At 48.4% G+C, this 143,413-nt stretch overlaps 3 protein-coding genes and 1 long non-coding RNA gene across 6 annotated transcripts; 2 read left to right on the top strand and 2 right to left on the bottom strand.

Annotated features, from left to right (window-relative positions):
• Positions 1-78,733: 78,733 nt before the first annotated feature.
• LOC143806068 (uncharacterized) lies at positions 78,734-87,578 on the bottom strand. The gene is made up of 2 exons (XR_013221378.1): positions 87,482-87,578; positions 78,734-79,942 (listed from the first exon to the last, which is right to left on the bottom strand). It is a non-coding gene; the product is annotated as an uncharacterized LOC143806068 (long non-coding RNA).
• Positions 87,579-87,706: 128 nt separating this feature from the next.
• LOC143806054 (pre-mRNA-splicing factor ATP-dependent RNA helicase DHX16-like) lies at positions 87,707-100,330 on the top strand. 2 transcript variants are annotated; one of them, XM_077285984.1, is made up of 20 exons: positions 87,707-87,913; positions 88,980-89,188; positions 89,369-89,531; positions 89,967-90,023; positions 90,952-91,206; positions 91,491-91,709; positions 91,889-92,083; positions 92,163-92,273; positions 93,712-93,827; positions 94,595-94,805; positions 94,898-94,996; positions 95,606-95,758; positions 95,868-96,008; positions 96,883-97,045; positions 97,332-97,450; positions 97,538-97,605; positions 97,715-97,877; positions 98,588-98,749; positions 99,091-99,264; positions 99,980-100,330. In XM_077285984.1, the coding sequence occupies exons 1-20, from the start codon at positions 87,716-87,718 to the stop codon at positions 100,106-100,108; spliced, it is 3,105 nt and encodes a 1,034-aa protein (XP_077142099.1). In that variant the 5' UTR covers positions 87,707-87,715; the 3' UTR covers positions 100,109-100,330. The 2 variants fall into 2 exon arrangements, with proteins under 2 accessions (XP_077142099.1, XP_077142100.1); XM_077285985.1 differs by lacking the exons at positions 87,707-87,913; positions 88,980-89,188; positions 89,369-89,531; positions 89,967-90,023; positions 90,952-91,206 and adding an exon at positions 91,297-91,391.
• An 8,881-nt stretch (positions 100,331-109,211) lies between these two features.
• Positions 109,212-126,445, bottom strand: MRPS18B (mitochondrial ribosomal protein S18B). The gene is made up of 7 exons (XM_077286006.1): positions 126,349-126,445; positions 126,165-126,267; positions 110,089-110,186; positions 109,885-109,953; positions 109,742-109,808; positions 109,611-109,670; positions 109,212-109,466 (listed from the first exon to the last, which is right to left on the bottom strand). Exons 1-7 carry the CDS (start codon positions 126,406-126,408, stop codon positions 109,264-109,266), a joined length of 660 nt encoding a protein of 219 aa, XP_077142121.1. The 5' UTR covers positions 126,409-126,445; the 3' UTR covers positions 109,212-109,263.
• Positions 126,446-126,777: 332 nt separating this feature from the next.
• PPP1R10 (protein phosphatase 1 regulatory subunit 10) lies at positions 126,778-142,290 on the top strand. 2 transcript variants are annotated; one of them, XM_077285990.1, is made up of 20 exons: positions 126,778-127,163; positions 127,322-127,477; positions 134,920-135,037; positions 135,128-135,214; positions 135,522-135,657; positions 136,096-136,147; positions 136,270-136,347; positions 136,477-136,647; positions 136,736-136,841; positions 137,093-137,202; positions 137,390-137,490; positions 137,574-137,721; positions 137,805-137,960; positions 138,477-138,723; positions 138,843-138,918; positions 139,037-139,225; positions 139,332-139,458; positions 139,577-139,702; positions 140,259-140,660; positions 141,058-142,290. In XM_077285990.1, exons 3-20 carry the CDS (start codon positions 134,931-134,933, stop codon positions 141,162-141,164), a joined length of 2,526 nt encoding a protein of 841 aa, XP_077142105.1. In that variant the 5' UTR covers positions 126,778-127,163; positions 127,322-127,477; positions 134,920-134,930; the 3' UTR covers positions 141,165-142,290. The 2 variants fall into 2 exon arrangements, with proteins under 2 accessions (XP_077142105.1, XP_077142104.1); XM_077285989.1 differs by having other exon boundaries at positions 127,322-127,886.
• The last annotated feature ends 1,123 nt before the right edge of the window (positions 142,291-143,413 follow it).

Genomic DNA, 143,413 nt, shown 5'->3' with positions numbered 1-143,413 from the left:
GCAGTACACAGCGCAGAGCCGTGCAGTACACAGCGCAGAGCCGCGCAGTACACAGCGCAGAGCCGCGCAGTATAAAGCGCAGAGCCGTGCAGTACACAGCGCAGAGCCGCGCAGTATACCGCGCAGAGCCGCGCAGTACACAGCGCAGAGCTGGGCAGTACACAGCGCAGAGCCGCGCAGTACAGAGCGCAGAGCCGCACAGTATAAAGAGCAGAGCCGCGCAGTATACCGCACAGAGCCGCGCAGTACACAGTGCAGAGCCCCGCAGTATACAGCGCAGAGCCGTGCAGTACACAGTGCAGAGCCATGCAGTACACAGCACAGAGCCGCGCAGTATACAGCGCAGACACGGGCAGTACACAGCACGGACACGCGCAGTACACAGCGCAGAGCTGCGCAGTACACAGCGCAGAGCCGCGTAGTATACAGCGAAGAGCCACGCAGTATATAGCGCAGAGCCGCACAGTACAAAGCGCAGAGCCGCGCAGTATACAGTGCAGAGCCGCGCAGTATACAGCGCAGAACCCGCAGTACACAGCGCAGAGCCGCGCAGTACACAGCGCAGAGCCGTGCAGTACACAGCGCAGAGCCGCGCAGTACACAGCGCAGAGCCGCGCAGTACACAGCGCAGAGCCGCGCAGTATACAGCGCAGAGCCGCGTAGTACACAGCGCAGAGCCGCGCAGTATACAGCGCAGAGCCGCGTAGTATACAGCGCAGAGCCGCGTAGTATACAGCGCAGAGCCACGCAGTATACAGCGCAGAGCCACGCAGTATACAGCGCAGAGCCACGTAGTTATACTGCCCAGTCACGTAGTATATTGTCCAGTCACATAGTATACTGCATATCCCTGTTAAAAAAAAAAAAAAAGAATTAAAATAAAAAAGTTACATACTCACCTCCTGGAGCGGCCGGTATCTGATGGTTGTTGCACCTCCTAGAGCGGCCGGTACACGATGCTTGTTGCACCTGGAGTGGCCGCTACCCGATGCTTGTTGCGCGCTCCGGTCCCAAGAGTGCATTGCGGTCTCACGAGATGATGACGTAGCGGTGTTGTGAGACAGAAAGACGGAAGTGCCCTTAGACAATTATATAGTAGATTACCCCGCTCACCAATTCGGAACCCGAGGGGCCCGGCCCACCAAATCGGACCCCGAGGGGCCCGGCCCACCAAATCGGACCCAGAGTGACCCCGCCCACCAAATCGGACCCAGAGTGACCCCGCCCAACAAATCGGACCCAGAGTGGCTCCGCCCACCAAATCGGACCCAGAGTGACCCCTTCCACCAAATCAGACCCAGAGTGACCCCTTCCACCAAATCAGACCCAGAGTGACCCCTTCCACCAAATCGGACCCAGAGTGACCCCGCCCACCAAATCGGACCCAGAGTGACCCCACCCACCAAATCGGACCCTGAGGTGCCCAGCCCACCAAATCAGACCCTGAGGTGCCCAGCCCACCAAATCGGACCGAGTGACCCCACCCACCAAATTGGTCCCTAAGGTGCCCCGCCCACCAAATCGGACCCAGAGTGGCTCCGCCCACCGAATCGGACCCAGAGTGGCCGCGCCCACAGAATCGGACCAAAAGTGACCCCGCCCACCGAATCGGACCTAGATTTACCCCGCCCACAAAATCAGACCCAGATTGACCCAACCCACCAAATCGGACCGCCTGAGGGGCACCCAAGTGTGAAAGTCTTGCAGGGGCAGCCCGGGCACCATTCCAAAGCACTATCTGTAGTTCCTTCAGGAAATACCCATCTAGTTATTATAGTGCTTTGGAACAAAGCACTATACTGTTATTCCACCGTGGTAAACTTCTTCTTATTCTTATTATTCAGTCCGCACGTAATGCGGCCCGAACCGCTAAACTCACAGACTCCAGTGAGGTGTCATTTCGAAGCCAGCGTTCCTGAGAGGTGTGCTAAGTATTTTTCGTGTCGATCGGATTTGTAGTTTTTGCGCAATTTGTGTTTGAAAAAAGTCTTTCAATGCGTTTCAATGGAGAAATTTTCCTATACGTTTATAATGGGCTGGTTTCTGAGGCAATTTCTAAAAATAACTGCCACCTGGCTGATTAGCTCATTGATATGCGCAGTCAGACACAGTTACTATGCCAACGCCTATGAACTCTACATCAGCTCACAAGTTTTGTCAGATAATATCAGCTCTTAAAGTGACAGTACAGCACAATTCCAAACCACTATCTGTAGTCTTATGATTATTAGATGGAGGCCCGATTCTAACTCATCGGGTATTCTAGAATATGCATGTCCACGTAGTATATTGCACAGCCACGCAGTATACAGTGCAGAGCCGCGCAGTACACAGCGCAGAGCCGCGCACTACACAGCGCAGAGCCGCGCAGTATAAAGCGCAGAGCCGCGCAGTACACAGCGCAGAGCCGCGCAGTACACAGCGCAGAGCCGTGCAGTACACAGCGCAGAGCCGCGCAGTATAAAGCGCAGAGCCGTGCAGTACACAGCGCAGAGCCGCGCAGTACACAGCGCAGAGCCGTGCAGTACACAGCGCAGAGCCGCGCAGTATAAAGCGCAGAGCCGTGCAGTTCACAGCGCAGAGCCGCGCAGTACACAGCGCAGAGCCCCGCAGCATACAGCGCAGAGCCCCGCAGTATACAGCGCAGAGCCCCGCAGTATACAGCGCAGAGCCCCGCAGTATACAGCGCAGAGCCCCGCAGTATACAGCGCAGAGCCCCGCAGTATACAGCGCCCACCAAATCGGCCCCTGAGGGGCCCCACCCACCAAATCGGACCCAGAGTGGCTACAACTACCAAACCAGCGCCTGAGGGGCACCCAAGTGTGAAAGTCTTGCTGGGGCAACCCGGGCACCATTCCAAAGCACTATCTGTAGTTCCTTCAGGAAATACCCATCTATTTCTCTCTGTTATCAGCCATTCCCCGTACTGCTGTCAGTCTATTTCTCTCTGTTATCAGCCATTCCCTTGTCCTGCTGTCAGTCTATTCTCTCTGTTATCAGTCATTCCCCGTCCTGCTGTCAGTCTATTCTCTCTGTTATCAGCCATTCCCCTGTCCTGCTGTCAGTCTATTCTCTCTGTTATCAGCCATTCCCCTGTCCTGCTGTCAGTCTATTCTCTCTGTTATCAGCCATTCCCCGTCCTGCTGTCAGTCTATTTCTCTCTGTTATCAGCAATTCCCCTGTCCTGCTGTCAGTCTATTCTCTCTGTTATCAGCCATTCCCTTGTCCTGCTGTCAGTCTATTCTCTGTTATCAGCCATTCCCTTATCCTGCTGTCAGTCAGAGTGACCCGGCCCACCAAATCGGACCCAGAGTGACCCGGCCCACCAAATCGGACCCAGAGTGACCCGGCCCACCAAATCGGACCCAGAGTGACCCGGCCCACCAAATCGGACCCAGAGTGACCCGGCCCACCAAATCGGACCCAGAGTGACCCGGCCCACCAAATCGGACCCAGAGTGACCCGGCCCACCAAATCGGACCCAGAGTGACCCGGGCCACCAAATCGGACCCAGAGTGACCCGGGCCACCAAATCGGACCCAGAGTGACCCGGCCCACCAAATCGGACCCAGAGTGACCCGGGCCACCAAATCGGACCCAGAGTGACCCGGCCCACCAAATCGCACCCAGAGTGACCCGAGCCACCAAATCAAACCCAGAGTGACCCGGGCCACCAAATCGGACCCAGAGTGACCCGGGCCACCAAATCGGACCCAGAGTGACCCGGGCCACCAAATCGGACCCAGAGTGACCCGGGCCACCAAATCGGACCCAGAGTGACCCGGGCCACCAAATCGGACCCAGAGTGACCCGGGCCACCAAATCGGACCCAGAGTGACCCGGGCCACCAAATCGGACCCAGAGTGACCCGGGCCACCAAATCGGACCCAGAGTGACCCGGGCCACCAAATCGGACCCAGAGTGACCCGGGCCACCAAATCGGACCCAGAGTGACCCGGGCCACCAAATCGGACCCAGAGTGACCCGGGCCACCAAATCGGACCCAGAGTGACCCGGGCCACCAAATCGGACCCAGAGTGACCCGGGCCACCAAATCGGACCCAGAGTGACCCGGGCCACCAAATCGGACCCAGAGTGACCCGGGCCACCAAATCGGACCCAGAGTGACCCGGGCCACCAAATCGGACCCAGAGTGACCCGGGCCACCAAATCGGACCCAGAGTGACCCGGGCCACCAAATCGGACCCAGAGTGACCCGGGCCACCAAATCGGACCCAGAGTGACCCGGGCCACCAAATCGGGCCCAGAGTGACCCGGGCCACCAAATCGGACCCAGAGTGACCCGGGCCACCAAATCAAACCCAGAGTGACCCGGGCCACCAAATCGGACCCAGAGTGACCCGGGCCACCAAATCGGACCCAGAGTGACCCGGGCCACCAAATCGGACCCAGAGTGACCCGGGCCACCAAATCTGACCCAGAGTGACCCGGGCCACCAAATCGGACCCAGAGTGACCCGGGCCACCAAATCGGACCCAGAGTGACCCGGGCCACCAAATCGGACCCAGAGTGACCCGGCCCACCAAATCGGACCCAGAGTGACCCGGCCCACCAAATCGGACCCAGAGTGACCCGGCCCACCAAATCGGACCCAGAGTGACCCGGCCCACCAAATCGGACCCAGAGTGACCCGGCCCACCAAATCGGACCCAGAGTGACCCGGCCCACCAAATCGGACCCAGAGTGACCCGGCCCACCAAATCGGACCCAGAGTGACCCGGCCCACCAAATCGGACCCAGAGTGACCCGGGCCGCCAAATCGGACCCAGAGTGACCCGGGCCGCCAAATCGGACCCAGAGTGACCCGGCCCGCCAAATCGGACCCAGAGTGACCCGGCCCGCCAAATCGGACCCAGAGTGACCCGGCCCGCCAAATCGGACCCAGAGTGGCGCCGCCCGCCAAATCGGACCCAGAGTGGCGCCGCCCACCAAATCGGACCCAGAGTGACCCCTTCCACCAAATCAGACCCAGAGTGACCCCTTCCACCAAATCGGACCCAGAGTGACCCCTTCCACCAAATCGGGCCCAGAGTGACCCCGCCCACCAAATCGGACCCAGAGTGACCCCACCCACCAAATCGGACCCTGAGGTGCCCAGCCCACCAAATCAGACCCTGAGGTGCCCAGCCCACCAAATCGGACCGAGTGACCCCACCCACCAAATTGGTCCCTAAGGTGCCCCGCCCACTAAATCGGACCCAGAGTGGCTCCGCCCACCGAATCGGACCCAGAGTGGCCGCGCCCACAGAATCGGACCAAAAGTGACCCCGCCCACCGAATCGGACCTAGATTTACCCCGCCCACAAAATCAGACCCAGATTGACCCAACCCACCAAATCGGACCGCCTGAGGGGCACCCAAGTGTGAAAGTCTTGCAGGGGCAGCCCGGGCACCATTCCAAAGCACTATCTGTAGTTCCTTCAGGAAATACCCATCTAGTTATTATTATTATTCAGTCCGCACGTAATGCGGCCCGAACCGCTAAACTCACAGACTCCAGTGAGGTGTCATTTCGAAGCCAGCGTCCCCAAGAGGTGTGCTAAGTATTTTTCGTGCCGATCGGATTTGTAGTTTTGGCGCAATTTGTGTTTGAAAAAAGTCTTTCAATGCGTTTCAATAGGGAAATTGTCCCATACGTTTATAATGGGCTGGTTTCTGAGGCAATTTCTAAAAATAACTGCCACCTGGCTGATTAGCTCATTGATATGCGCAGTCAGACACAGTTACTATGCCAACGCCTACCAGGCCACAGTTTTGTCAGATAATATCAGCTCTTAAAGTGACAGCACAGCACAATTTCAAAGCACTATCTGTAGTCTTATTATTATTACAGTATACAGCGCAGAGCCCTGCAGCATACAGCGCAGAGCCGCGCATTATACGGCGCGGAGCCCCGCAGCATACAGCGCAGAGCCGCGCATTATACAGCGCGGAGCCGCGCAGCATACAGCGCGGAGACGCGCAGCATACAGCGCGGAGACGCGCAGCATACAGCGCGGAGACGCGCAGCATACAGCGCGGAGCCCCGCAGCATACAGCGCGGAGCCGCGCAGCATACAGCGCGGAGCCCCGCAGCATACAGCGCAGAGCCGCGCAGCATACAGCGCAGAGCCCCGCAGCATACAGCGCAGAGCCCCGCAGCATACAGCGCAGAGCCGCGCAGCATACAGCGCAGAGCCGCGCAGTATACAGCGCAGAGCCCCGCAGTATACAGCGCAGAGACGCGCAGTATACAACGCAGAGCCGCGCAGTATACAGCGCCCACGAAATCGGCCCCTGAGGGGCCCCACCCACCAAATCGGACCCAGAGTGGCTACAACTACCAAACCAGCGCCTGAGGGGCACCCAAGTGTGAAAGTCTTGCTGGGGCAGCCCGGGCACCATTCCAAAGCACTATCTGTAGTTCCTTCAGGAAATACCCATCTATTTCTCTCTGTTATCAGCCATTCCCCGTACTGCTGTCAGTCTATTTCTCTCTGTTATCAGCCATTCCCCGTACTGCTGTCAGTCTATTTCTCTCTGTTATCAGCCATTCCCCTGTCCTGCTGTCAGTCTATTCTCTCTGTTATCAGCCATTCCCTGTCCTGCTGTCAGTCTATTCTCTCTGTTATCAGCCATTCCCCGTCCTGCTGTCAGTCTATTTCTCTCTGTTATCAGCCATTCCCCGTACTGCAGTCAGTCTATTTTTCTCTGTTATCAGCCATTCCCCGTCCTGATGTCAGTCTATTTCTCTCTATCAGCAATTCCCCTGTCCTGCTGTCAGTCTATTCTCTCTGTTATCAGCCATTCCCTTGTCCTGCTGTCAGTCTATTCTCTGTTATCAGCCATTCCCTTATCCTGCTGTCAGTCAGAGTGACCCAGCCCACCAAATCGGACCCAGAGTGACCCGGCCCACCAAATCGGACCCAGAGTGACCCGGCCCACCAAATCGGACCCAGAGTGACCCGGCCCACCAAACCGGACCCAGAGTGACCCGGCCCACCAAACCGGACCCAGAGTGACCCGGCCCACCAAACCGGACCCAGAGTGACCCGGCCCACCAAACCGGACCCAGAGTGACCCGGCCCACCAAATCGGACCCAGAGTGACCCGGCCCACCAAATCGGACCCAGAGTGACCCGGCCCACCAAATCGGACCAAGAGTGACCCGGCCCACCAAATCGGACCCAGAGTGACCCGGCCCACCAAATCGGACCCAGAGTGACCCGGCCCACCAAATCGGACCCAGAGTGACCCGGGCCACCAAATCGGACCCAGAGTGACCCGGGCCACCAAATCGGGCCCAGAATGACCCGGCCCACCAAATCGGACCCAGATTGACCCGGGCCACCAAATCGGACCCAGAGTGACCCGGGCCACCAAATCGGACCCAGAGTGACCCGGGCCACCAAATCGGACCCAGAGTGACCCGGCCCACCAAATCGGACCCAGAGTGGCGCCGCCCGCCAAATCGGACCCAGAGTGGCGCCGCCCGCCAAATCGGACCCAGAGTGGCGCCGCCCGCCAAATCGGACCCGGAGCGGCGCCGCCCGCCAAATCGGACCCGGAGCGGCGCCGCCCGCCAAATCGGACCCAGAGCGGCGCCGCCCGCCAAATCGGACCCAGAGCAGCGCCGCCCGCCAAATCGGACCCAGAGCGGCGCCGGCCGCCAAATCGGACCCAGAGCGGCGCCGGCCGCCAAATCGGACCCAGAGCGGCGCCGGCCGCCAAATCGGACCCAGAGTGGCGCCGGCCGCCAAATCGGACCCAGAGTGGCGCCGGCCGCCAAATCGGACCCAGAGTGGCGCCGGCCGCCAAATCGGACCCAGAGTGGCGCCGCCCGCCAAATCGGACCCAGAGTGGCGCCGCCCGCCATATCGGACCCAGAGTGGCGTCGCCCACCAAATCGGACCCAGTGTGGCGCCGCCCGCCAAATCGGACCCAGAGTGGCGCCGCCCGCCAAATCGGACCCAGAATGTCGCCGCCCGCCAAATCGGACCCAGAGTGGCGCCGCCCGCCAAATCGGACCCAGAGTGACCCCGCCCGCCAAATCGGACCCAGAGTGACCCCGCCCGCCAAATCGGACCCAGAGTGACCCCGCCCGCCAAATCGGACCCAGAGTGACCCCGCCCACCAAATCGGACCCAGAGTGACCCCGCCCACCAAATCGGACCCAGAGTGGCCTCAACCCTGAGGGGCTACAACTACCAAACCAGCGCCTGAGGGGCACCCAAGTGTGAAAGTCTTGCAGGGGCAGCCCGGGCACCATTCCAAAGCACTATCTGTAGTTCCTTCAGGAAATACCCATCTAGTTATTATTATTATTCAGTCCGCACGTAATGCGGCCCGAACCGCTTCACTCACAGACTCCAGTGAGGTGTTATTTCGAAGCCAGCGTCCCCAAGAGGTGTGCTAAGTATTTTTCGTGTCGATCGGATTTGTAGTTTTGGCGCAATTTGCTTTTGAAAATTTTTTGTCCCCTCGTAATGCATTTCAATAGGGAAACTTTCCCATAGGTTATAATGGCCGGGTTTCTGAGGCAATTTGAAATGTACCTGCCACCTGGCTGATTAGCTCATTGATATGCGCAGTCAGGCCCAGTTACTATGCCAACGCCTGCGAACTGTACATGACCACACCAGCAGTTTTGCCAGATAATATCAGCTCTTAAAGTGATAGCACAGCACAATTCCAAAGCACTAGGCCGCCCGCCAAATCGGACCCAGAGTGGGGCCGCCCGCCAAATCGGACCCATGGTGGCGCCGCCCACCAAATCGGACCCAGAGTGGCGCCGCCCGCCAAATCGGACCCAGAGTGGCGACGCCCGCCAAATCGGACCCAGGGTGGCGCCGCCCGCCAAATCGGACCCATGGTGGCGCCGCCCGCCAAATCGGACCCAGAGTGGCGCCGCCCGCCAAATCAGACCCAGGGTGGCGCCGCCCGCCAAATCGGACCCATGGTGGCGCCGCCCGCCAAATCGGACCCAGAGTGGCGCCGCCCGCCAAATCGGACCCAGAGTGGCGACGCCCGCCAAATCGGACCCACAGTGGCACCGCCCGCCAAATCGGACCCGGAGTGGCGCCGCCCGCCAAATCGGACCCGGAGTGGCGCCACCCGCCAAATCGGACCCGGAGTGGCGCCGCCCGCCAAATCGGACCCGGAGTGGCGCCGCCCGCCAAATCGGACCCAGAGTGGCGCCGCCCGCCAAATCGGACCCGGAGTGGCGCCGCCCGCCAAATCGGACCCGGAGTGGCGCCGCCCGCCAAAACGGACCCGGGGTGGCGCCGCCCGCCAAATCGGACCCGGGGTGGCGCCGCCCGCCAAATCGGACCCAGGGTGGCATCGCCCGCCAAATCGGACCCAGAGTGGCGCCGCCCGCCAAATCGGACCCAGAGTGGCGCCGCCCCCCAAATCGGACCCGGAGTGGCGCCGCCCGCCAAATCGGACCCGGAGTGGCACCGCCCGCCAAATCGGACCCGGAGTGGCGCCGCCCGCCAAATCGGACCCGGAGTGGCGCCGCCCGCCAAATCGGACCCGGAGTGGCACCGCCCGCCAAATCGGACCCGGAGTGGTGCCGCCCGCCAAATCGGTCCCGGAGTGGCGCCGCCCGCCAAATCGGACCCGGAGTGGCCCCGCTCGCCAAATCGGACCCAGAGTGGCTACAACTACCAAACCAGCGCCTGAGGGGCACCCAAGTGTGAAAGTCTTGCTGGGGCAACCCGGGCACCATTCCAAAGCACTATCTGTAGTTCCTTCAGGAAATACCCATCTAGTTATTATGGTGCTTGAACCTCCTAGGCCCCGTGTGCAAAAGTATTCTTCTCCGCGTTTTCCGCAATTAATGCGGCCCGAACCGCTCGGCGCAGAGACCCCGTTCAGGCGGCGTTTCGAAGCCCTCGGTGGGGACAGGTGTGCTATGACTTTTATAGTCGATCCAATATGTAGGTTTTTTTTAAATCGCATTTAAAAAAAAAAAATTCCCATAGGAAATAATGGCGAACTTTCCATTACCCCCAACTTGACCTTCCAAAGATGGCAGCTATGCAAATGTACGGTGTCCATTTTAGGACATGATCATTTATCAAAGTCAAACATCAGAATAAAGTGACTATGACACCCTCTCGTCCCGTGTGTGAAAAGTAAGTGCCCCCCGGCCCCGTGTGTGAAAAGTAAGTGCCCCCCGGCCCCGTGTGTGAAAAGTAAGTGCCCCCCGGCCACGTGTGTGAAAAGTAAGTGCCCCCCGACCCCGTGTGTGAAAAGTAAGTGCCCCCCCGGCCCCGTGTGTGAAAAGTAAGTGCCCCCCTGGCCCCGTGTGTGAAAAGTAAGTGCCCCCCCAGCCCCGTGTGTGAAAAGTAAGTGCCCCCGGTCCCGTGTGTGAAAAGTAAGTGCCCCCGGCCCCGTGTGTGAAAAGTAAGTGCCCCCCGGCCCCGTGTGTGAAAAGTAAGTGCCCCCCGGCCCCGTGTGTGAAAAGTAAGTGCCCCCCCGGCCCCGTGTGTGAAAAGTAAGTGCCCCCCGGCCCCGTGTGTGAAAAGTAAGTGCCCCCCCGGCCCCGTGTGTGAAAAGTAAGTGCCCCCCGGCCCCGTGTGTGAAAAGTAAGTGCCCCCCGGCCCCGTGTGTGAAAAGTAAGTGCCCCCCGGCCCCGTGTGTGAAAAGTAAGTGCCCCCCGACCCCGTGTGTGAAAAGTAAGTGCCCCCCGGCCCCGTGTGTGAAAAGTAAGTGCCCCTCTGGCCCCGTGTGTGAAAAGTAAGTGCCCCCCGGCCCCGTCTGTGAAAAGTAAGTGCCCCCCGGCCCGGTGTGTGAAAAATAAGTGCCCCCCCGGCCCCGTGTGTGAAAAATAAGTGCCCCCTCGGCCCCGTGTGTGAAAAGTAAGTGCTCCCCGGCCCCGTGTGTGAAAAGTAAGTACCCCCCGGCCCCGTGTGTGAAAATTGCCCCCCGGCCCCGTGTGTGAAAAGTAAGTGCCCCCCGGCCCCGTGTGTGAAAAGAAAGTGCCCCCCCGGCCCCGTGTGTGAAAAATAAGTGCCCCCCGGCCCCGTGTGTGAAAAGTAAGTGCCCCCTGGCCCCGTGTGTGAAAAGTAAGTGACCCACAACTCTGACCTGTATATAGGAGTCTGTATATAGGGGGGATGTCTTATATAGGAGTGGTGTCTGTATTTAGAGGGATGTCTGAATATAGGAGTGGTGTCTGTATATAGGGGGATGTCTGTATATAGGAGTGGTGTCTGTATATAGAGGGATGTCTGTATATAGGAGTGGTGTCTGTATATAGGAGTGGTGTCTGTATATAGGGGGATGTCTGTATATAGGAGTGGTGTCTCTATATAGGGGGATGTCTGAATATAGGAGAGATGTCTGTATATAGGGGGATGTCTGAATATAGGAGAGATGTCTGTATATAGAGGGATGTCTGTATATAGGAGTGGTGTCTCTATATATAGAGGGATGTCTGTAAATAGGAGTGATGTCTGTGTATAGGGGGATTTCTGTATATAGGAGTGGTGTCTGTATAAAGGGGGATGTCTGTATATAGGAGTGGTGTCTCTATATAGGGGGATGTCTGAATATAGGAGAGATGTCTGTATATAGAGGGATGTCTGTATATAGGAGTGGTGTCTGTATATAGGGGGATGTCTGTATATAGGAGTGGTGTCTGTATATAGGAGGGATGTCTGTATATAGGAGTGGTGTCTGTATATAGAGGGATGTCTGTATATAGGAGTGGTGTCTGTATACAGAGGGATGTCTGTATATAGGAGTGGTGTCTGTATATAGAGGAATGTCCGTATATAGGAGAGATGTCTGTATATAGGGGGATGTCTGTATATAGGAGAGATGTCTGTATATAGGGGGATGTTTGTATGTAGGAGAGATGTCTGTATATAGGAGTGTTGTCTGTATATAGAGGGATGTCTGTTTATAGGAGTGGTGTCTGTATATAGGGGGGATGTCTTTATATAGGAGTGGTGTCTGTATTTAGAGGGATGTCTGTATATAGGAGTGGTGTCTGTATATAGAGGGATGTCTGTATATAGGAGTGGTATTTGTATATAGAGGGATGTCTGTATATAGGGGGATGTCTGCATATAGGAGTGGTGTCCGTATATAGGGGGATGTCTGTATATAGAAGTGGTGTCTCTATATAGGGGGATGTCTGTATAAAGGAGTGGTGTCTGTATATAGAGGGATGTCTGTATATAGGAGTGGTGTCTCTATATAAGGGGATGTCTGTATATAGTAGAGATGTCTGTATATAGGGGGACGTCTGTATATAGGAGTGGTGTCTCTATATAGGGGGATGTCTGAATATAGGAGTGGTGTCTGTATATAGGGGGATGTCTGTATATAGGAGTGGTGTCTGTATATAGAGGGATGTCTGTATATAGGAGAGGTGCCTGCATATAGGAGTGGTGTCTGTATATAGGAGTGGTATCTGTATATAGAGGGATGTCTGTATAAAGGAGTGGTGTCTGTATATAGGGGGATGTCTGTATATAGGAGTGGAGTCTGTATATAGGGGGATGTCTGTATATAGGAGAGATGTCTGTATATAGGAGTGGTGTCTGTATATAGGGGGATGTCTGTATATAGTGGGATGTCTGTATATAGGAGTGGTGTCTGTATATAGAAGGATGTCTGTATATTGTAGTGGTGTCTGTATATAGAGGGATGTCTGAATGTAGGAGTTGTGTCTGTATATAGGAGTGGTGTCTGTGTATACGAGTAATGTCTGTATATAAGAGGATTTGGCGAAAGTGGCTACCGAGAGGCTGTGTGCTCCAAAGTGGCTACCAAGGATTCCTGCATGCCAAAATGGCTACCAAGGGGCCAAAGTTGCTAACAAGGGGCCCCGCACATCAAAGTGGCTACCAAGGGGCCAAATTGGATACCCAGGGGCAGGGCCCTGCATGCCAGACTTGCTCCTGAGGTTCATTGGCAGCTGGCAGCGCTGTTCAAGCATCATGTATTTCCTTCAGGAAATGCCCATCTAGTTCTTCTTCTTCTCCGCGTTTTCCGCAATTAATGCGTCCCGAACCGCTCGGCGCAGAGACCCCGTTCAGGCGGCGTTTCGAAGGCCTCGGTGGGGACAGGTGTGCTATGACTTTTATAGTCGATCCGATATGTAGTTTTTATTTAAATCGCATTTAAAAAAAAAAATTCCCATAGGAAATAATGGCGAACTTTCCATTACCCCCAACTTGACCTTCCAAAGATGGCAGCTATGCAAATGTACGGTGTCCATTTTAGGACATGATCATTTATCAAAGTCAAACATCAGAATAAAGTGACTATGACACCTTCTCGTCCCGTGTGTGAAAAGCAAGTGCCCCCCCCCCGGCCCCGTGTGTGAAAAGTAAGTGCCCCCCCGGCCCCGTGTGTGAAAAGTAAGTGCCCCCCCGGCCCCGTGTGTGAAAAGTAAGTGCCCCCCAGCCCCGTGTGTGAAAAGTAAGTGCCCCCCCGGCCCCGTGTGTGAAAAATAAGTGCCCCCCGGCCCTGTGTGTGAAAAGTAAGTGCCCCCCGGCCCCGTCTGTGAAAAGTAAGTGCCCCCCGGCCCCGTCTGTGAAAAGTAAGTGCCCCCCTGGCCCCGTCTGTGAAAAGTAAGTGAGCCCCCGGCGCCGTGTGCAAAAGTAAGTGCGCCCCCGGCCCCGTGTGCAAAAGTAAGTGTGCGCCCCGGCCCCGTGTGCAAAAGTAAGTGCGCCCCCGACCCCGTGTGCAAAAGTAAGTGCGCCCCCGGCCCCATGTGCAAAAGTAAGTGCGCCCCCGGCCCCGTGTGCAAAAGTAAGTGCGCCCCGGCCCCGTGTGCAAAAGTAAGTGTGCCCCCGGCCCCGTGTGCAAAAGTAAGTGCGCCCCCGGCCCCGTGTGCAAAAGTAAGTGCGCCTCCGGCCCCGAGTGCAAAAGTAAGTGCGCCCCCGGCCCCGTGTGCAAAAGTAAGTGCGCCCCCGGCCCCGTGTGCAAAAGTAAGTGCGCCCCCGGCCCCGTGTGCAAAAGTAAGTGCGCCCCCGGCCCCGTGTGCAAAAGTAAGTGCGCCCCCGGCCCCGTGTGCAAAAGTAAGAGCGCCCCCGGCCCCGTGTGCAAAAGTAAGTGCGCCCCCGGCCCCGTGTGCAAAAGTAAGTGCGCCCCCGGTCCCGTGTGCAAAAGTAAGTGCGCCCCCGGCCCCGTGTGCAAAAGTAAGTGCGCCCCCGGCCCCGTGTGCAAAAGTAAGTGCGCCCCCGGCCCCGTGTGCAAAAGTAAGTGCTCCCCCGGCCCCGTGTGCAAAAGTAAGTGCGCCCCCGGTCCCGTTTGCAAAAGTAAGTGCGCCACCGGCCCCGTGTGCAAAAGTAAGTGCGCCCCCGGCCCCGTGTGCAAAAGTAAGTGCGCCCCCGGCCCCGTGTGCAAAAGTAAGTGCGCCCCCGGCCCCTTGTGCAAAAGTAAGTGCGCCCCCGGCCCCGTGTGCAAAAGTAAGTGCCCCCCGGCCCCGTCTGTGAAAAGTAAGTGCCCCCCGGCCCCGTCTGTGAAAAGTAAGTGCCCCCCCGGCCCCGTCTGTGAAAAGTAAGTGAGCCCCCGGCGCCGTGTGCAAAAGTAAGTGCGCCCCCGGCCCCGTGTGCAAAAGTAAGTGTGCGCCCCGGCCCCGTGTGCAAAAGTAAGTGCGCCCCCGACCCCGTGTGCAAAAGTAAGTGCGCCCCCGGCCCCGTGTGCAAAAGTAAGTGTGCCCCCGGCCCCGTGTGCAAAAGTAAGTGCGCCCCCGGCCCCGTGTGCAAAAGTAAGTGCGCCTCCGGCCCCGAGTGCAAAAGTAAGTGCGCCCCCGGCCCCGTGTGCAAAAGTAAGTGCGCCCCCGGCCCCGTGTGCAAAAGTAAGTGCGCCCCCGGCCCCGTGTGCAAAAGTAAGTGCGCCCCCGGCCCCGTGTGCAAAAGTAAGTGCGCCCCCGGCCCCGTGTGCAAAAGTAAGTGCGCCCCCGGCCCCGTGTGCAAAAGTAAGTGCGCCCCCGGCCCCGTGTGCAAAAGTAAGTGCGCCCCCGGCCCCGTGTGCAAAAGTAAGTGCGCCCCCGGCCCCGTGTGCAAAAGTAAGTGCGCCCCCGGTCCCGTGTGCAAAAGTAAGTGCGCCCCCGGCCCCGTGTGCAAAAGTAAGTGCTCCCCCGGCCCCGTGTGCAAAAGTAAGTGCGCCCCCGGCCCCGTGTGCAAAAGAAAGTGCGCCCCCGGCCCCGTGTGCAAAAGTAAGTGCGCCCCCGGCCCCGTGTGCAAAAGTAAGTGCGCCCCCGGCCCTGTTTGCAAAAGTAAGTGCGCCCCCGGCCCCGTGTGCAAAAGTAAGTGCGCCCCCGGCCCCGTGTGCAAAAGTAAGTGCGCCCCCAGCCCCGTGTGCAAAAGTAAGTGCGCCCCCGGCCCCGTGTGCAAAAGTAAGTGCGCCCCCGGCCCCGTGTGCAAAAGTAAGTGCGCCCCCGGCCCCGTGTGCAAAAGTAAGTGCGCCCCCGGCCCCGTGTGCAAAAGTAAGTGCGCCCCCGGCCTCGTGTGCAAAAGTAAGTGCGCCCCCGGCCCCGTTTGCAAAAGTAAGTGCGCCACCGGCCCCGTGTGCAAAAGTAAGTGCGCCCCCGGCCCCGTGTGCAAAATTAAGTGCGCCCCCGGCCCCGTGTGCAAAAGTAAGTGCGCCCCCGGCCCCTTGTGCAAAAGAAAGTGCGCCCCCGGCCCCGTGTGCAAAAGTAAGTGCGCCCCCGGCCCCGTGTGCAAAAGTAAGTGCGCCCCCGGCCCCGTTTGCAAAAGTAAGTGCGCCCCCGGCCCCGTGTGCAAAAGTAAGTGCGCCCCCGGCCCCGTGTGCAAAAGTAAGTGCGCCCCCGGCCCCGTGTGCAAAAGTAAGTGCGCCCCCGGCCCCGTGTGCAAAAGTAAGTGCGCCCCCGGCCCCGTGTGCAAAAGTAAGTGCGCCCCCGGCCCCGTGTGCAAAAGTAAGTGCGCCCCCGGCCCCGTGTGCAAAAGTAAGTGCGCCCCCGGCCCCGTTTGCAAAAGTAAGTGCGCCCCCGGCCCCGTGTGCAAATGTAAGTGCGCCCCCGGCCCCGTGTGCAAAAGTAAGTGCGCCCCCGGCCCTGTGCAAAAGTAAGTGCGCCCTGGCCCCGTGTGCAAAAGTAAGTGCGCCCCCGGCCCCGTTTGCAAAAGTAAGTGCGCCCCCGTGTGCAAAAGTAAGTGCGCCCCCGTCCCCGTGTGCAAAAGTAAGTGCGCCCCCGGCCCCGTGTGCAAAAGTAAGTGCGCCCTCGGCCCCGTGTGCAAAAGTAAGTGCGCCCCCGGCCCCATGTGCAAAAGTAAGTGCGCCCATGGCCCCGTGTGCAAAAGTAAGTGCGCCCCCGGCCCCGTGTGCAAAAGTAAGTGCGCCCCCGGCCCCGTGTGCAAAAGTAAGTGCGCCCCCGGCCCCGTGTGCAAAAGTAAGTGCGCCCCCGGCCCCGTGTGCAAAAGTAAGTGCGCCCCCGGCCCCGTGTGCAAAAGTAAGTGCGCCCCCGGCCTCGTGTGCAAAAGTAAGTGCGCCCCCGGCCCCGTTTGCAAAAGTAAGTGCGCCACCAGCCCCGTGTGCAAAAGTAAGTGCGCCACCGGCCCCGTGTGCAAAAGTAAGTGTGCGCCCCGGCCCCGTGTGCAAAAGTAAGTGCGCCCCCGACCCCGTGTGCAAAAGTAAGTGCGCCCCCGGCCCCATGTGCAAAAGTAAGTGCGCCCCCGGCCCCGTGTGCAAAAGTAAGTGCGCCCCCGGCCCCGTGTGCAAAAGTAAGTGTGCCCCCGGCCCCGTGTGCAAAAGTAAGTGCGCCCCCGGCCCCGTGTGCAAAAGTAAGTGCGCCTCCGGCCCCGAGTGCAAAAGTAAGTGCGCCCCCGGCCCCGTGTGCAAATGTAAGTGCGCCCCCGGCCCCGTGTGCAAAAGTAAGTGCGCCCCCGGCCCCGTGTGCAAAAGTAAGTGCGCCCCCGGCCCCGTGTGCAAAAGTAAGTGCGCCCCCGGCCCCGTGTGCAAAAGTAAGTGCGCCCCCGGCCCCGTGTGCAAAAGTAAGTGCGCCCCCGGCCCCGTGTGCAAAAGTAAGTGCGCCCCCGGTCCCGTGTGCAAAAGTAAGTGCGCCCCCGGCCCCGTGTGCAAAAGTAAGTGCTCCCCCGGCCCCGTGTGCAAAAGTAAGTGCGCCCCCGGCCCCGTGTGCAAAAGAAAGTGCGCCCCCGGCCCCGTGTGCAAAAGTAAGTGCGCCCCCGGCCCCGTGTGCAAAAGTAAGTGCGCCCCCGGCCCTGTTTGCAAAAGTAAGTGCGCCCCCGGCCCCGTGTGCAAAAGTAAGTGCGCCCCCGGCCCCGTGTGCAAAAGTAAGTGCGCCCCCGGCCCCGTGTGCAAAAGTAAGTGCGCCCCCGGCCCCGTGTGCAAAAGTAAGTGCGCCCCCGGCCCCGTGTGCAAAAGTAAGTGCGCCCCCGGCCTCGTGTGCAAAAGTAAGTGCGCCCCCGGCCCCGTTTGCAAAAGTAAGTGCGCCACCGGCCCCGTGTGCAAAAGTAAGTGCGCCCCCGGCCCCGTGTGCAAAAGTAAGTGCGCCCCCGTGTGCAAAAGTAAGTGCGCCCCCGTCCCCGTGTGCAAAAGTAAGTGCGCCCCCGGCCCCGTGTGCAAAAGTAAGTGCGCCCTCGGCCCCGTGTGCAAAAGTAAGTGCGCCCCCGGCCCCATGTGCAAAAGTAAGTGCGCCCATGGCCCCGTGTGCAAAAGTAAGTGCGCCCCCGGCCCCGTGTGCAAAAGTAAGTGCGCCCCCGGCCCCGTGTGCAAAAGTAAGTGCGCCCCCGGCCCCGTGTGCAAAAGTAAGTGCGCCCCCGGCCCCGTGTGCAAAAGTAAGTGCGCCCCCGGCCCCGTGTGCAAAAGTAAGTGCGCCCCCGGCCTCGTGTGCAAAAGTAAGTGCGCCCCCGGCCCCGTTTGCAAAAGTAAGTGCGCCACCAGCCCCGTGTGCAAAAGTAAGTGCGCCACCGGCCCCGTGTGCAAAAGTAAGTGCGCCCCCGGCCCCGTGTGCAAAAGTAAGTGCGCCCCCGGCCCCGTGTGCAAAAGTAAGTGCGCCCCCGGCCCCTTGTGCAAAAGAAAGTGCGCCCCCGGCCCCGTGTGCAAAAGTAAGTGCGCCCCCGGCCCCGTGTGCAAAAGTAAGTGCGCCCCCGGCCCCGTTTGCAAAAGTAAGTGCGCCCCCGGCCCCGTGTGCAAAAGTAAGTGCGCCCCCGGCCCCGTTTGGAAAAGTAAGTGCGCCCCCGGCCCCGTGTGCAAATGTAAGTGCGCCCCCGGCCCCGTGTGCAAAAGTAAGTGCGCCCCCGGCCCCGTGTGCAAAAGTAAGTGCGCCCTGGCCCCGTGTGCAAAAGTAAGTGCGCCCCCGGCCCCGTTTGCAAAAGTAAGTGCGCCCCCGTGTGCAAAAGTAAGTGCGCCCCCGTCCCCGTGTGCAAAAGTAAGTGCGCCCCCGGCCCCGTGTGCAAAAGTAAGTGCGCCCCCGGCCCCGTGTGCAAAAGTAAGTGCGCCCCCGGCCCCATGTGCAAAAGTAAGTGCGCCCATGGCCCCGTGTGCAAAAGTAAGTGCGCCCCCGGCCCCGTGTGCAAAAGTAAGTGCGCCCCCGGCCCCGTGTGCAAAAGTAAGTGCGCCCCGACCCCGTGTGCAAAAGCAAGTGCCCCCCCGGCCCCATGTGCAAAAGTAAGTGCGTCCCCGGCCCCGTGTGCAAAAGTAAGTGCGCCCCCGGCCCCGTGTGCAAAAGTAAGTGCGCCCTCGACCCCGTGTGCAAAAGTAAGTGCGCCCACGGCCCCGTGTGCAAAAGTAAGTGCGCCCACGGCACCGTGTGCAAAAGTAAGTGCGCCCACGGCCCCGTGTGCAAAAGTAAGTGCGCCCCCGGCCCCGTGTGCAAAAGTAAGTGCGCCCCCGGCCCCGTGTGCAAAAGTAAGTGCGCCCCCGGCCCCGTGTGCAAAAATAAGTGCGCCCCCCGGCCTCGTGTGCAAAAGTAAGTGCGCCCCCCGGCCCCGTGTGCAAAAGTAAATGCGCCCCCCGGCCCCGTGTGCAAAAGTAAATGCGCTTCCGGCCCCGTGTTCAAAAGTAAGTGCGCCGCCGGCCCCGTATTCAAAAGTAAGTGCGCCCCCGGCCCCCTGTGCAAAAGTAAGTGCGCCCCCGGCCCCGTGTGCAAAAGTAAGTGCGCCCCCGGCCCCGTGTGCAAAAGTAAGTGCGCCCCCGGCCCCGTGTGCAAAAGTAAGTGCGCCCCCGGCCCCGTGTGCAAATGTAAGTGCGCCCCCGGCCCCGTGTGCAAAAGTAAGTGCGCCCCCGGCCCTGTGCAAAAGTAAGTGCGCCCTGGACCCGTGTGCAAAAGTAAGTGCGCCCCCGGCCCCGTTTGCAAAAGTAAGTGCGCCCCCGTGTGCAAAAGTAAGTGCGCCCCCGTCCCCGTGTGCAAAAGTAAGTGCGCCCCCGGCCCCGTGTGCAAAAGTAAGTGCGCCCCCGGCCCCGTGTGCAAAAGTAAGTGCGCCCCCGGCCCCATGTGCAAAAGTAAGTGCGCCCATGGCCCCGTGTGCAAAAGTAAGTGCGCCCCCGGCCCCGTGTGCAAAAGTAAGTGCGCCCCCGGCCCCGTGTGCAAAAGTAAGTGCGCCCCCGGCCCCGTGTGCAAAAGTAAGTGCGCCCCCGACTCCGTGTGCAAAAGTAAGTGCGCCCATGGCCCCGTGTGCAAAAGTAAGTGCGCCCCCGGCCCCGTGTGCAAAAGTAAGTGCGCCCACGGCCCCGTGTGCAAAAGTAAGTGCGCCTCCGGCCCCGTGTGCAAAAGCAAGTGCCCCCCCGGCCCCATGTGCAAAAGTAAGTGCGTCCCCGGCCCCGTGTGCAAAAGTAAGTGCGCCCCCGGCCCCGTGTGCAAAAGCAAGTGCGCCCCCGGCCCCGTGTGCAAAAGTAAGTGCGCCCCCGGCCCCGTGTGCAAAAGTAAGTGCCCCCCCGGCCCCGTGTGCAAAAGTAAGTGCGCCCCCGGCCCCGTGTCCAAAAGTAAGTGCGCCCCGGCCCCGTGTGCAAAAGTAAGTGCGCCCCCGGCCCCGTGTGCAAAAGTAAGTGCGCCCCCGACCCCGTGTGCAAAAGTAAGTGCGCCCCCGGCCCCGTGTGCAAAAATAAGTGCGCCCCCCGGCCTCGTGTGCAAAAGTAAGTGCGCCCCCCGGCCCCGTGTGCAAAAGTAAATGCGCCTCCGGCCCCATGTTCAAAAGTAAGTGCGCCCCCGGCCCCGTGTGCAAAAGTAAGTGCGCCCCCGGCCCCGTGTGCAAAAGTAAGTGCGCCCCCGGCCCCGTGTGCAAAAGTAAGTGCGCCCCCGGCCCCGTGTGCAAAAGTAAGTGCGCCCCCGGCCCCGTGTGCAAAAGTAAGTGCGCCCCGTGTGCAAAAGTAAGTGCACCCCCGGCCCCGTGTGCAAAAGTAAGTGCGCCCCCGGCCCCGTGTGCAAAAGTAAGTGCGCCCCGTGTGCAAAAGTAAGTGCGCCCCCGGCCCCGTGTGCAAAAGTAAGTGCACCCCCGGCCCCGAGTGCAAAAGTAAGTGCGCCCCCGGCCCCGTGTGCAAAAGTAAGTGCGCCCCCGGCCCCGTGTGCAAAAGTAAGTGCGCCCCCGGCCCCGTGTGCAAAAGTAAGTGCGCCCCCGGCCCCGTGTGCAAAAGTAAGTGCGCCCCCGGCCCCGTGTGCAAAAGTAAGTGCGCCCCCGGCCCCGTGTGCAAAAGTAAGTGCGCCCCCGGCCCCGTGTGCAAAAGTAAGTGCGCCCCCGGCCCCGTGTGCAAAAGTAAGTGCGCCCCCGGCCCCGTGTGCAAAAGTAAGTGCGCCCCCGGCCCCGTGTGCAAAAGTAAGTGCGCCCCCGGCCTCGTGTGCAAAAGTAAGTGCGCCCCCGGCCCCGTTTGCAAAAGTAAGTGCGCCACCAGCCCCGTGTGCAAAAGTAAGTGCGCCCCCGGCCCCGTGTGCAAAAGTAAGTGCGCCCCCGGCCCCGTTTGCAAAAGTAAGTGCGCCCCCGGCCCCGTGTGCAAAAGTAAGTGCGCCCCCGGCCCCGTTTGGAAAAGTAAGTGCGCCCCCGGCCCCGTGTGCAAATGTAAGTGCGCCCCCGGCCCTGTGCAAAAGTAAGTGCGCCCTGGCCCCGTGTGCAAAAGTAAGTGCGCCCCCGGCCCCGTTTGCAAAAGTAAGTGCGCCCCCGTGTGCAAAAGTAAGTGCGCCCCCGTCCCCGTGTGCAAAAGTAAGTGCGCCCCCGGCCCCGTGTGCAAAAGTAAGTGCGCCCCCGGCCCCGTGTGCAAAAGTAAGTGCGCCCCCGGCCCCATGTGCAAAAGTAAGTGCGCCCATGGCCCCGTGTGCAAAAGTAAGTGCGCCCCCGGCCCCGTGTGCAAAAGTAAGTGCGCCCCCGGCCCCGTGTGCAAAAGTAAGTGCGCCCCGACCCCGTGTGCAAAAGCAAGTGCCCCCCCGGCCCCATGTGCAAAAGTAAGTGCGTCCCCGTCCCCGTGTGCAAAAGTAAGTGCGCCCCCGGCCCCGTGTGCAAAAGTAAGTGCGCCCTCGACCCCGTGTGCAAAAGTAAGTGCGCCCACGGCCCCGTGTGCAAAAGTAAGTGCGCCCACGGCACCGTGTGCAAAAGTAAGTGCGCCCACGGCCCCGTGTGCAAAAGTAAGTGCGCCCCCGGCCCCGTGTGCAAAAGTAAGTGCGCCCCCGGCCCCGTGTGCAAAAGTAAGTGCGCCCCCGGCCCCGTGTGCAAAAATAAGTGCGCCCCCCGGCCTCGTGTGCAAAAGTAAGTGCGCCCCCCGGCCCCATGTGCAAAAGTAAATGCGCCCCCCGGCCCCGTGTGCAAAAGTAAATGCGCTTCCGGCCCCGTGTTCAAAAGTAAGTGCGCCGCCGGCCCCGTGTTCAAAAGTAAGTGCGCCCCCGGCCCCCTGTGCAAAAGTAAGTGCGCCCCCGGCCCCGTGTGCAAAAGTAAGTGCGCCCCCGGCCCCGTGTGCAAAAGTAAGTGCGCCCCCGGCCCCGTGTGCAAAAGTAAGTGCGCCCCCGACCCCGTGTGCAAATGTAAGTGCGCCCCCGGCCCCGTGTGCAAAAGTAAGTGCGCCCCCGGCCCCGTGTGCAAAAGTAAGTGCGCCCTGGACCCGTGTGCAAAAGTAAGTGCGCCCCCGGCCCCGTTTGCAAAAGTAAGTGCGCCCCCGTGTGCAAAAGTAAGTGCGCCCCTGTCCCCGTGTGCAAAAGTAAGTGCGCCCCCGGCCCCGTGTGCAAAAGTAAGTGCGCCCCCGGCCCCGTGTGCAAAAGTAAGTGCGCCCCCGGCCCCATGTGCAAAAGTAAGTGCGCCCATGGCCCCGTGTGCAAAAGTAAGTGCGCCCCCGGCCCCGTGTGCAAAAGTAAGTGCGCCCCCGGCCCCGTGTGCAAAAGTAAGTGCGCCCCCGACTCCGTGTGCAAAAGTAAGTGCGCCCCCGACTCCGTGTGCAAAAGTAAGTGCGCCCCCGGCCCCGTGTGCAAAAGTAAGTGCGCCCCCGGCCCCGTGTGCAAAAGTAAGTGCGCCCCCGGCCCCGTGTGCAAAAGTAAGTGCGCCCCCGGCCCCATGTTCAAAAGTAAGTGCGCCCCCGGCCCCGTGTGCAAAAGTAAGTGCGCCCCCGGCCCCGTGTGCAAAAGTAAGTGCGCCCCCGGCCCAGTGTGCAAAAGTAAGTGCTCCCCCGGCCCCGTGTGCAAAAGTAAGTGCGCCCCCGGCCCCGTGTGCAAAAGTAAATGCGCCCCGTGTGCAAAAGTAAGTGCACCCCCGGCCCCGTGTGCAAAAGTAAGTGCGCCCCCGGCCCCGTGTGCAAAAGTAAGTGCGCCCCCGTGTGCAAAAGTAAGTGCGCCCCCGGCCCCGTGTACAAAAGTAAGTGCGCCCCGGCCCCGTGTGCAAAAGTAAGTGCGCCCCCGGCCCCGTGTGCAAAAGTAAGTGCGCCCCCGGCCCCGTGTGCAAAAGTAAGTGCGCCCCCGGCCCCGTGTGCAAAAGTAAGTGCGCCCCCGGCCCCGTGTGCAAAAGTAAGTGCGCCCCCGGCCCCGTGTGCAAAAGTAAGTGCGCCCCCGGCCCCGTGTGCAAAAGTAAGTGCGCCCCCGGCCCCGTGTGCAAAAGTAAGTGCGCCCCCGGCCCCGTGTGCAAAAGTAAGTGCGCCCCCGGCCCCGTGTGCAAAAGTAAGTGCGCCCCCGGCCACGTGTGCAAAAGTAAGTGCGCCCCGGTCCCGGGTGTGCATAAGTAAGTGCGCCCCGGTCCCGGGTGTGGAAAAGTAAGTGCGTCCCGGTCCCGGGTGTGGAAAAGTAAGTGCGCCCCGGTCCCGGGTGTGGAAAAGTAAGTGCCCCCCTGGTCCCGGGTGTGGAAAAGTAAGTGGCCCCCCTGGTCCCGTGTGTGAAAAGTGCTGCTGTAAAGCTGGCAGCGCTGTTCAAGCACCATGTATTTCCTTCAGGAAATGCCCATCTAGTTATTATTCTTCTCCGCGTTTTCCGCAATTAATGCGGCCCGAACCGCTCGGCGCAGAGACCCCGTTCAGGCGGCGTTTCGAAGGCCTCGGTGGGGACAGGTGTGCTATGACTTTTATAGTCGATCCGATATGTAGTTTTTTTTTAAATCGCATTTAAAAAAAAAAATTCCCATAGGAAATAATGGCGAACTTTCCATTACCCCCAACTTGACCTTCCAAAGATGGCAGCTATGCAAATGTACGGTGTCCATTTTAGGACATGATCATTTATCAAAGTCAAACATCAGAATAAAGTGATTATGACACCTTCTCGTCCCGTGTGTGAAAAGTAAGTGCCCCCCCGGCCCCGTGTGTGAAAAGTAAGTGCCCCCCCGGCCCCGTGTGTGAAAAGTAAGTGCCCCCCGGCCCCGTGTGTGAAAAGTAAGTGCCCCCCCGGCCCCGTGTGTGAAAAGTAAGTGCCCCCCCGGCCCCGTGTGTGAAAATTAAGTGCCCCCCGGCCCCGTGTGTGAAAAGTAAGTGCCCCCGGCCCCGTGTGTGAAAAGTAAGTGCCCCCCCGGCCCCGTGTGTGAAAAGTAAGTGCCCCCTGTCCCCGTGTGTGAAAAGTAAGTGCCCCCCCGGCCCCGTGTGTGAAAAGTAAGTGCCCCCCCGGCCCCGTGTGTGAAAAGTAAGTGCCCCCCCGGCCCCGTGTGTGAAAAGTAAGTGCCCCCCGGCCCCGTGTGTGAAAAGTAAGTGCCCCCCCCCCCGGCCCCGAGTGTGAAAAGTAAGTGCCCCCCGACCCTGTGTGTGAAAAGTAAGTGCCCCCCGGCCCCGTGTGTGAAAAGTAAGTGCCCCCCCCGGCCCCGTGTGTGAAAAGTAAGTGACCCACAACTCTGACCTGTATATAGGAGTCTGTATATAGGGGGGATGTCTGTATATAGGAGTGGTGTCTGTATTTAGAGGGATGTCTGTATATAGGAGTGGTGTCTGTATATAGGGGGATGTCTGTATATAGGAGTGATGTCTGTATATAGGGGGATTTCTGTATATAGGAGTGGTGTCTCTATATAGGGGGATGTCTGAATATAGGAGATATGTCTGTATATAGAGGGATGTCTGTATATAGGAGTGGTGTCTGTATATAGAGGGATGCCTGTATATAGGAGTGGTGTCTGTATACAGAGGGATGTCTGTATATAGGAGTGGTGTCTGTATACAGAGGGATGTCTGTATATAGGAGTAATGTCTGTATATAGAGGGATGTCTGTATATAGGAGTGGTGTCTGTATATAGGGGGATGTCTGTATATAGGAGTGGTGTCTGTATATAGAGGGATGTCTGTATATAGGAGAGATGTCTGTATATAGAGGGATGTCTGTATATAGGAGTGGTGTCTGTATATAGAGGGATGTCTGTATATAGGAGTGGTGTATGTATATAGAGGGATGTCTGTATATAGGAGTGGTGTCTGTATACAGAGGGATGTCTGTATATAGGAGTGGTGTCTGTATATAGAGGGATGTCTGTATATAGAAGTGGTGTCTGTATATAGGGGGATGTCTGTATATAGGAGTGGTGTCTGTATATAGAGGGATGTCTGTATATAGGTGAGATGTCTGTATATAGAGGGATGTCTGTATATAGGAGTGGTGTCTGTATATAGAGGGATGTCTGTATATAGGAGAGATGTCTGTAGAGGGATGACTGTATATAGGAGTGGTGTCTGTATATAGAGGGATGTCTGTATATAGGAGTGGTGTCTGTATATAGAGGGATGTCTGTATATAGGAGTGGTGTCTGTATACAGTGGGATATCTGTATATACGAGTGGTGTCTGTATACAGAGGGATGTCTGTATATAGGAGTGGTGTCTGTATATAGGGGGATGTCTGTATATAGGAGTGGTGTCTGTATATAGAGGGATGTCTGTATATAGGAGTGGTGTCTGTATATAGAGGGATGTCTGTATATAGGAGTGGTGTCTGTATATAGAGGGTTGTCTGTATATAGGAGTGGTGTCTGTATATAGAGGGATGTCTGTATATAGGAGTGGTGTCCATATAGGGGGATGTTTGAATATAGGAGATATGTCTATATATAGAGGGATGTCTGTATACAGGAGTGGTGTCTGTATATATAGGGATGTCTGTATATAAGAGTGGTGTCTGTATATAGAGTGATGTCTGTATATAGGAGTGGTGTCTGTATACAGAGGGATGTCTGTATATAGGAGTGGTGTCTGTATATAGGGGGATGTCTGTATATAGGAGTGGTGTCTGTATATAGGGGGATGTCTGCATATAGGAGTGGTGTATGTATATAGATGGATGTCTCTATATAGGAGTGGTGTCTGTATATAGAGGGATGTCTGTATATAAGAGTGGTGTCTGTATATAGAGGGATGTCTGTATATAGGAGTGGTGCCTGTATATAGAGGGATGTCTGTATATAGGAGTGGTGTCTGTATATAGAGGGATGTCTGTATATAGGAGTGGTGTCTGTATATAGGGGGATGTCTGTATATAGGAGTGGTGTCTGTATATAGAGGGATGTCTGTATATAGGAGTGGTGTCTCTATATAGGGGGATATCTGAATATAGGAGATATGTCTGTATATAGAGGGATGTCTGTATATAGGATTGGTGTCTGTATATAGAGGGATGTCTGTATATAGGAGTGGTGTCTGTATATAGAGGGATGTCTGTATATAGGAGTGGTGTCTGTATACAGAGGGATGTCTGTATAAAGGAGTGGTGTCTGTATATAGGGGGATGTCTGTATATAGGAGTGGTGTCTGTATATAGGGGGATGTCTGTATATAGGAATGGTGTCTGTATATAGAGGGATGTCTGTGTATAGGAGTGGTGTCTGTATATAGAGGGATGTCTGTATATAAGAGTGGTGTCTGTATATAGAGGGATGTCTGTATATAGGACTGGTGTCTGTATATAGAGGGATGTCTGTATATAGGAGTGGTGTCTGTATATAGAGGGATGTCTGTATATAGGAGTGGTGTCTGTATATAGGGGGATGTCTGTATATAGGAGTGGTGTCTGTATATAGAGGGATGTCTGTATATAGGAGAGATGTCTGTATATAGAGGGATGTCTGTATATAGGAGTGGTGTCTGTATATAGAGGGATGTCTGTATATAGGAGTGATGTCTGTATATAGAGGGATGTCTGTATATAGGAGTGGTGTCTGTATATAGAGGGATGTCTGTATATAGGAGAGATGTCTGTATATAGAGGGATGTCTGTATATAGGAGTGTTGTCTGTATACAGAGGGATGTCTGTATATAGGAGAGATGTCTGTATATAGAGGGATGTCTGTATTTAGGAGTGGTGTCTGTATATAGAGGGATGTCTGTATATAGGAGTGGTGTCTGTATACAGAGGGATGTCTATATAGGAGTGGTGTCTGTATATAGGGGGATGTCCGTATATAGCTGTGGTGTCTGTATATAGGGGGATGTCTGTATATAGGAGTGGTGTCTGTATATAGAGGGATGTCTGTATATAGGAGAGATGTCTGTATATAGAGGGATGTCTGTATACAGGAGTGGTGTCTGTATATAGAGGGATGTCTGTATATAGAAGTGGTGTCTGTATAAAGGGGGATGTCTGAATATAGGAGAGATGTCTGTATATAGAGGGATGTCTGTATATAGGAGTGGTGTCTGTATATAGGGGGATGTCTGTATATAGGAGTGGTGTCTGTATATAGGGGGATGTCTGTATATAGGAGAGATGTCTGTATATAGTGGGATGTTTGTATATAGGAGAGATGTCTGTATATAGGATTGGTGTCTGTATATAGAGGGATGTCTGTATATCGGAGTGGTGTCTGTATATCAAGGGATGTCTGTATATAGGAGTGGTGTCTGTATATAGAGGGATGTCTGTATATAGGAGTGGTGTCTGTATATAGGGGGATGTCTGTATATAGGAGTGGTGTCTGTATATAGAGGGATGTCTGTATATAGGAGTGGTGTCTCTATATAGAGGGATGTCTGAATATAGGAGATATGTCTGTATATAGAGGGATGTCAGTATATAGGACTGGTGTCTGTATATAGAGGGATGTCTGTATATAGGAGTGGTGTCTGTATATAGAGGGATGTCTGTATATAGGAGTGGTGTCTGTATACAGAGGGATGTCTATATAGGAGTGGTGTCTGTATATAGGGGGATGTCTGTATATAGGAGTGGTGTCTGTATATAGGGGGATGTCTGTATATAGGAGTGGTGTCTGTATATAGAGGGATGTCTGTATATAGGAGTGGTGTCTGTATATAGAGGGATGTCTGTATATAAGAGTGGTGTCTGTATATAGAGGGATGTCTGTATATAGGAGTGGTGTCTGTATATAGAGGGATGTCTGTATATAGGAGTGGTGTCTGTATATAGAGGGATGTCTGTATAAAGGAGTGGTGTCTGTATATAGGGGGATGTCTGTATATAGGAGTGGTGTCTGTATATACAGGGATGTCTGTATATAGGAGAGATGTCTGTATATAGAGGGATGTCTGTATATAGGAGTGGTGTCTGTATATAGAGGGATGTCTGTATATAGGAGAGATGTCTGTATATAGAGGGATGTCTGTATATAGGAGTGGTGTCTGTATATAGAGGGATGTCTGTATATAGGAGAGATGTCTGTATATAGAGGGATGTCTGTATATAGGAGTGGTGTTTGTATATAGAGGGATGTCTGTATATAGGAGTGGTGTCTGTATACAGAGGGATGTCTGTATATAGGAGTGGTGTCTGTATATAGGGGGATGTTCGTATATAGCTGTGGTGTCTGTATATAGGGGGATGTCTGTATTTAGGAGTGGTGTCTGTATATAGAGGGATGTCTGTATATAGGAGAGATGTCTGTATATAGAGGGATGTCTGTATACAGGAGTGGTGTCTGTATATAGAGGGATGTCTGTATATAGGAGTGGTGTCTGTATAAAGGGGGATCTCTGAATATAGGAGAGATGTCTGTATATAGAGGGATGTCTGTATATAGGAGTGGTGTCTGTATATAGGGGGATGTCTGTATATTGGAGTGGTGTCTGTATATAGGGGGATGTCTGTATATAGGAGAGATGTCTGTATATAGGGGGATGTTTGTATATAGGAGAGATGTCTGTATATCGGATTGGTGTCTGTATATAGAGGGATGTCTGTATATCGGAGTGGTGTCTGTATATCAAGGGATGTCTGTATATAGGAGTGGTGTCTGTATATAGAGGGATGTCTGTATATAGGAGTGTTGTCTGTATATAAGGGGGATGTCTGTATATAGGAGTGGTGTCTGTATATAGAGGGATGTCTGTACATAGGAGTGGTGTCTCTATATAGGGGGATGTCTGAATATAGGAGATATGTCTGTATATAGAGGGATGTCTGTATATAGGAGTGGTGTCTGTATATAGAGGGATGTCTGTATATAGGAGTGGTGTCTGTATACAGAGGGATGTCTATATAGGAGTGGTGTCTGTATATAGGGGGAAGTCTGTATATAGGAGTGGTGTGTGTATATAGGGGGATGTCTGTATATAGGAGTGGTGTCTGTATATAGAGGGATGCCTGTATATAGGAGTAATGTCTGTATATAGAGGGATGTCTGTATATAAGTGTGGTGTCTGTATATAGAGGGATGTCTGTATATAGGAGTGGTGTCTGTATATAGAGGGATGTCTGTATATAGGAGAGATGTCTGTATATAGAGGGATGTCTGTTTATAGGAGTGGTGTCTGTGTATAGAGGGATGTCTGTATATAGGAGAGATGTCTGTATATAGAGGGATGTCTGTATATAGGAGTGGTGTCTGTATATAGAGGGATGTCTGTATATAGGAGTGGTGTCTGTATACAGAGGGATGTCTGTATATAGGAGTGGTGTCTGTATATAGGGGGATGTCCGTATATAGCTGTGGTGTCTGTATATAGGGGGATGTCTGTATATAGGAGTGGTGTCTGTATATAGAGGGATGTCTGTATATAGGAGAGATGTCTGTATATAGAGGGATGTCTGTATACAGGAGTGGTGTCTCTATATAGAGGGATGTCTGTATATAGGAGTGGTGTCTGTATAAAGGGGGATGTCTGAATATAGGAGAGATGTCTGTATATAGAGGGATGTCTGTATATAGGAGTGGTGTCTGTATATAGGGGGATGTCTGTATATAGGAGTGGTGTCTGTATATAGGGGGATGTCTGTATATAGGAGAGATGTCTGTATATAGGGGGATGTTTGTATATAGGAGAGATGTCTGTATATAGGATTGGTGTCTGTATATAGAGGGATGTCTGTATATCGAAGTGGTGTCTGTATATCAAGGGATGTCTGTATATAGGATTGGTGTCTGTATATAGAGGGATGTCTGTATATAGGAGTGGTGTCTGTATATAGGGGGATGTCTGTATATAGGAGTGGTGTCTGTATATAGAGGGATGTCTGTATATAGGAGTGGTGTCTCTATATAGGGGATGTCTGAATATAGGAGATATGTCTGTATATAGAGGGATGTCTGTATATAGGAGTGGTGTCTGTATACAGAGGAATGTCTGTATATAGGAGTGGTGTCTGTATATAAAGGGATGTCTGTATATAGGAGTGGTGTCTGTATACAGAGGGATGTCTATATAGGAGTGGTGTCTGTATATAGGGGGATGTCTGTATATAGGAGTGGTGTCTGTATATAGGGGGATGTCTGTATATAGGAGTGGTGTCTGTATATAGAGGGATGTCTGTATATAGGAGTGGTGTCTGTATATAGAGGGATGTCTGTATATAAGTGTGGTGTCTGTATATAGAGGGATGTCTGTATATAGGAGTGGTGTCTGTATATAGAGGGATGTCTGTATATAGGAGAGATGTCTGTATATAGAGGGATGTCTGTATATAGGAGTGGTGTCTGTATATAGAGGGATGTCTGTATATAGGAGTGGTGTCTGTATATAGAGGGATGTCTGTATATAGGAGAGATGTCTGTATATAGAGGGATGTCTGTATATAAGAGTGGATGTCTGTATATAGGACTGGTGTCTGTATATAGAGGGATGTCTGTATATAGGAGTGGTGTCTGTATATAGAGGGATGTCTGTATATAGGAGTGGTGTCTGTATATAGGGGGATGTCTGTATATAGGAGTGGTGTCTGTATATAGAGGGATGTCTGTATATAGGAGAGATGTCTTTATATAGAGGGATGTCTGTATATAGGAGTGGTGTCTGTATATAGAGGGATGTCTGTATATAGGAGTGATGTCTGTATATAGAGGGATGTCTGTATATAGGTGTGGTGTCTGTATATAGAGGGATGTCTGTATATAGGAGAGATGTCTGTATATAGAGGGATGTCTGTATATAGGAGTGGTGTCTTTATACAGAGGGATGTCTGTATATAGGAGAGATGTCTGTATATAGAGGGATGTCTGTATTTAGGAGTGGTGTCTGTTGTGAATTCTGTTTGTGGGCTCCCCCGGTGGTGTTTTATGGTATTGCCACTTATTTGCCTTCTTCTATCCTTGATCACCTGTTGACACCCATTAGGGGAGTTTCCTATTTAAGCCTGCTTGGCTGCTGGTCTGATGCCGGCCAACAATGTATCAGTAGCATTCTGTTGCATTCTCCTGCCTCAAGTTCCAGTTCAGCTAAGTTGAATTTTGTTTCTAGTTAATGCTATTTTTTGTCCAGCTATCTGCAATGTGACTCTCTGTAGCTGGAAGCTCTCGTGGACTGAAATTGCCACTCCAGTGGCATGAGTTGTCACTGGAGTTTTAAAGTAATTTCAGGATGGTGTTTTTGAGTAGTGTTTTGAAGTTGACCGTGAAGTAACTCTTTCCTGTACTTCTGCTATCTAGTAAGCGGACCTCACTGTGCTAATCTGCTGTTCATCCTACGTATGTCTTTTCCTCTTGACTCACCGTCAATATTTGTGGGGGCCTGCTATCTCCTTTTGGGGTTCATCTCTGGAGGTAAGGCAGGCCTGTATATTCCTCTGATAGGGGTAGTTAGATCTCCGGCTGGCGCGTGGTGTCTAGGGCATCGTAGGAAACACTCCCCGGCTACTTCCAGTGTTGTGTCAGGTTCAGGTCACGGTCACTTTAGTTTCCATCACCCGAGAGCTAGTCCGTTTGTTATTTTTGATTTCCCTGCCATTGGGAAAATCATAACAGTTTGGCCGGCCCACATGTGTTAAAACTATGCACTAAAGCAGGAAAGGATATGAAAAGGTTTTTTTTTTCCTTCTGTGTTTGGAAAGTGCACCTTAGTGCTTATTTGTACTCCTTGCTTAAACTGCAGTCTTCAGCCTTTTTTTTTTTTCCTTCCTCTCCTCTTAATCTCTGAATGGCTTTGGTTACACCTGTTTGAATCATGGATCCACAGAGTTTGGTTGCAGGTCTGAATAACCTGGCTACAAAGGTCCAGAACTTACAAGATTTTGTTATACGTGCTCCAATGTCTGAACCTAAGATTCCTATGCCTGAATTTTTTACCGGAGACAGATCCCGTTTTTTGAATTTCAGAGAGAATTGTAAATTGTTTTTGTCTCTGAAATCTCACTCTGCTGGTGATCCTGCGCAACAGGTTAAAATTGTTATTTCTCTATTGCGGGGTGACCCACAAAGTTGGGCATTTGCATTGTCGCCAGGGGATCCTGCGTTATTAAATGTAGATGCGTTTTTTCTGGCTTTGGGGTTGCTTTATGAAGAACCTAATTTAGAGATTTTGGCTGAGAAAGCCTTGATAGCTCTTTCCCAAGGGCAAGATGAAGCTGAGATATACTGCCAGAAATTTCGTAAATGGTCGGTGCTTACTAAATGGAATGAGTGCGCTCTAGCAGCTAATTTCAGAGAAGGTCTCTCTGATGCCGTGAAGGATGTCATGGTGGGGTTCCCTGTGCCTACAGGTCTGAATGATGCCATGAAATTGGCTATCCAGATTGATCGGCGTTTACGGGAGCGCAAATCTGTGCACCATATGGCGGTATCTTCTGAGCAAAAATCTGTGCACCATATGGCGGTATCTTTTGAGCAAAAACCTGTGCACCATATGGCGGTATCTTCTGAGCAAAAACCTGTGCACCATATGGCGGTATCTTCTGAGCAAAGACCTGTGCATCATTTGGCGGTGACCTCTGAAAAGGCACCAGAGCATATGCAATGCGATAGTGTATTGTCTAGAGGCGAACGACAGAATTACAGGCGCAAAAATGGGTTGTGCTTCTATTGTGGAGATCCAGCTCATGTTATATCAGCATGCTCTAAACGCATAAAGAAGGTTGATAAAAAGGTTGATAAATCTTTTTCTATGGGTACCTTGCAGTCTAAATTTCTTTTGTCCGTGACATTGATTTGTACTTTATCATCTGTTACTGTGGATGCTTATGTGGATTCTGGCGCCGCTCTGAGTCTCATGGATTGGTCCTTTGCCAAGCGTTGTGGGTTTGATTTAGAGCCTCTGGAGGTTTCTATTCCCTTAAAGGGTATTGATTCTACACCTTTGGCTAGCAATAAACCACAATATTGGACACAAGTGACTATGCATCTTTCCCCAGACCATCAGGAGATTATTCGTTTCCTTGTGTTATATAATCTACATGACGTATTAGTACTTGGATTACCATGGTTACAAATTCATAATCCAGTCTTGGACTGGAGATCAATGTCTGTGCTGAGCTGGGGATGTCGGGGGATTCATGGGGATGCACCCTTGGTTCCCATTTCTTCATCTACTCCCTCTGAGATCCCAGCATTTCTGTCAGATTTTTATGATGTCTTTCAGGAGCCTAAAACTGATTCTCTCCCCCCTCACAGAGAGTGTGACTGCGCTATTGAGTTGATTACCGGTAGTAAATTTCCTAAGGGTCGCTTGTTTAATTTGTCTGTACCTGAACATACTGCTATGCGGGAGTATATCAGAGAATCTTTGGAAAAGGGTCATATTCGCCCCTCTTTGTCTCCATTGGGGGCAGGGGTTTTTTTTGTGGGTAAAAAGGATGGTTCATTGAGACCTTGTATCGACTATCGACTTCTGAATAAGATTACTGTTAAATACCAGTACCCGTTACCTTTACTGACTGATCTTTTTGCTCGCATAAAGGGGGCGAAGTGGTTCACTAAGATCGATCTACGTGGTGCGTATAATTTGGTGCGGATTAAGCAGGGGGATGAGTGGAAGACCGCATTTAATACGCCTGAAGGCCATTTTGAGTATTTGGTAATGCCTTTCGGTCTCGCGAATGCCCCTTCCGTCTTTCAGTCCTTTATGCACGATATTTTCCGTGAATATCTGGATAAATTTATGATTGTGTATTTGGATGATATTTAGATTTTTTCGGAGGACTGGGAATCTCATGTTCAACAGGTCAGGAGAGTTTTTCAGGTTTTACGAGCTAATTCTCTATTTGTGAAGGGCTCAAAGTGTATTTTTGGGGTTCAGAGAATTTCCTTTCTGGGATATATTTTTTCCCCTTCATCTATGGAGATGGACCCTGTTAAGGTTCAGGCTATTTGTGATTGGATACAACCTACTTCTCTAAAGAGTCTTCAGAAGTTCTTGGGATTTGCTAATTTCTATCGCCGATTCATAGCGGGTTTTTCTGCCATTGCTAGACCTTTGACTGATTTGACCAAGAAGGGTGCTGATGTTGCTAATTGGTCCTCTGCGGCTGTGGAGGCCTTTCGGGAGCTTAAGCGCCGCTTTTCTTCTGCTCCTGTGTTGCGCCAGCCTGATGTTTCGCTCCCGTTCCAGGTTGAAGTAGATGCTTCCGAGATCGGAGCAGGTGCAGTTTTGTCGCAGAAAGGTCCTGACTGCTCAGTGATGAGACCATGTGCGTTTTTCTCTCGAAAGTTTTCGCCCGCTGAGCGAAATTATGATGTTGGAAATCGGGAGCTCTTGGCCATGAAGTGGGCATTTGAGGAGTGGCGTCATTGGCTTGAGGGTGCTAGACACCAGGTGGTGGTCTTGACTGACCACAAAAATCTAATTTATCTTGAGTCAGCCAGGCGTCTGAATCCTAGACAGGCGCGCTGGTCGTTGTTTTTCTCTCGATTTAACTTTGTGGTCTCATATCTGCCTGGGTCTAAGAATGTGAGGGCGGATGCCCTCTCTAGGAGTTTTGAGCCTGACTCGCCTGGTGATTCCGAACCTACTGGTATCCTGAAGGATGGGGTGATATTGTCAGCTGTCTCCCCAGACCTGCGGCGCTCTTTGCAGGAGTTTCAGGTGGATAGGCCTGATCGCTGTCCGCCTGGTAGACTGTTTGTCCCTGATGACTGGACCAGTAGAGTTATTTCGGAGGTTCACTCTTCCGCGTTGGCAGGTCATCCTGGAATTTTTGGCACCAGGGATCTGGTGTCTAGGTCCTTCTGGTGGCCTTCCTTGTCTCGAGATGTACGTATTTTTGTGCAGTCTTGTGATGTTTGTGCTCGGGCTAAGCCCTGCTGTTCCCGGGCCAGCGGGTTGTTGTTGCCCTTGCCTATTCCTAAGAGGCCTTGGACGCACATCTCTATGGACTTTATTTCTGACCTTCCTGTTTCTCGTAGGATGTCCGTCATCTGGGTGGTGTGTGACCGTTTTTCCAAGATGGTTCACTTGGTACCTTTGCCCAAATTGCCCTCCTCCTCTGAGCTGGTCCCTCTATTTTTTCAGAATGTTGTGCGTTTGCATGGTATTCCTGAGAATATAGTGTCTGACAGGGGTACTCAGTTTGTGTCTAGATTTTGGCGGGCGTTCTGTGCCAGGATGGGCATCGACTTGTCGTTTTCGTCTGCGTTCCATCCTCAGACTAATGGCCAGACTGAGCGTACTAATCAGACCTTGGAGACTTACTTGAGGTGTTTTGTGTCCACTGATCAGGACGATTGGCTTGATTTTTTGCCATTGGCAGAGTTTGCCCTTAACAATCGGGCCAGTTCTGCCACTTTGGTTTCTCCATTTTTTTTGTAATTCAGGGTTTCACCCTCGCTTTTCGTCCGGTCAATTGGAGTCTTCGGATTGTCCTGGAGTAGATGCTGTGGTTGATAGAATGCATCAGATTTGGGGACAGGTTGTGGACAATCTAAAGTTGTCCCAGGAGAAGACTCAACAGTTCACTAATCGTCATCGGCGTGTCGGTCCTCGTCTTTGTGTTGGGGACCTGGTTTGGTTGTCTTCTCGATTTGTTCCTATGAAGGTCTCGTCTCCTAAGTTTAAGCCTCGGTTTATCGGCCCTTATAGGATTCTGGAGGTTCTCAATCCTGTGTCCTTTCGTTTGGACCTCCCAGCATCTTTTACTATTCATAATGTTTTTCATCGGTCATTATTGCGGAGGTATGAGGTGCCGGTTGTTCCGTCTGCTGATCCTCCTGCTCCTGTGCTGGTTGAGGGTGAGTTGGAGTATGTGGTGGAAAAGATCTTGGACTCCCGTGTTTCCAGACGGAAACTTCAGTATCTGGTTAAGTGGAAAGGCTATGGCCAGGAGGATAATTCTTGGGTGACAGCATCTGATGTTCATGCTCCTGATTTGGTTCGTGCATTCCATAGTGCTCATCCAGATCGCCCTGGTGGTTCTGGTGAGGGTTCGGTGCCCCCTCCTTAAGGGGGGGGTACTGTTGTGAATTCTGTTTGTGGGCTCCCCCGGTGGTGTTTTATGGTATTGCCACTTATTTGCCTTCTTCTATCCTTGATCACCTGTTGACACCCATTAGGGGAGTTTCCTATTTAAGCCTGCTTGGCTGCTGGTCTGATGCCGGCCAACAATGTATCAGTAGCATTCTGTTGCATTCTCCTGCCTCAAGTTCCAGTTCAGCTAAGTTGAATTTTGTTCCTAGTTAATGCTATTTTTTGTCCAGCTATCTGCAATGTGACTCTCTGTAGCTGGAAGCTCTCGTGGACTGAAATTGCCACTCCAGTGGCATGAGTTGTCACTGTAGTTTTAAAGTAATTTCAGGATGGTGTTTTTGAGTAGTGTTTTGAAGTTGACCGTGAAGTAACTCTTTCCTGTACTTCTGCTATCTAGTAAGCGGACCTCACTGTGCTAATCTGCTGTTCATCCTACATATGTCTTTTCCTCTTGACTCACCGTCAATATTTGTGGGGGCCTGCTATCTCCTTTTGGGGTTCATCTCTGGAGGTAAGGCAGGCCTGTATATTCCTCTGATAGGGGTAGTTAGATCTCCGGCTGGCGCGTGGTGTCTAGGGCATCGTAGGAAACACTCCCCGGCTACTTCCAGTGTTGTGTCAGGTTCAGGTCACGGTCACTTTAGTTTCCATCACCCGAGAGCTAGTCCGTTTGTTATTTTTGATTTCCCTGCCATTGGGAAAATCATAACAGGTGTCTGTATGTAGAGGGATGTCTGTATATAGGAGTTGTGTTTGTATACAGAGGGATGTCTGTATATAGGAGTGGTGTCTGTATATAGGGGGATGTCCGTATATAGCTGTGGTGTCTGTATATAGGGGGATGTCTGTATATAGGAGTGGTGTCTGTATATAGAGGGATGTCTGTATATAGAAGAGATGTCTGTATATAGAGGGATGTCTGTATACAGGAGTGGTGTCTGTATATAGAGGGATGTCTGTATATAGGAGTGGTGTCTGTATAAAGGGGGATGTCTGAATATAGGAGAGATGTCTGTATATAGAGGGATGTCTGTATATAGGAGTGGTGTCTGTATATAGGGGGATGTCTGTATATAGGAGTGGTGTCTGTATATAGGGGGATGTGTCATGATCTCTGCAGGCAGAGATCATAGCAAGCCTATAGAGGGACAAGCTCTCGGAAGATGGAACTATACTGACCAGGAACTAAGCCTGCCGCGCAACTAGAAATAGCCAGGTAGCATTTCCTATTTATCGCTAGATGCCCAGCTCTGGCCTAAGACCTAAATAGCTAGCAGAGGGAAATATAAGACCTGGCTCACCTCTAGAGAAATATTCCAAAGAAGACAGTAGCCCCCCACATATAATGACGGTGAGTTCAGATGAAACAACAAACGCAGCAGGAAAATAGTCTTAGCAAATTTGAGGTCCGCTTACTAGATAGCAGAAGACAGATAGTATACTTTCATGGTCAGCAGAAAAACACTAACAAAACACCATCCAGAGATTACCTTAAACTCTGGCATTAACTCATAACGCCAGAGTAGCAATCCCTGATCAACGAGAGCTTTCCAGACACAGTAACAAAACTTCAGCTGTGAACTGGAACAAATAGGCAAAACAAAACATGGACAAAAGTCCAACTTATCTAGTAGTTGTCTAGAAGCAGGAACAAGCACTGAGAGGCATCAGATAACATTGTTGACCGGCAAGAAACCACCAGAGAAATGAGCTTAAATAGCGACACCCACTACTGATGGAACCAGGTGAAACAGGAAAGAGGATGACAAGTCCAATTCCACAAGCGGCCACCGGGGGAGCCCAGAATCCAAATTCACAACAGTACCCCCCCCTCAAGGAGGGGGCACCGAACCCTCACCAGATCCACCAGGGCGACCAGGATGAGCCCTATGGAAGGCACGAACAAGATCAGAAGCATGAACATCAGATGCATTGACCCAAGAATTATCCTCCTGGCCGTAACCCTTCCAGTTGACCAGATACTGGAGTCTCCGTCTGGAAACACGAGAGTCCAAAATTTTCTCCACAACGTACTCCAACTCACCCTCAACCAACACCGGAGCAGGAGGCTCAACTGAAGGTACAACAGGTACCTCATACCTGCGCAATAACGACCGATGAAAAACGTTATGAATGGAAAAGGACGCAGGGAGATCCAAACGGAAAGAAACAGGATTAAGAATCTCCAATATTCTATAAGGGCCGATGAACCGAGGTTTAAACTTAGGAGAAGAGACCCTCATAGGGACAAAACGAGAAGACAACCACACCAAATCTCCAACACAAAGCCGAGAACCAACACGACGATGACGGTTGGCAAAACGCTGAGTCTTCTCCTGGGACAACTTCAAATTGTCCATAACCTGCCCCCAGATGTGATGCAATCTCTCCACCACCGCATCCACTCCAGGACAATCCGAGGATTCCACCTGACCGGAGGAAAATCGAGGGTGAAACCCCGAATTACAGAAAAACGGGGACACCAAGGTGGAAGAGCTGGCCCGATTATTGAGGGCGAACTCTGCCAATGGCAAAAAAGCAACCCAATCATCCTGGTCAGCAGAGACAAAACACCTCAGATATGTCTCCAGGGTCTGATTAGTCCGCTCGGTCTGGCCATTAGTTTGAGGGTGAAAAGCAGATGAAAAAGACAAATCTATGCCCATCCTAGCACAGAATGCCCGCCAAAATCTAGACACAAATTGGGTACCTCTGTCAGAAACAATATTCTCAGGAATACCGTGCAATCGGACAACATTCTGAAAAAACAGAGGAACCAACTCAGAAGAAGAAGGCAACTTGGGCAGAGGAACCAAATGGACCATTTTAGAGAAACGGTCACAGACCACCCAGATGACAGACATCTTCTGGGAAACAGGCAGATCTGAAATAAAATCCATCGAGATGTGTGTCCAAGGCCTCTTAGGAATAGGCAAGGGCAACAGCAGTCCGCTAGCCCGAGAACTACAAGACTTGGCCCGAGCACAAACGTCACATGACTGCACAAAGACTCGCACATCTCGTGACAGGGAAGGCCACCAGAAGGATCTTGCCACCAAATCCCTGGTACCAAAAATTCCGGGATGACCTGCCAATGCAGAAGAATGTACCTCAGAGATGACTCTGCTGGTCCAATCATCCGGAACAAACAGTCTATCAGGCGGACAACGATCCGGTCTATCCGCCTGAAACTCTTGCAAGGACCGCCGCAGATCAGGAGAAACGGCCGACAAAATTACTCCCTCCCTAAGGATACCTGTGGGTTCAGAATTACCAGGAGAGTCCGGGTCAAAACTCCTAGAAAGGGCATCTGCCTTAACATTCTTAGAACCCGGTAGGTATGACACCACAAAATTAAAGCGAGAAAAAAATAAAGACCAGCGCGCCTGTCTAGGATTCAGGCGTCTGGCAGTCTCAAGATAAATCAAATTTTTGTGGTCAGTCAATACCACCACCTGATGCCTAGCCCCCTCGAGCCAATGGCGCCACTCCTCAAACGCCCACTTCATGGCCAAAAGCTCCCGATTCCCAACATCATAATTCCGCTCTGCGGGCGAAAATTTGCGAGAAAAGAAGGCACAAGGCCTAATGACGGAGCAGTCGGAACCTTTCTGCGACAACACTGCCCCAGCTCCGATCTCCGAAGCGTCAACCTCAACCTGAAAAGGCAGATTCACATCAGGCTGACGCAACACAGGGGCAGAGGCAAAACGGTGCTTAAGCTCCTGAAAGGCCTCTACAGCATGAGGGGACCAATTAGCAACATCAGCGCCTTGTCTGGTCAAATCAGTCAGTGGTTTAACGACATCCGAAAAACCAGCAATAAATCGGCGGTAAAAGTTGGCAAAGCCCAAAAATCTCTGAAGACCCTTAAGAGAGGAGGGCTGAGTCCAGTCACAAATAGCTTGCACCTTGACGGGATCCATCTCAATGGAAGAGGGAGAAAAAATATACCCCAAAAAGGAAATTTTCTGGACCCCAAAAACGCACTTAGACCCCTTCACACATAAAGAATTAGACCGCAGAACCTGAAAAACTCTCCTGACCTGCTGGACATGAGAGTCCCAGTCATCAGAAAAAATCAGAATATCATCCAGATATATTATCATAAATTTATCCAGAAAATCGCGGAAAATATCATGCATAAAAGACTGGAAAACTGAAGGGGCATTAGAAAGACCAAAAGGCATGACCAAATACTCAAAGTGGCCCTCGGGCGTATTAAATGCGGTCTTCCACTCATCCCCCTGCCTGATCCGCACCAAATTATACGCCCCACGAAGATCAATTTTAGAGAACCACTTAGCACCCTCTATACGAGCAAACAAATCAGTAAGCAATGGCAATGGGTATTGATACTTAACAGTGATCTTATTCAGAAGTCGATAATCAATACATGGTCTCAAAGAGCCGTCTTTTTTTGAGACAAAGAAAAACCCAGCTCCCAAGGGAGAAGAAGATGGACGAATATGTCCCTTTTCCAAAGACTCCTTTATATATTCCCGCATAGCAGCATGTTCCGGCACAGACAGATTAAACAAACGACCCTTTGGATATTTACAACCCGGTATCAAATCTATGGCACAATCGCACTCACGGTGCGGAGGTAACGACCCAAGCTTGGGTTCGTCAAAGACGTCTTGATAATCAGAGAGGAACTCAGGGACTTCAGAGGGAATGGACGACGAAATAGAAACCAAAGGTAAGTCCCCATGAATACCCTTACATCCCCAGCTCAACACAGACATTGCTCTCCAGTCCAAGACTGGGTTGTGAGACTGCAACCATGGCAATCCCAGTACCAAATCGTCATGTAAATTATACAGCACCAGGAAGCGAATAATCTCCTGGTGATCCGGATTGATACGCATGGTTACTTGTGTCCAGTATTGTGGTTTATTATTAGCCAATGGGGTGGAGTCAATCCCCTTCAGAGGAATAAGAGTCTCCAAAGGCTCTAAATCAAAACCACAACGATTGGCAAAGGACCAATCCATAAGACTCAGAGCGGCGCCAGAGTCTACATAGGCGTCCGTGGCAATGGATGACAAAGAGCAAATCAGGGTTACAGACAAAATAAACTTAGACTGAATGGTGCCAATGGAAACAGACTTATCAAGCTTCTTTGTACGCCTAGAGCATGCTGATATAACATGAGTAGAATCCCCACAATAGAAACACAATCCATTCTTCCGTCTAAAATTCTGTCGCTCGCTCCTGGACAGAATTCTATCACACTGCATACTTTCTGGCGTCTTTTCCATAGACACCGCCAGATGGTGCACCGGTTTGCGCTCCCGCAGACGCCTATCAATCTGAATAGCCATTGTCATGGACTCATTCAGACCTGCAGGCACAGGGAACCCCACCATAACATCCTTAACGGCATCAGAGAGACCTTCTCTGAAAGTTGCCGCCAAGGCGCACTCATTCCACTGAGTAAGCACAGACCATTTACGGAATTTTTGGCAGAAAACTTCAGCTTCGTCTTGCCCCTGAGATAGTGCCATCAAAGTTTTTTCTGCCTGAAGTTCCAAATGAGGTTCCTCATAAAGCAAGCCCAAGGCCAGAAAAAACGCATCTATATCGCGTAACGCAGGATCCCCTGCTGGCAAAGAGAAGGCCCAATCTTGAGGGTCACCCCTGAGCAAGGAAATCACAATCCTAACCTGCTGAGCAGGGTCTCCAGCTGAACGAGACTTCAGGGACAAATAAAGCTTACAATTATTTCGGAAATTCTGGAAGCTAGCTCTATTCCCTGTGAAGAACTCCGGCAAAGGAATTCTCGGCTCAGATACCGGAGCATGTACCACAAAATCTTGTAAATTTTGTACTTTCGTGATGAGATTATTCAAACCCGCAGTTACACTCTGAAGATCCATTATTGTCAGGTGCACACAGAGCCATACAGAGATTAGGAGGAGAGAGAGAAAAAAGACTGCAGCAAGGCAGACTGGAGGGAAAAAAAAAAAAAAATTCCAGCAGACTTCTTATGACTCTCCTTACTCAACCTGGGTCTTTAACACTTTATTGGCCGGTCAAACTGTCATGATCTCTGCAGGCAGAGATCATAGCAAGCCTATAGAGGGACAAGCTCTCGGAAGATGGAACTATACTGACCAGGAACTAAGCCTGCCGCGCAACTAGAAATAGCCAGGTAGCATTTCCTATTTATCGCTAGATGCCCAGCTCTGGCCTAAGACCTAAATAGCTAGCAGAGGGAAATATAAGACCTGGCTCACCTCTAGAGAAATATTCCAAAGAAGACAGTAGCCCCCCACATATAATGACGGTGAGTTCAGATGAAACAACAAACGCAGCAGGAAAATAGTCTTAGCAAATTTGAGGTCCGCTTACTAGATAGCAGAAGACAGATAGTATACTTTCATGGTCAGCAGAAAAACACTAACAAAACACCATCCAGAGATTACCTTAAACTCTGGCATTAACTCATAACGCCAGAGTAGCAATCCCTGATCAACGAGAGCTTTCCAGACACAGTAACAAAACTTCAGCTGTGAACTGGAACAAATAGGCAAAACAAAACATGGACAAAAGTCCAACTTATCTAGTAGTTGTCTAGAAGCAGGAACAAGCACTGAGAGGCATCAGATAACATTGTTGACCGGCAAGAAACCACCAGAGAAATGAGCTTAAATAGCGACACCCACTACTGATGGAACCAGGTGAAACAGGAAAGAGGATGACAAGTCCAATTCCACAAGCGGCCACCGGGGGAGCCCAGAATCCAAATTCACAACAGGGATGTCTGTATATAGGAGAGATGTCTGTATATAGGGGGATGTTTGTATATAGGAGAGATGTCTGTATATAGGATTGGTGTCTGTATATAGAGGGATGTCTGTATATCGGAGTGGTGTCTGTATATTAAGGGATGTCTGTATATAGGAGTGGTGTCTGTATATAGAGGGATGTCTGTATATAGGAGTGGTGTCTGTATATAGAGGGATGTCTGTATATAGGAGTGATGTCTGTATATAGAGGGATGTCTGTATATAGGAGTGGTGTCTGTATATAGAGGGATGTCTGTATATGAGTGTTGTATGTATATAGAGGGATGTCTGTACATAGGACTGGTGTCTGTATATAGAGGGATGTCTGTATATATGAGTGGTGTCTGTATATAGGAGTGGTGTCTGTATATAGGGGGATGTCTGTATATAGGAGTGGTGTCTGTATATAGAGGGATGTCTGTATATAGGAGAGATGTCTGTATATAGAGGGATGTCTGTATATAGGAGTGGTGTCTGTATATAGAGGGATGTCTGTATATAGGAGTGATGTCTGTATATAGAGGCATGTCTGTATATAGGAGTGGTGTCTGTATATAGAGGGATGTCTGTATATAGGAGAGATGTCTGTATATAGAGGGATGTCTGTATATAGGAGTGGTGTCTGTATACAGAGGGATGTCTGTATATAGGAGAGATGTCTGTATATAGAGGGATGTCTGTATTTAGGAGTGGTGTCTGTATATAGAGGGATGTCTTTATATAGGAGTGGTGTCTGTATACAGAGGGATGTCTGTATATAGGAGTGGTGTCTGTATATAGGGGGATGTCCGTATATAGCTGTGGTGTCTGTATATAGGGGGATGTCTGTATATAGGAGTGGTGTCTGTATATAGAGGGATGTCTGTATATAGGAGAGATGTCTGTATATAGAGGGATGTCTGTATACAGGAGTGGTGTCTGTATATAGATGGATGTCTCTATATAGGAGTGGTGTCTGTATAAAGGGGGATGTCTGAATATAGGAGAGATGTCTGTATATAGAGGGATGTCTGTATATAGGAGTGGTGTCTGTATATAGGGGGATGTCTGTATATAGGAGTGGTGTCTGTATATAGGGGGATGTCTGTATATAGGAGAGATGTCTGTATATAGGGGGATGTTTGTATATAGGAGAGATGTCTGTATATAGGATTGGTGTCTGTATATAGAGGGATGTCTGTATATCGGAGTGGTGTCTGTATATCAAGGGATGTCTGTATATAGGAGTGGTGTCTGTATATAGAGGGATGTCTGTATATAGGAGTGGTGTCTGTATATAGGGGGATGTCTGTATATAGGAGTGGTGTCTGTATATAGAGGGATGTCTGTATATAGGAGTGGTGTCTCTATATAGAGGGATGTCTGAATATAGGAGATATGTCTGTATATAGAGGGATGTCTGTATATAGGAGTGGTGTCTGTATATAGAGGGATGTCTGTATATAGGAGTGGTGTCTGTATATAGAGGGATGTCTGTATATAGGAGTGGTGTCTGTATACAGAGGGATGTCTATATAGGAGTGGTGTCTGTATATAGGGGGATGTCTGTATATAGGAGTGGTGTCTGTATATAGGGGGATGTCTGTATATAGGAGTGGTGTCTGTATATAGAGGGATGTCTGTATATAGGAGTGGTGTCTGTATAAAGAGGGATGTCTGTATATGAGTGGTGTCTGTATATAGAGGGATGTCTGTATATAGGAGTGGTGTCTGTATATAGAGGGATGTCTGTATATAGGAGTGGTGTCTGTATATAGAGGGATGTCTGTATAAAGGAGTGGTGTCTGTATATAGGGGGATGTCTGTATATAGGAGTGGTGTCTGTATATAGAGGGATGTCTGTATATAGGAGAGATGTCTGTATATAGAGGGATGTCTGTATATAGGAGTGGTGTCTGTATATAGAGGGATGTCTGTATATAGGAGAGATGTCTGTATATAGAGGGATGTCTGTATATAGGAGTGGTGTCTGTATATAGAGGGATGTCTGTATATAGGAGAGATGTCTGTATATAGAGGGATGTCTGTATATAGGAGTGGTGTCTGTATATAGAGGGATGTCTGTATATAGGAGTGGTGTCTGTATACAGAGGGATGTCTGTATAAAGGAGTGGTGTCTGTATATAGGGGGATGTTCGTATATAGCTGTGGTGTCTGTATATATGGGGATGTCTGTATATAGGAGTGGTGTCTGTATATAAAGGGATGTCTGTATATAGGAGAGATGTCTGTATATAGAGGGATGTCTGTATACAGGAGTGGTGTCTGTATATAGAGGGATGTCTGTATATAGGAGTGGTGTCTGTATAAAGGGGGATGTCTGAATATAGGAGAGATGTCTGTATATAGAGGGATGTCTGTATATAGGAGTGGTGTCTGTATATAGGGGGATGTCTGTATATAGGAGTGGTGTCTGTATATAGGGGGATGTCTGTATATAGGAGTGGTGTCTCTATATAGGGGGATGTCTGAATATAGGAGATATGTCTGTATATAGAGGGATGTCTGTATATAGGAGTTGTGTCTGTATATAGAGGGATGTCTGTATATAGGAGTGGTGTCTGTATATAGGAGTGGTGTCTGTATACAGAGGGATGTCTGTATATAGGAGTGGCGTCTGTATATTGGGGGATGTCTGTATATAGGAGTGGTGTCTGTATATAGGTGGATATCTGTATATAGGAGTGGTGTCTGTATATTGAGGGATGTCTGTATATAGGAGTGATGTCTGTATATAGAGGGATGTCTGTATATTGGAGTGGTGTCTGTATATAGAGGGATGTCTGTATATAAGAGTGGTGTCTGTATATAGAGGGATGTCTGTATATAGGACTGGTGTCTGTATATAGAGGGATGTCTGTATATAGGAGTGGTGTCTGTATATAGAGGGATGTCTGTATATAGGAGTGGTGTCTGTATATAGGGGGATGTCTGTATATAGGAGTGGTGTCTGTATATAGAGGGATGTCTGTATATAGGAGAGATGTCTGTATATAGAGGGATGTCTGTATATAGGAGTGGTGTCTGTATATAGAGGGATGTCTGTATATAGGAGTGATGTCTGTATATAGAGGCATGTCTGTATATAGGAGTGGTGTCTGTATATAGAGGGATGTCTGTATATAGGAGAGATGTCTGTATATAGAGGGATGTCTGTATTTAGGAGTGGTGTCTGTATATAGAGGGATGTCTGTATATAGGAGTGTTGTCTGTATACAGAGGGATGTCTGTATATAGGAGTGGTGTCTGTATATAGGGGGATGTCCGTATATAGCTGCGGTGTCTGTATATAGGGGGATGTCTGTATATAGGAGTGGTGTCTGTATATAGAGGGATGTCTTTATATAGGAGAGATGTCTGTATATAGAGGGATGTCTGTATACAGGAGTGGTGTCTGTATACAGAGGGATGTCTGTATATAGGAGTGGTGTCTGTATAAAGGGGGATGTCTGAATATAGGAGAGATGTCTGTATATAGAGGGATGTCTGTATATAGGAGTGGTGTCTGTATATAGGGGGATGTCTGTATATAGGAGTGGTGTCTGTATATAGGGGGATGTCTGTATATAGGAAAGATGTCTGTATATAGGGGGATGTTTGTATATAGGAGAGATGTCTGTATATAGGATTGGTGTCTGTATATAGAGGGATGTCTGTATATCGGAGTGGTGTCTGTATATCAAGGGATGTCTGTATATAGGAGTGGTGTCTGTATATAGAGGGATGTCTGTATATAGGAGTGGTGTATGTATATAGGGGGATGTCTGTATATAGGAGTGGTGTCTGTATATAGGAGTGGTGTCTCTATATAGAGGTATGTCTGAATATAGGAGATATGTCTGTATATAGAGGGATGTCTGTATATAGGAGTGGTGTCTGTATATAGAGGGATGTCTGTATATTGGAGTGGTGTCTGTATATAGAGGGATGTCTGTATATAGGAGTGGTGTCTGTATACAGAGGGATGTCTATATAGGAGTGGTGTCTGTATATAGGGGGATGTCTGTATATAGGAGTGGTGTCTGTATATAGGGGGATGTCTGTATATAGGAGTGATGTCTGTATATAGAGGGATGTCTGTATATAGGAGTGGTGTCTGTTATGACCCCAATGGCGAGGGTCTCAGAGAAACAAGTAAGTCTGCGACGTACAAAAATCCAGCTCATAGGGCAGTGGTAACTGGGTTGACCATATATCTACTCCTAACGCCAACACTAGCAGTAGCCGGGGAACATGCCTACGTTGGTCGCTAGATGTCTCGCGCCAGCCGGAGGACTAACTACCCCTAGAAGAGGAAAACAAAGACCTCTCTTGCCTCCAGAGAATAGACCCCAAAAGTAGGATAGTAGCCCCCCACAAATAATAACGGTGAGGTAAGAGGAAATGACAAACACAGAGATGAACTAGATTTTAGCAAAGAGAGGCCCACTCACTAATAGCAGAATGTAGTAAGATAACTTATATGGTCAACAAAAACCCTATCAAAATCCACACTGGAGATTCAAGAACCCCCGAACCGTCTAACGGCCCGGGGGGAGAACACCAGCCACCCTAGAGCTTCCAGCAAGGTCAGGAAACAGATTATATACAAGCTGGACAAAAATGCAAACAAAAACAAATAGCAAAAAGCAAGAAAGCAGACTTAGCTTAATCAAACAGGAACCAGGATCAGTAGACAAGAGCACTACAGATTAGCTCTGATATCAACGTTGCCAGGCATTGAACTGAAGGTCCAGGGAGCTAATATAGCAACACCCCTGACCTAACGACCCAGGTGAGCATACAAGGGATGAATGACATACCCAGAGTCAAATCACTAGTAGCCACCAGAGGGAGCCAAAAGGTAAATTCACAACAGTACCCCCCCCTTAGTGAGGGGTCACCGAACCCTCACCAAGACCACCAGGGCGATCAGGATGAGCGGCGTGAAAGGCACAAACTAAATCGGCCGCATGCACATCAGAGGCGACCACCCAGGAATTATCCTCCTGACCATAGCCCTTCCACTTGACCAGGTACTGAAGCCTCCGCCTGGAGAGACGAGAATCTAAGATCTTCTCCACCACGTACTCCAACTCGCCCTCAACCAACACCGGAGCAGGAGGCTCAGCAGAAGGAACCACAGGCACAACGTACCGCCGCAACAAGGACCTATGAAATACGTTGTGGATGGCAAACGATACCGGAAGATCCAGGCGAAAGGATACAGGATTAATGATTTCCAATATCTTGTAAGGACCAATGAAGCGAGGCTTAAATTTGGGAGAGGAGACCTTCATAGGAACAAATCGAGAAGACAGCCATACCAAATCCCCAACGCGAAGTCGGGGACCCACACCGCGGCGGCGGTTGGCAAAACGCTGAGCCTTCTCCTGTGACAACTTCAAGTTGTCCACCACATGCCCCCAGATCCGCTGCAACCTATCTACCACGGAATCCACCCCAGGACAGTCAGAAGGCTCCACATGTCCCGAGGAAAAATGAGGATGGAAACCAGAGTTACAGAAAAATGGCGAAACCAAGGTGGCGGAACTAGCCCGATTATTAAGGGCAAATTCAGCCAACGGCAAGAAGGTCACCCAATCATCCTGATCAGAAGAGACAAAACACCTCAAATAAGCCTCCAGAGTCTGATTAGTTCGCTCCGTTTGTCCGTTAGTCTGGGGATGGAAAGCGGATGAAAACGACAACTCAATGCCCATCCTACCACAAAAGGATCGCCAGAACCTGGAAACAAACTGGGATCCTCTGTCCGACACAATATTCTCAGGAATGCCATGCAAACGAACCACGTTCTGGAAGAACACAGGAACCAGATCAGAAGAAGAGGGCAGCTTAGGCAAAGGAACCAAATGGACCATCTTGGAGAAACGATCACATATCACCCAGATGACAGACATGCCCTGAGACACCGGAAGATCAGAAATGAAATCCATAGAGATGTGTGTCCAAGGTCTCTTCGGGACAGGCAAGGGCAAGAGCAACCCGCTGGCACGAGAGCAGCAAGGCTTAGCTCGAGCACAAGTACCACAGGACTGTACAAATGACCGCACATCCCTTGACAAGGAAGGCCACCAAAAGGACCTGGCCACCAGATCTCTGGTGCCAAAAATTCCCGGGTGCCCTGCCAACACCGAGGAATGAACCTCGGAAATGACTCTGCTGGTCCATCTAGCAGGCACAAACAATCTGTCAGGTGGACAAGAGTCAGGCCTACCAGCCTGAAATCTCTGCAACACACGTCGCAGATCTGGAGAAATAGCAGACACGATAACTCCTTCCTTAAGAATACCCACAGGTTCAGCGACTCCAGGAGCATCAGGCACAAAGCTCCTAGACAGAGCGTCGGCCTTCACATTCTTAGACCCTGGTAAATACGAGACCACAAAGTCAAAACGGGAGAAAAACAATGACCAGCGGGCCTGTCTAGGATTCAGGCGTTTAGCAGACTCGAGATACATCAGATTTTTGTGATCAGTCAAGACCACCACACGATGCTTAGCACCCTCGAGCCAATGACGCCACTCCTCAAATGCCCACTTCATGGCCAACAACTCCCGATTGCCCACATCATAATTTCGCTCTGCCTGCGAAAACTTCCTAGAGAAAAAGGCACAAGGTCTCATAGTAGAGCAACCAGGGCCTCTCTGTGACAAAACGGCCCCTGCCCCAATCTCCGAAGCATCCACCTCAACCTGAAAAGGAAGTGAGATGTCAGGCTGGCACAAAACAGGCGCCGAAGTAAACCGGCGTTTTAACTCCTGGAAAGCCTCCACGGCAGCAGGAGCCCAGTTAGCTACATCAGAGCCTTTCTTGGTCATATCCGTCAGCGGTTTAACAACGCTAGAGAAATTTGCGATAAAACGACGGTAAAAGTTAGCAAAACCCAAGAACTTCTGAAGACTCTTAACTGACGAGGGTTGAGTCCAATCATGAATAGCTCGGACCTTGACTGGATCCATCTCCACAGCAGAAGGGGAAAAAATGAACCCCAAAAAGGGAACCTTCTGTACACCAAAGAGACACTTTGAGCCTTTTACAAACAAAGAATTTTCACGCAGAATCTCAAAAACCATCCTGACCTGCTCCACATGCGAGTCCCAATCATCAGAAAAAACCAGAATATCATCCAGATAAACAATCAAAAATTTATCCAGATACTTCCGGAAAATGTCATGCATGAAGGACTGAAAAACTGAAGGTGCATTAGAGAGACCGAATGGCATCACCAAGTACTCAAAATGACCTTCGGGCGTATTGAATGCGGTTTTCCATTCATCGCCCTGCCTAATGCGCACAAGGTTGTACGCACCACGAAGGTCTATCTTGGTGAACCACTTGGCACCTTTAATCCGGGCAAACAAATCTGACAACAGCGGCAAAGGATACTGAAATTTGACAGTGATCTTATTTAAAAGCCGATAGTCAATACAAGGCCTCAAAGATCCGTCCTTTTTGGCCACAAAAAAGAATCCCGCACCAAGAGGGGAAGAAGAAGGACGGATATGCCCCTTCTCAAGAGACTCCTTGATATATGAACGCATCGCGGTATGTTCAGGTACCGACAGATTAAACAGTCTCCCCTTAGGAAACTTACTGCCAGGAATCAAATCTATTGCACAGTCACATTCCCTATGAGGAGGCAGTGCACTGGACTTAGACTCCCTGAAGACATCCTGATAATCAGACAAATACGCCGGAACTTCCGAAGGCGTAGAAGAAGCAATAGACAAGGGCAGGGAATCTCCATGAATTCCATGGCAGCCCCAACTTGACACTGACATAGCCTTCCAGTCCAAGACTGGATTATGGGTCTGTAACCATGGCAAACCCAAAACAACCAAATCATGCATTTTATGCAGAACAAGAAAACGTATTACCTCCCGATGTTCGGGAGTCATGCACATGGTAACCTGTGTCCAAAACTGCGGTTTATTTTTTGCCAATGGCGTAGAATCAATACCCCTAAGAGGGATAGGATTTTCCAATGGCTCAAGAACAAATCCGCAGCGCTTGGCAAATGACAGATCCATAAGCCTCAGAGCAGCACCTGAGTCCACAAACGCCATGACAGGATATGATGACAGTGAGCAAATCAAAGTTACAGATAGAATAAATTTAGGTTGCAAATTACCAATGGCGACCGGACTAACAACCTTAGTAAGACGTTTAGAGCATGCTGAGATAACATGTGTAGAATCACCACAGTAGTAACACAAGCCATTCTGGCGTCTATGAATTTTCCGCTCATTTCTAGTCAGGATTCTATCACATTGCATTAAATCAGGTGTCTGTTCAGACAACACCATGAGGGAATTAGCGGTTTTGCGCTCCCGCAACCGCCGGTCGATTTGAATAGCCAGGGCCATAGAATCATTCAGACCTGTGGGAATGGGAAAACCCACCATCACATTCTTAATGGCTTCAGAAAGGCCATTTCTAAAATTAGCAGCCAATGCACACTCGTTCCAATGGGTCAGCACGGACCATTTCCGAAATTTTTGGCAATACACTTCAGCCTCGTCCTGGCCCTGAGACATAGCCAGCAAGGCCTTTTCTGCCTGAATCTCAAGATTGGGTTCCTCATAAAGCAAACCGAGCGCCAGAAAAAACGCATCAATATCAGCCAATGCAGGATCTCCTGGCGCCAGCGAGAAGGCCCAATCCTGAGGGTCGCCCCGTAAAAAAGAAATAACAATTTTTACTTGCTGAGCGGAGTCTCCAGATGAACAGGGTTTCAGGGACAAAAACAATTTACAATTATTCCTGAAATTTCTAAATTTAAATCGGTCTCCGGAAAACGGTTCAGGAATCGGTATCTTAGGTTCTGACATAGGACTTCTGAAAACATAATCTTGTATGCCCTGCACACGAGCAGCAAGCTGGTCCACACTTGTAATCAAGGTCTGGACATTCATGTCTGCAGCAAACACAAGCCACTCAGAGGTAAAGGGGAAAAGAAAACAAAATGAGAGAGAGAAAAAAAAACTCAGAACTTTCTTTCTTATAATCCCGCTTCTGCAATGCATTTAACATTTAATACTGGCCTGGCAAACTGTTATGACCCCAATGGCGAGGGTCTCAGAGAAACAAGTAAGTCTGCGACGTACAAAAATCCAGCTCATAGGGCAGTGGTAACTGGGTTGACCATATATCTACTCCTAACGCCAACACTAGCAGTAGCCGGGGAACATGCCTACGTTGGTCGCTAGATGTCTCGCGCCAGCCGGAGGACTAACTACCCCTAGAAGAGGAAAACAAAGACCTCTCTTGCCTCCAGAGAATAGACCCCAAAAGTAGGATAGTAGCCCCCCACAAATAATAACGGTGAGGTAAGAGGAAATGACAAACACAGAGATGAACTAGATTTTAGCAAAGAGAGGCCCACTCACTAATAGCAGAATGTAGTAAGATAACTTATATGGTCAACAAAAACCCTATCAAAATCCACACTGGAGATTCAAGAACCCCCGAACCGTCTAACGGCCCGGGGGGAGAACACCAGCCACCCTAGAGCTTCCAGCAAGGTCAGGAAACAGATTATATACAAGCTGGACAAAAATGCAAACAAAAACAAATAGCAAAAAGCAAGAAAGCAGACTTAGCTTAATCAAACAGGAACCAGGATCAGTAGACAAGAGCACTACAGATTAGCTCTGATATCAACGTTGCCAGGCATTGAACTGAAGGTCCAGGGAGCTAATATAGCAACACCCCTGACCTAACGACCCAGGTGAGCATACAAGGGATGAATGACATACCCAGAGTCAAATCACTAGTAGCCACTAGAGGGAGCCAAAAGGTAAATTCACAACAGGTGTCTGTATATAGAGGGATGTCTGTATATAAGAGTGGTGTCTGTATATAGAGGGATGTCTGTATATAGGAGTGGTGTCTGTATATAGAGGGATGTCTGTATATAGGAGTGGTGTCTGTATATAGAGGGATGTCTGTATAAAGGAGTGGTGTCTGTATATAGGGGGATGTCTGCATATAGGAGTGGTGTCTGTATATAGAGGGATGTCTGTATATAAGAGAGATGTCTGTATATAGAGGGATGTCTGTATATAGGAGTGGTGTCTGTATATAGAGGGATGTCTGTATATAGGAGAGATGTCTGTATATAGAGGGATGTCTGTATATAGGAGTGGTGTCTGTATATAGAGGGATGTCTGTATATAGGAGAGATGTCTGTATATAGAGGGATGTCTGTATATAGGAGTGGTGTCTGTATATAGAAGGATGTCTGTATATAGGAGTGGTGTCTGTATACAGAGGGATGTCTGTATATAGGAGTGGTGTCTGTATATAGGGGGATGTTCGTATATAGCTGTGGTGTCTGTATATAGGGGGATGTCTGTATATAGGAGTGGTGTCTGTATATAGAGGGATGTCTGTATATAGGAGAGATGTCTGTATATAGAGGGATGTCTGTATACAGGAGTGGTGTCTGTATATAGAGGGATGTCTGTATATAGGAGTGGTGTCTGTATAAAGGGGGATGTCTGAATATAGGAGAGATGTCTGTATATAGAGGGATGTCTGTATATAGGAGTGGTGTCTGTATATAGGGGGATGTCTGTATATAGGAGTGGTGTCTGTATATAGGGGGATGTCTGTATATAGGAGAGATGTCTGTATATAGGGGGATGTTTGTATATAGGAGAGATGTCTGTATATAGGATTGGTGTCTGTATATAGAGGGATGTCTGTATATCGGAGTGGTGTCTGTATATCAAGGGATTTCTGTATATAGGAGTGGTGTCTGTATATAGAGGGATGTCTGTATATAGGAGTGGTGTCTGTATATAGGGGGATGTCTGTATATAGGAATGGTGTCTGTATATAGAGGGATGTCTGTATATAGGAGTGGTGTCTGTATATAGAGGGATGTCTGTATATAGGAGTGGTGTCTGTATATAGAGGGATGTCTGTATATAGGAGTGGTGTCTGTATACAGAGGGATGTCTATATAGGAGTGGTGTCTGTATATAGGAGGATGTCTGTATATAGGAGTGGTGTGTGTATATAGGGGGATGTCTGTATATAGGAGTGGTGTCTGTATATAGAGGGATGTCTGTATATAGGAGTGGTGTCTGTATATAGAGGGATGTCTGTATATCGGAGTGGTGTCTGTATATCAAGGGATTTCTGTATATAGGAGTGGTGTCTGTATATAGAGGGATGTCTGTATATAGGAGTGGTGTCTGTATATAGGGGGATGTCTGAATATAGGAGATATGTCTGTATATAGAGGGATGTCTGTATATAGGAGTGGTGTCTGTATATAGAGGGATGTCTGTATATAGGAGTGGTGTCTGTATATAGAGGGATGTCTGTATATAGGAGTGGTGTCTGTATACAGAGGGATGTCTATATAGGAGTGGTGTCTGTATATAGGAGGATGTCTGTATATAGGAGTGGTGTGTGTATATAGGGGGATGTCTGTATATAGGAGTGGTGTCTGTATATAGAGGGATGTCTGTATATAGGAGTGGTGTCTGTATATAGAGGGATGTCTGTATATAAGTGTGGTGTCTGTATATAGAGGGATGTCTGTATATAGGAGTGGTGTCTGTATATAGAGGGATGTCTGTATATAGGAGAGATGTCTGTATATAGAGGGATGTCTGTATATAGGAGTGGTGTCTGTATATAGAGGGATGTCTGTATATAGGAGAGATGTCTGTATATAGCGGGATGTCTGTATATAGGAGTGGTGTCTGTATATAGAGGGATGTCTGTATATAGGAGTGGTGTCTGTATACAGAGGGATGTCTGTATATAGGAGTGGTGTCTGTATATAGGGGGATGTCCGTATGTAGCTGTGGTGTCTGTATATAGGGGGATGTCTGTATATAGGAGTGGTGTCTGTATATAGAGGGATGTCTGTATATAGGAGTGGTGTCTGTATATAGGGGGATGTCTGTATATAGGAGTGGTGTCTGTATATAGAGGGATGTCTGTATATAGGAGTGGTGTCTCTATATAGGGGGATATCTGAATATAGGAGATATGTCTGTATATAGAGGGATGTCTGTATATAGGAGTGGTGTCTGTATATAGAGGGATGTCTGTATATAGGAGTGGTGTCTGTATATAGAGGGATGTCTGTATATAGGAGTGGTGTCTGTATACAGAGGGATGTCTGTATATAGGAGTGGTGTCTGTATATAGGGGGATGTCTGTATATAGGAGTGGTGTCTGTATATAGGGGGATGTCTGTATATAGGAGTGGTGTCTGTATATAGAGGGATGTCTGTATATAGTAGTGGTGTCTGTATATAGAGGGATGTCTGTATATAAGAGTGGTGTCTGTATATAGAGGGATGTCTGTATATAGGACTGGTGTCTGTATATAGAGGGATGTCTGTATATAGGAGTGGTGTCTGTATATAGAGGGATGTCTGTATATAGGAGTGTTGTCTGTATATAGGGGGATGTCTGTATATAGGAGTGGTGTCTGTATATAGAGGGATGTCTGTATATAGGAGAGATGTCTGTATATAGAGGGATGTCTGTATATAGGAGTGGTGTCTGTATATAGAGGGATGTCTGTATATAGGAGTGATGTCTGTATATAGAGGGATGTCTGTATATAGGAGTGGTGTCTGTATATAGAGGGATGTCTGTATATAGGAGAGATGTCTGTATATAGAGGGATGTCTGTATATAGGAGTGGTGTCTGTATATAGAGGGATGTCTGTATATAGGAGAGATGTCTGTTTATAGAGGGATGTCTGTATATAGGAGTGGTGTCTGTATATAGAGGGATGTCTGTATATAGGAGTGGTGTCTGTATACAGAGGGATGTCTGTATATAAAAGTGGTGTCTGTATATAGGGGGATGTTCGTATATAGCAGTGGTGTCTCTATATAGGGGGATGTCTGTATATAGGAGTGGTGTCTGTATATAGAGGGATGTCTGTATATAGGAGAGATGTCTGTATATAGAGGGATGTCTGTGTACAGGAGTGGTGTCTGTATATAGAGGGATGTCTGTATATAGGAGAGATGTCTGTATATAGAGGGATGTCTGTATATAGGAGTGGTGTCTGTATATAGAGGGATGTCTGTATATAGGAGAGATGTCTGTATATAGAGGGATGTCTGTATATAGGAGTGGTGTCTGTATATAGAGGGATGTCTGTATATAGGAGTGGTGTCTGTATACAGAGGGATGTCTGTATATAGGAGTGGTGTCTGTATATAGGGGGATGTCCGTATATAGCTGTGGTGTCTGTATATAGGGGGATGTCTGTATATAGGAGTGGTGTCTGTATATAGAGGGATGTCTGTATATAGGAGTGGTGTCTGTATATAGGGGGATGTCTGTATATAGGAGTGGTGTCTGTATATAGAGGGATGTCTGTATATAGGAGTGGTGTCTCTATATAGGGGGATATCTGAATATAGGAGATATGTCTGTATATAGAGGGATGTCTGTATATAGGAGTGGTGTCTGTATATAGAGGGATGTCTGTATATAGGAGTGGTGTCTGTATATAGAGGGATGTCTGTATATAGGAGTGGTGTCTGTATACAGAGGGATGTCTGTATATAGGAGTGGTGTCTGTATATAGGGGGATGTCTGTATATAGGAGTGGTGTCTGTATATAGGGGATGTCTGTATATAGGAGTGGTGTCTGTATATAGAGGGATGTCTGTATATAGTAGTGGTGTCAGTATATAGAGGGATGTCTGTATATAAGAGTGGTGTCTGTATATAGAGGGATGTCTGTATATAGGACTGGTGTCTGTATATAGAGGGATGTCTGTATATAGGAGTGGTGTCTGTATATAGAGGGATGTCTGTATATAGGAGTGTTGTCTGTATATAGGGGGATGTCTGTATATAGGAGTGGTGTCTGTATATAGAGGGATGTCTGTATATAGGAGAGATGTCTGTATATAGAGGGATGTCTGTATATAGGAGTGGTGTCTGTATATAGAGGGATGTCTGTATATAGGAGTGATGTCTGTATATAGAGGGATGTCTGTATATAGGAGTGGTGTCTGTATATAGAGGGATGTCTGTATATAGGAGAGATGTCTGTATATAGAGGGATGTCTGTATATAGGAGTGGTGTCTGTATATAGAGGGATGTCTGTATATAGGAGAGATGTCTGTTTATAGAGGGATGTCTGTATATAGGAGTGGTGTCTGTATATAGAGGGATGTCTGTATATAGGAGTGGTGTCTGTATACAGAGGGATGTCTGTATATAAAAGTGGTGTCTGTATATAGGGGGATGTTCGTATATAGCAGTGGTGTCTGTATATAGGGGGATGTCTGTATATAGGAGTGGTGTCTGTATATAGAGGGATGTCTGTATATAGGAGAGATGTCTGTATATAGAGCGATGTCTGTATACAGGAGTGGTGTCTGTATATAGAGGGATGTCTGTATATAGGAGTGGTGTCTGTATAAAGGGGGATGTCTGAATATAGGAGAGATGTCTGTATATAGAGGGATGTCTGTATATAGGAGTGGTGTCTGTATATAAGGGGATGTCTGTATATAGGAGTGGTGTCTGTATATAGGGGGATGTCTGTATATAGGAGAGATGTCTGTATATAGGGGGATGTTTGTATATAGGAGAGATGTCTGTATATAGGATTGGTGTCTGTATATAGAGGGATGTCTGTATATCGAAGTGGTGTCTGTATATCAAGGGATGTCTGTATATAGGATTGGTGTCTGTATATAGAGGGATGTCTGTATATAGGAGTGGTGTCTGTATATAGGGGGATGTCTGTATATAGGAGTGGTGTCTGTATATAGAGGGATGTCTGTATATAGGAGTGGTGTGTCTATATAGGGGGATGTCTGAATATAGGAGATATGTCTGTATATAGAGGGATGTCTGTATATAGGAGTGGTGTCTGTATATAGAGTGATGTCAGTATATAGGAGTGGTGTCTGTATATAGAGGGATGTCTGTATATAGGAGTGGTGTCTGTATACAGAGGGATGTCTATATAGGAGTGGTGTCTGTATATAGGGGGATGTCTGTATATAGGAGTGGTGTCTGTATATAGGGGGATGTCTGTATATAGGCGTGGTGTCTGTATATAGAGGGATGTCTGTATATAGGAGTGGTGTCTGTATATAGAGGGATGTCTGTATATAAGTGTGGTGTCTGTATATAGAGGGATGTCTGTATATAGGAGTGGTGTCTGTATATAGAGGGATGTCTGTATATAGGAGTGGTGTCTGTATATAGAGGGATGTCTGTATATAGGAGTGGTGTCTGTATATAGGGGGATGTCTGTATATAGGAGTGGTGTCTGTATATAGAGGGATGTCTGTATATAGGAGAGATGTCTTTATATAGAGGGATGTCTGTATATAGGAGTGGTGTCTGTATATAGAGGGATGTCTGTATATAGGAGTGATGTCAGTATATAGAGGGATGTCTGTATATAGAGGGATGTCTGTATATAGGAGTGGTGTCTGTATATAGAGGGATGTCTGTATATAGGAGAGATGTCTGTATATAGAGGGATGTCTGTATATAGGAGTGGTGTCTGTATATAGAGGGATGTCTGTATATAGGAGTGGTGTCTGTATACAGAGGGATGTCTGTATATAGAAGTGGTGTCTGTATATAGGGGGATGTCCGTATATAGCTGTGGTGTCTGTATGTAGGGTGATGTCTGTATATAGGAGTGGTGTCTGTATATAGAGGGATGTCTGTATATAGGAGAGGTGTCTGTATATAGAGGGATGTCTGTATATAGGAGAGATGTCTGTATATAGGAGTGGTGTCTGTATATAGGGGGATGTCTGTATATAGTGGGATGTCTGTATATAGGAGTGGTGTCTGTATATAGAAGGATGTCTGTATATTGTAGAGTTGTCTGTATATAGGGGTATGTCTGTATATAGGAGTGGTATCTGTATATAGAGGGATCTCTGCATATTGTAGTGGTGTCTGTATATAGAGGGATGTCTGTATGTAGGAGTTGTGTCTGTATATAGGAGTGGTGTCTGTATATAGGAGTGATGTCTGTATATAAGAGGATGTGGCCAAAGTGGCTACCGAGAGGCTGTGTGCTCCAAAGTGGCTACCAAGGATTCCTGCATGCCAAAACGGCTACCAAGGGGCCAAAGTTGCTAACAAGGGGCCCCGCACATCAAAGTGGCTACCAAGGGGCCAAATTGGATACCCAGGGGCAGGGCCCTGCATGCCAGACTTGCTCCTGAGGTTCATTGGCAGCTGGCAGCGCTGTTCAAGCACCATGTATTTCCTTCAGGAAATGCCCATCTAGTTATTAATATTATCCCACATGTTGACTGAGATTGTTCATGTGTTTATATACAGTGTGATTTGATGTGGGTTGACATTTATTTAACTCATTGAAACACAGGATATCAGGTTTATCACTATTTATTTGTGAAATCAGATCCAATCATTGAAGCTCTATGAAAGGGCAGATTTGACATCGGAAGCCAAAACAGAAGCACGTGCATGACCTAATGTTGTTATATTAATATTGTATGTTACTCACTGGGTGAATTTTAGGGATTATTTTTCCTGCTATTTTTGATATCCCCATATTCAGGGGATATTGAAAATATGTGTGAGGGTATGTTTTACATGTTTTTTTAAAATGTTTTTATGTTTATATGCACTTTAAACTTGGTCTCAATAAAGCATTTTTCACATTAAATATTATGGCTATGTGTGCACCTTCATTGCGCTTCTTTCTTCCTTCTTCTATTGCATGTTGTTATTGGCGCATTGGTAGCACCTGGCTCGTATCTCAAGTGATATTGTAGTGGTGCCCGCTCGACTTTCTATTTCTATCGTGGCTCTTTTTCCAGATATCTGGGTTCTGAGTGGTGGCACACTGATATATTAGTATATTAATAAGCTATTATTCTAATTATTTTTGTTGTTTTCTTCATTAGCTGGTTATAAAATGACTTTGATCTTAATGCCCGTGAGGCTATGTGGAACAGCCAAAGTGGGGACACTTTTTTTGATACAACGGAAGTGGACAGCTCGGACTTTGACAAACTTACCAGGGAACTTACGGATACACATAAAGCCATTACAAAGGTTTGGTGGAATGTGCGGACTCTTGAACAATATCTAAAATTATCTATCTACCCCAGGGGATTAAGAGTACAGATTTTCCCAGCATGGGAAGTCACTCCGATTTTCAAAAATACCTGGGAAGCAGGACTGGTACAATGTTCCAGGATCATAGTCAATCTTTTATTACAACACGACAATGACTTATTGTCGACATTAAAATTAACCCCTTCATGACCCTATTTTGACCTTAATGACCTGGCCGTTTTTTGCTATTCTGACCAGTGTCCCTTTATGAGGTAATAACTCAGGAACGCTTCAACGGATCCTAGCTGTTCTGAGACCGTTTTTTCGTGACACATTGGACTTCATGTTAGTGGTAAATTTAGGTCGATAATTTCTGAGTTTATTTGTGAAAAAAACATTTTGAATTTTTATTCTGTTAAACTAGAGAGTTATGTGACACAAAATAGTTAATAAATAACATTTCCCACATGTCTACTATACATCAGCACAATTTTGGAAACAACATTTTTTTTTGCTAGGAAGTTATAAGGGTTCAAATTTGACCAGCGATTTCTCATTTTTACAACAAAATTTACAACACCATTTTTTTTAGGGACCACCTCACATTTGACGTCAGTTTGAGGGTTCTATATGGCTGAAAATACCCCAAAGTGACACCATTCTAAAAACTGCACCCCTCAAGGTGCTCAAAACCACATTAAAGAAGGTTATTAACCCTTCAGGTGTTTCACAGCAGCAGAAGCAACATGGAAGGAAAAAATTAACATTTAACTATTTAGTCACAAAAATGATCTTTTAGCAACATTATTATTATTTTCCCAAGGGTAAAAGGAGAAACTGGACCATGAACGTCGTTGTCCAATTTGTCCTGAGTACGCTGATACCTCATATGTGGGGGTAAACCACTGTTTGGGCGCACGGCAGGGCTCGGAAGGTAAGAAGCGCCATTTGACTTTTTGAATGAAAAATTGACTCCAATCTTTAGCGGACACCATGTTGCGTTTGGAGACCCCATTTTGGAAACTAGACCCCCCAAGGAACTTATCTACATGCATAGTGAGCACTTTGAACCCCCAAGTGTTTCACAGAAGTTTATAACGCAGAGCCATAAAAATAAAAAATAATTTTTATTTTCTCAAAAATGATTTTTTAGCCCACAATTTTTTATTTTCCCAAGGGTAGCAGGAGAAATTGGACCCCAAATGTTGTTGTCCAGTTTGCCCTGAGTACGATGATACCCCATATGTGGGGGTAAACCACTGTTTGGGCGTACGGCAGGGCTCGGAAGGGAAGGCACGCCATTTGGCTTTTTGAATGGAAAATTGGCTCCAATCATTAGCGGACACCATGTCGCGTTTGGAGAGCCCCTGTGTGCCTAAACATTGGAGCTCCCCCACAAGTGACCCCATTTTGGAAACTAGTCCCCCCCAAGGAACTTATCTAGATGTGTGGTGAGCACTTTGAACCCCCAAGTGCTTCACAGAAGTTTATAACGCAGAGCCGTGAAAATAAAAAATAATTTTTCATTCCTCTAAAATTATGTTTTAGCAAGCAATTTTTTATTTTTTTGCAAGGGTAACAGGAGAAATTGGACCCCAATAATTGTTGCCCAGTTTGTCCTGAGTATGCTGGTACCCCATATGTGGGGGTAAACCACTGTTAGGGCGCACGTCGGGGCTCGGAAGGGAGGGAGCACCATTTGACTTTTTGAACGCAAGATTGGCTGGAATCAATGGTGGCGCCATGTTGCTTTTGGGGACCCCTGATGTGCCTAAACAGTGGAAACCCCTCAAATCTAACTCCAACACTAACCCCAACACACCCCAAACCCTAATCCCAACTCTAGATATAACCCTAACCCCAACACACACCTAACCACAACCCTAACCCAACACACCCCTAACCCTAATCCCAACCCTAACCCCAAACCTAACCACAACCCTAACCCAAACCACAAGCCTAATCTTAACCCTATTTCCAACCCTAGCCCTAATTCCAACCCTAAATCTAATTCCAACCCTAACCCTAAGGCTATGTGCCCACATTGCGGATTCGTGTGAGATTTTTCCACACCATTTTTGAAAAATCCACAGGTAAAAGGCACTGCGTTTTACCTGAGCATTTACCACGGATTTCCAGTGTTTTTGTGCGGATTTCACCTGCGGATTCCTATTGAGGAGCAGGTGTAAAACGGAATCCGCACAAAGATTTGACATGCTGCAGAAAATACAACACAGCGTTTCCGCGCGGTATTTTCCGCACCATGGGCACAGCGGATTTGGTTTTCAGTAGGTTTACATGGTACTGTAAACCTGATGGAAAACTGCTACGAATCTGCAGCGGCCAATCCGCTGCGGATCCACAGCCAAATCCGCACCATGTGTGCACATAGTCTAATCTAACCCTAACTCTAGTTCTAACCCTAATTCTAACCCTAGCCCTAATCCTAACCCTAATCCTAGCCCTAACCCTAGCCCTAACCCTAGTGGGAGAAGAAAAAAAAATATATATTTTCTTTATTTTTTTTTATTATTGTCCCTACCTATGGGGGTGATAAAGGGGGGGTTCATTTACTATTTTTTTTATTTTGATCACTGTGATAGGTTTTATCACAGTGATCAAAATGTACCTGGAACGAATCTGCCGGCAGGCAGATTTGGCGGGCGCACTACGCATGCGCCCGCCAATTTGGAAGATGGCGGCTCCCATGAAGAAGACGGACGGACACCACGAGGCTCGGTAAGTATGAGGGGGGGAGCTCGGAGCACGGGGGGGTGGATCGAAGCACGGGGGGAGCGGACAGGAGGACGGGAGTGGACAGGAGGACGGAGGGGAGTGGACCACAGTACGGGGCCGAAAGGAGGACTGGGGAGGCGATCGGTGGCAGTGGGGGGTCAGATTAGGTTTTCCAGCCATGGCCGATGATATTGCAGCATCGGCCATGGCTGGATTGTAATATTTCACCATTTTCATAGGTGAAATATTACAAATCGCTCTGATTGGCTGGGTCACTTTCAACAGCCAATCAGAGCGATCGTAGCCACGGGGGGTGAAGCCACCCCCCTGGGCTGAAGTACCACTCCCCCTGTCCCTGCAGATCGGGTGAAATTGGAGTTAGCCCTTTCACCCGATATGCAGGGACGCGATCATTCCATGACGCCACATAGGCGTCACAGGTCGGATTGGCACCGACTTTCATGACGCCTACGTGGCGTCAAAGGTCGGGAAGGGGTTAAAAATCAAAAATTTGGAAGCACAGATGATGAGCTATGATCCGACAACAGAAGTGCAGCCTTTCCAGAAAAAGCTTAAAGATATTATTACTAAATTTGAACAGGAAATTGTAGCGGGCAAGAAGATGAAATTACAGCGTGACAAACAAGATTATGAGAGAGGCATTGCCTTTAGGTGGAAACACACAGGCAATAGGAGACCAATATCTACATCAGCCCATACAAGTACAGGGGTGTCAGCAGAGCACAGTCTGAGTGATTTTTTTAGCGTTGGATACAAGCGACACGGACGGAGGACAAGGCAGGGGAAGCGGAACAAGAAACACCAGGCGACCACGCCACCAGTCGACACAAGGACAGAGGAAGGGTGGCAGACGTCAGAAGTAACAGATAATCAATTACAGATTATTAATCTGTCCACATACACACTATCTGAAGTGGAAAGATCAGTACTCCAAATGGGTCTCACCTTTCCCCCCATGCTGGTAACTGATAAATTCACCATCATTAAGGACTTGTACCTTTTTTGCAGAAAGATTATATTAAAGGCACTTCATCTTAAACCGGAACTCTTACCAGAGTCATCAACTGCAGTGGACAGACGGGTCTTTTCAGATCTCCTGGAACTCTTAAATGAGAATGACACAACTCCAGGTAGGAAAAACTTCCCTCATAAATTACTTTCAACTACAACTCCTCCTCTGTCTCTTATACTCTCTGTCAAAACTTTTTTTGAGGTGGTTAAAGGAGGGATACAAAAACTAACCCTTAGCCAAAATAAAGATCAGAATTTATCGGCAAGAGACAGAAGGGCCTTAGCAAGCCGCAAGTCCAATAAGGATTTTTTAATAAAGGAGGCGGATAAGGGGGGCAATGTGGTCCTGTGGCCAATTGACATGCACCTCGAAGAGGTGTCCAAACAATTGGGAAACCCAAAAATTATGTGAAGTTGCCCTCTGACCCTACGCAGGTGTTCAACAGTAGATTGGAACGATTACTAGATATGGCACTATCAGAAGGGGTGATTAAAAAGCAAGAGAAGGACTACATATTTGTCAAGAAACCAGTGGTCCCGACGTTTTATCTTGTACCAAAAGTACATAAGAACCTGACTTGCCCCCCCCCGGCAGACCCATTGTTTCAGGCATTGGGGGCCTGGGTGAAAGAGCTTGTGTCTATTTAGATTTTTATCTACAGCCAGTAGTACAGGAGCTGCCGTCCTATATAAGAGATTCCGCACAACTTATTGAAAAATTGGGGGACATACAATTACCGGAACAGGCTTGGCTGGTGACAGCGGATATGACCGCATTATATACCAGCATTACACATTACGATGGACTAAGAGCGGTAGAGCATTTTTTAAGACGGGAACATCCAGTGGATCTTCCTCACAATGCCTTCCTCTTGAGCCTACTCAAGTTTGTATTAACACACAACTACTTTGTGTTTGATTTGTCATTTTACAAACAGGTATCTGGCACCGCGATGGGTGCCCGCTGTGCTCCTTCCTTTGCCAACCTATTCATGGGTTGGTGGGAGAAGACCAGCATGTACCCATCGCGGGCCTTTAGAGAGAATATTTTACATTGGTTTCGTTTTATAGACTATGTTTTCTTTATTTGGGTCGGCTCGAGGGAGGGTTGTGAGGAATTCCTACGGATGTTGAATAACAACGTATTTAATATTCATTTAACTTTCCAAATGTCCTTATCCACAGTGGAATTCTTGGAATTAAGGCTTATTCGCCAAAATGACACCATCTACACAGATCTTTTCCGTAAGAGACTACGGCAGCCAATGGACTATTGGACTACAAGAGTTTTCACCTTCATCACTTGAAGAGGAACCTACCGACTGGACAATTTTACAGAATCCGAAGAAACTGCACCCGACAGAGTGATTTCTGCTCTCACGCTAAGTCTCTCTCAACACGCCTACAGGCAAGAGGATACCCTAGATCGATTGTCAAAAAGGCCCTACAGCGTACCAAATCAATACCGAGGGCAAACTTGCTACAATCAACCAAAAAACAATCAGATAATAGTCTTAGATTCATCACATTTCATAACCATTGGAATAATGTCTCAGAACTATTCAAACAACACTGGGACATTTTAAAGACTGATCCAAAGGTAGCAGATCTCTTACCAGTATATTCTGTTAACGGCAAGACGAGCACCTAACTTACGGGACTCTCTCTCAAGGAGCCATTTTGTTAGGCCTACAACCAGACTGGGCAGAGGTTGCACTTTGAGAGGAATGTACCCATGTGGGGACTGTAATATTTGCCCACTTGTGAGCAGGGGATCTTCCTTTACCAACCCTGGAGAGGCATCAGTGCATACTCTTAGGGACTATATGAACTGTAAAGGTACCTTCACACATAACGATTTCGTTAACGATATCGTTGCAACGTCACGCTTTTGGTGACGTAGCAACGATCCCGCTAACGATCTCGTTATAGTGTGACAGCGACCAACAATCAGGCCCCTGCTGGGAGATCGTTGGTCGTAGGGAATGATCAGGACCTTTATTTGGTCGCTGATCACCCGCTGTCATCGCTGGATAGGCGTGTGTGACGCCGATCCAGCGATGTATTCACTTGTAACCAGGGTAAATATCGGGTTACTAAGCGCAGGGCCACGCTTAGTAACCTGATATTTACCCTGGTTACCATTGTAAAAGTTTAAAAAAAAAAAAACACTACATACTCACATTCCGATGTCTGTCACGTCCCCGGCCGTCAGCTTCCCTGCACTGATTGTCAGCGCCGGCCAAAAAGCAGAGCACAGCGGTGACGTCACCGCTGTGCTCTGCTTTACGGTCGGCGCTGACACAGTCAGTGCGGGAAGCTGACGGCGGGGGACATCGGAATGTGAGTATGTAATGTTTTTTTTAACTTTTACAATGGTAACCAGGGTAAATATCGGGTTACTCAGCGCGGCCCTGCACTTAGTAACCCGATGTTTACCCTGGTTACCCGGGGACTTCGGCATCGTTGAAGACAGTTTCAACGATGCCGAAGTCGTTCACCTGATCGTTGGTCGCTGGAGAGAGCTGTCTGTGTGACAGCTCCCCAGCGACCTACCAATGATCACGGCCAGGTCGTATCGCTGGTCGTGATCGTTGGTAAGTCGTTTAGTGTAACGGTACCTTAAGACATCGAATTTGGTATACGTGATCGTGTGCTCTTGCCCTAAAATATATGTGGGGCAGACCACGCAAGAACTACGCAAACGAACCCAGCAACATATCGCAAATATTAATTGTGCCAGGCAGGATATGTCCAAAGGCAAAAATATTTCTACAGTTGCTATGCACTTTTTACAGGTTCATTCTAGCAGTATTCATGATTTACGGGTGTCGGGGCTGCAAAGGATCCCGAACAATCTTCGGAAAACAGATAGGGAGAACTTCTCAGATTAGAGGCCCGTTGGATATATAAGTTAGGGTCGGTCTCACCGGGAGGCCTCAATGAGGACCTTCTATATACAGGTTTTTTGCTGCCCTAAAAGATTAAAAATGAAAAATCCATCTTCTAGGGCAAAACATCTTCACTTCACCAAACACATTGACTTACAGTCAATATAGATAGGTATTTGGGCCACCGGTTCGATTCCGTTAGAGACTGTATAAGAGATGAGGGGTCTCTCTGGCTAGCTGCTTAGGAACCTGTGTGTTAAGAAGGTATATATATTTATATGGATACTATCATGCACAGGTTGCTTGGGTGAAATGTCTAAAAGGGTCATCGAGTATCTTACTGGTTACTTATATAGCCGAGGGAAATAATAATAATTTTATCTTTCTTTAGATCTCTAATCTGTAGGACCCTGGGAATTTTGCTAGTCTGCATAACGTATAGGACTGTTTGTCGAGTTGGTGCAAGGCCGTGCCCTGTATGTGTCCGTAAAAGGATGGTTTTTAAGACCTGTGCTCGTCCGTAGTGACCAACTGGAAACATTGCTGGTGGTAGGAGCGGATTGCCTATATACAGAATAGGCTTTGTCAGTATATTTTTTTAGTAAGGCGCGAAGCACATTAGCCAGACCTTTTTCTTGGGTTTGCTGGCCATATATGCAAGAGGTGGTATTCCCTATGCAAGGTTGGACAGGTACAACTATCAGGGGTTGCGGTGATGTACGTAGCTATTGACCAGTCACTGCCATTCAGGTAGGGTTGTATGGTTAACTATATAGCGTGTGTGACATCAGACTACTTTAGATAGCAGGTGAAGGTTTTTAGGACATCAACCTTTATGGCATAGCGCACGCACTGATTGTTGATAGATGTACTTATATTGAAGCCGGCAGGAATATTTGAGCGCAGGCGTAGATGTATGCTCATACACCTAGTTGGCATTTTCCATAGGTGGCTATGGGCATGCGCGCAACGGCTGTGACTAGTGGAATTATCACACAGCGAATGCGCCGTCGGCTGTAGTCACAATCTCCAGGTATCCAGGATATCAATTCGTATAGCGCATGCGCTCCTGCTGGAGAATGGGCACACTCGCAGTGGAGCCGGCAGGAATATTTCAGCGCAGGCGCATATGGATATTTACACATTGAGCTGGGATCTCATGCTGGCTACATCTCATATGTGGGCGGGTTTCCGGTACGCAACAGCTGCAATCATTGGGGCAGCGCAAGGCCGAAAGTCGCTCCTGATAGGTGAAACAGGCACCTGAAAAAATGCATTGGTTTAGTAACAACATAGGTATTGGACTGGGACCGTCACTGATTCGACCAGACAAACTCAATCTGACCCTAATGGACAGTTCCATAGGCTAATGCTTGCCGGACACATGTGCCGGCGATCACTAGCTAATTAAGTGCACTTACAGCATATATACCCGACGTGACCATCAGTCTAACACTTCCCCTGACGAAGCTACCGGCAGTAGCGATACGCGTAGGGAGCTAGCGGTCCCCACTTCTCCCAGTGAGTATAACAGCATCATTAGTTTATGTTATGAACAGTGCTTCTAGCAGGTGTTCTGGTGGGGGCACCCTTACCAGTGATATATATATGCACTAAAACATGGACTTGTATATTTCACACCAGGGACATTCCAGCATTATCCCTGCATCTTGACTATTGTTGGACTTATTATCTTATTATCCCACATGTTGACTGAGATTGTTCATGTGTTTATATACAGTGTGATTTAATGTGGGTTGACACTTATTTAACTCACTGAAACACAGGATATCAGGTTTATCACTATTTATTTGTGAAATCAGATCCAATCATTGAAGCTCTATGAAAGGGCAGATTTGACATCGGAAGCCAAAACAGAAGCACGTGCATGACCTAATGTTGTTATATTAATATTGTAATGTTACTCACTGGGTGAATTTTAGGGATTATTTTTCCCTTGGGAGCCTGCTATTTTTCATATCCCCATATTCAGGGGATATTGAAAACGTGTGAGGGTATGTTTTACATGGTTTTGTAAAATGTTTTTATGTTTACAGGTCCTTCTCAAAAAATTAGCATATAGTGTTAAATTTCATTATTTACCATAATGTAATGATTACAATTAAACTTTCATATATTATAGATTCATTATCCACCAACTGAAATTTGTCAGGTCTTTTATTGTTTTAATACTGATGATTTTGGCATACAACTCCTGATAACCCAAAAATCCTGTCTCAATAAATTAGCATATCAAGAAAAGGTTCTCTAAACGACCTATTACCCTAATCTTCTGAATCAACTAATTAACTCTAAACACATGCAAAAGATACCTGAGGCTTTTAAAAACTCCCTGCCTGGTTCATTACTCAAAACCCCCATCATGGGTAAGACTAGCGACCTGACAGATGTCAAGAAGGCCATCATTGACACCCTCAAGCAAGAGGGTAAGACCCAGAAAGAAATTTCTCAACAAATAGGCTGTTCCCAGAGTGCTGTATCAAGGCACCTCAATGGTAAGTCTGTTGGAAGGAAACAATGTGGCAGAAAACGCTGTACAACGAGAAGAGGTGACCGGACCCTGAGGAAGATTGTGGAGAAGGACCGATTCCAGACCTTGGGGAACCTGAGGAAGCAGTGGACTGAGTCTGGTGTGGAAACATCCAGAGCCACCGTGCACAGGCGTGTGCAGGAAATGGGCTACAGGTGCCGCATTCCCCAGGTAAAGCCACTTTTGAACCATAAACAGCGGCAGAAGCGCCTGACCTGGGCTACAGAGAAGCAGCACTGGACTGTTGCTAAGTGGTCCCAAGTACTTTTTTCTGATGAAAGCAAATTTTGCATGTAATTCGGAAATCAAGGTGCCAGAGTCTGGAGGAAGACTGGGGAGAAGGAAATGCCAAAATGCCTGAAGTCCAGTGTCAAGTACCCACAGTCAGTGATGGTGTGGGGTGCCATGTCAGCTGCTGGTGTTGGTCCACTGTGTTTCATCAAGGGCAGGGTCAATGCAGCTAGCTATCAGGAGATTTTGGAGCACTTCATGCTTCCATCGGCTGAAATGCTTTATGGAGATGAAGATTTCATTTTTCAGCACGACCTGGCACCTGCTCACAGTGCCAAAACCACTGGTAAATGGTTTACTGACCATGGTATTACTGTGCTCAATTGGCCTGCCAACTCTCCTGACCTGAACCCCATAGAGAATCTGTGGGATATTGTGAAGAGAAAGTTGAGAGACGCAAGACCCAACACTCTGGATGAGCTTAAGGCCGCTATTGAAGCATCCTGGGCCTCCATAACATCTCAGCAGTGTCACAGGCTGATTGCCTCCATGCCACGCCGCATTGAAGCAGTCATTTCTGCCAAAGGATTCCCGACCAAGTATTGAGTGCATAACTGAACATTATTATTTGATGGTTTTTTTGTTTGTTATTAAAAAACACTTTTATTTGATTGGACGGGTGAAATATGCTAATTTATTGAGACAGGTTTTTTGGGTTATCAGGAGTTGTATGCCAAAATCATCAGTATTAAAACAATAAAAGACCTGACAAATTTCAGTTGGTGGATAATGAATCTATAATATATGAAAGTTTAATTGTAATCATTACATTATGGTAAATAATGAAATTTAACACTATATGCTAATTTTTTGAGAAGGACCTGTATATGCACTTTAAACTTGGCCTCAATAAAGCATTTTTCACATTAAATATTATGGCTATGTGTGCACCTTCATTGCGCTTCTTTCTTCCTTCTTCTATTGCCTCTTCATATCCCCCTCACACCAGCCCCCTGGATGCCCCTCTACATACCCCCTTAAACCAGTCACACAGCTGGAGAGGACCGAGGGGCTGCAGCATAGAGCCTTGTGAGGAGAGGACCTGCACCATGCAGCCGTGTGAGGAGGACTCAGGGGCTGCACATGGACCCTTGTCCAAGGGAATGAGGACGCAGGAATCGGTGTGTTTGCTCTAAAGTTGTAATTTGGTGTGAGGGGGGAGCATGAGGTATGTAGAGGGGGCTGGTGTGAGGGGGGAGCATGAGGTATGTAGAGGGGGCTGGTGTGAGGGGGCATGGGGTATGTAGAGGGGCATCCAGGGGGCTGGTGTGAAGGAGCATGTAAGGGGGCACCAAGGGGGCTTGTGTATGGGGGGCATCCAGAGGGCTACATACCCCCTGGATACCCCTCTACATACCCCATGCCCCCCTCACACAAGCCCTCTGAATGCCCCTCTACATACCTCATGCCCACCCCCACCAGCCCCCTCTACATAACTCATGCCCACCCCCACCAAACTACAACTTCAGAGCACGCACACCGATTCCGGCGTCCTCATTCCCTTGGACAAGGCTCCATGGCGCGGCCCCTGAGTCCTCTCCCCACACGGCTGCATGGTGCAGCAGCATCTCACTTCCCGCGTCTCTTCTCCAGCAGCAAAACGCAGTTTCCCGCTATCGGCTTGTCATTGGACTAAAGGAGGCCCCGCCCCTTCCGGTGACATCATGCTTCCAAGGGATCACTCCTCCCCCTCAGGAAATGCACTCCATTCTGGACGGTTGAGCCTAGAGTGTATGGGCTCCTTCCAGGTGCCTGACTGCAGCTCATACACTCTAGCGGGCTCATTACTGAAGATGCTAGAGTGTATGGGCTCCTTCCTGGTATATATTATTGTAGATATAGACTGTACAGACTCCTTTCAGGCATATATTATTGTAGATATAGATTGTACGGGCTCCTGTCAGGTATAAATTATTGTAGATATAGACTGTACGGGCTCCTGTCAGGTATATATTATTGTAGATATAGACTGTATGGGCTCCTGTCAGGCATATATTATTGTAGATATAGATTGTACGGGCTCCTGTCAGGTATAAATTATTGTAGATATAGACTGTACGGGCTCCTGTCAGGTATATATTATTGTAGATATAGACTGTATGGGCACACCAGTGCAAATAATAATCTGCAGCAATGTTCACACAGAGTATGCACAGCAACTGGATCCTAGCCTATTAGTAACGCCATGTGGCGGGCTGACCAGTGCTAACTGTAATGCGTCCTGTGTGAACAGAGGCCACAACTTACAAAGCCATCAGGGCCCAACTGCACCTCAAAAAGTAAAAGTAAAAAAAGTGCACAAGAACATATCGAAAAATGTAAGGTATTAGTTAATATTATGGCCACAATACATAAGCTGGCAACCCACGTCACGGGTCCTCACGCTTGCCAGTCCTAGTCTAACAGCAAAAACCACAACAGGAGGAAAAAAAAAAGAGGAAAAAACCTCCACTATTCTAGAAAAAACACCACAGAAAAACAGGCAAAGGTGCTTACCTGTCTAGGCCTCAAATCAAATGCACTCTCATCGTGCAGTGGGCCCCAAGTAAAGATGGTGACTACACAGGTGTGTAGGCTCCTTCCAGGTATATATTATTGTAGATATAGACTGTATGGGCTCCTGTCAGATATATATTATTGTAGATATAGACTGTACGGGCTCCTGTCAGGTATATATTATTGTAGATACAGACGGTACGGGCTCCTGTCAGGTATATATTATTGTAGATATAGACTGTACGGGCTCCTGTCAGGTATATATTATTGTAGATACAGACGGTACGGGCTCCTGTCAGGTATATATTATTGTAGATATAGACTGTACGGGCTCCTGTCAGGTATATATTATTGTAGATACAGACTGTACGGGCTCCTGTCAGGCATATATTATTGTAGATATAGACTGTACGGGCTCCTGTCAGGTATATATTATTGTAGATACAGACTGTACAGGCTCCTGTCAGATATATATTATGGTAGATATAGACTGTACGGGCTCCTGTCAGGTATATATTATTGTAGATACAGACTGTACGGGCTCCTGTCAGATATATATTATTGTAGATACAGACTGTACGGGCTCCTGTCAGGTATATATTATTGTAGATATAGACTGTATGGGCTCCTGTCAGGTATGTATTACTGTAGATATACTGTAGACTGTACGGGCTCCTGTCAGGTATATATAAGTGATGATATCAGAATGTAAGGGCCCCTGTCAGGTATATATAAGTGATATCAGAATGTATGGGCTCCTATCAGGTATATATATAATTGAAGGTATCAGAATGTGTGGGCTCCTGTCACGTGTATATTAGTGATAATATCAGAATGTATGGGCCTCTGTGAGGTATATATTACAGTAGTGATGATATCAGAATGTGTGGGCTCCTGTCAGGTATATATTAGTGATGGTATCAGAATGCATGGGCTCCTGTCAGGTATATATTAGTGATGGTATCAGAATGTATGGGCTCCTGTCAGGTATATATTACAGTAGTGATGATATCAGAATGTAAGGGCCCCTGTCAGGTATATATTAGTGATGATATCAGAATGTATGGGCCCCTGTCAGGTATATATATTAGTGATGATATCAGAATGTATGGGCCCGTCAGGTATATATATATTAGTGATGTATCAGAATGTATGGGCCCCTGTCAGGTATATATTAGTGATGATATCAGAATGTATGGGCCCCTGTCAGGTATATATTAGTGATGATATCAGAATGTATGGGCCCCTGTCAGGTATATATTAGTGGTGATATCAGAATGTATGGGCCCCTGTCAGGTGTATATTACTGATGATATCAGAATGTATGGGCCCAGTCAGGTATATATTAGTGATGGTATCAGAATGTATGGGCCCCTGTCAGGTATATATTAGTGATGATATCAGAATGTATGGGCCCCTGTCAGGTATATATTAGTGATGATATCAGAATGTATGGGCCCCTGTCAGGTGTATATTACTGATGATATCAGAATGTATGGGCCCAGTCAGGTATATATTAGTGATGGTATCAGAATGTATGAGCCCCTGTCAGGTATATATTACTGATATCAGAATGTATGGGCCCCGTCAGGTATATATATTAGTGATGATAACAGAATGTATGGACCCCTGTCAGGTATATATTAGTGATGATATCAGAATGTATGGGCCCGTCAGGTATATATTATTGTAGATATTGACTGTATGGGCCCGTCAGGTATTTATGCTGCGATTGTTCTCGTATGCTGATTTGGCATGAAAAAATAATCACAGATGTGATCTGCCCCATAGATTAACACTGGTCCGAGTGCCATGCGATGCTTTCTCACATAGCGCTCGTCCGTATTCTACGCTAGTGTGACCCCGGCCTTAAACTTATGAAGCGACACAGACCACCTGCAGTTCAGCCACCATCAATATTTAAATTACAAGTTTTTCACCATCCAAAAAAATGCTAATTTTAACCTAGTTCCATAGGTTTCTTAAAGGGAACCTGTCACCAGGTTTTCCCCATATATAGTACCACCAGCACCTAAATGCCCTTATACACACCCTTCTAGGGTCCTGTACCGTATATACTCACGTATAAGCCGAAATTTTTGGGGGCAGAAAGAGACCCTCTCGGCTTATACTCGAGTCATTGTCAGCGGGGAAGCGGCGGCTGTCACATACTCACCTGCTCCTGGTGCGGTCCCTGCATGTCCGATGGTCTCCGGGCAGCTCTTCCTGTGTTCAGCGGTCACGTGGTTCTGCTCATTAATGAATATGGACGCATAATGGTTAAGGCTATGTGCGCACGTTGCAGATTTGCTTGAGGAAATGTCTGCATGGTTAGTGCGTCTCTTAGCAGAAAACGCAGTGGAAATTCTGTACTTTTTTATGCGTTTCTGTAAATCGTGAGCGCTAAATAAAGATATATTAAAAAATAAATAAAGGAATTTGATGCATTTCCTTATTCAAACTCTTCACGAGATACCCTCATTAATATTAACTAAAGACACACACACAGCCATGTAGGAGCATTAACATAATTAACCTACATATGCTGTAAAAAAAACAACTAACAAACCTGCGTGAAATGCAATATGTTTATTTTTCAAAAACTAAAACCTGCATGGGCTCCCGCATAATTTTCATAACCAGCAGTGGGAATGCTGACAGCTGATGTTACTATTCTGGAAAGGAGCCAATAACCATAAAGGTTCCCAGGCTATTAATATCAGCTCACAGCTGTTTGCTTAGCCTTTACTGGCTATTTTACAGGGGGACACAAAATATTGACATAAAATCCAACCAGCAAATGCTAGGCAGACAGCTGTAGGCTGATATTTATAGCCTGTGAAGAGGCCATGGATATTGGCAGCCCCACAGGCTAAAAACCATCAGCTCTCAGCCGTCGCAGAAATGGCGCATCTTATAGATGTGCCAATTCTGGCACTTAGCCTCGCTCTTCCCACTTGCCCTGTAGCAGAGGGGTTCATAATTGTGCGGTTGATGTCACCTTTTTATTGATGTTATAAGTAACATCAAGCCCACAGGTTAGTAATGGAGAGGCATCTATCAGACATCTCTCCATTACTAAGCTGGCCTAATGTAACCTTACAATACAAAGGTGACATTAACCCCTTATTACCCCATATGCCACCGCTACAGGGCAGTGAGAAGACAGAGGCTGAGTGCCAGAATTGGCGCATCTTACAGATGCACCTTTTCTGGGGTGGCGATAACCATGGTCCCTCTCTAGGCTATAATATCTGTCCTCAGTCACTGGCTTTCCCTCTGTGGCACAGAAAATTGTGCGGGAGCCCACGCCAGTTTTTTCAGTGAAAACATTATTAAATACATACAGGCCCCAAATTTTACACACACACACACTACTAACCGTATTAGTCACTGACCTATATAAGTCTAACTGTTCTGCAATGGTTTACTGTATGTAAACCATGTCTCCTATCCTGTCAGCCTCTGCAATGATTTAACAGAAGCCGACAAATTATCTATCAGCTATTCCGCTGTCCGTGTGATATATTATAATATATATATATATATATATATATATATATATATATATATACATATACACACACACATACATACACACAGACAGTACAGACCAAATGTTTAGACACACCTCATTTAAAGATTTTTCTGTATTTTCATGACTATGAAAACTGTACATTCACACTGAAGGCATCAAAACTATGTGGAATTATATACTTAATAAAAGTGTAAGGCAACTGAAAATATGTCTTATATTCTAGGTTTTTCAAAGTAGCCACGTTTTGCTTTGATGACTGCTTTGCACACTCTTGGCATTCTCTTGATGAGCTTCAAGAGGTAGTCACTGGGAATGGTCTTCCAACAATCTTGAAGGAGTTCCCAGAGATGCTTAGCACTTGTTGGCCCTTTTGCCTTCACTCTGCGGTCCAGCTCACCCCAAACCATCTCGATTGGGTTCAGGTCTGGTGACTGTGGAGGCCAGGTCATCTGGCGTAGCACCCCATCACTCTCCTTCTTGGTCAAATAGCCCTTACACAGCCTGAAAGTGTGTTTGGGGTCATTGTCCTGTTGAAAAATAAATGATGGTCCAACTAAACGCAAACCGGATGGAATAGCATGCCGCTGCAAGATGCTGTGGTAGCCATGCTGGTTCAGTATGCCTTCAGTTTTGAATAAATCCCCAACAGTGTCACCAGCAAAGCCCCCCACACCATCACACCTCCTCCTCCATGCTTCACGGTGGAAACCAGGCATTTAGAGTCCATCCGTTCACCTTTTCTGTGTACAAAGACACGGTGGTTGGAACCAAAGATCTCAAATTTGGACTCATCTGACCAAAGCACAGGTTTCCACTGGTCTAATGTCCATTCCTTGCGTTATTTAGCCCAAACAAGTCTCTTCTGCTTGTTGCCTGTCCTTAGCAGTGGTTTCCTAGCAGCTATTTTACCATGAAGGCCTGCTGCACAAAGTCTCCTCTTAAGGGCTTGTTTCCATTTGCGAGAAACACGTCCGTATCTCGCATGTGGAAACCAAGCTGTAGCACCGGCACTCCAGAGCGGAGCGTGCGGCCGCATAGGAACACATGGAGCTGCACGCTCCGCTCCAAAGTGCCGGCGCCACAGCTTGGTTTCCACATGCGAGATACGGATGTGTTTCTCGCAAATGGAAACAAGCCCTAACAGTTGTTGTAGAGATGTGTCTGCTGCTAGAACTCTGTGTGGCATTGACCTGGTCTCTAATCTGAGCTGCTGTTAACCTGCGATTTCTGAGGCTGGTGACTCGGATAAACTTATCCTCAGAAGCAGAGGTGACTCTTGGTATTCCTTTCCTGGGGCGGTCCTCATGTGAGCCAGTTTCTTAGTAGCGCTTGGTGATTTTTGCCACTGCACTTGGGGACACTTTCAAAGTTTTCCCAATTTTTCGGACTGACTGACCTTCATTTCTTAAAGTAATGATGGCCACTCGTTTTTCTTTACTTAGCTGCTTTTTTCCTGCCATAATACAAATTTTAACAGTCTATTCAGTAGGACTATCAGCTGTGTATCCACCAGACTTCTGCACAACACAACTGATGGTCCCAAACCCATTTATAAGGCAAGAAATCCCACTTATTAAACCTGACAGGGCACACCTGTGAAGTGAAAATCATTCCCAGTGACTACCTCTTGCAGCTCATCAAGAGAATGCCAAGAGTGTGCAAAGCAGTCATCAAAGAAAAAGGTGGCTACTTTGAAGAACCTAGAATATAACACATAATTTCAGTTGTTTCACACTTTTTTGTTAAGTATATAATTCCACATGTGTTAATTCATAGTTTTGATGCCTTCAGTGTGAATGTACAATTTTCATAGTCATGAAAATACAGAAAAATCTTTAAATGAGAAGGTGTGTCCAAACTTTGTCTGTAGTGTATCTCTTTAGATTTTATATACACCTATACTGTGTATATATATCTATTCTATTGTAACCTGTCAGTGTGATTTTACTGTACACTGCACCTGAATTGTCGGGCCTTTCAAAGGACACCGTTGCGTATTTCTCGCAAGTCACACTGATGGCCCGTGTGGTGCGAGTTTTTCTTGCACAAATAGACTTTCATTGGCGAGTCTCGGCTGATATACGGTGCAAATCACAGCATACTGCAATTTCACTCGCACATATACGGCCGTGAAAAAAAGTGATGGGAGATTAACATTGGTTCGAGTGCTATGCGATTTTTTTCTCGCATAGCACTCGTCCGTATTCCTCTCTAGTGTGACTCCGGGCTTAAAGGGAAAATCATTAAAAATTTATATTTTTTAAAATTTGTAAAATTTCTGATTTTTTACATAATCAAGCAAAACATATCAATACAAGTTTACCATTATCATAAAGTCTAATATAACACGAAAAAAAAAAAATTAATCTCAAAATCAATGGGATGTTGAAGCATTCCAGAGTTATTACTATATAAAGTGACACTGGGCAGATTTTAAAAAATTGGCCCCGCCACAAAGGGGCTAAGAGCTTGTACATGTGAACATCGTTTCAAAGGTGGCTTACCTGTCTCAGGCAGGTTTCACACCAGCGTTCGGCAGCCTTCTTCCTCCATTAAGCCCTGCCCACTGCTGCGCCTCTTCCTTCAGCTCTGCCTAAGTCTGCATGCGTCCCCCATCTAACATTAGGTAAGCAGGCATGCCTCATTTTGAAGATGCGCTGAACTGCGTCGAACGCAACATGTTGCATTTTATTGCAGTCGGCGCAGCGTTAAAACAACGCATGCGGAGGCATCCGCTTGGCCTGCGTACCCAATATTAAAGATAGGGTATGCAGGACGCATGCAGACGTAGGCGGAACTGAATGAAGAGTTGTGGCAGTGAGCAGGGCTTAGGCTACTTTCACACTAGTCAGTCAGTACGGGCCGTCGCAAACCGTCGGCCCGACGGACAGTGTGTTTTATGTAGAACAACGTGGGCAGCGGAGGCAGTTTTACAACGCATCCGTGGCCCATTGTGAGTTCTGGGGAGGAGGGGGCGGAGTTTCGGCCACACATGCGCGGTCGAAAATGGTGGACTCGACGCACAAAAAAACGTTACATGGAACTTTTTTTGTGCCGACGGTCCGCCAAAACACGACGCATCTGTCGCATGACGGATGTGACGTGTGGCAATCCGTCCCAATGTGTTGCTAATGAAAGTCTATGGAGAAAAAACGAATCATGCAGGCAACTTTGCAGGATGCGTTTTTTCTCCAAAACGACGCATTGAGACGTACAGCAAGCGACGTTAGTGTGAAAGTAGCCTTAACGGAGGAAGAAGGCTGCAATCCGCAGCCCTGCCGAACGCTGGTGTGAAACCAGCCTAAGGCTGTTATTATAGCACCTTCCATGTGTTACACAGATACATCATGGGCTTGTCCTGCCCTATGCATGAAATGAAAGGCTAAAATACAATGTGGAGATTTCATCAGAGCAATGTTTTATTTACATTCAGAACTGGTTTAAGAGGAACAAATGACCATTTCCCACAGAAATCTCAGACTTTTACTTATAGAAATACTGGATAAATATCATTTTACCATTAGATATAGAAACACTTCTAATTTTATAAAACTGCATTTTTTTGCATTGAATAACTGTATGCCTTTGCTTGTTTTATTTTATGCATTTCTAAAGTATTGTAAAACTGTAATATGCTGTTGGTGCATGCGGGCTCGACTGTCGGTTTGGTATGTGGCTCTGTTCCCCCCAGGCCTGCCTCCGATGTCTGAGGTTTCGGTGTCCCAGACCAGAGATCATAATACCGGCCTTGAATTGTGAAGGACACGGCAGCCGACCCTGAGAAACATCCAAGGTGGGAACGCCCCATCATGTCGAAGAGAGTCTGCTAGATCCAGGCCTAGCAGACCAGTGCTGGTGGGTTCATGGATGCCAGGAGGGGGTTGGCCTAAAGGAAGGTCTCGTCTTTTCCTGGCAGGTCGGAGAGTTGTCCCGTCGGTTTTTTGGACAGAACATTTCCAAAACAACCAAAATTGAACAGCAGATCTCTTGGGAGGCAGACTTTAGTCCTCTGTTGCAGAAGCGAAGTACTCTTAAACTGATAGGTGCAGAGCTGGACACACTAGAAAGTTGGCGTGCATGATTGTTCAGGGCACTGGCGGTGTGGACCGGCCACCAGAGAAGGCCTAGACCGAAGCCTGGATATTTTAAGAGCAGGGTCACAGGAGCCTCTGGAAAACATGGAGGCTGCATGAATAGGAAGGTTTCCCCAGGAGACGTCCATATTGCTCAGGGGCAAACTAGGACATACTTGTCCTTTCCATTTTTTTTTTTTTTTTTTAAAGTAGCCCCCTCACTGCCTGGTAGGATATATGTGTCCTGAAGATCACACATCATTCTTCACAGACCGATGATGAAGATGGGCATGGAATAACCTGGACGCAGACCCTTCGGCGGGCTGGCGCATAACGGATTCGTCTTCCCTCCCTACTCTATCTGCCTCTGGGGGGGCCAGAGGGTAGGGGGATTCGTAGCATGGTCTGTACTCTGGGGAACCACAAACACTCTTGATGTGTTAGGGCCTTGCCTCGTAGACCACAGATGATACGGTAGTGACAATTCTAGGTGGGAGATTAGAGTGACAATTCCACTGTCGCCCTCAAAAGCCGTATCTGGAGAAAAAAAAAAGAAAAAAAAAAAGAAAAAGGAAAATCGTTAATAAAAAAAAACAAACCCAAAACCTAAGTCAGAAACTGGGCTGGGTGGTCCAGACCCATGTCTGCCTCCTACTGACATTAAGCTAAAAAGGATTAGCTTCGTGCCAGTTGGTGGTGTGGCCTCCTCTACAGGGAAATACCTAAAAAAAATTTTTTGCATAGCATAAGCAGCATACACTCTTTTTTTTTTGTGTACCCCAATGAAGCATTAGCCCCCCCCCCCCATCAACCACATCAACACAGCATAACCTCGCTCCCCCAGTCAGAAACCTCCACCTCACATTAACCAGCGGGCCACACAGCATAACCTCGCTCCCCCAGTCAGAAACATCCACCTCACATTAACCAGCGGACCCCACAGGATAAATCCAAAGCCCACCAGACATTCCCTCCCCTCAAGCGTAAATCCAAATATGACGCCCCCTGCCCCAACCATAAATCACATCAGACACCCCCTCCAATCGAACGCCACCCCAGCTTAAACCCCCACCGGACATCCAACCCCCACAAACCCCCACCGGACGTCCAACCCCCACAAACCCCCACCGGACGTCCAACCCCCACAAACCCCCACCGGACGTCCAACCCCCACAAACCCCCACCGGACGTCCAACCCCCACCGGACGTCCAACCCCCACCGGACGTCCAACCCCCACCGGACGTCCAACCCCCACCGGACGTCCAACCCCCACCGGACGTCCAACCCCCACCGGACGTCCAACCCCCACCGGACGTCCAACCCCCACCGGACGTCCAACCCCCACCGGACGTCCAACCCCCACCGGACGTCCAACCCCCACCGGACGTCCAACCCCCACCGGACGTCCAACCCCCACCGGACGTCCAACCCCCACCGGACGTCCAACCCCCACCGGACGTCCAACCCCCACCGGACGTCCAACCCCCACAAACCCCCATCGGACGTCCAACCCCCACAAACCCCCATCGGACGTCCAACCCCCACCGGACGTCCAACCCCCACAAACCCCCATCGGACGTACAACCCCCACCGGACGCGGAACCCCCCACCCAGCAGAAACCCTCTTCAGCCCCCCCAAACCCAACACATAAGCAGGTCGCCCCCCAATAAAAGGGATCCCCCAGTAAGCAGCAGATCACCCCCCAATAAAAGGGTTCCATCTGTAAGCAGCAGGTCGTTCCCAAATCCCACCACGGGATCCCCCCAGTAGCCAGCAGCAGGTCGCCGCCCCACATTCAACGACAAGCAGGTCGCCGCCCCACATTCAACGACAAGCAGGTCGCCGCCCCACATTCAACGACAAGCAGGTCGCCGCCCCACATTCAACGACAAGCAGGTCGCCTCCCCACATTCAACGACAAGCAGGTCGCCTCCCCACATTCAACGAAAAGCAGGTCGCCTCCCCACATTCAACGAAAAGCAGGTCGCCTCCCCACATTCAACGACAAGCAGGTCGCCTCCCCACATTCCACGACAAGCAGGTCGCCTCCCCACATTCCACGACAAGCAGGTCGCCTCCCCACATTCCACGACAAGCAGGTCGCCTCCCCACATTCCACGACAAGCAGGTCGCCTCCCCACATTCCACGACAAGCAGGTCGCCTCCCCACATTCAACGACAAGCAGGTCGCCTCCCCACATTCAACGACAAGCAGGTCGCCTCCCCACATTCAACGACAAGCAGGTCGCCTCCCCACATTCAACGACAAGCATGCGCCTCCCCACATTCAACGACAAGCATGCGCCTCCCCACATTCAACGACAAGCAGGTCGCCTCCCCACATTCAACGACAAGCAGGTCGCCTCCCCACATTCAACGACAAGCAGGTCGCCTCCCCACATTCAACGACAAGCAGGTCGCCTCCCCACATTCAACGACAAGCAGGTCGCCTCCCCACATTCAACGACAAGCATGTCGCCTCCCCACATTCAACGACAAGCATGTCGCCTCCCCACAAGCAGGTCGCCCTCAAATCTCACCACAGGGGTCCCCCAAATAGCCTGCAGCAGGTCACCCCTCACATGCAGGTCGCCTCCCCACATCCCACCACAAGCAGGTCACCCCCACATCCCACCACAGGGGTCCCCCAATAGCTTGCAGCAGGTCTCCCCCCACATCCACCACAAGGGTCCCCCCCAATAGACAGCAGATCATGCCCTCCCAAAACCCGACCACAAGCATGTCGCCCTCAAACCCCACCACCAGGGTCTCCCCAATAGCCAGCAGCAGGTCGCCCCCACTAAAAGGGGTCCACCCCGTAAGCAGCAAGTCACCTCCAAACCCCACCACAGGGGTCCCCCTCAATAGCCAGCAGGTCACCCCCAAACCCCACCACAGGGGCCCATCAATAGCCATCAGCAGGTCACCCCTCCTGTCATGATTCCCCAATGGCATGGGAACATCAGAAACACAAAATAACAGACTAGCCCTCGGGTGATGGAAACTCAAGCTGACCGTGACCTAAATCTACCACACAACTAACAGTAGCCAGGAAGCATTCCTACGGCTGCCTAGATGCCATGCGCCAGCCGGAGAACTAACTACGCCTGGAAGAGGAAGGAACAGACCTGGCTTACCTCTAGTGAAATTCCCCAAAGATGATAGTAGCCCCCACATATATTAACGGTGAGTTCAGAGGAAAAGACATACACAGTTTGAAGGTAGATTTAGCAAAGCGAGGTCCACTTACTAGATAGAGGAAGGATACAAAAGAGGACTTCACGGTCAGCTGAAAAACCCTTTCAAAAACCCATCCTGAAATTACTTTAAGACTCCTGTGTCAACTCATGACACAGGAGTGGCAATTTCAGTCCACAAGAGCTTCCAGTAACAGGAAATGACAAACTGTAAACTGGACAAAAATACAAAACAAAAAGGACAAGAGTCCACTTAGCTGATCAGCAGACTGGTAGCAGGAACATGCAACTGAAAGACTCAGGTTACAATGATGACCGGCAAGGAAGTGACTGGAGAGCAAGGCTAAATAGGGAACTCCCAAAACTGATGGAAGCAGGTGAGCTGAGGCAGAAAAGAACACACAAGTCTCCAGTACCACCAGCCGCCACTAGGGGAGCCCAAAAAGCGGATCACAACAGTACCCCCCCCCCTTAAGGAGGGGGCACCGAACCCTCACAAGAACCGCCAGGGCGACCTGGATGAGCCCTATGAAAGGCACGAACCAAATCCGAGGCATGAACATCAGAGGCAGTTACCCAAGAATTATCTTCCTGACCATAGCCCTTCCATTTAACCAGATACTGGAGTCTCCGCCTGGAAATACGGGAGTCCAAGATCTTCTCTATAACGTACTCCAATTCACCCTCAACCAGCACAGGAGCAGGAGGCTCAGCAGAAGGAACCACCGGCACCTCGTATCTCCGCAACAACGACCGATGGAACACATTATGGATAGCGAAAGATGCCGGGAGGTCCAAACGAAAGGAAACAGGGTTAATAATCTCCAAAATCCTATAGGGACCAATGAACCGAGGCTTAAATTTAGGAGAAGAAACCCTCATTGGGACAAAACGGGAAGACAACCACACCAAGTCCCCAACACGAAGGCGAGGACCAACCCGACGCTGGCGGTTAGCAAACCGCTGAGTCCTCTCCTGGGACAAATTCAAATTGTCCACCACTTGTTCCCAAATCCGATACAACCGATCCACCACAGCATCTACTCCAGGACAATCCGAAGACTCCGCCTGACCAGAAGAAAAACGGGGATGAAACCCCGAATTGCAAAAGAAAGGGGAAACCAAAGTGGCCGAACTAGCCCGATTATTAAGAGCAAACTCCGCCAACGGCAAAAAGGCAACCCAATCATCCTGATCCGCAGACACAAAACACCTCAAATACGTCTCCAAAGTCTGATTAGTTCGCTCCGTCTGGCCATTAGTCTGAGGATGGAAGGCAGACGAAAAAGACAAATCAATGCCCAACCTGGCACAGAATGCCCGCCAAAATCTAGAAACGAACTGGGTACCCCTATCAGAAACGATATTTTCAGGAATACCATGCAAGCGAACCACATTTTGAAAAAACAAAGGAACCAACTCAGACGAGGAAGGCAACTTCGGCAATGGCACCAAATGAACCATCTTAGAAAAACGGTCACACACCACCCAGATAACAGACATCCTCTGAGAGACAGGAAGATCAGAAATAAAGTCCATCGAGATGTGCGTCCAAGGCCTCTTCGGAATAGGCAAGGGCAACAACAACCCGCTAGCCCTAGAACAACAAGGCTTGGCCCGAGCACACACATCACAAGACTGCACAAAAACACGCACATCTCGAGACAGAGATGGCCACCAGAAGGATCTAGCCACCAAATCCCTGGTACCAAAAATTCCAGGATGACCCGCCAGCGTAGAAGAATGAACCTCCAAGATGACTCTACTGGTCCAATCATCAGGAACAAACAGTCTACCAGGTGGACAGCGATCAGGTCTATCCGCCTGAAACTCTTGCAAAGCACGTCGCAGATCTGGGGAAATAGCGGATAATATCACCCCATCCTTAAGGATACCTGTAGGTTCCGAATCACCAGGGGAATCAGGCTCAAAACTCCTAGAAAGGGCATCTGCCTTCACATTCTTAGAACCTGGTAGATATGAGACCACAAAATTAAACCGAGAGAAAAACAACGACCAGCGCGCCTGTCTAGGATTCAGGCGCCTGGCAGACTCAAGATAAATCAGATTCTTGTGATCAGTCAAAACCACCACCTGATGTCTAGCACCCTCAAGCCAATGACGCCACTCCTCAAATGCCCACTTCATGGCCAAAAGCTCCCGATTACCGACATCATAATTTCTTTCGGCGGCAGAAAATTTTCGAGAAAAGAACGCACAAGGTCTCATCACTGAGCAATCGGAACTTTTCTGCGACAAAACCGCCCCCGCTCCGATCTCGGAAGCATCGACCTCAACCTGAAAGGGGAGAGAGACATCAGGCTGGCGCAACACAGGGGCAGACGAAAAGCGGCGCTTAAGTTCCCGAAAGGCCTCCACAGCGGCAGAGGACCAATTGGCAACATCAGCACCCTTCTTAGTCAAATCCGTAAGAGGCTTAGCAACACCAGAAAAACCAGTTATAAATCGACGATAAAAATTAGCAAAGCCCAAGAACTTCTGAAGACCCTTTAGAGAAGTAGGCTGCGTCCAGTCACAAATAGCCCGAACCTTGACAGGGTCCATCTCAACAGAAGAAGGGGAAAAAATGTACCCCAAAAAGGAAATCTTTTGAACCCCAAAAACACACTTAGAACCCTTTACACACAGAGAATTCTCCCGCAAGACCTGAAAAACCCTCCTGACCTGCTGAACATGAGACTCCCAGTCCTCAGAAAAAATCAAAATATCGTCCAAATACACAATCATAAATTTATCCAGATATTCACGGAAAATATCATGCATAAAGGACTGAAAAACTGAAGGTGTATTAGAAAGGCCGAAAGGCATTACTAAATACTCAAAGTGGCCCTCAGGCGTATTAAATGCGGTTTTCCACTCATCCCCTTGCTTAATTCGCACCAAATTATACGCCCCACGGAGATCAATCTTGGAGAACCACTTAGCTGATCAGCAGACTGGTAGCAGGAACATGCAACTGAAAGACTCAGGTTACAATGATGACCGGCAAGGAAGTGACTGGAGAGCAAGGCTAAATAGGGAACTCCCAAAACTGATGGAAGCAGGTGAGCTGAGGCAGAAAAGAACACACAAGTCTCCAGTACCACCAGCCACCACTAGGGGAGCCCAAAAAGCGGATCACAACACCCTCCACAAGCAGGTCACCCCCACTAAAAGGGGTCCCGCAACAAGCAGGTCGCCTCCCCAAACCCAACCATAAACAGGTCACCCTCACTAAAAGGGGTCCCCCGCACGCAGGTCGCCCCCAAATCACACCACAGGGGTCCCACCATAGGGGTCACCCCAATAGCCAGCAGCAGGTCTCCCACCCCAAACAAGTCACCCCATAAGCAGCAGGTCACCCCTAAATCCCACCACAGGGGTCCCCCAATTGCCAGCAGCAGGTCCCCCCCACAAGCAGGTCACCCACAACTAAAATGGGTCACCCCCAATAGCATGCAGCAGGTCGCCCCCCCCACAAGCAGGTCAGGGGTCCCCCAATAGCCTGCAGCCCCCCTCACACAAGCAGGTCGCCTACCACAGAAGTCCACCACAACAGCCAGCAGCAGTCCCCCCCCCCACAACATCCCACAATAGCCAGCAGCAGCAAGTCCCCCCAAAATCCCACCACAGGGGTCCCCCACAATAGCCAGCAACAGCGGAGCCTCCCAAAATCCCACCGCAGGGGTCCCCCACAATAGCCAGCAGCAGCAGAGCCCCCCAAAATCCCACCGCAGGGGTCCCCCACAATAGCCAGCAGCAGCCGAGCCCCCCAAAATCCCACCACAGGGGTCCCCCAGAATAGCCAGAAGCAGTGGAGCCCCCCAAAATCCCACCGCAGGGATCCCCCACAATAGCCAGCAGCAGCGGAGCCCACCAAAATCCCACCACAGGGGTCCCCCACAATAGCCAGCAGCAGCGGAGCCCCCCAAAATCCTACCACAGCGGTCCCCCACAATAGCCAGCAGCAGCGGAGCCCACCAAAATCCCACCACAGGGGTCCCCCACAATAGCCAGCAGCAGCGGAGCCCCCCAAAACCACACCGCAGCGGTCCCCCACAATAGCCAGCAGCAGCGGAGCCCCCCAAAGCAACACCGCAGCGGTCCCCCACAATAGCCAGCAGCAGCGGAGCCCCCCAAAACCCCACCGCAGGGATCCCCCACAATAGCCAGCAGCAGCGGAGCCTCCCAAAATCCCACCGCAGGGATCCCCCACAATAGCCAGCAGCAGCGGAGCCTCCCAAAATCCCACCGCAGGGGTCCCCCACAATAGCCAGCAGCAGCGGAGCCTCCCAAAATCCCACCGCAGGGGTCCCCCACAATAGCCAGCAGCAGCGGAGCCCACCAAAACCCCACCACAGGGGTGCCCCACAATAGCCAGCAGCAGCGGAGCCTCCCAAAATCCCACCGCAGGGATCCCCCACAATAGCCAGCAGCAGCGGAGCCTCCCAAAATCCCACCGCAGGGGTCCCCCACAATAGCCAGCAGCAGCGGAGCCCACCAAAACCCCACCACAGGGGTGCCCCACAATAGCCAGCAGCAGCGGAGCCCACCAAAACCCCACCACAGGGGTGCCCCACAATAGCCAGCAGCAGCGGAGCCCCCCCAAATCCCACCGCAGGGGTCCCCCACAATAGCCAGCAGCAGCGGAGCCCCCCAAAATCCCACCGCAGGGGTCCCCCACAATAGCCAGCAGCAGCGGAGCCCCCCAAAATCCCACCACAGGGGTCCCCCACAATAGCCAGCAGCAGCGGAGCCCCCCAAAATCCCACCACGGGTCACTCCACACACAGACAAGTAGGTCGACCACCACAGGGCCTCCCCCCAATAGCGAATAGCGATCGGCAAGTAGCATTTTCCACCCTGAAACCACTGACCTCCATGGCGTCCACAAGCTGTCATGCCGCTTTCCTTTGCCGCCTTGGAGAACACCACGCCCCCTCCCGATAGGACACGCCCCCGGAAATGACGTCACACCTGGAAGGAGCCCTTACACTCTAGCATTTACCCATTCTGGACGCTACCTATACGTCTCCCGCACAGCTGACTCAGTCTCTGAGTGTTTTCTTCTTCCTCCCGCAGCCTCCTCTGCACCACGTCCGGACTCCAGAATGGATGCGATAGAGGCGTGGGTGAAGGAGCGGCTCCACGATGTCCCGGGAATGAGCGATCCCCACATGGAGCTGTTCCTTATTGGCACCGCACGGCGAAGTTCCAGCGCCGCCGACCTTGTGAGCCGCCTGAGCGACACCGGAGTCGTCGCCGTAACGGACAAAGTGCGCCGCTTAGCTGAGGAGCTGTGGGCGAAGGTGAGAGACCTGTGTGCAGTATGGGCCGGCTGCAGAATGGCGGAGGACTGCTCGCTGGCCATCTGTTCTCTCCATCCTTCATGCTTTATACTGCAGCTCTGCTTGTGTAGCTTAATGCTGCTGCTAAGCACAAGCTCACCAGGACAAGGGGCCGCCATTAGGGTAATGGCAAGATTATTCTTACTTATCTAGCGCCATTGATTCCATGGTGCTGTACACGAGAAGGGGTTACATACAGGTTACAGATATCACTTACAGTAAGCAAACAGACTGGTACAGAGGGGCGAGGACCCTGCCCTTCCGGGCGTACAGTCTACAGGATTGTGGGGGAGGAGACAGTGGGTCGGGGGTCGCAGGTGGTGCTGAGGTGGCCGTGTGGTCATTACAGGCTGTGAGATAATTATAAACGGCAAGGACTCATACCGGTACACCTTCCACCGCTCCTCCTCCTGCAGGCGCGTACCATTTAACCAAAATATTCCACAGTTTCCAGGGACTCATGCCTCCTTTCTTCCCCAATCCCCGGGGACATGTGCCTCCTTTCCCCTCCCCGTCCGATCTCCGGGGACTCATGCCTCCTCACACTCTGATACCCAGGACCCTTGCATCCTCCGCCCCCCCCCCCCCCCCCATAGCCAGGGACTCACGCCTCCTATTTCCCTCTGATCCCTGGGGAACGGTGCCTCCCCCCACCCGACAACCTGGCTACTCCCCGATCCCTGGGGATGCGAGCCTTCTTTCCCTCCCCATTCACCAGGAATGCATGCCTCCTTTCCCCCTCCGATCCCCAGGGACTCGTGCCTCCTTTCCCCACCCCTCCTCTCCACCCCTGATCCCCAGGGACAAGTGCCTCCTTTCCCGATCCCAGGGATGCATGCCTGTTCACCCCTCAATGACAGGTAGGTACAAGTACTACATTGTGGATTACATAGTACAGGCGTCTTGGGGGTTGGGTGGAGGCGCTGTTGCTTGCTGTATGTTCCTGCACCAGATTTCCAGCCTTGTGTTACACTGCGATGAAGGAGACACTAATAAAACACTTATCTTCATTCCCTTTTTGTCCCAGCTGCCCCGTAAAACCCCGGTCGAGCGTCCGGCCAGAGCTGCCGAGAGAGAAGCTTTAGCGATGCAGCAGAAAAACAAATCTTACGCTCTCCTGGAAGACAGCGACGAAGAGGAGGAGAAGATGGCGAAAAAAGATAAGACGAGGAAAAAGAAACATCTCCGGAAGCGGAAGAAAGAGGAATCGTCTGACAGCGAAAGTGATCGGGCGAAGTAAGTATAGTCCATGGGAACTTCATGGTGGTCCTAGTGCAGGAGGGTGAGATGGGGCTTCATGGTGGTCCTAGTGCAGGAGGGTGAGATGGGGCTTCATGGTGGTCTTATTGCAGACGTACATGTTCTCCATATTGTCAGACTGAGCTCAGTCATTACTCTAGTCCTTGATCCCACCAGGAATGAGAAGGTGCCATCACCACAGGTCATCTCTGATGATGAGGAAGAGCGTGAGGAGCAGGCCAGGCTGAAGGACTTGGAGGAGAGAGATGCATTTGCTGAGAGGGTAAAGCGTCGAGATAAGGAAAAGACCAGGAACATTGTGGAGAGGTCCGATAAGAAGGTGAGTCACTCGTATGTGGGGGCCGGCATTAGAAATTGAGGGTTTTGGATCAAGGAGCCCACCAGTAACTTTTTCTGATTTCTACCCAATTGGGTAGATCATGTTCGTCCAACTGCTGGAACCCCATGGCCAATAAACCCACCCAGAAACATTACATTAATGCCATTGTGTCCTAGGGCTATGCTTAGGATTAATGGAGACCTTCTCATATCCCCCGTTTGTGTCCATCCTGGTACATCAACCATGTATGTGCATGGAGGTTACGCACCTCCCATGGCAGCCATAGCTTAAGTTCCTATGGAACGAAGGGGCGGCAGTGGTCACGGCATCATCCACGTTCTGAGTCGGGTACCGTAGTAGTCACCAGACGTAGCACATGGCCCAGACTTGGCGCAGGCGCCTGGACATCACTTTGTACTTTTTTTTTTTTTTTAGGCTTATGAAGAAGCGCAGAAAAGACTCAAAATGGCCGAGAAGGACCGTAAGAAAATGGTAAGTGGATTTCCGGTGTTTAAAGGAGTTCCTCCACTTTGCAACATTTCCCACCCAAAATACTGGAGTGAATACTATTGAAGGGTCTCCCCTTATTTGGGCTACGGCAACTAAACGCCCACTTTGGAGACGAGACATGTTCCATGTGATGTAAGTTCACGTTATGCCTCTGCTACCTTTCACCATAATGTACCTGAGTGTGATCGCACTGCCAACAGCAAACATCCGCTTACATTATGGTACGACGTGGCCGTCCATTTTTCCAGAGGTAATAGGGACTTTGTTTTTCCCCTTTGGATCAGTACGGTAATGAATTCTGGCAGTCTGTGACTACACATTTTTGGAACTAGTCAGTAGGCCATAAGAAATACACAGTAGACTTGTCCGGCATTGGGGGTTAATGTCTGCAGTCACTCAATGTGACTGCAGACTTGTGAACCTTCACTGTCCGGATCGGGAAATGGGCGAGTGCATGACCACAAATATGTGATTTGCATACATGCGGTCACATGCCGACTAGATGTGCGCAGCCTCTCTCGATACAAGTGAATAGAGCAAGGCCAGACACGTCTAGTCGGAATGTGACTGGTCGTATGCAAATTACATACTTGTGGTCACATAAGCGGCACCGAAGAAACCTCACAGTACGAGGAATGACTGCAGACTTGTACCCCAAGGCTGGACAACCCCAATAATGCCAGAGTGTATAAAAATACATTACTTCTAAGACCAGCGCCACCTTCCCTACAGGCTGTGTATGCTACTGCAGCTTTGCCTCCATTCATTTAAATGGGACTGAACTGCAATACCAGAAAATATTCCCTTCTTCCAGAAACAGCTCCCCCCTCCCATTCGTGGCTGTGTCTGGTATTGCAGCTGTTGCCACAGTCATGGTTTACTTTTTACCTATCTTTTTTGTTTTCTGAAGATTCCAGAATTGCGGAAAAAGTCTCGGCGAGATTATCTCGGGAAGAGAGAGAAAGAGAAGCTGGAGGACCTGGAAGCGGAGATAGCAGACGAGGAGTATTTCTTCGCCGACAGCCGCTTGACGTCGACCGAGAAGAAAGACCTGGAGTACAAGAGGAGCGTCCGGGATCTGGCCAAGGAGTACAAGAAGGCCGGAGAGAAGGAGCGCATGGAGAAACACGATCGCTACTTCATGCCCGAGGAGAGCACGAGTAAAGTACGTCTTCTAGTAATGAAGCTCGGGGGGTCTAGTAATACCCAACGTTTTCGTACACAGCTCCCATGCAGAGTTGTGTTATGTTCACACGGGCCACTGAATTTATCGGATCGGTCCTGTCCGCAGCTTCATGCACCCGACCACATCCATAAATCGGACCCAACGATCACATGCTGCCAGATTTTGTAATATTAGCATTTTGTACTTCCGACATAGCGCCCCTTTAAGACTCCACGGAAATGGAGGATATTACAAGTGTCTGTTGTGTTACATTTGCCGTGCAGAAAATTCCGGATCGGTACGAGGAGCCGCTGAGCGAGGAGCGTTTTGCTCCCCGCGAAGAGCAAAGGCGTTGGGAGGAGGAGCACATCGGCGCGGCCGCTCTGAAATTTGGAGCCAAGGACGCCCACGCTCGCGGTCAGAAGAAATACGACTACGTGATGGAGGAAGACGAGATGATACAGTTCGTCAGCGCCACCCAGATGAAAGGGACGGTGGAGAAGGTGAGGCGGAAGGTTTGGGAATTGTTACGAGCAGTTTCCTAATTAAAGGTGATGTCGCTCTTTCCGCAGTAAGCGGTGGCTCTATGTACGGTGTGGCTCTGGGAGTTAGCGGTAAAGGTGGTGTAATGGCCGGACTTAACCCTTTGCTGTTATAAATATCTGCCACCTTCGCTCCTCAGGAAGACGAGTCGGCCAAGCAGCTGTCGGAGCTGGAGAAGCAGAAGATGTCCATCCGGGAGGTGAGGCGCAGTCTGCCCGTCTTCCCCTATCGCTCCGAACTCCTCCAAGCCATCGCCGATCATCAGATCCTCATCATCGAGGGGGAGACGGGTTCTGGCAAGACCACCCAGATCCCCCAGTACCTGCACGAAGAAGTAAGTGGTTATCGTCTAGTGTCCCCTCTTATGTTTGTGCCTGTAGTAGACCCCCATTACCTGTCTCCTTCCTGCACAGGGCTACACCCAGAAAGGAAAGAAGATCGGGTGCACTCAGCCTCGGAGGGTGGCGGCCATGAGCGTAGCCGCACGCGTCGCTCAGGAAATGTCTGTGAAGTTGGGCAATGAGGTGAGCTGTGTGGCGGAGCTGCGATACCTGACAAATCCATGGAAAAGAGTGGTGCTGGGGTTTTTTTTTTTTTTAAAGAAAGCGGTCATGTTTTGACATCTGTCTCCATGACAGTAACTCATTTAAATGGTAATTTCTAGTGATGAGCGAATATACTCGTTACTCGAGATTTCTCAAGCACGCTCAGGGGTCCTCCGAGTATTTTTAGTGCTCGGAGTTTTAGTTTTCTTGCCGCAGCTGAATGATTTACATCTGTTAGCCAGCATAAGTATATGTGGGGGTTGCTTGGTTGCTAGTGAATCCCCACATGTACTTATGCTGGCTAACAGATGTATATCATTCAGCTGCGGCAAGAAAAACTAAATCTCCGAGCACTAAAAAATACTCGGAGGACACCCGACCGGAAATCTCGAGAAACGAGTATATTCGCTCATCACTATTTATTTCTATTTTCATAGGAGGATATTGTTGGATGGAGCTTGAAAATACAACACATTTTTCAATTTACCGCTTATCAAAATTTTCAGCCGTTATTGAGATACTAACGCTTTTTTTGTGTACAGCTTGTTGCCTTGGAGACCGACCACCGCTGGTAGATAGAACATGGGTAGCGATTACATGCTCTTTTCTACTGAGATTGTAACTACTGCTCTGACTCCAGACGGGAGCGCTATGACCTCCTGATCCCGCCGACCTCAGTGCAGTGCTTACAAGCCATACAGCAGCGGTGGTCGGTTTCCTAGGCAACCTGTTGAAAACAAAAGCGTTAATATCTCAAGTACGGCTACAAATTTTAATAAGCAGTGAATTGCAAAAGTGCTTGTTTTTACAATCTCTATCCGACAATATCCGTCTCCTTTAAAGAAGCTGTTCACTTTGGTCAGTCCATTTTTGTTCAAAGGTTGCGTTGGTTTAAAGGGATTACAAGGTGTTTTGTTACGGGGGATCTCTTGTGATCAGCTAGGGGGGAATCTCTTGTGATCAGCTTCCTTGTGGGATTTCTTGTAATCAGCTACAGGACAATCTCTTGTGATCAGCTACAGGGGAATCTCTTGTGATCTGCTGTCGCCTGTTGTTGTGAAACCTCCCACCCAGCGAGTGTTCAGTTTTCCTGCAGCACTACCGCAGGACACATGAGGCATTACCAATCTCTCAATGAAATCTGGTGTCTGTCCTTGTCCTGTACATACATGGTGGTTCCTCCAGAGCAAAATGTGTCTGTGACCGCCACTCTGAGGTTCCTGAACTCCCAATTTAAGCATTAAAAGGGGCTTTCTAAACCGGATCAGCAGCCCCCTCGGAGAAAGTCCCCTTTTCTGGAGCCATATCTGTCAGGTCAAGCACTGATACCGGAGGAGGGGATGTGAAAATCTTATCTGACAACCAATGTAGGAGCGTTGATGGTAACCCTCTGATTATATCCGTTCTCCGCTCCCAGGTGGGGTACAGCATTCGGTTTGAGGACTGCACGTCAGAGCGCACGGTCCTGAAGTACATGACAGACGGGATGTTGCTCCGTGAGTTCCTAACTGAGCCGGACTTGGCCGGATACAGGTACTACACCAATATCGGCGAAGCTTTATCCTCCTCCTCTGCTGGGATCTACTTCTCCTTTAAAGGGAGTGTGTCAGGGCAAAATTACATTCCAAATGAAAGACACATCCCCATCAGGCATCTTGCACCGAAAACAATTAGTGCTTGTGTTACCAGTTTTGTACATTAGATGTGTACAACGATGTCAGAAAGTCTGATGCTCCTCCCTCTTGTGAGTCGGGTCGGCCGCCTCCTACTTGATTGACAGCGCTGGTTTTATCTCGGGTCTGCGCCGTCTCTTCTGACATCACGGACGCGTCTCTACAGCTCCTGAGCGTGCACCAATATAGCAGCACGGGGATGTGCACACGCGCCAGATTTCTGCCCAGCCAGCACTGTCCATCAAGAAAGCAGGAAACCAAATTTAAGGGAGGTCTTTTAAACTATGAAGCACCTCCCACTTCGCACTGATGACCTAATTTGCATAGAGCTTTGGAGCCATTTTTCTGCAGTTTTGGCAACCAAAGCTATGGTTGCTATTAGGAGGAGCCGCCCGGCATGGAGATGTCCTCACTGTAGAAGTCACTCTTTAAAAGGGTCGTCGGTCGTTACTCGGGCAAATGGTGGTACGACCCCCACACACCCGCACGTGATCTATTCTAAGGACTCGTGCCTGATCCCTGGGGATGGTAGGCGCTTCTCGGCAGGTCCTTGGGGTCATCATTAGCCCCGCTCATGTAATAAGTGTCATCTGGATCCTTTCCCCCGTTTCTCCCTCTGCTTTGTAGTGTGGTCATCATAGACGAGGCTCACGAGCGAACCCTGCACACGGACGTGCTCTTCGGCCTCATCAAGGACATCGCCCGTTTCCGGCCAGACCTCAAGGTCCTGGTGTCCAGTGCCACTCTCAACACCGAGCGCTTTTCTTTTTTCTTCGACAATGCCCCCGTTTTCCGTATTCCTGGCCGGCGATATCCAGTAGACATTTACTACACAAAGGTGCGGCGAGAATATAACTTATATAGATGTATCTGGAGAGGGGGTGATAGTAAAGGGTTAACATCGCCTGGTTTCTTCTTTATCCCCTCCAGGCACCGGAGGCCGATTACCTGGAGGCGTGTGTGGTGTCCGTCCTACAGATTCACGTCACACAGCCGACTGGAGACATCTTGGTCTTTTTGACCGGGCAGGTACATACAGTTCAGAGGGATGCTGGGCGTTGTGGTTCTTCTGATGTCATTCTCCTCGTATTTGTCACCACATCACACTCCATGACACTGATTGCTGAGGCCGCGTCACAGGGGCAGGCGCCAGCTGTGTTATACAGGCAGCACCTGCTTCCAATGGCGTGAGCAATGCGGTCAGTCTCTTACTACGGCATCTGAAGTAGCACGGCACAATCGCTGGCCATTTAAATAAAAAAATAAGGTTTGGGGGGATAAAATAGGGTTGGGAAAACGACGGGGGGTAAATTGGCACACAGTTATGTGTACATCTGCCTGGTGACCAACATTGTGCTCCTGGCTTGTTATTACATATGACCACAAGAGGGCAGTGACCACACAGCCAGTCACTCAGGTCCAATAGATAGTAGTGTTGTACATGGGACCGGATACCATGTAGCGCCCAATCTGCCCCGTCATATCGGCGTGGGGGTCCCGCTACAGATTTTACATTGGAGAACCCCCAAGTTTCAGGGTCTCTGTCCAAGATAAAAGTGTGCTCAGGCTGGATATCACAGGGTGCCCACACGGAGCAGATGATGGTGGTTATACTCTCGGCTGGTGAATGTGTTACAGGATGAGATCGAGGCTTGCTGTGAAATGTTACAAGAACGCTGTCGCAAGCTGGGCTCCAAGATCGCCGAAATGCTGATTTTACCCATCTATGCCAATCTGCCGTCTGACATGCAGGCCAAGATATTCGACCCCACCCCGCCTGGAGCGAGAAAGGTGAGGAATGGCCTAGTAGGAGGGAAAGAAGGGAACCGTGAAAAAAAAAAAATTGTGTGTGTAGAAAATCATATAATTATATATAATACATTGTTTCTTTTCTTCCAAGGTCGTCGTGGCCACCAACATTGCGGAGACCTCGCTGACCATAGACGGCATCATTTACGTCATTGACCCCGGATTCTGCAAGCAGAAAAGCTACAACGCTCGCACCGGAATGGAGACCCTCATCGTCACCCCCTGCTCAAAGGTGACCCCTCTCACTTCTGTCTCTAGCCAGCAACAAAGAGGTAGAAAATCTTTTCTGAGGGTGGCCATACATCTTTCATAAACCCTTCTAGGCGTAGCATGTAAAAGTACGTTGTTGTTCTTTTGCTAGGTCACAATGTATTGTAGCAGGCTCAGGAGCTGAGACCGCACAATATCCGGCAGTCACTGCCTTTTAATCATTTAGATGCCGCTGTCTATTCACAGCGGCATTTATATGGTGCGGTGTGCGTCTTATCCGGTCATCCATGACATGATTGCAGGGGCCCGATGGGTTTTCTTAGGAGACTGAGGTCCATCCCGGTAATCCTGTAAAGCCCAGCCTGGGTCTAGGGATCCTAGGAGAGCGTCATTATGACTATGTAATTCGATACGAGTCACCTAGAGGAAGTTGAAAAATTGCAAAAATTATTTAAAAAAAATGTTTAAGATTAATAACAAAAAATTAAAATATTAAAAATCAACAAAACCCATTTAGCACCGATCTGTCAAAATATAAAATGAATTAACCCATATGGTAAAGGCCATAAAAAGTCAAAACGCTAGAATTACATTTTTTCAGTGACTAACCCCTAAAAAAAAAAAAAAAAAAAAAAAAAATTGCATTAAAAAGTGATCAAAACATCATCTGTAACCCAGACTGGTATGATTCCATTTTTGCTCATCGCCCCAAAAAAAGAAATAAAATATTCACACATCTCCATTGACAAAAAAAATACAACTTAACAGGTCTCAGAAAATGGTGACCTAAAGCAATGTTTTTTGCACCACTGAAATAAAATAAAAAAAACCACAACTATACACGTTTGTTATCGCTGTAATCGTAGAGTCGTTAACGAGTGTCGTTCTTCTGCCAGGCTTCCGCCAACCAGAGAGCGGGACGAGCCGGCCGCGTGGCTGCAGGAAAGTGTTTCCGGCTTTTTACAGCTTGGGCGTACAAAAACGAAATGGAAGATACGACTGTACCGGAAATGCAGAGGAGCAACCTGGGAAATGTGGTCCTGCTGCTGAAGAGTTTAGGTGAGGGGTTGCACAGAACACTATGGGGGGGAGGATTGGGGTTGTAATATCTTGTGTAAATCCGTAATCCCTGAATAATGGAAATTCTGCAGCTTTCTGTCATATCTGGGATCAATTCCTGACCACTATTAGGATCTCTGCTTGCTGTGTAGTGAATGGAAACCACTTCTGTGTACGACTCGGGACGGCGGCCACGGACTGGACCAGGGTCCTGCACATCAAGTCTCTCCTCTCTGCTCATCTTTTCTTCATCTCCAAACACTCAGTTTCTTGTCCTTTTCTCCAGGCATTAATGATCTCGTTCACTTTGACTACATGGACCCCCCACCCTACGAGACGCTGGCTCTGGCGCTGGAGCAGCTCTACGCCCTCGGGGCCCTAAACCACCTAGGAGAGCTGACTAAGGTAACACTGATGCTGAGGGTAGTGGTGGCACAGCGGCGCTTCATCCGCGTCTTCTGTTTACGTGTCGTCTCCTTTTGTTTTCTGCAGATCGGGAGAAGGATGGCCGAGCTCCCGGTGGATCCCATGTTATCCAAGATGATCCTGGCGTCTGAGAAGTGAGTTGTCTGCCTGGAAGCCGTTCTCTTTCCTGTTCTCTGTTATTTCTTCACTATCGTCCCAGATTTTCAATCCGTCACCGTTACACCCCTTTGCGTCCTTTCTCAGGTACGGCTGTTCAGAGCAGATTCTGACTATCGCCGCCATGTTGTCTGTAAATAACGCCATCTTCTATCGACCCAAAGACAAACTGGTCCATGCAGACACGGCACGGACCAACTTTACGGTGGCGGGGGGCGACCACATGGTGCTGCTCAATGTGTACACACAGGTAAGACGATGAATGTATATATGGCCGGTCGTCTGGATGTCTAGTAATCTAAAAACATGGCTGCTTTCTTCCAGAGATGGCGCCACGTCAGTTCACAGGTTGTCGTCTGGTAGATCAGATTAGTACCATTCACTACAATGGAGTTGAGCTGCAATACCAGACACAAACCATGGACAGGAGTGGCGCTGTTCCAGGAGCAAAGCAACCATGTAACCAGAGTTAATATTTCCACACGTCTGTGTAATGTATGCTGCACTCTCCACCTGGCAGGACCTGTGGACTTGGGTCATGTGACCTGAGGACATCATCATAAGTCCGTCTGCACTCTGTTGCTGCCTGCTTATGATTGGTCAGCGTCGTACAGGAAGCAAAAGTACACGCCCCACTAAAAACTGATAATACCCACTTGGACTTAACTCATTAGGTGCCAACTATTTGATTGCTCATATTTCCGCAAAGTAGAGGAGAAATTAAAAAAAAAAAAATGTAATCCTCTGACGCTATGAGTTCAGTTCAGCATGAAAAATCTGGTGAAAGGTCCCGTTTCAAAAAGTGATATAAAATAATAAAAACTGAATTTACCCCTTAATTCTCCCCCTCCGGTGACACCTCCATGTAAGGCACATGGAGCTCAGCGCTTTAGAACCTCCATGGAGTCCCGGACCACTCGTCTACCATGTTCCCTTACCGATGTCGTTTCTCTTTGTCAGTGGGTGGAGACGGGTCACTCCCTGCAGTGGTGTTACGAGAACTTCATCCAAGCCCGTTCCCTCCGCCGTGCCCGCGACGTCCGGGAGCAGCTGGAAGGACTCATGGCCCGGATAGAAATCGAGTTAACGTCCTGCGAAGGAGACACCGTGCCAATACGGAAGGTAGAGACCCGTATCCTAACGTGCCAGAATGTCCGGGTTCCCTTTTAGATAATTTTGGCTGTTGTGTGCCGTGAATATTGGGGCACCGGTAGGTCCTGAACGTGCAGTCCTGCAGGAAAAACTGACTGCTCTGCCTAAGGTGGCGGAGGGGCACACAGGGTGGTCTCTTGGGCATCTTCCCCTCGTTGGGTGTAACCAGAGTGCATCAGTTTTGTATGGAGTACCCTTTTAACCACGTGCTCCGATGCACCACTGCCCTGCCTTCAGCCTGACAGTCCGGTTCATTCAATGATAGCTTCACTCCTATATATTTTATTTATTTTTATTTTTTTTACTTCTAGGCAATCGCAGCCGGGTACTTCTACCACACGGCCAGGCTGACCCGCAGCGGGTACAAGACGGTAAAAAAACAACAGTCTGTGTTCATCCACCCGAACAGCAGCCTACACGAGGAGCTGCCCCGCTGGGTCATCTACCACGAGCTGGTCTTCACCTCCAAGGAGTTTATGAGACAGGTCAGATAGTTTTCTTATTTTTCCGTCCTTGTTTCCGCTTTTTCTTGCGGGCCTTAAAGTGGTTTACTCATCTTCAATCTTCAGGAGCGCTCTGCTTCCCCACATCCCAGCTTACTGTTCGCCCCAGCGGCATTGTTGCTCCGCTGGTCCGAACTTCACTCTTTGCCTCTGCGTCATCAGAGGAGCACTGAAGCTAACTGGATCCTGCGATCTGGCCGGCTGCAGAGCAGCGCTCACAAGCTGTACAGGAAAGAGCTTGTAAGTGCTGTGCTCCTCACCTAGAAAGCCACCCACCTCTGATACACTGTATCAGTAAATACAAAAGTCCAAAATAACCGCTGCACCTATTCAGTCTGCTCTTTCTACTGAACATCACCACTGCAGGCAATCAGTGGCTGCTAAATGGCTGCAGATGTCATGGGATGTCCATATTGGTGGAAGCGATGATATAGATGGTGACATGTGCAGCATCGGATAGGTATATATATATATATAATTTTTTTTTTTTAATTCTACATTCACCTTAAACCTAATTAAAAAAAATGGTAAAACTTTATTTAAGGTACCAACTGCATGGGGTGATGCCCCCGTGGGGTACAGGTTAACCTGGCTGTGGGCCCACGTTGCCCACTTGCCCTAACACTGGAAACGTTTCTATCCAACAGGTTAGTAATTTGCACTTTATTGATGTATTACGTTCTCGCTCCACCCGCAGATCATTGAGATCAACAGCACCTGGCTCCTGGAGATTGCACCGCATTACTACCAGTCCCGAGAACTAGAGGACGCCAGCAGTAAGAAGATGCCCAAACAAACTGGCAAGAGCAAAGACGAGCTTGGCTGAGTGGTGGCCATATTACTGGAGTTCTAGCACTCAGGTGCCGATCTGGAATAGCTGGACATTTCGGGTGTGTTCACATTCTGCGTACGTCTAGCTCTGCAGCAGTGACCGTTCGCGCTGCCGGAAGAGGCCTCGTCACGCTGCAGCTGCTCACTGGATTATATGGATCATATCTGTACAGATCTTGTATATAAAAGTTCTCATTTTGGATATAAAACCTGTTTCTGCCTCTTGTATGTAACGCTTTACACGTAGTGACAGCAGTCGCTTATACAGTAATGTAGTAAGAACGTCTGCCGCAGTCACAGGACACAGCCTGGTGTTGGTCTCCTGCTTGTGGGACATCCAGCATTAAAGGCTCCCATACACATTACACTAATGTTGGCCGAATGCGCCAACATCGACAGGTTGGGCTGACGGTCTGTGTATGGAAGTGCCTGCCGACTGATGGTTGAGCGAAATAGGGATTTTTGTGTACTCACCGTAAAATCCTTTTCTCCGAGCCATTCATTGGGGGACACAGTCCGTGGGGTGTATGCTGCTGCCACGAAGTGATACAAAGAAAGTTAGCCCCTCCCCTGCAGTATACACCCTCCTGCTGGCTCTCAGCTAACCAGTTCGGTGCAAAAGCAGTAGGAGATCAATTACAACATATGAGCGTATAGCATGTCACATTACATATGAGAGTATAGAATGTCAAATTATAAAACAAGCACAAACTAATAAAAGGGAGGGAGCCGTGTCCCCCAATGAATGGCTCGGAGAAAAAGATTTTACGGTGAGTACACAAAAATCCCTATTTCTCCTTCGCCTCATTGGGGGACACAGACCGTGGGACGTCCCAAAGCAGTCCCTGGGTGGGGACAACATCAGATCAGGCAGGTGTAACCGCTACTTACAAGTGCGTTACCGCGGCCTGCAGAGTCTGCCTGCCCAGACTCACATCTGTGGAAGTGTGGGAATTATAGTGCTTCAAGAATGCATGCGGACTGGAGGAATTCGCAAGCTTGCGGCCGTGCTTGCCGACGTCTGGTGTCTAGAGCCCTCAGACAGGCTGACATCTAGCACGGAAGGACTCCTGGATGGTGAAAAGAATCCACCAGGCTAACATAGCTGATGAAATGGCTAAACCCTTCCTGTGACCGTCAGGAAGCTGTCTTACCATCGAGAAGCCCAAGTAAAGTGTCCAACCTTCGGAAGGACGCTGTCCTCGATACGTACCCACTCGGAGCACTCACTTCTTCCAGATTATGGAGAACCCATTCCGTTTTGTGGACTGGAGCCGAAAGAGATGAGAGAAGGACGATGCCCCTGCGACAGTGGGAATACAATACCACCTTGGTAACGAGGGAAGGAGATGGCCAGAGGGCGACCTTGCCTTGATGGTAACAAGGAAAAAAGTCTGAAAGAACAGAGTGGCGAGCTCTAAAGACTCATCAGGATGACAGGAACGCAGAGAAACAAGGGGAGCGACCATCCCTGATAGAAAAGTCTATCCGGATCAAAAAAGGAGTCTACTGTAAGATCCCCAGGACCATTAAGGTCCCACAGATCTAACGGTACGCGGTAGAGAAAAACTACAGGTGAAGACTCCCTGCTAGAAATTCCATATTTGCAGTTTTGTCGCAATAAGACGGAAAAAATACTAGTATGGCAAGCAAGAGAACCTGACCTTGTCAGTGTGGGTCTCCCGGGATCACTGGGGCCCTTTCGGCTTCCAAAAAGATCTCAGAAGTAGTGGAAGAGGGGATATGGAAATTTGTACCATGGAAGAACCGAGCATGCACTGCAATGGTCTTGGATCTCGAGGTCAAACCATGAACTGGAGTACGTTGGTGTTCAATTTGGACGCCATCCGACCTACATCTGGAGTACTCCAGTGAAGGCAGATCTGATGGAAGACTTCCGAGTGAAGTTCCACTCGCTTGAGGAGAAACCCTGACGGCTGAATATGTCTGCCGCCCAGTGTTCTACTCCAGGGATATGTACTGCTGAGATCACCGAGTGATAGATCTCGGCCCATCAGAGTGCGAGGTACCTCGGCGCTTGACTGTGGGTACCTGCTAGATGGTTGACGTATGGCGCAGCCGCGGCATTATCCAATTGAAGACGGATGGTTGACCCGCCTGAAGGCAGTGGACCTGCTGTAGGATTAGCCGTACCGTTCGGATCCCCAGTGCAATGATCGGGAGAAGACTGGCATTGGTATTCCCTAAAAACCATTGAACCAGGAGAAGGCTCTAGATGAGGAAGGAGCTTAGAGACTGCCTTTTGAAAGCCTGATTGACTTGCTGAAAACGAGCGGAGCGAAAGAAACTGCTTCCATTGTCGTCTTTTTCTCCAGAACCCTCCTAGGGAATTGAATGAACCGAGGAAATGAGTGACCAAGTGCACGAGCTCCCTGTTAAAAGGCCACGACCTTGACTCGAGAGAGGATTACCATCCTTCTTGTGCAGGATCATCCTCAAAAAGGATCTGCTGGTCTAGGAATGAGGAAAAAGTTGTCTAAGTTTAGCTGCTAGCCCAAGTGAGAAGGTATTGCAAGTGATATAGATGACTCAGCGTAGTCCTGGAAGAGCGGCTAGAAAGTCGACCAAATAGGGTAGGACGACCATGCTTCTAGGGTGCAAGAGGCACATGACAACCGCCATGACCTTTGCGACCACTCTGGTGCGGTAGCCAGGCCGAAGGGCAAGGTCGTGACTAGAAAATGCTGTTTGCGAATGGAAGGCGAAGGGATTATTGTAGAGGGTAAAAATAGGAATGTGAGGGTAAAAATCCCGAATGTCGATGGATGCCAGAAACTCCACATTTTTCTGTTGAAGTAATGGCTGAGCGGAGGAACTCCAATTGAAAAAGGAGGACCTTGTCAAAGGTTGTTAGAAGTTTGAGGTCCAGGATCGGTCTTACTTTTCATTTCCCCTTTTTGGAACCAAGATCCCTTAGGCTGGAGTCACACTAGCGAGTTTTATGGACGTAAGAGCGCAGAAAATACGTCCGTAAAACTCGCCAAACAAACGGCACAATTATTTTCAATGGGTCTGGTCCTATCAGCCGTATATTACGGATCCGTATTATACGGCTTTCTACGGCCGTACAAAATCGCAGCATGCTGCGTTTGTCAGCGTATTGCGCAAATAATACGCCAATGAAAGTCTATGGGGGCGAGAAAAATACGGATTCCACACGGACCAGCAGTGTGACTTGCGAGAAATACGCAGCGGTGTTAGTGACAAGCCGGTAATTCAATTGCCGGCTTTTCATTTCTCCTTCCCCAACCCGACAGGATATGAGACATGGTTTACACACAGTAAACCATATCATATCCCCTTTTTTTTTTTTGCATATTCCACACTACTAATGTTAGTAGTGTGTATGTGCAAAATTTGGTTGCTGTAGCTGCTAAAATAAAGGGTTAAATCGTGGAAAAAATTGGCGTGGGCTCCCGCGCAATTTTCTCTGCCAGAGTGGTAAAGCCAGTGACTGAGGGCAGATATTAATAGCCTAGAGAGGGTCCATGGTTATTGGGCCCCCCCCTGGCTACAAACATCTGCCCCCAGCCACCCCAGAAAAGGCACATCTGGAAGATGCGCCTATTCTGGCACTTGGCCACACTCTTCCCACTCCCTTGTAGCGGTGGGATATGGGGTAATGAAGGGTTAATGCCACCTTGCTATTGTAAGGTGACATTAAGCCAGATTAATAATGGAGCGGCGTCAATTATGACACCTATCCATTATTAATCCAATTGTCTGAAAGGGTTAAACACACGTTATTAAAAAGTATTTTAATGAAATAAACAAACAGGTTGTTTTAGTATTTTATTGCGCTCTCAATCCATCCGGAAGACCCTCGCTTGGCAAAATAATAAACCAACAATATACATACCTTCGGATGAACTGTCAGGTCCCACGAAGTAAATCCATCTGAAGGGGTTAAATCATTTTACAGCCAGGAGCTGCGCTAAAGCACTGCTCGTGGTTGTAAAACCCCCGGGTGCTGAAAGGAAAGCTGGGTGATCTGTACTTACATTGAGTTGCAGTGAGGCGCCCTCTGGTGGATATTCTCATGAACTGCAGCCTTGGAAAAGTTCCCACGCTCGAGTTCATATGAGTTCATCCAGCAGAGGGCGCCTCACCGCGACTCAATGTAAGTACAGATCACCCAGCTTTCCTTTCAGCACCCGGGGTTTTTACAACCACGAGCGAGTGCTTTAGCGCAGCTCCTGGCTGTAAAATGATTTAACCCCTTCAGATGGATTTACTTCGTGGGACCTGACAGTTCATCCGAAGGTATGTATATTGTTGGTTTATTATTTTGCCAAGCGAGGGTCTTCCGGATGGATTGAGAGAGCAATAAAATACTAAAACAACCTGTTTGTTTATTTCATTAAAATACTTTTTAATAATGTGTGTGTGTGTTTTTTTTTACCCTTTCAGACAATTGGATTAATAATGGATAAGTATCATAATTGACGCCTCTCCATTATTAATCTGGCTTAATGTCACCTTACAATAGCAAGGTGGCATTAACCCTTCATTACCCCATATCCCACCGCTACATGGGAGTGGGAAGAGAGTGGCCAAGTGCCAGAATAGGCGCATCTTCCAGATGTGCCTTTTCTGGGGTGGCTGGGGGCAGATGTTTGTAGCCGGGGGGGGGCAATAACCATGGACCCTCTTCTAGGCTATTAATATCTGCCCTCAGTCACTGGCTTTACCACTCTGGCGGAGAAAATTGCGCGGGAGCCCACGCCAATTTTTTCCGCCATTTAACCCTTTATTTTAGCAGCTACAGCGCCCAAATTTTGCACATACACACTACTAACATTAGTAGTGTGGAATATGCAAAAAAAAAAAGGGGGATACGAGATGGTTTACTGTATGTAAACCATGTCTCATATCCTGTCGGGTTTGTGAAGGAGAAATGAAAAGCCGGCAATTGAATTACCGGCTTTTCACAGATATCGCGCTGAATTAAATATAAATACAGAATATATATATATGTGTCTCAATGACATATATACTGTATATATGTTTTACCGAACATTTGAGCACATAAATCCATTAGATGTCGGTTTTGCAAGCCTGCGAGAAAATATCGCAGTACGGATGCCATACGCAAAATACGCTGACACACCCTGCCTACGGAGGACATACGGATCACTATTTTGGGAACATTTCTCCGTATTACGGCCGTAAAAAACGGACCGTATTGTCTTACGCTGAGTGACGCCGGCCTAACAAGGTGGCTTTTTTAGTTTTTGTTTGTTATTCCCACAATAAATGTATTTATAATTTTGCTGAAATACCTCTTTGTACCTGGAGGCGGGTCTGAAGCCTCCTCTTAGAAGCGCCCAACTGCCGTCAGTCATCTCTTGTGTAGATTTTCGCCGCCCCCTCAGCGCTGTTATTGTGTGAAATCCGGCGCCTGCGCTCTGCTCTTCTGCCTTGCGCAGGCGCATAGAGCATTTGCCGTCCTAGCGCTGGTGCCGGGTTCCGTTCTGCGCCTGTGCGGGCAGTGCGGCCACCCTGTTACTGAATCCCCGCCCCGCACTGTGTTATGCATTATGCACAGTGTGGGGCTGGGATTCCTGGGCATGCGCACTGCGCTTGTCAGACGCTCCCCAAGTCCCCCGCCTTTCAGCGTTGCCGGAATATACAGGTATCCTTGCTGGCGTTTGGAACAGCCGCACAGAACAACGCTGGAAGGCGGGGGACCTGGGGAGCGTCTGACAAGCGCAGTGCGCATGCCCAGGAATCCCAGCCCCGCACTGTGCATAATGCATAACACAGTGCGGGGCGGGGATTCAGTAACAGGGCGGCCGCATTGCCCGCACAGGCGCAGAACGGAACCCGGCACCAGCGCTAGGACGGCAAATGCTCTATGCGCCTGCGCAAGGCAGAAGAGTAGAGCGCAGGCGCCGGATTTCACACAATAACAGCGCTGAGGGGGCGGCGAAAATCTACACAAGAGATGACTGACGGCAGTTGGGCGCCTCTAAGAGGAAGCTTCAGACCCGCCTCCAGGTACAAAGAGAGGTATTTCAGCAAAATTATAAATACATTTATTGTGGGAATAACAGAAACAAAAACTAAAAGAGCCACCTTGTTAGACTGCAGCATTACTGCTGCACAAGGTGGCTCTTTTAGTTTATAACGCCTGGAGGGGGTGACAGTGGCCCTTTAAGACCAGGGCATACTGGCCATGTGCGTAAGACCAGGGCATACTGGTCACGTGCCTTTAAGACCAGGGCATGCTGGTCATATGTCTTTAAGACCGGGGCATTTTTCAAGGATTACGCCAGAGGTGAAGCCCCTTGTGGAGAACTAGGTACTCTGGGAAGAGCCGGGATCGGCGGCGGAGGAGGGCTCCTGAGCTCATTTGAACTAAGTACTCTGGGGAAGGTGACCGGTGATGACTTAAAGAGCAGAGAATGCTGGTAATGTGCCCCTTTTAAACTAGGGAACCTTTAAGACCAGGGAATGCTGGTCATGTGTTTTTACAAAGCCAGGAAAAGCTGGACATGTACCTATAAGCCCAGTGACTACTGGGCATGCTTCTTTAAGACCAGGGAATGCGGTCATGTACCCTTAAGACCCGTGCCTTTAAGACCGGAGCTTGCTGGACAACCAGAGATTACAGGTCTTAAGTATTAAAAAATAGGGAACGCTAGTCCCTTTATGCTGCCGGGGTGCGTGCGGGGGAGGGTTGCGGAGGGAGGATTCTCCTTACCGAGATTCTGAGTCCTCCGTCTGGAATAGCGCTGTCTGAGTACCGCCGGTGCAATGCAGAAGCCTCTTCCGGATGAGCTCGTGTCCGGAAATGGCAGGAGGAAGAAGATGGCCGCCGAGAATAGAGTTCTCGTCCTGAATGAGAGGCGCCTGAATAGGGGGGGCAGAGCCTGAAGTGCGGCCTAGCATGGGCTGGAGTTCCAGGTTGCGGCCTACACAAACCCGAAGCCGGGGGCTACATTTTTTAAGCCAGCCGGCGCTGAACAGGGGAAAATGCGCAGAGCCCTCCAACCGTTCGAGTCCCGGCACTTACCCCAGTATGCAGCTTTGTTTAGCAGGTCAGAAGGTCGAAAAAGATCCTGTGCTGTTGCTGCTGTTTTGACGGTGCAGAGACAAAGAAAAAACCCTCAATCCATCGTCCCTTTAGCAGGGAGGAGGAGAGGAACCGTCCGCCTCCTTGTACCATCCGCTCTTAATAGTGGTGGTGCAGTGGGGGCTGCTCGGACGCCACGCTGGAGAGTGCCTCTGAACAGCCGAGGGTAAAACCTGGTGGGCAGGGCTGAATGTCCAGCAATAGGCCTGGCTGCAGAAGAGGATACTGGAGGTGACACACCAGTGCTCGTCTGATAAGGGAGGGGGAGATCGGTGCCCTTGAAGGGGCCCGTCGCCCCTAGAATCAGCTCAGGCAGTGGCATCCCACGTCGCAGGAGAGGATACGGAGAGGTAAGACTCCCTTGCTCGCCTGTTGTTGGTTCGGGGGAGATCGGAACATGAAAGAATCCGTTGCCCCATTCGTCCGTTGTAAAAGGTAAAAGTGAAGAGAGTTCTTTGGGTCTGAATGCCTCCTACGGACACTAAGCAAGAACTGGTTAGCTGAGAGCCAGCAGGAGGGTGTATACTGCAGGGGAGGAGCTAACTTTCTTTGTATCACTTAGTGTCAGCAGAATACACCCCACGGTCTGTGTCCCCCAATGAGGCGAAGGAGAAATGTCGATTCTGTATGTATTCTTCTCCCAGAGATAAGACACCGGCCAACGTGTCTGCAGACTGCTTTCTCAGAGAACACAGAAGAGCGGGCGCTCCCATGTCTGAGAGAGGCGGTGGCAGCACAGCGGGCACTCCCATATCAGAGAGGAGGTGGCAGAGCAGGCGGTCCCATGGCTGAGAGAGGCGGCGACAGAGCGGGCGCTCCCATGTCTGAGAGAGGCGGTGGCAGCACAGCGGGCACTCCCATATCAGAGAGGAGGTGGCAGAGTGGTCGCTCCCATGGCTGAGAGAGGCGGCGACAGAGCGGGCGCTCCCATGTCAGAGAGGAGGCGGCAGAGCGGGCGCTCCCATGTCAGAGAGGAGGCGACAGAGCGGGCGCTCCCATGTCAGAGAGGAGGCGACAGAGCGGGAGCTCTCATGTCTGAGAGGAGGCGGCAGAGCGAGCGCTCCATGTCTGAGAGGAGGCGGCAGAGCGGGTGCTCCCATGTCAGAGAGGAGGCGGCAGAGCGGGCGCTCCCATGTCTGATAGGAGGCGACAGAGCGGGAGCTCCCATGTCAGAGAGGAGGCGACAGAGCGGGCGCTCTCATGTCTGAGTGGAGGCGGCAGAGCGGGTTCTCCCATGTCTGAGAAAGGCGGTGGCAGAGCGGGCGCTCCCATGTCAGAAAGGAGGCGGCAGAGCAGGCGCTCCCATGTCGGACAGCCATCTTGTGTATGGCCAGATTAATACAAGTGATAATAGATCTGAGGAAGCACAGATATCACGTGATTCTCATCTCCATCATCCCCTTTCTGTGTGGATTGTGTTTTACATGCTGGGCAGCAGATACAAGTCCAGTGTAAGTAGCTGATCTGTGTTCTGCTTAATGACAGTAATTGAATGAAAAATGACGGGAGCCGTTCTCCTTCCCTTTGAGCTTTGTCAGTACTATAACAGGTCAGGCCATATCGGAGGTTTTGCAAAGTAATGAACACCCCCATTAATGAGAAATAAGTTACATCTGACCTATTACACACCCTCACTGACACACAGGTACTTTTCTGCATTTATTATACTTGTCAAAAACCCTATTATGGTGATTTCCAAAGGGGATAATCCCCGATCACCCGCACGTCCTACTACGGCAAATGCGTCTCCATTTCCTCTTCATTTATATCAGTGATGAGAAATTCTGCGATTCCCTGGAAGGTCTCCCCCACCCACCGCCAAACTTTACCCTATAAATTAATGAGCACTGGATTTATCTGTCTACAAGCACCATGGCCTATAGGTAGGAAAATCACTGCTATAGCGGCAGCAATACTGTAAGGGACCGACATTGCCCTATACGCTGCAGCCCAGAGACGCGTGGTGTCCGCAGTATGGCGCCATTACACACCTCGTTACTTCCAGACATTGCATTTTATTCATTATTTCATACAAAACTATAAAGCGGCGGTCACTGCTCCCCCCTCATCTGTTTCCAGTACGGCTTGTACAGCTTCTGGAGTTTGGTGACGTCCTTCTCGGATGGCTCTTGCCACTCGTACCAGGAATACCACAGGCCCGGCGGGGGTGGAGGCGTCTGTGACACCGCACTGTGCGTCCGCGAGTAGTCTCCGAAGGTGATGTCCTTGTTCTGTATCATTACTGGCAGGAGACCTGCGGATTAGGAGGGGAACGGTACGTTGTCAGGCGCAATTTTATACATCTCAAAAAATTATTTAAAGGGGTTGAAATAAAGTCTGCAGTCACTATATGACCACGAGTGGTGGCCATGCAGATTCTCACGTAGCATCGTCTCACCGTGGTCCTCGGCCTCAGTTATGGCCTTCACGAGCCGCTTGTGTTGCTTCATGCACACACCTAGGAGATAGACACGTTACGTCTATGGGCGTCCGCCTGCGGGCCGCGCTGCGCTCTACAACAAGACAAACCTGTTCTGGTCGGGTCATACACGACTCCCGTGTGCGGACAGATAAACTGCTGCAATAACTTCACGTTCTGCGGAAACAATGGAAATGGAAATCATCGGCCTGGGCTGGATTGGGAGAGGTCACCGCACCCATAGGAGACTCACCCGGTAATCCACACCAAGGTTCTGGTCCCGGCAGATGGGGCAGGGATTGCCGCACACTTTACCTCCTCTCTACAAGAAAATACAAAGTGCTTACTGCATATCGAGTAGCAATACCAGGCAGGGCCTATACACAAGAGTGGCGCTGCTGAGCAGCCACGTATCTAATGATGAACGCGTCATGTGTGGAAACTTCCAATCACTCACAATGCAGGTTTTCCGTGTTTTCTGCGGGGGGATCGGTCCCTTGTGATTTCTTCTGTAACCGGTCCAGACACATCTCTGTTCATAACGCTCCAAGTACTCTACAGAGTGGGGAGAAATAAGAAAATGCAAAGCCGCGGAGAACTCACATGGTGTGCAAAAACCACAACTCCCAGCATGTCCTATCCAGGGCTGGGAGTCAGTAAGCAAAACCACAGACTCCGACTCCTCAATTTCAGAGACTTCTGACTCCACAGTGCCTGTCACTACTGAGCATGTGCAGAAAGTACAGCACAGATTCATCTCAGCTAAAAGCCGAGATCAGGAACAGAAGAGACATTTATAGGACATTTCATAACTTTCCAAATTATTATGGAAACATTTACAGTACATCCTGCACTGAACTACTGCACCCAATATATTATATACTAGTTGAAGAGCCCGGCGTTGCCTGGGCATAGTAAATATCTGTTGTTAGTTATAGCACCTTACTTCTCTTATTTTCCCATCACGCCTCTCATTTTCCCCCTCACATCTTTCATTTTCCCCCTCACATCTCTCATTTTTCCCGTCTCCCATGACAGCACACCTGAGAGAGGGGATCCGCCCAGTCAGGACAGGAAACCTACTGAAATAAAAGGGCGGTACCTCTCCCTCGCTTCAGTTGGGTTTCCTGTCCTGATAGGAGCCCTAGTTCTGGAATCACGGCGGTTTTGAAGACTCACCCACTCCTGTCCCGGCACTGGAAGAACAGGCAGAGCGCCTGTATGCCGGCCTTCAGGCTGTGGAAGCGCCGTTCGCAGGTCCTGGGGCCTTTGCGCACGTGCGGGCGTCGGGTCAGCGCAGTCCGGAGTCCTGTGGCTCTTCTGCGGCTGCCACGCCGCTCTCTGCCCCCTCTGCTGCTGCCTTCGGCCCTGGGCCTAGCTTCCGGGTGCACGGCAGGCGTTGCGAGCAGGGCACGCTGGGAATGGGCGTGCCCGCGTGACATCACTGCTGCGCGCCGGATCCAAGATGGTGGCGCCCATAGACTAACGCTGGCCAGGTCACAGGGATCTTCTGGCGGTCTCCTGGTGAGCGCAGAGGCGGGGGAGGAGCAATTTCTGAACCGGATGAGGCGGTGAGCAGAGTGGATCACCCTTCAAAAGGGGGTGAGTCCACAGTGGAAGTGCTCACATCTACACAGCTCCACTATGGAGGATTGTATGGAGCAGCACCCACAACAGCCATTGCTACAGCAGCAGCAGCAGCAGCAAGAGATCTTACCAGGTGCTAGGTCTGCTCACCAGCATACTAAGAGGAGAAGCGGCAGTCGTCCGGATCGAAAGTCACAGGATTCCTCAGCTTCTAGGAGGGACGTTATCCGTATTCCAGATCGGCCTCAAAATCCGGTACCCTTGCGTGTCAGCGGGTGGTGAGTGATCTTCGTGAATGTCACATTGGTGGTAACGGGCTACATTTCTCTGCTTACTTGTCAGGCGCCGAGGAAGGCTAGTGCCAAGTCAAAGAACAAAGAATGTGCCCTCTGTAAAGCCCCGCTAGCAGTCCAATGGCAGAAAACGGTAATTAGTCTTACCGATAATTGTATTTCCAGGAATCCATCCTGACAGCACCATGGAGGACGTCCTTCTCATCCGCAGTGGGACAGGAAACCACGAGAGTTCAAAAGGACCCTCCCCCTTCCACCCTTCAGTGATTTTTCAAAGTAACAGGTCTGGATGGATGCAAACAGAAACATTTATTTTGAACATAACAAGATTAGTACAAATGTTACTTCACATAAGTATAACAGATATTAGGGAGGGAACTATCCGTGCTGTCAGGATGGATTCCTGGAAATATATCGGTAAGACTAATTACTGTTTTCCAGGTCACCACCTGACAGCACCATGGAGAAGTACCAAAGGAAACCTCCTGGTTCTAGGGTGGGACTACCGCTTGAAGCACTTTCCTGCCAAACGGTAATTGAGAAGAAACTACGTCTAATTTGTAGTGTTTTGAAAAGGTGCTAATATTAGACCAAGATGCTGCTCTGCAAATTTGATCGATTGAAGCCCCCCCTTTTTCTGCCCAGGAAGCGGATATAGCCCTAGACGAGTGAGCTTTCAGGACCTCTGGGGGGTTCTTTCCCTGGGCCTGATAGGCTACACTAATAGCGGATCGAATCCATCTGGCTATGGTGGATTTTGAGGCTTTCTTCCCTTTATTAGGACCCCCATAAAGGATGAAGAGATTATTATCCTGCCTCCAGGTCCTAGTCATATCTAGATATTTAAGTACTGTTTCTCTGACGTCTAGGTTATGGAAAAAGGACTCTTTCTGGTTCCTAGGAAACTGGCAAAAAGATGGAAGTACCACCTCCTGGTTTATATTGGAAACTGAGGCAACCTTGGGAAGGAACCCTGGGTCAAGTCTTAAAACCAGCCTATCATCGAATACCTGAAGATAAGGATTCTGGATGGACAGGGCTTGGAGCTCCCCTAATCTTTTGGCCGATGTAATGGCTACCAAAAAAACTGTTTTAAGGGAAAGATTAGCAATATTAATATCTTTCTTAATATCAAAGGGCTCCCTACATAACTCATTAAGGACTAAGTTAAGGTCCCAAGGAGGGACAGTGTTTCTGATTGGGGGTCTAAGTCTCGTAACCGCCTTGGAAAACCGAGCGATCCAAGGATGAGCGGCCAGAGAAGTATCATAGAATACACTGAGGGCTGATATCTGGACTCTTAAGGTGCTTGGTTTAAGCCCTTTCCTGAATCCCTGCTGTAAAAAATCCAGAATCTTAGGTATGTTAGGGGCAATCAACATCGATTGTTGCATCTCCACAAAAGCTGCAGAATTTTTTCCAAATCTTAAGGTAAATTGTTGAAGTCACTGGTTTTCTACTTGCTAGTAGGATAGAGATTACTTCTTCTGATAGGCCCCTTGTTCTCAGGATCTGCCGCTCAGGATCCATGCAGCTAACTGTAGATTTCCTGGGTTCTGATGAAGAACCGGACCTTGAAAAAGTAAGTCCTTTAACTCCGGGAGATGGTAAGGATCGTCTACTGCTAGTTTCCTTAGGAGAGGGAACCAGCTTCTTCCGGGCCAGAAGGGAACCACCAAGATCACTCGAGCTCTGTCTTCGAATATTTTCCTGAGGACCCTCGGTACTAAAGCTAGAGGGGGAAAGGCATATAGCAGATCTTCGCTCCATGACTGGGAGAGGGCATCCACTCCTGTCGGGTTCTCCTGAGGATTCAGAGAATAGAACGCTGTCACTTTTGCATTCCTTCTGGTCGCAAAGAGATCCACTCTCGGAGTTCCCCAGCGTCGACACAGGGTATCGAAGACTTTGCTGTTTAATTCCCACTCTGTGGGTGACAGTTTCTCTCTGCTCAGGAAGTCTGCAATCTGGTTTCTTGAGCCTTCTAAGTGAACCGCTGAAACCGAAAGTACCGATCTTTCTGCCCAGGTGAAAATTCGATCGGCCAGCTGTTGTAGCTTCGGGTGCCTTGGCCCTCCCTGATGACGAAGAAAGGCCACCGTGGTCATGTTGTCCGAAAAGATCTTCAGGTGTTTGTTTTTTAGCAAGAACCGGGCTGAATGCAACACCTTCCAAACCGCATGCAGCTCTCTGTGGTTTGAGGAATTGCTGCCGTCTTCTGGATTCCATTGTCCCTGGAAGAATCTTCCGAGAACCTGGCCACCCCAGCCCTGTTGACTCGCGTCCGTTGTTACCGTGACTGCCGGAGTCTGGATCCAAGGGACGCCCATCCGGAGGTTTTCTGACACCGTCCACCATCGTAGGGATTGTCTGACCCGATGAGACAGAAGAAACTCCTTGTCCAGCGAAGACTGTCTTCTGTCCCATGATGACAGAACCGCCCTTTGTAACTGACGGTAGTGGAATTGACTCCAGCTGACACATGGGATACAAGCTGTCATGATGCCCAAGATCTTCATTGCATCCCTTATTGTCACCCGATTTTTTGCAAACTGTCGAATCTTCTTTATCAGATCGGATCGTCTTTTGTCCGGAAGGAATGATTTTCTGATCTTCGAATCCAACACGACCCCTAAGAACTGTCTTCTTGATCTTGGAGTTAGGTGTGACTTTTCCCAGTTCAACACCCATCCTAACTTCTGCAGTGTGGAGATCACCAACTGAGAATCGACCTTGAGTTGCCCTACAGAGTCTGCTACCAACAGGAAATCGTCGAGATATGGTATTATCGTGATATCTCGTCTCCTGAGGTAAGACACGATATGATGAGTTTTGTGAAAACTCTTGGAGCCGACGCCAATCCAAATGGAAGGCAACGAAACTGATAATGGAATACTTCTCCTTCCTTCTCTACCGCGAATCTCAGGTATCTCTGATGATGTGGAAATATTGGCGCGTGGTAATATGCACTCTTTAAGTCTAAAGTGCACATTACCACGTCTTTTCCTAGAAGGGGAATTGTGGAGCGGATGGACTCCATCTTGAACCTCTTGTATTTTAGCCATCTGTTTAGAGGCCTGAGATTTATAATGGTCCGGGATTCTCCTGAGGGGTTTTTTTATAGAAAAGAGACCCGAGTAGTGACCTGTTCCTATTTGGTGAGGAGGCACAGGAGATATCGCCCCCATCCGGAGGAGATCCTGTACGTCCGACCACATTGGAGAGACTGAAGAGAGACGGGCGTTGGATACAAAATATCTTTCTCGGGGAAGGGAGTTGAATTCTATCCTGTACCCCTGAGATATAACCTGAAGGACCCATGGGCTTGTGGTAATTTTCTCCCACTCCTCTAGGTAATCTAGCAACCGTCCCCCTATCCTGGTGGCGTCATTTTCTCCGGAACTCTGACCTAGGGTTCGAGGGACCAGGATCTCTATTTCAGTTCCTATTTTCTCCCCCTTTCTGGTAGCTCCATCTTCCCTGCTTACCCTTACCCCTGTAGTCTGATCTTTGACTGTAATAGGGCATACGAAAGGGCTGGAATTTTTTCTTCTTCTCTTCTGGAAACCCCTTCTTTTCATCAGAAGCTTTTTCCAGTATGTCATCTAATATGGGACCAAAGACCCTGCCCCCCGAAAAGGGAATGGAACATAATTTGTTCTTCGAATGGACATCCCCCGACCAATTTTTTAACCATATGGCCCTTCGGGCGGCATTCGACAATGATTGGCCTCTAGCTGTGAATCTCACAGATTCTGCCGTGGCATCTGCGAGAAACCCTGTTGCAAGCTTTAGCAAAGGGATAGCTTTTATAATAGATTCCCTCGAGGCCTTTGCTGACAACTGGTCTTTCAAGTCGTCGACCCATAGATGCATTGCTCTCGCCACAGATGTTGCCGCTATATTTGTGCGGATCACTGCGGCCGAACTCTCCCACGCTCTTTTAAGGAGGCCATCTGCCTTCCTGTCCATAGGCTCCTTCAAGTTTGAGGAGTCCTCAAATGGTATAGCAGTCCTCTTTGATACTTTTGCTAGTGGGATGTCAATTTTCGGTATATCTTCCCAATCTTTGACCTCCTCATGGTCAAAAGGAAGACGTAGCCTAAAGTCTTTTGGAATGGAGATCCTCTTCTCTGCCTCTTCCCACTCTTCCAAAATCATTGAACTGCGGGAAGAGGTGATGAAGAGGTTAATGGCTGCTAACTGAGACAAGGTTAGAGACCAGCCGGCTCGGACTCACCGAATGTGGGCATTAACCGGAAAGACCTTTGACGTTTGTGAACGCAAGCCCCCGAACATCTCATCCTGGACAGATTTAGAGGTTGAAGGCTCCTCGATCTGCATGGTTTGTCTCACAGCTCCCAGAAGCTCCTCTATATCGCTAGAAGAGAACAAGTATTTCTTTCCCCTCTGAGGAGGGTCTCTGCACACTTCCTCTTCCTCCATCTCAGAGTCTAAGGGACTGTCTTCAGATGACAGGTCAGACTCTCTCTGTCTCTTCCTGGACCTGGGAAGATCCTGGTAATCAGACTGGGTCGACAGGGGAGTGGAAAGGTTAGATATTGAAGCCTGCACTTCTTCCCTAACCATAGTTCTCATGCTCGTTATTAGGGAGGCCTGCTCCTCCCCCACAATACGGGCAGTGCAGGGCTCACAGAGAGGTTTCTGCCAGGAGACGCCAAGCTTCGAGGCACATAACGGACATTTCCTATTCCTTCTTTTCTCTCCCGATAAAGTATGTCCCTAAAATAAATAAGAATATCGCTAAATGGATATTCTATAGGGGCCAAAATAAAACTCACCGCAAGGTGAACTCACATGTGCCTGAGACCCCGGCACTTCTGCGCTCGCCGCAGCCATAGAATTTGGATCCTCCATAGCAGACGCCTCCGCCGCTGCTGCGCTACCTACCTTATATACTTTAAGTCCCCACTCCTCATCAGGAGCAAAGAGGATGCCGCCATTGTTCCCGGCCGTGACCCGGAAGTGATGCACGGCGCGGTGAACCGGAAGTTACTGGCCGCCATGTTTCCAGCGCCCGGCCAGCGTCCCGAGGTCTCTGCGTACCACCCGGCTCCGGAATCACTTGCTAAGGGTGCGCCCTTGCAGGAGCGACAAGCAGGTACACATGCGGGACATCCTCCGAGGTCGAGAGCCCCCAACAGGGGGAAGCGACCTCTTTACCAGGAGCAGCGCTACACTGGTAGAAGCTGAGGGACCCGATAACTTGGGTGTCAGCTCACAGAGTATACACAGCGGGAAGGAAGAGGCCGAGCCCCCCCAATCCACACTCTCTGTAGGGATAGGCGAATCTCTCGTCGTTCCCATCCACAGTGGGACAGGAAAAAACACTGAAGGGTGGAAGGGGGAGGGTCCTTTTGAACTCTTGTGGTTTCCTGTCCCACTGCGGATGAGAAGGACGTCCTCCATGGTGCTGTCAGGTGGTGACCTGGAAAAGCCTCTGTGCAGACTGTATCCAAAAGACTATTCAGGCTGAATCCCGACTTTGCCTCTAGCCTCAGGGCCATGATTAGGGCAGAGGTTAAAGGGTCTTTAAAATCAGTCCTTAAAAAGAAAAGTAACAAAGCCCTAGAGACTTTCGGATTCTGGTGCCTCTCAGTCTGACGAGGAATATCAAGAGGGACCTCCGTCTCCCGGTTCATCCTCTTCTGTGTTCTCTGGCTCCTCTTCAGATAGCGATGTTGGGGGTCGACCATGCTTTCTAACTGAGAACACAGATTAACTAGTGAAATCAGTTAGGGGTACAATGGGCCTTAAGGATGAGAAAGCGTCTAGATCGGTAGAGGACGTTATGTTTGGTGGTTTGGAGGAGAAGAGGAAGCGTACCTTCCCAGTTAATACTAAAGTAAAAGCCCTTATAGAAAAAGAGTGGAAGAAGCCTGAGAAGTCTGGTAGTCTTCCCTCAGCTTCTAAGAGATGATATCCTTTTGAGGAAAAGGATTCAGAAGTATGGGATAAAGCCCCTAAGATTGATGGTGCGGTGGCTAGGTCATCTAAAAAGTCATCCCTACCCTTAGAGGATTCAGGCGTCCTAAGAGACCCTTAAGGCCATGTGCACACGTTCAGGATTTTTCGCGTTTTTTCGCTATAAAATGTGATAAAAACGCGAAAAAAACGCTTACATATGCCTCCTATTATTTACAGGGTATTACGCATTTTTTGTGCAAATGTTCCGGAAAAATCGCGGAAAAAAAAGCAACATGTTCATTAAAAATGCGGAATTGCGGGGATTCCGCACACCTAGGAGTGCATTGATCTGCTTACTTCCCGCACGGGGCTGTGCACACCATGCGGGAAGTAAGCAGATTATGTGCGGTTGGTACCCAGGGTGGAGGAGAGGAGACTCTCCTCCACGGACTGGGCACCATATAATTGGTCAAAAAAAAAAAAGAATTAAAATAAAAAATAGTCCTATACTCACCCTTTGATGGACCCCGAAGTGTTCCCGCCTCTCCGGTGCATGCTCTCTCTTCGGTTCCTATAGATGGTGTGGTTCAGGACCTGTGATGACGTCACTGTCTTGTGATTGGTCGCGTGACCGCACATGTGACTCACGCGACCAATCACAAGCCGCGACGTCATCACAGGTCCTGAACCACACCGGCATCTATAGGAACGGACGCCGCTGAGGAGATCGTCTGGGTGAGTATAACCATTTTTTATTTTTTTTATTATTTTTAAACATTCTATCTTTTACTATAGATGCTGCATAAGCAGCATCTATAGTAACAAGTTGGTCACACTTGTCAAACACTATGTTTGACAAGTGTGACCAACTTGTCAGTCAGTTTTCCAAGCGATGCTACAGATCGCTTGGAAAACTTTAGCATTCTGCAAGCTAATTACGCTTGCAGAATGCTAAAAAAACGGGAAAAAAAAAAAATGCGGATTTCTTGCAGAAAATTTCCGGTTTTCTTCAGGAAATTTCTGCAAGAAATCCGGATGGGTGCACATACCCTAAGACAAAAAAGCGGATGCTTTTTTAAAACATACCTGGGAGGCAGCCGCAGGAGGTCTAAAACCGGCAATAGCCGAAACATGTGTTGCCCGCTCCCTTATTGGCTGGCTGCAACAAATAGAGGATCAGTTGAAATCTAAAGTGCCGAGAGAAGAGGTCCTAGCCAATATGGCAATGGCACAAGGAGAGGCAGCTTTCATAGCAGATTCCTCAGCAGACTCTAAGACTGGCAGCTAGGGCAGCGGAATTGTCTAATGTGGCAAGACGTGCCTTGTGGTTAAAGGGGTGCCCAGGGGACTTACCCTCAAAAAACAGACTTTGTTCCATTCCGTGCGACGGCAAATTCCTCTTTGGTCAGAAGCTGGAGGACATTTTAGAAAAAGCAGGCGACAAGAAAAAAGGTTTTCCTCGCTTTCCGGTGGATATCAGAAGGCCTTATTTTCGGAGGGGAAAATTTAATAGAGGTCGCCCTCTGGGAGATAGAAGGAACTGGGACTATAGAGATAGAAAAGGATCTGGGTACATGTTTAAGGGCCCCTCCACATCGACAAAAAGCCCTCCCAATGACGCCAAGTCAGAAGTAGGGGGAAGGCTCTCTTTCTTTCTTTACGCCTGGATAAGTATTTCCCCCAGCCATTGGGCGTTAAGTGTCGTCAGCGACGGACTAAAAATAGAATTTATTCATCCACCTCGACAGACTTTTGTGTTGACACCACACAGAAAACTTCCGGAGGAACAGCTAGCTCTGGAAACAGAGGTATTGGGGCTAGTTCTAAAACGGGTCCTAGCAGAAGTTCCAAGGGAAGAGGAGGGAGAAGGTTTTTATTCCCCTCTCTTTTTGATACGAAAACCAGATGGCTCGCTAAGGACTATTGTCAACTTAAGAAAACTTAATCGATCAATAATAAATTACTCCTTCAAGATGGAGTCGGTAAACTCAGCGATAAAGATGCTGTTCCCGGACTGCTTCATGACAGCTAAAGACTTAAGATGCTTACTACCATTTCCCAATTCATCGGGACTATCAAAAATTTCTGAGGGTAGCAGTGTTTGTCCAAGGGCAACTCAAACACTACCAGTATGCTGCCCTTCCATTTGGTCTATCGATAGCGCCAAGAATATTTACAAAATTAATGTCAGAGGTCATGTCCTTCCTCCGTTCCCGGGACATAGTCATTGTTCAGTACCTAGACGACTTCCTTGTAACAGGCAGATCAGTGGATCACTGTCTTGCACAAATAGAAGAGGTGACTACGACCCTAGCAGTGTTAGGTTGGGAAATAAATGTTGCCAAGTCGAGATTAACACCAGAGAAAGTTCAGTCCTTCCTGGGGTTGGTTCTGGACTCCACGCGCCAACTCTGTCTCCTGCCAGAGAGCAAGGTATCCAAAATACAAAGTCTTGTGGAATTGGCGATACATCAGCCTGTAATGACACTGAGGAAGGCGATGTCCCTGCTAGGTTCACTAACATCCTGTATTCCCGCTGTAAAATGGGCACATTTTCACCTGAGGCAATTACAGTGGGAGGTCCTGTCAACACAAAGATTGTTAGAAGGGCGTTTGGAGGGAAAAATTCACCTTCCAGTAGGCGTTAGAGATTCCCTAGTCTGGTGTTCAGTAAGGGATCACTTGAGCTCAGGGGTTCAGTGGCTAACTCTGATAGAAAACGTGATCACAACGGACACGAGTGGTACAGGATGGGGTGCACATCTAGGGACCCTTTCGATACAGGGATCCTGGTCCCATACAGAAACATCAGACATCCAATATAAAAGAGTTATGGGCTGTAGAAAGGGCAGTAAGACATTTCCTTCCTATCCTTCAGGGTTGTCATACCAGAGTTATGTCCTACAATTACGCAGTAGTAGCCTATATCAACCATCAGGGGGGAACAAAGTCTCTTTCACTTATGGGGGCAACATCTGTGCTTCTTCAATTAGCAGAATCTCACCTACTGTCCCTCACAGCTCTGCACATAAAGGGGGTCGAAAACACGAAAGCGGACTACTTAAGTCGCAAAAAGCTAAGACAGGCAGAATGGTCGCTGAATCCCAGGGTATTCCAACAGATAGTGCAGGCCTGGGGCAAACCGGTAATAGACTTATTTGCCACGCTTCACAACAGGAAGGTGAAGAGGTTCTGCTCGTTAGACCCGAGGGGGAACCCGGTTGCAGTAGATGCCCTTCAAATACCGTGGAAATTCAGCCTCGCTTACGTGTTTCCACCGATAGCATTAATTCCGGTAGTAGTAAGGAAGATCAGAATGGAGCAGGCAAGAGTGATTCGGATTGCTCCATTTTGGCAGAAAAGACAAATGGTTTTCTCTCCTAAGACAAATGTCGGTAACCGATCCAGGTAACCGATCCATGGATCCTACCAGAAGTTCCGGACCTGCTTACCCAGGGACCAGTATGCCACGCTCAAGTGAAGGGCTCCTTTTGGCAGCCTGGAATTTGAGAGGGCATTACTAAGCCGACAGGGATTCTCGTCAGGGCTAGTCTCCACCCTGTTGAGAAGTAGGAAGCCGATTACATCGAGAATTTATGGTAGGACATGGAAGAGGTTTCTAGAGTTTTTAGGACAACCTTTGTCGGATGAGGCTCCTGTGGGTGCTATTTTAGAGTTTCTACAAGCAGGCTTACAACTAGGGTTGGCAACCAATACGCTTAAGGTTCAAGTGTCAGCGTTAGGAGCTTTATATCATTGTAATTTAGCCTCCAATAAGTGGGTAGCCCGTTTCATTAAATCATGTAGTAGGTCTAGACCTGTAGTAATTCAGAAAATTCCTCCCTGGGATTTAAATCTGGTTTTAGATGCTCTAACTAAAAGTCCTTTTGAGCCTTTTCAAGAATTATCGGTAAAATTTCTCACTCTAAAAACAGTGCTACTGGTAGCTTTAACGTCTGCACGTAGGGTGAGTGACTTGCAAGCCCTGTCCTTTTGTCCTCCATACACACAGATATATGACGACAGGGTGGTTCTAAGACCAGATCCGGCTTATCTACCTAAGGTAGTTCTTAAATTTCATAGGAGTCAGGAGATTGTATTACCCTCATTTTGTGTTAATCCTAGAAATCCAGGTGAGGAAAGGTTTCATACTCTTGATGTAAGGAGGTCTATGTTACAGTACATATCCTTAACCAGTCAGTGGAGGAAAGATCAGTCTCTATTTGTAGCTTTCCAGGGTAGCAGGAGAGGTCATGGGGTGTCCAAAGTTACTATTGCCAGGTGGATTAGGGAGGCCATTAGCTTATCCTATGCTGCATGTGGTGTTCCGATCCCTGAAGGCATCAAGGATCACTCCACCAGGGCCGTGGCTACTTCCTGGGCTGAAAAAGCAGAGGTATCGATTGATCAGATATGTAAGGCCGCTACCTGGTCCTCACCGTCTACCTTCTTTAAACACTACCGACTGAATTTATCTTCCTCTACTGACCTTACATTTGGTAGAAGGGTGCTGCAAGCGGTGGTCCCTCCCTAAGGTGTTCCTTTCTCCAAAAATCTCTCAGGTTTGCTGTCATGGGAGACGGGAAAACACCAAGGTTACTTACCGGTAGCCGGTTTTTCCGGAGCCCATGACAGCACCTGTATATTCCCTCCCTTCTTTTTTCACCCTTTGGTGCGCACTTTTAATTGGGTGTTTTTTTGTTATTATAATGTGGTGGTAGATTGCCATGTGAACTAACCAAGGGGGCCTCTCATGCTCTGAAAATCAACTGAAAAGAGGGAGAGGTGCCGCCCTTTTATTTCAGTAGGTTTCCTGTCCTGACTGGGTGGATCCCCTCTCTCAGGTGTGCTGTCATGGGCTCCGGAAAAACCGGCTACCGGTAAGTAACCTTGGTGTTTCTCCCTCACACCTCATTTTCCCTTTCACTCCTCATTTTCCCCCTCACTCCTCATTCCCCACTAACACTTGTCATTTCGACCTCACATCTGTCATTTTCCGATCACTCCACTATTTTCCCTCACTCATTTTGCACTCACACCTTTTCATTTTCACCTCACACCTCTCATTTTCCCCTCAGTATATACATGTTTGTCATCTCCCTTATATATAGTATACACCTGTATGTCATCTCCTGTATATAGTATATACCTGTATGTCATCTGCCCTGTATATAGTATATACCTGCATGTCATCTCCCCTGTAAATAGTATATACCTGCTGTATGTCATCTCCTCCTGCATATTGTATATACCTATGTGTCATCTCCTGTATATAGTAGTGATGTGTCGTTCGTGAACGAGCCGACACAAAGAGCCGGCTCCCTGCTGTGAACGATGGGAGTCGGCACACCAGTGAGAGCCACTAAAATCCCTTAATGGCTCTCACTGGGCGTAAAATCCCGGACTTCGGGAGGCGTAACTCCGCCCACCTGAGCAAAACCCTGCCCATGCTTCAATTTAATTGGCTAAAAGGAAGTGGGCGGAGTTTCTGCTGTAGGTGGGCGGAGCTTCAGACACCTGAATAGATATCCATTTAGGATCCAAAAAGAGCCGATTCACGAGCCGAAAGAGCCGGCTCTTTTTGGTGAGCGGAGCCATGAGAGCCGGATCACCAAAAAGAGCCGGACTGCCCATCACTAGTATATACCTGTATGTCATCTCTTCTGTATATAGTATATACCTGTATGTCATCTCCTCCTATATCTAGTAATACCTGTCTCATCTCCTGTATATAGTATATACCTGTATGTCATCTCCCCTGTATATAGTATATACCTGATGTATGTCATCTCCTCCTGTATATAGTATATACGTGTGTCATCTCCTGTATATAGTATATACCTGTATGTCATCTCCTCCTATATATAGTATATACCTGTATGTCATCTCCTCCTATATATAGTATATACCTGTCATCTCCTCCTATATATAGTATATACCTGTAAGTCATCTCCTCCTGTATATAGTATATACCTGTAAGTCATCTCCTTCTGTATATAGTATATACCTGTGAGTCATCTGCTCCTGTATATAGTATATACCTGTGAGACATCTGCTCCTGTATATAGTATATACCTGTGTGTCATCTCCCCTGTATATAGTATGTACCTGTATGTCATCTCCTCCTGTATTAGACCTCGTACAAACGTTATTCGGTCAGTATTTTTACCTCAGTATTTGTAAGCTAAATTGGCAGCCTGATAAATCCCCAGCCAACAGGAAGCCCTCCCCCCTGGCAGTATATATTAGCTCACACATACACATAATAGATAGGTCATGTGACTGACAGCTGCCGTATTTCCAATATGGTACATTTGTTGCTCTTGTAGTTTGTCTGCTTATTAATCAGATTTTTATTTTGAAGGATAATACCAGACTTGTGTGTGTTTTAGGGCGAGTTTCATGTGTCACGTTGTGTGTGTTGAGTTGCGTTTGGCGACATGCATGTAGAGACTTTTGTGAGATGAGTTTTGTGTGGCGACATGCGTGTAGCAACTTTTTGTGTGTCGAGTTGCATGTGACAGGTTAGTGTAGCAAGTTGTGTGCAGCAAGTTTTGCATGTGGCGTGTTTTATGTGTGGTGCGTCTTGAGTATGTGTAAGTTTTGTGTGAGGCAACTTTTGTGCATGTGGCAATTTTTCCGCGTGTGCAAGTTTTGTGTGTGGCGAGTTTTCCATGAGGTGAGTTTTGCACGTGTGGCGAGTTTTGCGTGAGCCTAGTTTTGCATGTGGCGAGTTTTGCGCGTGGCGAGTTTTGAGCGGCGACTTTTGTGTTTCGACTTTTATGTGGCGAGGTTGGTGTATGTGTGGTGAAATGTGTGCTGAGGGTGGTATATGTGTTCAAGCACGTGGTAGTGTGTGGCGCATTTTGTGTGTGTGTTCATATCCCCGTGTGTGGTGAGTATCCCATGTTGGGGCCCCACCTTAGCAACTGTATGGTATATACTCTTTGGCGCCATCGCTCTCATTCTTTAAGTCCCCCTTGTTCACATCTGGCAGCTGTTAATTTGCCTCCAACACTTTTCCTTTCACTTTTTCCCCATTATGTAGATAGGGGCAAAATTGTTTGGTGAATTGGAAAGCGCGGGGTTAAAATTTTGCCTCACAACATAGCCTATGACGCTCTCGGGGTCCAGACGTGTGACTGTGCAAAATTTTGTGGCTGTAGCTGCGACGGTGCAGATGTCAATCCCGGACATACACACACACATTCAGCTTTATATATTAGATTTTAGGAGTCGGTCCATTTTATACCGACTCCACAGTCCTGATCCTAGCACCAGTGGTATAGCGAATGAGGATGGGGACGACTGCCGAGACGTCAAAGCTCTCAATATAATGAAGTGAGCTGTCATCTCGGTCCCAGGCTGCTCCTCTCCACACGGGCAGTGACAGACTTCTCTCCGCTGCTGCGCTCCACACGAGCAGTGACAGACCCCTCTATGCTACCGCGCTCCACACGGGCAGTGACAGACTCCTCCCCGCTGCTGCACTCCACACGGGCAGTGACAGACTCCTCCCCGCTGCTGCACTCCACACGGGCAGTGACAGACTCCTCTCCGCTGCTGCACTCCACACGGGCAGTGACAGACTCCTCTCCGCTGCTGCACTCCACACAGGCAGTGACAGACTCCTCCCCGCTGCTGCACTCCACACGGGCAGTGACAGACTCCTCTCCGCTGCTGCACTCCACACGGGCAGTGACAGACTCCTCTCCGCTACCGCGTTCCGCATGGTCAATGACAGACTCCTCGCCCCTGCTGCACTCCACACGAGCAGTGAGACTCCCCTCCGCTACCGCGCTCCACACGGGCAGTGACAGACCCCTCTCCGCTACTGCACTCCACACGGGCAGTGACAGACCCCTCTCCGCTACCGCGCTCCACACGGGCAGTGACAGACCCCTCTCCGCTACTGCGCTGCGCATGGGCAGTGAATGACTCCTCCCCCCTGCTGCACTCCACACGAGCAGTGAGACTCCCCTCCGCTACCGCGCTCCACACGGGCAGTGACAGACCCCTCTCCGCTACTGCACTCCACACGGGCAGTGACAGACTCTCCGCTACCGCGCTCCGCATGGGCAGTGACAGACTCCTCTCCGCTGCTGCAATCTGCACAGACCGTGATCTGACAGCCATATTGTTAATCTTTGGCCACAGGACGAGAGCCCTGCAGACCTCCTTTCCCAGTGCGCCTCTTCTTCTGATTAGCCGGCCCAGCACGACATCCGCCCGCAATGATGACGTTGCTCCAGGCCGGCTAATCAGAAGATGTGTGGATGGCGGCAGTGAGAGACACGAGGGACTGGACACCATGTGTGAATGATGACGACGTCGCTCCTGGAAGAAGAGCTAGGACTTGAGGAGATCCCTGCGCCTCCCGCCACAGATCCCTGACCCCTGACAGAGCGGAGTCCCGGGAATAGATTCTCCCACCTGAGGGATTAGTCTATAAAAAAAAAAAAGAAAAAAAAAAAACTTTTGTTTTTGTTTTCGGATTTCAGCAAAAAAAAAAAAAAAAAAAAGGCCCAAACGGGTGTAAAAGACTTGAGGAGGAAGCACTAACAACCCACTGCAGGTTGTCAGGACATGCTGGAGGTTGTAGTTCGCCTGTAGATGTCACACGTGACCTAAAAGGACCGAACAGGTGGAGAACTTGTTGTCAAGGCCATAAAGTGGGTGAGGCTGATAACAGAGAGCAATAGCAGGGAGGGGGGCTCACTGTTACCTTCACTGCTCAGGTATTCCCAGGGATGCTCCTTATAACGAGACTCCAGGCCAGACTCTTCCGGGGGGCCGCACAGTGAGCGGACCCCGGGGGGCAGCGCCGCCTGTGGGGAGGACACACAGTTACAGGACATTCCTCACCCACTACACCGCCCCGCTCTCCTTCTCCGCCATCGGCTAATTACCCGGCTCCGGAGCCCTCCTCTCACACCGCTCACACACAGCCTGACCAAGGAGGCCGCCATCTTGGAGAGGAAAGGTATAAACCGAACGCAAGGACACCTGCCAATCAGCAATTTTTTTTTTTAAATCAATAAACTTTATTAACAAAACGGGACACAATAACAAACCCCGCCTCAGCATTGGTAACCGTTTTTCTACCACATCCTCAGTAACTATTCTTCCTTATGGACTTTTATTAAAGGTTACGGAGGCATTATGAAGATCATAAGTGGCTTTTCAGCCCCTCAGAGTACTCCAGGCGCCATTTTTCCGAAGACTATCCCTTTTAATGTATAGGTAATGGCTCACGCAAAATGGCGTCCGAAGGAGACGCTGCAATGGCGACACGTGGCGCTCTAGTGATTGCCTCAGTCACCACAAGAAAGGGCGTCGACGCCATTGCATCACCCCCCGAGCTTCACCTAGCCTATATATCATTTCTCAACCCCGCTTTATCCACAACTATGGCCGTATACAGGGGGAAAATGACGTGACTGTATTCGGTTACGCCAATGTTAGCGGCGTATAATCCTATTATAGCGCCGAGCCACAGCCCGTGGGCGGAGTCACAGGGACACGTGCGCTAGCGGTTACACGGTTCCTCATTGGTCAGCCATTTGACGTCACCAGTCTCTAACCGATCTCTAAAATCTGCAGTCCTCCTTACAGCCAATCCCTGCTTGATTTTAACGGCGGCCGCTCCCCGCCCCCTTCTACGTCAAGAGCCTATATAAATGCGACTGCGTCACCACCCCGCCATTCCAGACAGCGTCGTCAGGTAAGTAGGATCAGGAATCTGTGCCGCTTGTGTGTCCCCTCCTCCCCTGCAGCCGCCATTTCGTGACCTTGTCCCAGTCGCCATTACATGTTGTTTTTTATGTCGTATCTTATTTGCCTCGTACTTAATATTTTTTCTATTTTTTTTTCTCCTTACAGGTCTTCTCGAATATTCTGGGTTTACCTCAACCACTATGGACGATAGTTAAAGATTAATTATCCAGAAGCTTCTGCCCATTTCTTCTCAGTTTTTTTTTTCCTTTGTTGGAGGAGTCCGAAGATCGAATTACTTGAGGAAGCCTCTTCGTACGACTTGTAACCATTTTTCACCTTCCTCTCCTTGACCATCTTGTGCCATTTTTATTAAAAAAATATATATATATAACAAAAAATGCTATCCTCCACATACTCCACCATAGGGCGGTTTAGTTCATAGTAACACTGGTAATAAATGCTAGTCACCGCTCGGAGAAAAACTAGATTTTCCAGCAAAGCTTAAAAAAAAAATTGGATGTTTTCCAACCCGATGAAATGAGGATACGCCCTTTCTAAAAAAAAAAAAATGGCCGCCACAGCTTTTTCCATGTGGCCGTGAATCAGAGGCACATAGTCTTCATAAGGAACCTTGCTCTGCCTTATCTCCCCCCCCCCCCCCCTTTTTTTTTTTTTTTTTTTTTAGATTTTTTTTATCTGCATACGAAGCTCAGGAGGAAAGTTTTGGATAGTAAGTGTTAACCTTTTTCCAACCAAATTTGGAAAAAAAAGTTTAATTTTTTTTTTTTATTTATTTTTTAATCCTTCAAAAAAAAAACCCAAAAACCTTAATCTATAAAAGCCTCCCAATGCAATGTTCTTAATCTAGCACCAACTTATTCGGTAGCCCTGTACAGAGATTGACATCACTATGATTATGGCACAGTTTGAATTGTTGAGGCTAAAGCTGCAGAGAAATATTTCAATTTTTTTTTTTTTTTCCCATTTTTTACATAACGTGTATTCTATAATTTGGCATGCCTGTTAACACCATACAAGAGGACAAGACCATGTAATAGGTTTTTTTTAGAGAGAGGTTGGATAAGCGGGCGATTTATGAGCCGCAGATAGGGTTTTTTGTAAATGAGCTCCCACACTAGAGATGATGGGGGTGTTTGGTCATCTCTGTGTGGGAGACCCCCTCCCAAATACAGAAGAAAGGAGTATTAATAGGTGATTTTACCCCTTTGGATGACAAAACCCAAAAGATCCATGAGCAATCTGTACATAAAGATTGCAGGGAGAGACTTAAGAGATGGTACGAGGCTTTACCCCCCTGACCAGACAGAGACATGAACGACCTATAGCTAAACCGACGATACTAGGCTACGCTAACTACGGATACATGCTGTTTATTTTTCGACTTCTGTTTTGTCTACGCACCTATTATTTCGATGTCCTTGAGGAATTGATATTTACACAGCAGTGGGTTACAATTATATTCTTTTTTTTTTTTCCTTCCTATCATCTATAGCAGTTGGGCAAAACTTATCCTAAGAGAATTGCATGCAATCTAGCAATAAAGATTGCCAACTTTAGCTATAGGAAGCAGGTCTGGGGCTGGAGGGGTAGGAATAAGGATCTAATGACTGGCTTAGTGCGTGGGATTGCAAAATCATTTTAATGTACGCTTTAGACTTGCTTGGCATTTCATAATTCTCCATTACGTCTGTATTGTTATTACACACGTTTCCTCTTAGCTGTAAATATCGATTTTTATATAGTTGTATGTGTAAATAATTTTAGAAGTGTTGGCAAATTTGTTTTTTCTTAACTCACAATTTTCTTCATATTTTTTGCATAGTAATGATTTTTTAATTGCATTTTTATTAATTTTTTTTTTCACTTTTTGAGCTTCTGATTTCATTCTCCAAGATGGTTGCCGGGCTTGTTGTTTTTTTTAATCTTTAGCTAGTTCCAACTGCAAAATGGCCCCTGTCCCTCCTTTGTTTTCAGATCTGGGGCGGACGGGGGTGTACTGCAGTGGGTTGGCCTTCGGATCAGCCCTTAGGAACGCCCTCATTTCCTCTACAAATGCCCTCTACTCAGCCAGACAGCTGGAAAATGAGCATAGAGGAGCCAAGCTGGGGGGCAGAAAAAGAGGCTAGACCGTGAAAGTGTGGGGTCTCACAGTCAGGGGTTTATATACCGCAAGCAGTGCGAGTGACCTACAATAGTATTGACAGTGATAGATTGGCCATAAATCTATAGTGACATACAATGGTACCGACAGTGATAGACTTGCCACATATGGATTATATATTGCGCTTTGCTTCCTTTTAGGGCTCATTTTGCCAAATAATCTGTCGTAGTGTTTGCATCCCCCTTACTAATGAAACTGCATTTCGATGTATCCAATACAGTAGTTATGATTGGTCAAATTTTAGCTTTTTTCTTTTTTTTTTTTTTTATATATATATATATATATATATCTATTTCGTTTTCTACGTCCTTTGTTTCCAAGGTATGTCTTAAAACTTAGATGTTACATATTTGTAGAAAGGGGTGAGGCTAAAAAAGCCATGAAAATGCTCAAGTCTTGATGCTCTGTAATCGGTGCTTTATCTCCAACTTTGTATATTTGAGTGCAGAAATCTTTATATAGATATGTGTTTGTATATATGCGTGTGTATAGATGTGGTGTCTGTATACATGTACCTGTGTATGCGTGTACATGTATAGAAGTATGTGCGTGTGTATATAAATATGTAGTGTGTGTGTGTGTGTGTGTGTAAGTATGTAAATACATTTATATAGGTATTCTATATTATACCTGTATTTTGTTACTCGTATGTGTTGTCCTTTACACTTTCATCTCTCGTTCTTCGGACCTATGGGATTTCCTTCCTTTATGCAGAGAGGTCCTGATCCATTTCGCATCCACGGCTGATTCTACTACTGATTTGCTCCGGTCAGGGACTCGTCATCCTTCCTGTAACACAGGTCTACCCCTCCCCATTTATTTTTTGAGTGGATTTATATTTTTTTAGGTCGCTGAATATTTAAAAAAAAAAATCCTGTTACTTTTGCTGAATTTGTTTTTGGGATAATTCGTCCATGAACATCATGCATTCATCCAATGCGACTTGTGTGCGATGATAAATGCAATAGGTTTTGGTCTTTTGACTCTTCTTAGTGTCTTAGGTAATGTAATGAAATATTTCATATAATTATTTTGTATTTCAATTTGTAGCTTCTGTGCAAATTGCCTTTTCAGAGAGGACGAGGACTTCAACCTGTTGGAAGCAGCAATCCCATTAAAGCCACTTTATGAAGCCATAATTCTAATGTAACTATTAAATATCTCAGAAACTAGAGCCAATCTGGCAAAACCAAACTCATATTCTTAATCGGCACCATAAACAATATAAAACCGATCAGACATTGGCACCAAAATCAACCGTGACCCTAGAGTTTGATGTTTCTCCCAGAAGTTAATTTGATTTCTGACTGGTCAGCAATATACTTTTTTTTTTTTTTTTTATTGTACGTTTTTTAGCAAAATAATTTTTTTTAATCTTGCACACTGCTGTTTACTTATGCTAATACTTTTCATGTAAGTATTTAGTATGTGGACAGAGCCTTTCAGCTCTGCCTCGGCTAACTCAATGTGCCAGAGAAAGTTTCCTTCCTGTTATTTTATACTTTTATTTTAGAAAAGTAAGAGTAGGTTTTACTTGTTGGATATCTTGCCAAAAACTCTACTGGGTGAGTAACGTGGAGCTTTTGGTGGTGTAGCGGCCGTGTGAATGCCTCTAGTACAGACCACTCATACGGTTTTCATCGTTGTAATGACTGGAATAGACGGTGTCCCCTCAGATGACTCCAGCTCAAGTGTTGGTAAGAGAATAACCCTGGTGTGACTGCGTGAATGTGTGGGTACATGGATGGTGAGTGTATATATAATATATTATACTCCAGATGCTATTACGGTCTCCTAAAAACATGTTTGATCAGATGTATACGTGCATGTTAGTGAGGCAGGCACATACGTACATGCGGCAATGGCGCTCAGTACCCATGATCGGGAATGCCGCAATAACACTCACCTTATTGATTTGAGTGCTGTGGTATGGGTTTTTATTAACTTTTTGCAGCCTATTAGGTGCTTTTAGAGTGTTAAGAAAACATGGTGCGGCTATGATCTCATTCTGGACATCCCGTGAAACAATCCGTGATGTATCGACCAACCGCATGGTCTCCCGACCCAAACGTGATAGTCTTGTAGGCAAAGAAATTAACGTTCGTCACTCCAAAGACTCAATGCAAAAAGTTAACAATTTTATTAAATAGACTGTTCCATTTATCATTTGAAATGGAACTGTCTATTTAATAAAATTGTTAATTTGTTGCATCAATTCTTCGGAGTGCCGAACTTTCATTTTTTTCTATATTGGAGTGGAATCCTATTCGTGCACCCTGAGAGGAGTGCTATGTAGCGATGAGCGAATATACTCATTACTTGAGATTTCCCGAGCACGCTCGGGGGTCCTCCGAGTATTTTTTAGTGCTTGGAGTTTGTTTTTAGCGCCGCAGTTGAATGATTTACATCTGTTATTCAGCATAAGTACATGTGGGGATTCCCTAGCAACCAGGCAACCCCCACATGTACTTATGCTGGCTAATAGCTGTAAATCATTCCACTCCGGCAAGGAAAACTAAAACTCCGAGCTCTAAAAAATACTCGGAGGACATCCGAGCATGCTCGAGTAACGAGTATATTTGCTCATCACTATTGCTATGTACTTTTTTTTTTTTTTTTTTTTGTCTTATAGGCATATTTGAGGCCGTTGACTTCAGATCGGAGACCCCCAGGCCGATCTGTAGATCATGGCGGACGTCTAACTTTGGCCTAAGTGTGTCTGATAAAGTACATTATATCTGCTAGAGATGCGCTCTAGTTATTTGGCTAAAAGGAAGGGTATGTTTACATGGAGGTTATACTTGTGCAGTTCTGACTCAAAATCTTGGTTAAAAAACCTCCATGTGAACATCCCATTAGGCAAACAATAGCTGATATAAACTTAGACTACACTGTCTATAGAGATGCCCTTGCCTTAAGTAGTGTAAGTGTATGCCCTGGGTGAATGTGTGTGTATGGCCTGGGTGCTGCTATGTCACGTAAGCCTATTGAGGGCTTCACTTTACGGCTATCATGGAAATCTATATGCTGGGAGAATTCTCCCGACTATACCTCCATTAGAGTCCTCTGTCCGCAGCTGCCTGGTGATCGTTCTTCTACTGTGTGTAGGAGGGGACGCTAGACTACACTTTTCCTATACGAGAAAGTGGCAAACGTGTACTCACACTTGGCGCATTCAGCCTTAGGACACATTTATCATGCACATCTACTGGTACATCTACCAAATGTGTGGAAAAATAGCAAGATTTGAAAAGCTTAAAGGCATATTCACATCTCCCAAGAGCCTATCCAAATATGTAGTAGGTGTAATAATGATTATATAAGCAAATGCCTCCAATTACAAATGGAGTATAGTTCTTCTGATTCGCTATTTCGCTTACACCCATGTGCAGGACGTTGCAGGAGCTCAGGTATCCATGGTTACGACCACTAATGATGTACTGTCACTATGAGTGGTTCTAACCATGGATACCGAAGCTACAACAATGCCCTGTACATGGGGTAAGCCATCTAGCAAATTAGGAGAACTACTACATTTATAATTGGAGGTATTTGCTAATATTATTACACCTACTACATACTGGGATAGGATCTTAGCGATGGGAATACCCCTTTAAGGAGTCATATTGGACATGTATACCCCTTTAAGGGGGCATATTAGACATGTCTTTGATTTAACACAGACCGATCTGTCCACAAGAAAAATGGAACGTGCGATAAATGTACGTCTGAATGAGCTCCTACTTGTGTTGACTTGAACAAAACTTACAAGATCATTATAAATGTACTTCTATTCAAATGCTCGATGAAAAAAAGTGTCCAGCAAGTTGTGTAAGAGGCCGGTAGTGTTGAAGCCAGTGTACGGCGCTGGTGCAGGCCTGTGTGCTGCTCTGGGTGGATGTGGTTGTGTGTGCTCTGCTCCGGCTCTGCAGGGAGGAGACCTATATCCATCACTACTGAGGGCTTGCTGTCGCCCCCTACCATAGAGCAGGGGAAGAGCAACATAGTGTATTACACAAGCCATGACCTACTCCGTACAAGTGCTGGAGACCGGAGCTGGCAGCCTGTAGGAAGAGTCTTCAGGAGCACAAACAAGTTATATACTGTTTTTTTCCCTCTATCCTCTTGCATTTTTTCTTTGTCTCTTACATTGGCTTGCTATGTTGACAGTAGGCTCATATTTTTTTTAATTTTTTTTTACGACTGTCACAAAGGTGTAGAAATTGAACTGAGCACCATCCCGAACGTTCTCTGCAGCTTTATAAATTACTTGCCTCAACAATGCCGGACTGTGACCAAAATCCAATCTGAATCAACCGCAAATAACGAGGGGGGAATATATATAACCAGCGTCATATATGTCTATGACTGGATCATTTGCTGCCTTTTTTTTTGCGATCCTTCACGATTGTGCACCTTTCAGCTCTAATATTTTTTCCAATCATCTGATTCAATCCTAACTTTTCTAAAATGAAAGATTCTATGTTTGCCTGCTGCTACCGACATGGCGTACAAAAAGACATTATAGCGCTGAGATGGACAAACCGTGGGTCCGAAAAGGAGAGAAAGATCACTTACTAATTGTTTAAAGAAATGCTATCTGATAAAAAAAAAAAAAGACAAAACAAGTTTCCAGCCAGTTAAAAAAAAAAATGCTGATAGTCGTTCTAATGATTGAGATGATATCTATCTGTGTGTCCCGTGGAGGTCAGACAGCTTGTGACCCATAGAGGAGTCTGTATAATGGTCAGTAATGACCGGGTTACTATGTAGATGGTGATGGAGGGGGTCTGAGCTACTTCCACCACAGCACAATGTGAATAGGGGCACAATAGTAGAGCAAAGACCCCCACATCGCGAAGGTTATGTCGGCTGTAATGCCCATAGGCTTTGGTGGGCAAATATTGGGCTACTGGGGATTCTTCAGCCATAACTGAGACATGTATATAACCTGGCTGTATACCGAGGTATATAGTGCGGTATGCTTTTTTTATGGTAAATTGAGGCAGCGCTGTAGTGTATTTTTGTTTCCGAAAGCTTCATTACTGCCAGCGTAATATATTCTGTGAGATGATTAGTGGGAGGCTACTCGTCTGTCAGTTCATAGTCGCCAAATGCCGGTATAACGTATACGTATTGGGACAGCTATCTGGATCGGTCTCGGCGAGTCAGGATATAAAAAAAAAAAAATACATATATATATTTGTAATGTACCATGGGGAATGATTAAAGCTTTTCTCCTTATGGATCGCCATATTTATTAATGTTCTTTACTGCCAGGGATAGGAGCTGGCCCCCATCCCGTGAGATCAGGAAAACCCGTGGAAGAGGCTACCTTTCTCGCCCCATTCTAGACTTCCCCTAGACATGTGCCTGAGACACCTAACATCTCATCGTCGGTTCATTATCCCATATCTTACTAATCATTTGTTACCTGGATGACAGTCTGAAAACAGACCCCGCGAGTGACCATAGGGCGACTTTCTATTTCCTACTAGGATGCTAATTGTTGCTGTTGGCCGTCTTGGAAAAATGAACACTCCCATTTATCTATTTTTTTTTTTTTTTTTTTTCCTCCTAGCCGCTAAAAACATGGGATCTGCATCTATAGACCCCCTGGAGCTCCTGAAGGGGCTAGATTGTTTCCTTGGGCAGGAAGGAGAAGTGAAAGCTGTTGATGCCATGACCAAGATTTACAAGTAGGTTCATGCAGATTATCAACATTTATTTATTTTGTCTTGTGTTTGATACTTTGTCCATCTCTTAACATTTCCCACTGTCTTCCTCAGCTTAATGAAAGAATCTAAAAAGCTGGTGAGCCGATGTATCTACCTTAACATCATCCTTCAGACGCAAGCCCCAGAAATTCTCTCCAAGTAAGGCACCCACTTTTAAGACTATTTGGACGTGTTTTTAATGTGTTGGGTTTGTATAGGGGGGTTCTTTTTATTACATTTTATGTTTTAGATGTACACGCAAATCTGCTCATACAGAGACACAGTAAAAAAAAAAAGTTACATACAACCTCCATGGGTTCATATTGACTCCACTTGGCCCAAATCCAACATGAGCCCGCACTGATGCTGTTTAATATTAGTTTACTTTGTGCATTTTGCCATTAAAATTAATAACAAGACTGTAGACAAGATCCAGTGGTTTAACTGTCTGACTTCTTCCTTTCAGGTTTATTCGTGTCGGTGGATACAAGTTGCTAAATAATTGGCTGACTTACGCCCGCACTAATAACAACAGCCCGCTGCTCCACCAGATCCTCCTTACTCTGCAGCACTTACCTCTGACCGTGGACCACCTGAAAATGGTAGAGACCCTAATTCCATTCATGCCCACTCAAAAGACTTACATTGGCAGAAATTCTTGCAGTAGATCTGCCACATGTGAATATATGCTAAACCTGCCCACATAAGATCACGGTCTCGGCCGACAGCTAACAAAACCTCTTTTCCCATATGCATGAGCACTCGGCCTTGCTGATGGGGAGAGAGGAGAAAGCTGCTGCCGGACATCGCTTATCTCCCTGGAAAACAAAAGAGATTGGGTGCTTCAATTCAGACCGCCCGATCCTTCTGTCCCCCAACAACATCTGTCAGGGAAATTCAGGAGGCCCCAATACACATCTGCTTTAGCCTATTTTATGCAACGCCTAAACATTTTTTTTTATTTTTTTTGTTATGAGAATGTACCATTAAATATAGATATTTTGTATTCTCTAACATTTTACATATTTTTATCTTCACAGAACAACACTGCAAAGTTAGTCAAGCAGCTCAGCAAAACCAGCGAGGTTGAAGGTAAGATATGAAGTACGGGCAGTTGATGCAACCTGCTGCGTCTCATGGGCAGCTGATGCAACCTGCTGCGTCTCATGGGCTAATAGTTAGAATGGTTTTCTTGATTTTCTCTTTTGTTTCAGAGCTTCGGACGTTAGCAGGGGTTTTGGTCAGCGCCTGGATGACTGTTATCCGAACCCAGAGCAACCTCCTACCTCCAGGTAAGATGAAAATGCTTTCTGCCAAGCCGAGGAAATGCTTTCTTTATAACTCGCCTCTGGTATTTCATTGTGTGACTGATCGAAGAGGCCATCCATCCCCACTCAACTTGTTTCTTTTATAATTAATAGAAAAGGACAAAAAGAAAAAGAAAGAAGATGTAAAAGTGCGATCACCCATTGCTGATAGGAGTGCAGAGGCGAAAGCTGAATCCAGAGTCGATGATCAAGGTGATAAGAAGAAAGAGAAACCAAAGATGCAGCGAACCACAGCCCCAAGTCACGCAAAATTCCGATCTACCGGTGAGAGGCAGCACTAGAAACATTTGCCTGTTTTTTTTTCTCTCCCAAGTTGTTTGACCAATGACTTACTTTCTTCTTCATCTGACAGGTCTTGAGGTTGAAGCTCCTGCTCCTGCCCCCAGTAAGAAACCTACTACACCTGTTCCAGTTATATCTGACAAATACTTGAAACCAGTCCCAGTAAAGAGGCAGGGGTAAGTAGACTTGTGCCGACCTCTGGTGTGTTATGTGCTTATAAAGTCATGGGGAATTGCTAGGATATTTCATCACTTTATGATCAGGAGGAAGCCCCTTGATCCAGAAACTGAAGGCGACGCCGCACTGTGTTCGTCTACAAACCGTTGTGTTGGTCACATAGTTGGATAGACCCCGTAATTTAGTTACTTGCTAACATCAATTAGCTTATTGAGAAACACTTTAACTCACTGACGTACTATCCCACCAGACCTGTGCCCTCTGCCACCGATGCCGCTCCTGCTGAGAAAAAGTACAAGCCTCTCAATACCACACCAAATGCTGCCAAAGAAATCAAAGTCAAGATCATCCCTCCTCAGCGTATGTATCACGCCTCTGACACAATCTCTTTATTGAAGCCATTTTGTAATATTCCTTCTCCTCTGATCAATAGTTTACTCTGCAATAAATATTAGTGACTTCCTCACATCAAATGCTGTAGTCTTACAGAAACTGCCCTTTTTATGTTCTGTACACTCAACTAATGGATTCCATGATCTCTTCCCAGCTATGGAGAGTTTAGGTTTTCTGGACGCACTAAATTCTGCCCCCATTCCTGGAATAAAGATCAAAAAGAAGAAAAAAGCTGTTTCTCCGACCAGTAATAAGGTTTGTAGGTGCAGATTCTCTGCCCAGGTGTTCCACATTGCTCATATCTACATATCTACAGTGTATTATTTCTGTTTCTGCAGCCCAGTCCATTTGACATCAAGTCTCCAGGAGATGCCACCAGTGTGACCAAGCCATCTTCTCCTGAGCCAGAGCCACCAGCCGAAGTGATGGATGTGGAGAGGCCCGGGACTCCGGTTCCTGCTGTTGAGCTCCCTGAGCCCATGGAAAGTAAGGACCCGTTCTGCTGATTTCTTGTCCTTTTTCTTACTTTACTATAGGTCTTAATTGAATCTTATCGATTTGTTTTTTAGCTTCTACTTCTGATTTGGCATTAACAGAAGTGAAGCCTAACGAACCAGAAGTCCCACTACTGACAAAGAAGGGAAAGAAGAGGAAAACCGTCAGCTGGCCGGACGAGAGTCATCTCCGGGAATACTTCTACTTTGAGCTGGATGAAACAGAGAGAGGTATGTTTGCTTTCCTCCTCTTAGTGATGTCTAAGGCTGCTTTCACACTAGCGTTGGTACGGGGCCGTCGCGCTGCGTCGGCCCGACGTACCGACGCGTACTGTGAAAAAAAATGCCCGACGTTGGCAGCGGAAGCTGTCTTAAGACGCTTCCGCTGCTTCATTGTAAGGTCCGGGGAGGAGGGGGCGGAGTTTCGGCCGCGCATGCGTGGTCGAAAATGGCGGACTAGACGCACAAAAAAACGTTACATGTAACTTTTTTTTGTGGCGGCAGTGCTCCAAAACACGACGCAACCGTCGCACGACGGTTGCAGCGTGTGGCAATACGTCGCAATGCGTCGGTAATGTTAGTCTATGGGAATAAAACGCATCCTGCAAACAACTTTGCAGGATGCGGTTTTTCTCCTAAACGACGCATTGCGACGTGCAGCCAAAAACGCTACTGTGAAAGTAGCCTTAGGCCGTACCTGCCGTGCATTGTAATCACTAGACTTCTGTATCACTTCTTTCGTAACAGTGAATGTAAATAAGATTAAAGACTTCGGTGAAGCTGCCAAACGAGAAATGCTGATGGATCGCCGCGCTTTCCAGAATGCCCGACGCTTAAGTCACGATGCCATGGAAGAAGTCACACCCTGGGTACTACCGCGTCCCCTGTCACTTCCAGGGGCCCTTGTACAAGTGGGCAACAACAGCACTGAGAAGCACACCCAGGCCGAGCGGGAGATGGGGATCCTGCAGGAAATCTTTCTATCCAAAGAGAGGTAGATAAATCACAGCTGGATTGTATTTTTAATAACGTTACTAATATTTTGTTTTCTCTGCCAAAATGACAATAGTAAGTGTAAATGGTAATTTTATTAATTTTAATTTTACCCACCAGTGTTCCTGACACACCGCATGAGCCGGACCCTGAGCCCTATGAACCGTCACCTCCAAAACTCATACCACTGGATGAGGTACAGTGTAACCCGCTATCACTCACAATCCTTCTAGTGCTTTCACAGTAAAATGAATCCTTCTGACTGACCTAAAAGCAAAAAATAACCCAATTTTTTTTTGTTCATTTTTTACCAGGATTGTTCCATGGACGATGGGTCATATATTGAGCCTATGGATCAGAGCGGGGCTTCTCAATCACCTGACTTGACCGGCGGGGCTAAATTACCTCCTGTACTCGCTAACTTAATGGGTAGCATGGGTAACACAAAGGCCCAAACAAGCCCCTTGCCAGACGCTATGCAGGAGATCCTGACTTCCATAATGGTGAGAGAACGTATTATCAGCCTGGGTTCTGGGAGTCCGCTGTCAATACTCTTTCTGCTAATGAATTTTAGTCCATTAGTAATTTTTCTGTCTTCTTTTATTTCAGACCGCCCAGGGTAATGCTAATACTGAAGATCTGATGAAGCAACCAGATTTCTCCGATAAGATAAAACTATTTCTTGGCTCACTTCAAAGTCAGACACAGAATCAGAACCAGTCGCCACCAGGACCACGTAAGTATCAGCGAGCTGCATCGGATCAATAGGTCTGCCCTCTTCTGTTACATGGAGAATTATGCAGTATAATACTGAAAGTAACTGGAATCGGACTGATCTGATATTTTTCTTGTAGCCGGACCAGGAATGGCAGGACCACCGCCACCCAACAATGGATTCCCGCCACCAGCACTAAAAAATCCCCAGCTACCACCACCGCCTCCTCACTTTCCACCCCCTGGGCCTGGCATACCATTCCCAGGTATGATTTTCCTTTTTGTTTTTCTTCACCCTGTAAATTATTTCTGGAGCCATCTTTTTTTTTTTTTTTTTTTTTTTTTTTTTACCCTCAGTAGGGCATTTATTTCTGATTTGTAAAGGGCTTTTTCAATTATCTCTGATCTGAAACTCGTACAGGTGTAAATGAGGATTAATATAATCAGTTTATTGGTTCATATTGGTGCATCTGACTTGAAGGGAACCTGCCAACTGATTGACTTGGCCTAAACTGTGGATAGCATGACTCGCAGCCTGGTTGCACGATTTCAGCCAGGTATAATTTTCGCTGAAACACTTCGGTGTTTCAGAGAAAATGTGGCCTATGTGACTAGATACTAGAAAAGTCTGGCGCTGCTTCCCCTAGATCCACTCCTGGGGACTGACGGAGACCTGTCAATTACCTGTAGCAGTTATGGAAAACTGTATATTTTCACTGAAATGCCGGAAATATAACTGGCTGTAATCGAGCATACATGCTCTGATTCATGCTGGCCTTGCTTCCCTCTAATGGAAAAAAAAAATGTAATTTTGTCTTATAGGACCACACGGACCTCCTGGCGTTCCACCACGGATGATGGGACCACCTCCTCCCCGTGATGGTTACTGGGAACCTCCACCTAATGACTTGAGAGGTGATCATCATGAAAGCTTTGGAGGGAGAGGTAGAATGAGAGGAGGAGACAGGGGCCTTCCTCCTCCCCCTCCCCCTCCTCCATTCCACAGAAATAGGGGCAGCAGAGGAGGAGAGCCCCCCTTCCGAGGCAGAGGTGGACGAGGCGAGAGAGGCCCTCCAGGTAGAGGACGAGATGGTCCCCATGGAATAGAGCATAGAGGTTACGGTGGAGAACACAGAGGTCATAGTGAACACCGAGGTCACAGTGGAGAACACAGAGGTCATAGTGAACACCGAGGTCACAGTGGAGAACACAGAGGTCATGGAGGTAAGACTAGCAACCACTGTTATTTTGTTCTCCCTGAAGTTAAATTTCCCGTAACTGACTTCGGTAGTCCTACCTCTGGGGGTGATCCTATCCCGATCTCCAGCACAGAATGAATGGAGAGGTGCCCGCTTACCTGTTTTCGTGACTCCCATAGAAGTACACAGAACGCTGCTGGCTCCTCTCCATTTATGAACTCTATGTAGCAGCCAGAAGCTGCTTCTCTGGGCATGGGGTGATTGAGGGTCCCATGGCCTGCATATAGATGTGGCTCCCAGAGATAGGATGCGCGTCTTTTGGACTTGAATGGCATATGTACACTTTGGTGGGGAGATAGCCCTTTTAATACCTGCGGATATTTCTGTGACTTTATAAAACTTTTTATTTCTTCTGTTTCCAGATAAGTCTTTTCGCCCTGTTTGCCGACACTTCAGGTTGAAAGGGAATTGCCGGTATGAAAACGTCTGTGCCTTCTATCATCCAGGCATCAATGGCCCCCCTCTCTAGTCAACCTCCAAAGACCTTTTATAATCAGTGTTTTCCTGGATTAAAGCGAACAAGTGACTTGAGAATTCTTGTTGGATTTTCGACTACTTATGGCTTCTGTGAGGCCTCCAAACCTCTCTCACCAAGACTAGACCTGAGGAAGGAGCAGATCATTCCTGCCTATCTTCGCCTCTACTTGAATAACTTGGTATCAAAGCGCCTAATATAAAGCACTGTGTGATTGGGGGAGTGCTGCCTATTTCATTCACCACAGATTAGAAAGGATGGGAATTATCCTTCCTCTTAGGTGTCGGATGGACAACGTTGGGGTGGGGGGGGTATGCCACTGCACAAGTAAAGAAATCAAATGTGATGGAGAACTAACCTCCCAGATTTTTTTGTTTGTTTTCCGCACCTTTTCCCCAGTTCCATATTATGCTTTTTTCCGACTCTCAGCGACTGTGTCGGCATACAATATTTTTAGACTAAACACTACGCAACTCAGTGTTTTCTTCAGCTCTGCTTCTTTCTCCAGGGCAGACCTTCCAAGAACAAGTATTACAATGACTGAACTCTACACTAAAGACTTGTATCATTATGGACTCCTTTCCTGGCATTGGAAACCACTGAATATTTTTTGACCACTATATTATTTTTATTTTTTATATGTGTAATGTCATTGTAATGATGCTGAGCATCTGCATCATGTATATAGTGACCATGCTGCTCTGTGTGATGTACAGGGTATCTATGTACTGATAATGCTGAGCGTTTATACTGTCGGGGGTCTACACACGAGGACTTCATCCCCGACAATCTTACAACCAGCATTTTGCCGTTCCGATACCACTTCAATATGGTCTTTCTCATTAACCCTTCCTTCTTCCCCTCCACAACTTATATATTTAAATACAGTATTAACAGGACAAGCTCCGACCTTTTGTACCCATCGACATCACAGGATGGGAGCGGGCTCCGAGTCCTATCCTTCAAACTTGTTTTCTGTGAAAACTGTCTGAGAATATATTGTATTTCTTTTTAAATGTTTACTTTTTATGGGCACCTAGTAGGAGCGCCCTGGACTCCATGATTTTTCTTTGCTCTTTTGTATACTTTGTAAATGATTAATAAACCTAATGAGAGGGTGGATTGAATCAGAAGGTAAAAGAGTTACCATCCCTAATGTCTGAAATTATAAGATTCCCAAAATGAAAAAAAAAGGATCTTCTGTATCATCTGCCTAATGGAAGACCAAAGGCAGAAACTCAACTTAACATCATCACTGGCCTTTCATTCTGTCAGCTTCTTGAATTTCAGATGTCACTCTGCTTCCTCTTCCTTTGTGCTCTGCTATCATTCCCATTATGCCTTAGCACGTCATCACATGCGCAATTTGAGCTCTGCTCCTGCTCAGCAGGACAAAGTTTATTCAGGATAATATAGAAAAGAGGATAATGGCACAGACCCCAGAAGATAATACAATCAGGAGGGAATCTTAGAAGCGAGACCTTGCATTTTCTCTAATAACTCATCCCTGAGCAGAACGTTGTGTAGTTTCATCAGACAACTACGTTGGTGAAACCCATCATTTCTGAGCGCCACGGATTTCCAGGAACAAATACTAGCTCCTCACATTTATTAATCAGAAGATCTGGAATTTGCTTCTAAACCCCTTCTTGTTATCTGCCACGTGTTTATATCAAATGTTTCAGGAGCTGGTTGTAATTTGTACCCTGGTACCTGATGCAGTGAGCAAAGTCGGGTCCTGGCCATCTAATCCCTTTGGTGCTGCTAACAATATCGAACTCCCTTTGTCGTGGCAGGATGAACCTAATAAAAGCCCATAGATCTACCACTTGCCAATCGTGCTTAAACCTAGACAGGAATGCTATCGCCATGTCTGTAACAGAACTATTAAAATATCACATGTATCCCCCTAGTGGTGAATTCAGTAGTGGAATACAACAGAATTATCTTCCCAACAAGATGGAATAAGTAATATCCTCCCCCAAAAAAAGACAGACAATCCCTCACACAACTCCAATGATAGTAAAGTTAAAAAAAGAAAAGTTATGACTCTGCAAGAAACTTTTTTTTTTTTAACCTTGTTTTATTGAAGATTATACAACATAACGAGATTACACCATAGAGCAAACAGCTTTTCTCATTGCTCATTAATAATGTCTGGCAAAGTTAACCCTTATACCATAGGTCTAATATCTTAACCTAAACCATAAGACGCCTATGTCAGCCACCAAATATCTCATATT

This window comes from Ranitomeya variabilis, chromosome 2 (genome assembly GCF_051348905.1).
Source record: "Ranitomeya variabilis isolate aRanVar5 chromosome 2, aRanVar5.hap1, whole genome shotgun sequence".
In the NCBI taxonomy this organism is placed as follows: domain Eukaryota; kingdom Metazoa; phylum Chordata; class Amphibia; order Anura; family Dendrobatidae; genus Ranitomeya; species Ranitomeya variabilis.
The sequence above is the reverse complement of the archived record's forward strand: the minus strand, read 5'-3'. Positions and strand labels throughout refer to the sequence as shown.

Excerpts from the sequence above, each read along its gene's own strand:
- LOC143806054 (XM_077285984.1), top strand. The coding sequence starts at position 87,716 with ATGGATGCGATAGAGGCGTGGGTGAAGGAGCGGCTCCACGATGTCCCG. Across the intron at positions 87,914-88,979 it reads CTGAGGAGCTGTGGGCGAAG|CTGCCCCGTAAAACCCCGGT; the intron begins GTGAGAGACCTG and ends TTTTTGTCCCAG. Across the intron at positions 97,606-97,714 it reads ATGATCCTGGCGTCTGAGAA|GTACGGCTGTTCAGAGCAGA; the intron begins GTGAGTTGTCTG and ends GTCCTTTCTCAG.
- PPP1R10 (XM_077285990.1), top strand. The coding sequence starts at position 134,931 with ATGGGATCTGCATCTATAGACCCCCTGGAGCTCCTGAAGGGGCTAGAT. Across the intron at positions 135,215-135,521 it reads GCCCCAGAAATTCTCTCCAA|GTTTATTCGTGTCGGTGGAT; the intron begins GTAAGGCACCCA and ends TCTTCCTTTCAG. Across the intron at positions 139,226-139,331 it reads AGATCCTGACTTCCATAATG|ACCGCCCAGGGTAATGCTAA; the intron begins GTGAGAGAACGT and ends CTTTTATTTCAG.
- MRPS18B (XM_077286006.1), bottom strand. The coding sequence starts at position 126,408 with ATGGCGGCCTCCTTGGTCAGGCTGTGTGTGAGCGGTGTGAGAGGAGGG. Across the intron at positions 110,187-126,164 it reads GGAATACCTGAGCAGTGAAG|AGTACTTGGAGCGTTATGAA; the intron begins GTAACAGTGAGC and ends CCCACTCTGTAG. Across the intron at positions 109,671-109,741 it reads GTATGACCCGACCAGAACAG|GTGTGTGCATGAAGCAACAC; the intron begins GTTTGTCTTGTT and ends TCTATCTCCTAG.